Source organism: Nuphar pumila, chromosome 12 (genome assembly GCF_984573655.1).
Source record: "Nuphar pumila chromosome 12, dmNupPumi1.hap1.1, whole genome shotgun sequence".
In the NCBI taxonomy this organism is placed as follows: Eukaryota; Viridiplantae; Streptophyta; class Magnoliopsida; order Nymphaeales; family Nymphaeaceae; genus Nuphar; species Nuphar pumila.
The window spans coordinates 27,849,165-27,993,343 of record NC_143260.1 but is presented as its reverse complement, the minus strand read 5'-3'; the positions used below and the strand labels follow the sequence as shown (position 1 = coordinate 27,993,343).

Below are 144,179 nucleotides of genomic sequence, written 5' to 3'. Positions count from 1 at the left end.
ATAACCCAATTCCTTAAACTGCGGCCACACAGTCACACTCACATATGTGGACTTCTCCAGAGATGTACTGCTAACATCTCGCCTAGAAGACTTTGAACCCATTAAGAGTTTTAACTCTTCCTTAACTTGCAGCAACAACACATTTTTAGAGTAATTAGGAGAACATACACAGATACATAGTATCACATTAATAAGGTGCTATCCACTTCACCCTACAGTTTGTTATTACTACATTGAACCTACTTTGTGAGATCTTTACCCAGATAGGTTGGGTTGCTACTTTAGATGAACTACTGATGAGTTTCAGTCTCATCCCATCTCTATATTTTAGGACTAATGACTTATCTAGTCCTTTCGTTAATGGATCAACTGTGTTCTCTTTGGATCCAACATAGTCCACAACAACCACTAACTGAGACACCAGTTCCTTTACAAATTTTATTCAGACTTCAATGTGTCTTTTCTGATTTTGATTATATTTTGTACTTTTGATTTTTGTAATTGTGGCCATATTGTTATAGTGCATAGATATTGCAGAAATTAGTTTGCTCATTAAAGGAAGTTTCTCAAAAAGTCCCTTTAACCATTTAGCTTCCAATCCTGTGATATCTAAAGCACAAAGTTCATCCTCAAAAGTAGACTGTGATAAGATGGTCTGCTTTACTGATCTCCAAGCGACTGCGCCGTCACCCAAGGTAAATACATACCCTGTTACGTTATAACTCCCAGAGTTCATGGCTATCCAACTCGCATCACTATATCCCTCAAGTACAACAAAGAATCTCTTGTAATGCAAACTCAATTAAATAGTTTCTTTCAGGTATCTAAGTACCCTATCCAATGCCTTTCAATGAATGCGATTTAGACAACTTGTGTATCTACTTAATTTTGTCACGGAGAACGAAATATCCGGTCTTGTGCAATTTGCAAGATACATCAAACTTTCAATAATCTGAGAATACCTTGATTGACCTTACAGATGTGATTTGATTATGATGCATGGATAAGTTTTTATAAGATTCAAAAATCAATGGTCTACAATTGTCATAAATTTTTTAGGTTACAAATACCAAATTTTCATCTAAAATGCATGATCCAACTGTCAATTTCTAGTAAATCAATTATATTGAACACATATGTAAGGTTGAAATTTTAAAAAAATATAAAAAAAATCTTGGTTTGTAGGGTTGGTACATTTTCTTTTTTTTCTCTCTTTCTTATATATATATATATATATATATATATATATATATATATATATATATATATATATAACAAAGAATTTGTAGCTATAAAATTACAAATAAGCCAACCTCATAAACCACGCCAATTGCACCTAAACTAAATCTCCTTATCTTGCTAAAGCTTGATTTATTCTTCACTAGGGATCACAGTGGACCGAGGGAAAACGGGATCTCGCCCCGCTTGGACTAGGGATGGAGGTTAAAATCAAAACCCATGCGGGGATAGACTTACTCTTGCCCCACCCTACCCCGTCTTCGATCCCTAATCTTCGTTTAAAAAAAATTATTATTATACCTTTATACATATAAAATCCTATATATATATATATATATATATATATATATATATATATATATATATATATAACCTTGACATAAAACTCTTTCTCGAATCTCTCCTCTCTTTTCCCTAACGAGTTGTGTGAACTCTCATTTTCTCCTCTCCTTCTAACAGCGGAAGGCCACAATGCAGAAAAACCAAAAAAACAGGGCTCAGCTCCGCCTGATGGAGAACATGAAATGGGGATTGAACCAAGGATAAATGTTAAAATCAAAACCCGTGTGAGGGGATGAATGTCAAAATTTTGACATGGAGGGAGGGTGAAGACCTTGTTCCCCACCCTGGTCCAGTGTCATCTCTATTCTTCACCTCAAACTTTTAGTGTTCTCACTTTGTGCATACATTTGTTTTTTTTTTTTGATATGATTTTACCTTGTTTTATAAAAAAAAGAAAGGAAAAAGATAAAGAGAAAGATAATTATTTTTCTATTCATTTGATGTGATTTTACTTGTTTTATATTATCATGTAAAAATAAAAAAGAAATAAAAGGAGAGAGAGAGAGAGAGAGTCCAACTCTAACCAAACATGTCTGATAGCATGCCCTTAGTGGACCCCGCAGGCCCAAGTAAAATATCTCACCAACGTTCCAAAATGTTGCAAAACGTAGGGGAAAAGGGGAGAACATAAGGCCCCAAGAGGCAAGACTTTTTGGACCACAATGGCACATAATTTTCAGTATTTTCATCGAAACATCCAAGTCTCGAACACAATCTATAAAAAGCTACCAAGTTTTTTTCGCACACTGTTATGGTTTGATAATTTTCTTTATAAGCGCCCCCTAGTACTTGTTTTGCATGCGGTGGTGAAGTCCAATGGTGGCTAGATAAAGGGCCATAAAGATGGAGAAATTTGAGAATCATTCTTGTAGGCACTAGACTTTGTTGGTGATGCTCCCACACTACATATCCCGTTTATTGTAAGGTAAATCTTATGCCACGTTGATAGTAAATGCTTGTATGAGGTTTTGAGGGGATTTTTTTTCGTAAAACCTATGAAGGGTCCAGGGGTTGCTTATGCAACTTTAACGTTGGTCAGAGGATCTTTTCTAAAAGTTAAGTATAGGGGCTGCCTGTAATATGATATATATATATATATATATATATATATATATATATATATATATATATATATATATATATATATATATATATATATATATATATAGAGAGAGAGAGAGAGAGAGAGAGAGAGAGAGAGAGAGAGAGAGAGAGTTTATTTGAACTTAATTTAGCTGCATTTCATTTGGCAGTCCCTCTAGAAACCACTAGAGTCTGATTTGTAACCCGTTTCTAAACCCACGAAGACTTATTTAATGAGCCATGAACGGAGATACAATAGTAATATACAGAGAGAGAGAGAGAGAGACGAACTATAACCATCAACATTACGAAACGAAAACAGGTTCAACCAACATTGAACCTATCGGGTAACCAAGCACGGGACCAAGACATGCCAAGGAGCCCCAAAAAAGGAAAAGAGAAAAGTAGAGATGCAAGGATGAAAAGGAAGAAAGAAACAAGAAACAAAAACAGTTAGTCGACGAGCATCACCCTGGATCATGACTGGTCCCTGGAGGCGGATGAAGCTGCAGATCAGGGATGTTGATGCGGAGAATGGCGTATACGTCCGCCAAAATAAGGTTCACCATTTTGTTGAACACTGCCGGAATTTGCCGAAAAATAGCGTTGTTACGAGTCATCCATACAGCCCACCATGACGAGAGAAGCCAAGTTCGCCAAATAATATGCCATTTGTTGCAATGACGAACTGGTTGAGGACCCCACAACAAATCGTTGGCGAACGATTTCTGGCGCACGCTGACCCCCGACTTATTCCAAGTCACCTTAAAGATGTTTTGAAAAACAGAGCACTCCCAAAAAAGGTGAAAGGCAGATTCTTCAGCCGCCTCACACAACACACATTTACTCGGCAGATGAAATCCGATGGATTTGAGGAAGTTGTCAGTCTGCACCCGATCGTGTAAGATTAGCCAAGCCAGAAAACATGATCTCGGAGTGGGACCCTTGCCCCAGATCAGGTTCGTCGGGAACCGGTCCACCCCCGACGGAAGGAGAGCAAGGTAGCCTTCTTTTGAGCAGAAAGATCCGTTCAGAGCAAGGTTACGACCAAAGAACTGAGACTGCGAGTCAACATTGCCATTATGAGACAGAACTGCAGACCATGCTTGGATCCATGATCGCCGAAGCTTTGACATAGTTCGTTGACGCACGCTTGTGGCCCCCACCAATGATTCCACTCCACCGTATTTAGCTAGAAGCACGCTTGCACACGGAGACCCAGGTTGGTGTGCAAGCCAGCTCTACTTCACGACAAGAATCATACTCCTCAGCCGAGGATCCTTGATTCCCAACCCCCCCTATTTGGGGGTAGACGAAGAGTGTCCCACCCTATTAGGTGGCGCTTGTTTTTGGGACCTCACCCAGACCACAGGAAGTGCGTCACTACTTGAGCTATCTTCTTACTAACCCCCATAGGCATCAGGAACATAGACATAAAAAATTCTGGCATAGCAGAAAGGACGTGCTTGATGAGAGTTAGTCTACCCGTGATAGAAAGGTAAGACGCTTGCCAGCCCGATTTTTTTTTCTGAACCCTTTGGATAGTAGAGCTCCAGGATGTCGTTGATACACGACTGATTTGAAGCGGCAGACCCAGATAAGAAAAAGAGTTATCCGAAACCGAGCATCCGAATATCCGCTGGCCCATGTCCAACATTGATTTAGGGGCGTTGACCATGGATAGACAACACTTTTCGTAGTTAAAGGATAGACCTGACATCGATTGGAAAAAAAGAAGGACAAGCTTGAATCTTAACATTTGTTGAATGGAGGCCCTTCCGAAGATAATTATGTCATCAACGTAGGTCAGGATCTGACTACGACACTCTTGAATACCGAGAGGTTCAATTAGATCACACTCCACTGCCCTCTTAACCAAAACTATCAGGCCTTCAGAGACGACGTTAAAGAGTAACAGAGACAGAGGACATCCTTGTCGAAGACCACGACCAAGTTTAAACCGTTTTCCCTTGACCCCATTGATCTGAAGCTGTGATTGGGCATTGGTAACCAGCTCATGCACCTAGCTAGAGAAACGCCTACCGAAGCCCAAGTTTGCCAATATGTTGAAGAGGAACGACCAATGAACCGAGTCGTAGGCTTTATGAAAGTCAAGCTTCAGGGTGAAGAAGGCCCCCCCACTGATCTTGAGAGAGTGCAACACTTCTGTGGCCAAAATGAAGGAATGTTGAAGTCTTCTGTTAGGAATGAAGGCGAACTGAGCCTCCGAAAAAATCTTAGGAGCAATTGACCGCATCCTGTTAGCTAAGACCTTGGCGATAATGCGATATAAACTCCCTAACACTGATATAGGTCTAAACCGCGAGATATCTGATGCGGCTTCCTCCTTAGGAATAAGCGACACAATTGCTAGGTGAGAATGAACCGGTAATCGGCCATTTCGATGAAACTCGGCGAAGACACTAAGAATGTCACTCTTAACACATTACCAGAATATGCGAAAGAAATCCACAGGATACCCATCAAATCCTGGAGCTTTCCACCCAGACGACTCCCGCACCGCCGAGACGATTTCATCTTCGGAGAACAATCCCTGAATCGAGTTGGATAACGCTCGATCCATGGACAAAAATAAAGTTGAACCCATATTGCCACCTACAGTTTGGTTGCAGGAATATAGGTTAGGAAAATAGTTGGAGACAACATTGATTACCTGATCGCCCGAAAAGGAGACACCATTGATATACAAAGAGTGAATCACATGTCTTCGATGCCTGTGAGACGCTAAAGAATGAAAGAACCTTGTATTCCCGTCACCCGCTTTAAGCCAAGTCACCCTTGACCGCTGCTTCCAACGAATCTCATCTTTTAGACGCCACGATTGCACTAGAAGAGTCAGCTCGGCCGATCTAGCATTGAGACTTTCAATATCTGATGCATTCATATAGGGCGTATCCAAGAGAGACTGATTGATAGAGGCCAGCTCTCGCTCCCAATCCCCCAGATTTTGGAATTTGCTTATTCTATTGGAGATAAGCCAAGATTTGATATCGCGGGATAGACAAAAAAGCTTAACCATACATCTTGTAGCCACCCGGACTGCAAAGCAAGGTCTACTCCAAGATTGATGGACTAACGACTCGAATCCCGCCTCCTTAAGCCACCATTGCTCAAATCTAAAGGATCTGTCGCCGGAGAAGCCTTGACCCCATCGGATAACAATCTGACTATGGTCTGAGACAGATGGTGGAAGAAGGCAACAAGAGATGTCATTAATAGAACTCAGCAGCTCTGACGAAACGAGCACCCTGTCTAGCAGACGGAAGCACGGAGTAGATCGTCGATTGGACCACGAGAAAGCTTCACCAACATGGGGAACATGGTACAACTGGTTCATCTGAATAAAGTTTTGGAAGCCCCTCATTGAAGCCGAGAAATTATCCAGGATGCTAGAATCGATAGGAGACATAAGGCAATTGAAATCTCCCATGATAATATGTTGGTCCCCGAATGAAGCAATTACCCTGCTTAAGTCCAACCAAAACTCCTCCCGATGGCTTTGACGGTGGGGACCATACACCATAGTGACCACTGCTGGAATAGTCTTAGGAAGTAAGGGAAGAGTGATGGATATGGAAAACGTACCTTCGTCCACCTGTTGTAAGGCTAGAGAATGCTTCCCGAGGATGAGGATGCCTCCCGCATATTGAGTCGCAGGCTTGAAGAAGAAATCTGCACCATGCCAGATATCGGAGACGACAGAGCTCGAGATATCTGCCATCTTCGTTTCACAAAGTGCAATTAAATCGGGCTTTTCTTGACGAATCCAACTTGCCAGGAAAAGACGTTTGGTGGGGCAATTCAATCCCCGAATATTCCAACATAAAATCTTCATAACTGAAAGTCCGGAAATACCCGAGGCGTGCGGATCCTCACAGACCGCCTAGGAGAGACCCCAGACTCGCCGGATGGAGATAGCGAAGGTCGACGACGTCTCCTAATTGGGAGACCACCCCACCCAGGATGAGATAACCCCTCGACCGAAGGAGATGGGGTGTTGATGCACGAGATACGCCCATCATCCGCGACCAAGGTTGGTAAACGATCTGCGATCGCGGCCAAGGACTTACGCAAAACTGAATCGACGTAGAGCAGTTGTGCTTGGGAAAGCGCAAACTTGAGCCGCCGAGCTGCATCACCCACCGACAGACCCAAAAAGGATGAGAGTTGACCACTCATAGATGACGAACCCACAATTGACGGATAGACCAAGTTTGGGGAGCCCTCCAGGCCTGCGAAGACGCCCTCCCGGATGAAAGAGGAGGTGTTCACTGCAAACGGAACCCTGCAATACACAGCTAACAAAGGGGCACTCACCAAACTGATGGATACCAGGCGAATCGGGCAGTCGATGCACTTGATTGAGATAGACGAAACCAAGACTGAAAGGCTATCAACCAGCTTGAAGAAGAAACACTGACGGATCGGGATTCCGATAATAGGCGATCCGTGGGTCCGAGCAAGGAGAGAGTCCTCCGAGAGATTAGACCTCTTTCGCGAGAGAGGCCCAAACTCAAATGGCCCATAGGTCGAAGCAAACGAAATAGAGGATGTTGCAACTGCCGAGGGGCAGAGAGAATCCTTAGACGCCAAGGCGACACCTGACGGTCCCCGATCCCCATCAAGCTCGAAGAAAGGATCCACCAAAAGGTTCCGCAACAACAAAGCCCAAGACTCAGACCACCCGGGAAGCCACGACCGCCAACATCTTCCTGACCGTGGCCAAGATGCCTCGTCACACCCGCCATTCCACCTGAAAACCCGCCCCACTTCGAACAACGAGCCCAAAAAGGAAGATACTACAGATGATGATGTGGATGCCAGCAGACTCGCACCCCAAGGCTGCAAAAAGCCCCCTGCCGACACAGATACACAAACACCGCCAAGGAGCCGCGGTAGCCCGAACCCCAACGCCCCCGAAGGAGAGCAAGATGACGACAACAGACGAAGAAAATCCTTGCTCACCCAAGAAGACCTCGCAACGTCGGTAAAGGCCCCCACGCTATCCACCGATCTCCGTACGGCTCGAAAACCGAGTGGCCAGCACGACCACCAAGACAAGAAGAGAGAGAGAGAGAGAGAGAGAGAGAGAGAGAGAGAGAGAGAGAGCTTTAGAAAATTTAGAAGTGCCAGTTGAGTTTGTACATACTGATCCCCTTCTCTTTCCACCCCACCAATAGTTTTCCTCTCCCCCTTGCCAACTTGTATATGAAAGGCCAAATCCGAGTGTGATCTCATCTCTTCTCAAAGGGCATGAAGGTTAATGGCGTGTAGGCTTGAGCCACTACCCTCTTTCTCCTTTCCCCTGATGGGTACTGAAGGAGAAGAGACGGGAAAACAGGCAAGATGGAGAAGCCATTAACAAATCCTTCCACCTTTACAAGGATTTCTACTCCAACCCGCCTTTGCTGTTCCCATCGTACGCTTTCCACATGGGTTCCCCTTCATCCACGTCTTCCAACAAGTAGAAGTTAACACAGAGAGCATCAGCAATTTCACTTCCTTTCTCTCTTTATTTTCACATATAGATACACATATTATAGGGTATACATACACACTTTTGAACAGCCATGAAGAGGATGGAAAGCTCAGATTCTTTGGGTGGTTTGCTTCCTATCTGCCCAACTTCAGGTTGGTGGCTGTTTTCCTTGTTAAGTTCATCTATCCCCTTCTCTTTTTCATTTCCTAAACAATATGTTTATGCTGTGATGGAGAGACTACTTTGTTAGTCCTTTGCATGATTGCTGATATGGGTTGTTTGGTTTCTTTTTTGCTGGGTTGGTATGAATTGTTATGTAGAAGAGAAGAGTGGAGGAGGCAACTATGGTAGGGCTTTCCAGAATATTCTGGATGGTTTTGATGAGGATGATTGTGGTGAGGAAGCATGTCAGATTACAGGGAAGAAGAGGCGCCTGGCAGTGGATCAGGTGAAGGCCTTGGAAAAGAATTTTGAGTTGGAGAACAAACTCGAACCCGAGAGGAAAGTGAAGCTTGCAAAGGAGCTAGGCCTGCAGCCTAGACAGGTCGCCATCTGGTTCCAGAACAGGAGAGCCCGTTGGAAAACAAAGCAATTGGAGAGAGACTACAGCATGCTCAAAGCAAACTACGACACTCTCCAGGCCAGTTACGAGTCCCTCCAGAAAGAGGAGGAGTCCCTCGTTCAAGAGGTAAAGGAAAAATCTTCTACAACCCATCTTTCATTACCATGTAGAAAAGGAAACCCGAACCTCCTTCGATTGAGATGACCAGAAGTTCTATTTTGTTGAACATCACAAAAAAAACCACCTTTATTTGTAGGTAAAAACTCTTCACCCACATCTCAGAAACAAGGAAAGAGGGCAACCAGCGTCTCCTCTTGGTGGAATTGTTTAGACATTCTGATTTGTAAGACAACTCTAGACCCAAATTCCCAACGACCAATAAAGAAAAAACAACCAATTTTATTCTTCCTTGGAATCATCAAGAAACTTTGATTTGTAAGAAAACTCTCAAGAACACAAAAAGACAACAGAAACAACAAAACCCATTTCCGCATTTGTTCTATTAGGATCACCAAGATACTCCTGCAGTCTTGTTTTGAAATTCCAATTACCAACAGAGAAAACAACTTTCTTTCTTCCTTGGGATCATCAAAATTTTTTGAAGAAACTTTGATCCGCAAGAAAACTCTCAATCCAAACTCCCAAGAACACCAAAAGAGATCAGAAACAACAAAACCCATTTCCGCATTTGGTCTATTTAAGGATCACCAAGATACTGCTGCAGTCTCGTTTTGAAAGCCAAACTCTCAACCCTCACCTCCCAAAAATAACCAAAAGAAAACCATAAACAAGAGAAACCGTCTCTACCTTTGTTGGAGAATCATCATTCAGAAACTAATCCTGTCATTATGTGTCTATCTTTGCTGAACAATTCAGGTGAGTGAGCTGAAAGTGAAGCTAGAGGACTCTGGCGCCGTCACGATGCACTCCGACACCCAGCAAGAAGAGATCGAAATGATAGGAGAAGAAGAGATGAGAGCAACAGAACAGAGCAACAACAACATGATGTTAGCGAATGAATCCGCAGAGATTAACTCCATCGATCAGAAGCCCATTGTCGACGTTTCTCTCCACGGTGGTGGTTCCATTGTCAATGATGTTAAGGATGGTTCGGATAGCGACTCTAGTGTCATCCTTAACGATGAGAGCAGCCCTCACAAGCACATAGGTGCAGCAGGGATCTTCCCCCAGCAACTCCTCAATCCCCCATTCAAGTTCAACTTCTCTCTCTCTCCATCCCCACCATCATCATCATCACCATCTTCATCTTTCTCCTCCCACAGATCTTTCCATCAATTCCTGAGGATAGACGAGCACAACTTCCTCAATTCAGAGGAGTCTTGCAACTTCTTCAATGACGAGCAGCCCCCCACTCTACCATGGTACTACCCCGATCAATGGGCTTGAGAGAGAGAGAGAGAGAGAGAGAGAGGTTGGAAAAATAATTCCTGGAATCCGGGACAGAGGCAGAAGGGAAGAACATCACCAAACAGCGGTTTTTGTAAAGTTGGCATTATGTATTTATGTTTCTCTTTTTTTTTTCAGCGCTGTACAAAATTTTCCCAAGGGGAAAAAGGCAGTCAGTGAGAATAAATGTGAATAAAGAAAATGTGGTAGATCAATGCCGGGAAATAAATTTCCTCGGAAAACCTACTCTGGTTTGGTTTCTATTTTTCCTTTTCCGGCGAGTTTGTGTTGTTTCCGTTGAGTGGTTGATGTGAGCTATGGTTTCTTCACAATTAATTGTTTTTTAATCCCCTTTTTTATACCACAGTGGCGTTTGTTACCTTTATAGGATTGTTCCGTTGGATTTACTGTGGTATGGAGATGGCATTTTGCGGGTGGCCGCTTGATTACATATTCATGTATTAACCAGCGACGACGTTATAAGTTTATAATGAATGTGTATTGGGAAATGTGTTTATCATTATCTTCCATGGTATTCATGAAATTCTAAGGAAGCCATTTTCCCGTTGCTCATGACTCGTCTCTTTAAGCTAGGGATGATATCACATGTCAACCTTGGGATATTGAAAAGTTGTTACTATTATCAAGGAAAAGCGTTATAATGTAGTACAGGTACCTGGTAGGATTGAACAGTGTTATGGAGGATGATAACTGTTGCATATCATACATTCATCCTAACCATCCAGCAGAACAATTTAGCCATTGATTGGATGGTTAGGATTCAATGTATGATGGAACTCTTCCTATTTCAAATGATGGGATCGTGTTTTTTGATTACTGCCTCTGTCAAACGCAGGGTGACGGAGGAGGAGGTGTCAACCGACAATAGTAGCCGTTTCCATGCTTATAAGGGTGAGAAACAAAAACTTTCTGCGATGCTTGCCCGAAGAAGCTCTTGGCAGCTTCTCAAGTCTTTTTTTTTTCATGACCAGAAACCCTAGCCAAGAATCCTGTTACAAGGTACACTCCAAGTGGAGTCAGATTGCTTTTAACATTTAGAGCAAGAATCTCACCAAGTGTGCAGGTACCTTTTAACTTGGTGGGCTCCCTAAGGGCTTGAATTACTGTGACCCCACTTGGAATGGGAAGCAGATCAGGTCATGCTGAACATGAGTGTTTTTGCTCATGCCGACATCGTGGCCGTCTGTTTGCATTTTGGATGAATGCCACGTGGTTTTGTTGATTTTTTAGCTTTTTAAAATGCAAATCGGATGGCCACGATGTCGGCATGAGCAAAAACGCTCATGTTCAGAATGACCTGATCTGCTTCCCTTGGAATGTCGCTCTTCCTTGCTTAGGGTGAGAAACAAGAACTTTTTGAGATGCTTGGCCGAGGAAGCTCTTGGCAGCTTCACAAGGTTTTCTTTTTCCATGACCAGAAACCCTAAACAAGAATTGGGTTCCTTAATGAGATCGCCCCCATGCAAGCCTTTTGAGAGCCCACCAGCTAAAGGTATCATCACACTTCACGTTCGGTTGGATCATTCTGATTTACTTTTTCGTTTGAATGATGAGAAAGTGAATCTGATTTGTATAAGCATAGAAAGTGATTCTGAATCATGTTTTTGAAAGGAACAGCAAAAATGTAATATTTTTTGTTGTATTTTTGAAAAGTGAAAATACTATTAAAAAATTTATTTTTAAAATCTTTATAAAATAAATATCATGCAAATAAGATTGACTTCCTAAATCTCACTTTTAGGTTTTGTGTTAACTTGTTTTTTGAGTTTTGTACCAAAAAGTTTTATATTTGATTGTTTTTGAGGTATGTTCAATCATGGAGGGAGAGAAGGACACGCTAATCAAAGCTTTTATTTTATTGTTTGTGAGAAAGGAGATGCCATCATGGCTTTTATGGGTTTGGACTCATCCTTCTTTTGTCCGTAGTGGGTAGGGATGCACAACAGCCTGCTCGAGTTGAGAGTTGAGCTTGGCCCTAAAAAAAGAATATGTACAGGCTCGAGTCAAGCCAAGCATTAACCGGACCGAGCCAGAGCCTAGCCCGGGTCAGTGTTTAGCATTGCTCTTGCATAACGAATCGAGCAGACTCGAGTTCAGCCGACACAGAAAGAGACTTTTCCTCTCCGAGCTCTCTCTCCTCAATCAAGAAAAGAGAGAGTCTTCAAATTGGAAAGAACGAGAAAGAGAGAGGCTAAGAAGAGAGCACTATTTTTTCTGGTTTACATTGAGGAAGTTGAGTACGAGGGTGAACTCTCACATGTAGTCGAGGGACTAATGCTAGTACTGCGACGATGGGAGCAAATGAGCAAGTACCTCATATTGGGGTCCTCCTCTAGAGAGAGAGCCGAAAGAAATTCAACATTACCACCACTCATGAAGAAGATCAACAAAATGTTAAACCCATCAACTGAACAAGAGAAAAAGCCAAAACAAATAAAAGAAAGCAGAAGAGAAAAGAAACATCAGACAGACAAAACGGACTCACGCAAGAGTCGCTGGCCCAGAGGACGGCAAAAGAAAAGGAGGGAGCGAAAGATCACTAAGAGGCATATGTACGCAGGATCGCATAAACATCTACCAAAATTTTATGTACTAGGTTATGAATGTTAACTGGAATTTGACATAAATGAGCATCATTTCGCACCATCCAAACAAACCTCTCTAGAGAGAGAGAGAGAGAGAGCCGAAAAGCGATCAACGTTACTTAAAAGTGAAACTCAACAAAGCGTTGAGACCCACAAGCACAAACACAACAGCATAGCAAGAGAACACCAATAACACAAAACATAACACTCATAGAGGACCACCAACATCTATATGAGGATCGGTTTGTGGCAGAGGCAGGTCTTTGAGATATATGCGTAAGATGAGAGAGAGAGAGAGAGAGCTCATGACTATTGGATGCTGCCTCACTTTCTTCCTCCTTGTCTCTTTTGTTGCATTGGAGGGGTGGCCGGACAAGACACACTAGGGAGGGCGAGGGGTGAGGGCCGACGAAGAAGCAAGGGGCAGGAATGGGGTTTCTCGGTGTGTGTAAGAGAGAGAGAGAGAGAGAGAGAGAGAGAGAGAGAGAGAGAGAGAGAGAGACGAGGCTCGAGAGAGAGATGGGAGATTGAGGGTCAAGGCTAGAGAAGGGGCGTGGATGGCACTCGAGAAGAGGTGGGGAGGAAGCTTGAGAAGGGGCATGGACGATGCTCAAGCTGTGGGGATGGAGCTTGAGAAAGGGTGGGGCTCGATTATTTTATGAATAATATATACTTTATATTATATAAAATATAAATACAAACCAAGCCTTATCGAGCTCGATAGGTCGATAAAGCTAGACTCATTTGCTCGGCCAAGTCTCAAAACTTTGTTCAAGCTTGACTCATTTAAGGGGTGAATCGAGATTTAACAAGCCAATCTTGAGCCGGCTCGGTTCATTGTGCATCCTTAATTGTGGGATCGCAGGCTGCACAATGAAAGGGGGGTGAAAAAGCTTGGGACTGCAAAAATAATAAACAGCAAATAGCTCCTCATTTCACAATCAGACTCAGCCACCATCTAGGGTGGCGTGTTGAGATTTGCCCCCACAAAACATATAAGAGAAGGTAATATCCAGATCCCCCTTAGCCCAATCTCCATTCTCATGCCTCCACACGTGGGATGCTAAAGATATTCACGTGCGAGTGAGTCCATCTGTTTGCATTTGCATGTGCTTGTGTGGGATGAGATATTGCCAATTCTATATATGGGCCATTGAATTGTGACACATGGGTCCTCATGAATAAGGAAACCAAAGATAAACTTATCATGCTATATATATATATTCAATTGAAAGGCAAGACCCATCACTAATTATTCAATTGAACCTAAAACTAATTCCCACCGCAACTAGGCCACGTTCACTTACAGCTCCTACCAACCATGAGGACTTGTTGGTATATATATATATATATATATATATATATATATATATATATATATATATATATATATATATATATATATATATATATATATGTGTGTGTATGTATGCGCCCGCGCGCTATAAGACACCAGAAATAAGGAATAATAATGGGTTTGGGAAAAGGTGCTGACTCCTTCGTCCCAAGTTTAAATCGGGCGCCTTTCGTTGATGAGCTCCATGAAGAGTTAGTTTTCGGTGACCCCACTAAGTATTACCCACTTCCATACAAATTTCTTCATCAAAAAATATGTGCTATAAGCACCATAAACTCTTTATCACTCATGCATATGCATGCATGCTGCACTTTACCAGCTACGTCATTTGAAAGTACGTGACCATGAATGACTGATGATATAAAATAGCACCCAATATGCATTCTACTTTCCCCATTTACCTCCATGCAACCTAGTTTAAGAAAATGGAAAACAATAGGGATTCTTTTAGAGTTCCATCTATGAAACCTCACACGCTCAACTTGGATTGTCTATATATTCTTTTTCTACTGAACCAAATAAGTAATGATGTCCAGGATTTAGCTGTATATAATAATAGAATATGGTGTTGGCTTGAATCCGGATGGGGTGCAATATGATTGCACAAAAATTGTGCATTAAGCAACCGAACCGCCCTCCATCAGGTCTTGGGCCCCAGGCCTGTCCCCAAGATGGAGGGTGATCAGGTGCTTAATGCACAAATAGATGTGCAGTCATATTGCACCATATCTTTGGTTCAACGGATGGGACATGAGAGTTGATGGTTTTAAGCTTCAAAGAATACCAGGCTCATTTTCCGATGCAAACTCAATATGAATAGATATCCCTGATATTTTGAAAATATTATGATACTATATGCAAATTCAGGTCGGCTGATAATATTGACAAAATATCACAGTATTTTCAAAATATTGTCAGAAATAAAAAATATCACAATATTTTTGTGATATTTTATGTAAAGTTCTTATTTTTATATATATTTAAGCTCTTTTTTTGCATTTTTGTTTTTTATTTTGAATATTTTTTACTTATTTTCTTATTTTTTTCAAGAAAAATTATGCAAAACCTATTATTTGCTTACTTTTCTGGTTATTTTTTATATTTTTAAAGATTTTAAAACTCCAGATTTCTCTGAGAAAACCCACTTATTCAAAATCTCTTCCCAAAAAAAACCTAGCTGTCAATGATGTAGGTGAGACTATGGTTCTAACACATGAAAACGAATCGAATAAGCAAATTCACACGTTAACTATGGATTGACATATTGCCAATCGGCTTAGTCATATGGATCTGGTATAAGAAACTGATTCACGTCAGAGAGCCGATCCGAACAGGGTTACAAACTGGCAAATTAGATTTAAAACACGTTGCTTTCTTGGTGTTGGGTAACCGACCCGCCAACCCGCTTCTTAGCCGGGTTAGGGTTTGGCTTAAATGGGTTCGTGTCGTAAATGGGTCGACCCGCCTAACCCGTTTATTAAACGGGTTGTGTTCGTGTTAGGGGTATGCCGATCCACCAACCCGTTTGACCTATTTAATAAACGGGTTTGGAGGGCGGGTCAACCAGTTTAATTATTTATGTTTATCTTAATGATGGTAAGACAACTTGGTGGATATGTTTGTAGTATGGTTGTAACTTGTAAGACAATTATGGTGATGTTGTCTTTATGTTTATGAATTTATGTTGATGTTTTATGTTAATGTTGGTAGTACAATTCCAAATTGAGATTTGCAGAAAAAAAAGTATAATCTGTATTTTATGTTAATGTTGGTAGTACAATTCCAAATTGAGATTTGCAGAAAAAAAGTATAATATGTATTTTTTTGTGTGTGTTTCTAATTGTGTTATTCAGGTTAGACAGGTTATTCGGGTCGGTTATCATGTCTATATTATCGGGTCGACCCGTTTAATAAATGAGTCACCGTGTCGTGTAATCGTGTCGTGTCGACCCAACCTGATTATTAAGCTGGTTAATCGTGTCGTGTCGTGTTACCCGTTTAATAAATGGGTCGTGTTCGTGTTTGTCACATCCAATCCGTTTAATAAACGGGTCGTGTTCGTGTTGAGGTATTTTGACCTGCCAACCCGTTAACCCGACCCACCAACCCGACCTGATTGCCACCCCTGGTGTTGGGGAATTAAAGCGACCTCTAAAACGACGATGAGAACCAACCCTCAACACCAGTGATGTTGAATGCTGAATCTTTCATGGATCGGGTCAACATGCAACTGCGGACCAGGCCCAACACGACCAGGTTCGTATAAACGCTTGAAACAATCGGATAGATAATGTAGGTGTTTCAGGTGTCGATTGGACATTGGACAAAAGTTCAAACCCAACAGGTTCCAACAGATCTAGTGAGTCCATTACATCTCCGGTTGGAATTTTTTCGGGTCAGGCTTTACTATGGGTTTCAAATCCAGATCTGATAAACCTCCCAAAAAGTAATCTGATAAAGATATGAAACCGAATAGGTTGTTTGACATCCATGTCTAGTTTTAGGTTCAATCCGGACTCATCAGGTAGCTCCTAGCTTTAAGTCTAAATCTAATCAGTTTGGACACAACTGTTCCAATATTTGGGCATCGTGTACCTTGATGGATCCAGGTTTTGAACAATGGATATGGTATCCCACCCAGCTTTGATTCTGATCTCAAAATATAAGTTCTGGATCTGATTATGATATGGGACCTGTAGTATTAGGTCTGCTGCAAACAGGTAAAATATTATTATTTTGAAGTGGGAAAGCAAACCACCCATTTTGAGTTGGAGACCTCCCGGCGATCCACTTGATCCCAGCCAAGAGAAACCCTATATCTAGCGATGTCAATGAATTGGATTTTATCTGATATCCATCTCAATTTGAATCTGTTTAGTTGCATTTTGTAAGCCAAAACCAGGTGTGGATCTCGTGTTGATTTTTTGCTATATAAAATATCTGAATTTGATGGATTTCCGAATTCGTTTATATGCAAAAAATAAAAAATAAAATAAATATGGTATGAGCTTTTTACCATCCAAATCTGAATCAGAATTTGAATCCTTTTTAGCCAACATCGGATCAGTCGAATATGGTATTGGCTACATCCGATCCAAATCCATATACCATTTACATCCCTATTTGTACGTAGGGATGCACACCAGCCGGGTTCTAGCTGAGCTTGATGAAAAAGTGGCGGTCTATGTCCCCGGTCGGCTCGAGCTCGAGCTGAATACATTTATAAAAATAAAATAAAATTTAAAGTTTGTGTCAAAAGTTATTTTTTTAAAAACTTATGACATAAGAATTGAACCCAGGTTACTTTACAAAGAGACGACAAACGCACCAATTTCATTAACAACTCTTACATCAAGTATAGAAAAATAGTATACATATATAAATTATGATCTTTATATAAATAAGTGAACAGAGTCTCATCGGGTTTATCGAGTTGGACTACTTGTTCATGTAGAGAAATTAAGATAACAAAAATATGCGGAAGCAATATAGGATCTAACAAAGGCACAATCAAATCACAACACAAGGGTTTACGTGGTTCGGTCAACACGACCTACATCCACGGGGTATGGAGAGAATAATCCACTATAATGAAAGTAGAGAGTACAATGTAGAGAGTACAACGTCCAATAGCTTGCCCAAAGCTAAAGATAATAACAACAAAGAAATCACAGGAAGAAATGAATACGAGATTACCTCTTGGGTACACAACCCGAGTCAAAGCCCACACCACAACCAACACCTCTCTCTGAGGATCAATGCGTAGTGACGAACCTTCTTCCTTCCTTTGCTTCTTTCTACTCTCTCTCTCTTACTTCTCTCTCTGCACACTGCACACAACCACTCTACCCTTTTTCCACCTAGCACAAAGTCTCTACACCCCTATTTATAGATGGCATAGAGTCTTCTAGATATGAACCTCCTAGAAGTGAGCCTTCTAGACTCATTCCAGAAATCGAAGGGGTTTTAACCCTTCAACTTCCTGCATTAATGAGAGTTAGGTGGCTATTCCACTTCCCCACATCATTAAATGAGGGGATAGGGCTAACCCTTCAACTTCTTCTGCATTAATGACAAGTGGGTGGTTAATCCACTTCCCCATACCATTAATGAGGGATAGGGCTGGACCCAACAATCTCCCCCTCCAGCCCTAGGGGATACTTCAATTCAACTAATCAATTGAAGTTCATGCCAGCCAGTTGCCGACATGTATTTTGTTTCTCCATCGGTAAGGCCTTTGTCAGCATATCTGCACCATTATCATTTGTTGAGATCTTTGCAAGATGAAGCAAATTTTTCTCAAACACATCTCGGATCCAATGTTACCTGATATCTATATGCTTTGACTTTGAGTGAAAACTCGGATTCTTGGCGAGATGAATGGCACTCTGACTGTCGCAGTACACCAAGTACTTGTCTTGCTCAAAACCCAAGTCTATCAAGAATCTTTTCATCCACAACATCTCTTTGCAAGCTTCTGTAAGAGCAATGTACTCTGCCTCAGTAGTAGACAAAGCAATACACCTTTGCAATTTTGACTGCCATGACACAGCTCCCCCTGCAAAAGTGAGTACAAAACCAGATGTGGACTTCCTCGTATCAATATCTCCAGCCATATCTGCATCTGTGTAACCTGTCAAGACAGATGATCCACCACCAAAGCTTAAACAAACTTTGGAGCTTCCTTTGAGATATCTAAAGATCCACTTTACTGCTGCCCAATGCTCTTTTCCTGGATTTGCAAGGAATCTACTAGCAATACCTACTGCATATGCGATGTTTGGTCTCGTACATACCATCGCGTACATCAAGCTTCCGACTGCTGAAGCATAAGGAACTTTCTTCATTTTCTCCTTCTCCTCGTCACTTGATGGACTCTGCTCCGAGTTCAGCTTAAAGTGACTTGCAAAAGGAGAACCAACTGGCTTTGCATTGTTCATACTGAACCTGTCAAACACCTTTTCAATGTATTTCTCCTGTGATAACCATATCTTCTTGGTTTTTCTATCACGAGAGATTTGCATGCCCAATATTTCCTTTGCTGGCCCCATGTCCTTCATTGCAAAGGTCTTACTCAGTTCCTTCTTAAGCCTGTCAATTATAGACATATCTTTTCCAAGGATAAACATATCATCAACATATAACAAGAGAATAATAAAATTCTCACCGAACCATTTTATGTAGACACAATGATCTGCAGTCGATCTATTGTATCCATTTTCAGCCATAAATGAATCAAATTTCTTGTACCGCTGTCTTGGAGCTTGCTTCAGCCCATACAAGCTCTTTTTCAACCTGCACACAAGATTTTCTTTACCTTTGACTTTAAAGCCTTCTGGTTGTTCCATGTATATCTCCTCCTCCAAATCACCATGGAGGAAAGCAGTCTTCAAATCTAGCTGCTCAATCTCCAAGTCCAGGCTAGCAGCAATACCTAGAGCAACACGAATAGAAGACATTTTAACAACAGGAGAGAAAATCTCATCAAAGTCAATACCTTGCTTTTGACCAAAGCCTTTCACAACCAATCTAGCTTTGTACTTTGGTTGAGAGCATTGTTCTTGAGTCTTCAACCTGAAAACCCACTTGTTCTTCAAGGCCTTTCTGCCTTCTGGTAGTTTCACCAAATCATAAGTGTGGTTCTTCTGCAATGCATCCATCTCATCGTGCATAGCTATTAGCCATTGCTCTTTCTGCTCACACTCTTGTGCTTCCTGGTAACTCTCTGGTTCACCTGCATTAGTAAGCATCACATACTCATGTGGAGAATACCTTCTAGAAGATTGTGACTCTCTAGAAGATCTTCTCAATTGGGGTTCTGGAAGAGGTTGTTCTCTAACTTCTTCCTGCTCAACATGGCCTGCGGGTAAATCAACATCCGCCTCTGCATCATCTTCCTGCATTGTTCTTCCTTCAACTTGTGCCACTGGAGGAGTAACTGGATCTAAGTGGATAGATCCACCTGCAGAAGTCTGAATTGACACATCTTTCTTGATATCTTCAAGTGTCTGGTCTTCAAAGAATACCACGTCTTTGGATCTGAATACCTTCTGCTTCTCTGGATCCCATAGCCTGTAGCCGAATTCGGCATCACCATATCCCAGAAAAATGCATTGCCTCGTCTTATCATCAAGCTTGGACTTCTCCTCCTTGGGGATATGTGCAAATGCCCTGCATCCAAATACCCTCAGGTGCTTGTAAGACACATCTTTTCCTGACCATACCTTATCTGCAACATCATTTGCTAAGGCATGAGCAGGAGACAAGTTGATCACATCAACTGTTGTCCTTAAGGCCTCGCCCCAGAATTTCTTTGGCAACTTGGATTGTGCAAGCATACACCTGATTCTTTCTGCAATTGTACGATTCATCCTTTCTGCAATTGCATTATGTTGTGGGGTACCTGAAACTGTCAACTCATGGCGAATTCCATGAATTTTACAATATTCATGGAATGGACCTGTGTACTCGCCACCATTATCTGACCTGATGTATTTCAATTGTTTTCCTGTTTCTCGCTCAACCATGGCATGGAATTGCTTGAATACATCAAGAACCTGATCCTTGGTTTTCAGAGGGTATGCCCAAACCTTCCTGGAGAAGTCATCTATAAAAGTAACAAAATAGAGTGCACCACTGAAAGTTTTCACATCAGTAAAACCATTAACAGTTTTTGTTCTCAGAGAACCACAAACATCAGTATAAACTCGCTCCAGAATGTGAGATTTTCTATGAAAGACATTTCTAACAAATGATACTCTATGTTGCTTACCAGCTAAGCAATGAACACACGGGTTTAGACGTGTACCTTTTAACTCTGAGAGTTGCTCCCTCTTAGCAAGAATCTGCAAGCCCTTCTCACTCATGTGGCCTAATCGACTGTGCCACAAATCAATAGAAGAGTCATCAGTTGTATTCAATTGTCCCTTGCATACCTTGCCTTGCATCTTGTAAAGAGTACAACATCTCTTTCCTCTGGCCTGAACCAATGATCCACTGCTGAGTTTCCACTGTCCTTGGCTAAAAACACTGTTTCTGCCATCTTCATCAAGCTTTCCTACTGAAAGCAAATTCAACCTCAAGTCTAGAACATGTCTGACATCCTTGAGCACCAACATGTACCCAAGACTGGTCTGGAGATGAATATCTCCAATACCTACAATTTCTGACGTTCATGTGTTTCCCATTCGGACAACACCAAAATTACCGGTCCTGTATGTACTGAAATATTCTCTCTGTGGTGTGGCATGGTACGAGGCTCCTGTGTCTATGACCCAATCTGTATCCTGACATACACAGATACATGGATCATTAGTAGTAGACAAAATCACAAGCTCACCTTCAACTGTGGCTGTGGTATCTTTTTTGGTTTCTGATGATTCTGTCTCTTTCCTTTTTTTCTGATTTTCCTTTGGCTCTTTGCACTGATTCTGGAAGTGCCCTTTCTTTCCACAATTGTAGCAAGTGATGTCCTTCCTTGACCTGAACTTGCTCCTATATCTGCGGTCATTTTTCCTGTCCTTTGATCGACCCATGCCTTTGGATGAACTCACCATCAATCCTTCACCAGAATCATCATTCAGTGATGGTCTTCTCCTAATTTCATTGGAAATGAGCGTACCTGTGACCTCTTCCATATCCAATGTTTCTTTTCCATAAATTATGGTTGTCACAAGATGCTCATAAGATGGTGACAATGAGGTTAGTAACAACAAAGCTTTATCCTCATCTTCAAGTTTAACATCCAGACTAAACAGACCAGCAATAATCTTATTAAACACACTAAGATGGTCAAGAATGGGAGTACCTTCCTTCATACGAAGACTATAAAGTTGTTTCTTGAGGTGTAACTTGTTGGACAAGTTCTTGGTCATGTAGAGGCTCTCTAGCCGCGACTACAATCCCGCTGTTGTCCTCTCTTCCATCACGTTACACATGACTTCATCTGATAGACACAACTCAATCACACCAGCAGCCCTCAAGTCAAGATCATCCCATTCATCATCGGTCATGCTTTCTGGCTTATTTGCCTTCCCGACAAGAGCCTTGTGCAACCCTTGTTGTGCAAGTAGAGCTTTCACCCTTCTTTGCCATAAAGAAAAGTCTTCTTTGCCATCAAACCTCTCCACCTCAAACTTAGAGCTAACTGACTTAGAAAACATGATTTTCCACGAACCAGCTCTGATACCACTTGTAGAGAAATTAAGATAACAAAAATATGCGGAAGCAATATAGGATCTAACAAATGCACAATCAAATCACAACACAAGGGTTTACGTGGTTCGATCAACACGACCTACATCCACGGGGTATGGAGAGAATAATCCACTATAATGAAAGTAAAAAGTACAATGTAGAGAGTACAATGTCCAATAGCTTGCCCAAAGCTAAAGATAATAACAACAAAGAAATCACAGGAAGAAATGAATACAAGATTACCTCTCGGGTGCACAACCTGAGTCAAAGCCCACACCACAACCAACACCTCTCTCTGAGGATCAATGCGTAGTGACGAACCTTCTTCCTTCCTTTGCTTCTTTCTACTCTCTCTCTTACTTCTCTCTCTGCACACTGCACACAGCCACTCTACCCTTTTTCCACCTAGCACAGAGTCTCTACACCCCTATTTATAGATGGCATAGAGTCTTCTAGATATGAACCTCCTAGAAGTGAGCCTTCTAGACTCATTCCAGAAACTGAAGGGGTTTTAACCCTTCAACTTCCTGCATTAATGAGAGTTAGGTGGCTATTCCACTTCCCCACATCATTAAATGAGGGGATAGGGCTAACCCTTCAACTTCTTCTGCATTAATGACAAGTGGGTGGCTAATCCACTTCCCCATACCATTAATGAGGGATAGGGCTGGACCCAACAGTTCAAGCATGGCTTATTTACATGTACCTCATTTATTTTTCAAACCAGCAAGCTAGCTTGACTGGGTGTGCATCCCGAGAACCCCGAATTCCTTCTCCAACCGGATCTCGGATAGAAAGACCCCCAAACGGGCTCTATTTGAGGTCCCGAACTTTGTCAATTTTGTCATTCTAAAAGTCTACAGATGACAAGATCACGTCTAATGTAATATGATTGTACAAATATTTATGCATTTAACCATCTGCTCACCCTCCATCTTGAGGGTAGGTGTGGGGCCAAGACCTGATGGATGGCGATCGGGTGCCATATTGCACCCGAACCTCTCTCATTTATTAGCGTCGGTCGCGAGGGGGAGGGGAAGGGGAGGACAGTCCACGTTGGCCCACTGGATCCACGTGGACGTTCTGATGTGGGAGAGAGTGACGTGATAAGGTAGTGGTGTCAAGCACAACTACGACGTCATGGCCCCCACACGTCCACGTCACATCGGGTGGGACGTCCACAGTCGTCGTCGCCGTCCAATTTGACGGCACGCATTTAACGTCTCGTTCATCCAGCACGCTGAAATCACGTGGGTCGTGATGACATGTTGGGTAAATTTTCGAAACGTGAGGACGGATGATTAACTGACAAAAAGCCGGCCATGGGAAGGAAGGTGCAGGCCCCACGGTATGAGTTGGCAGGTGGGACCAATGACAGAAGGGTTGCACGACGGGGGGGATTCTGGGGAGGTGTGGCAGGGCCCAGGAATTGGGAAGAGTAGTGGGCGGTGTGGGACCCGCTGGTCACGCTGTCCCATCTTGGGCTCCGGGGCCCACCGCAGCTCTCTTGTTCTTTTTATCATTTCACAAATTTCTAAACGCGGAATCATTTTTCCCTATATTACGGAAACCCTGTGAGACTTTCAGAAATGCTGATTTTAAATCCCGACCCATTTACTCCCTAAGGGCAAGGATAGTGATATTAAGTAAGACAAGCAAAGCCAGTGTGGCTAGGTCTCTCTCATCGTGAAGGGCGGTTTCTTCGCGTAAATATAAAAAAAAAAATCTCGACCCCTTCGATAATTTACGGAACCAGCTGAGGTTGCCCATGAGTTGAACACGACCATTTTGACAACTCAAAAATGAAGAAACGTGGTAGAAGTCTGCCGCCGTGATCATCCTGGGTCTGGTGGTTTTTCGACGATGGATTTTGGCAGGAAAGCGGCGGTTTGTGGGGACTACACAAATGAAGAAACGAATGATGCGTCGCTTTAGAAGCGAAGCGCATTTTGACGTGAGGTGTGCGCTTCACATGAGTGAAACGTGCGTTTTAAACCTGGAACGCTTCAGTACCTTGAGTGTGCGCCTCGCCTTTGAGGCGTACGCTTCAGGTATTGAGGTGTATGCTTCTCACAACACTGTGGAAAAGGAAAGGAGGAGGCAAGTAGGAGCAATGAAGAAAACACAGCCTGGAGATTAGGAGGAAAGAAAGTAGGTTGCATACTGACAAAAGTTAAAAACGGCAAAATATTGGCAGTAAAAGAACCTGGGAGATTTTGAAAATTTTCATAAATCTCGCATTTTTTGGCAAAATCTTGGCAATAAAAAATAAATTAAAAATTATATAATACATTTTATAAGAAAATATAAATAAAATATATTTAAAAATAAAAATCTTGGGAGTTTTGACGATAAATATCTGTTAAAAATGTAAATCTTGCAATATTTGTCACGCTTTGAAAAATCTTACAAGAAATTGCCATTTTAAACTTGCAAGCAATTTCTCATGATATTATAGCCAGATTTTTATAAATCGCGCGATAGTTGTCACAGTGGTAGGTTGACACATGAGTGATGAGGAGGGAAGCAAGGAAGGGCACTTCCGACATTCTAAGATACTTACCTCAGGTTAAGTGTCTGAGTTTAGGAGTAGGTTATGGCAGGCTCTATTGCACCATTGTCATTCATATCAGCAATTTTAAAATTCGTGGTACCTGACATGGAATATTAGGTAAAAGGTGGGTCCATATCAAGAAATTACACTTTCAAATAGTATAGAGGAATATTTCAAATGGTGGTACCTGACATGGAATATCAGGTAAAAGGTGGGTCCATATATCAGGTTAGGGATAGTTTGAGCTGGTGTATGGTTACCCTGCAAGTTGGAAGGGATCTCCCCCAGCACTCTGTCAAAAAAAAAAACTAGGAAGGGTTCTACCATGGTGTTGTATGTAGGTGTGGGTAGTAGCAAGAGTTGTAATACCTATACTTAGGGCTGGCAAACGAATCAGCCGAGCTTGGGCTGTTGGGACTTGGCTCCTTAAGGGTACACTCCTGCTTGGGCTCGTTACAAACTGATTTAAACCCAAGGTCGTTATGAGCATACTTGTTTTATGAAAATTTTGCTTTTTAAAGTGCTTTTTAAAGCTTGATAATATATATATATATATATATATATATATATATATATATATATATAGAGAGAGAGAGAGAGAGAGAGAGATCATGAAAAGTTTGTTTTTAAGCACATATTTTCAATTGTTGAATTCAGTCTCCAGCTTTTGTAACGTGTGATGGTCAAGAGACTAGGACCCAACAGCTCGACCAACTGAGCTTGATGGTTCTTGCTCCCTAATGGTAGCATGGAAACTTCGAAGATTACTCTGGGTTGGCCCCACTTCATTGTTTAGTGTGTGGTTGGTGCTTAAGCCATGCTCTTTGTAGAAGAGATAATCAAAGATTAGGTGACAATTCAAAACCAATAGGGGTTGCGATTCTTGAAAGCAGTTGATGCATCTGAAGAATATAAAAATGCAGGGTATTTGAAAGGGTTGTATATAGAAGTTATAAAAAAAAGGGATGATCAGAAAGTAGTACAAATCATTACAAACAACGCTCCAATTTGTAAAAGTGCAACGTTGAGTTTGGAGAGTGAGTACCCTCATATTTTTTGGACTCTCTGTGTAGCACACAGCTTAAATCTGGCACTAAAGAGCATCTGCAATCCCAAAGAAGAAAAAAATTCACAAGCATATGCTTTATATTCATGGATTGAAGATTTACAAAGAAATGTCAAAAGCATTAGAAATTTTGTTGTTAACCACCATGGTGCTAATGCTATATTTAATAAGCATTCTGAACTGAAATTGTTGAAGGTCGCTGAAACATGTTTTGCGTTCATCATTGTGCGGGTGAAGAGGATTAAAAAAATGAAGAATGCTTTGGTTAGCATGGTGACTGATGAAAATTGGACATTCTATCGTGTTGATGATGATGTCAAGACTCAAGAAATTAAGAAATTCATTATTGATGATGAGTTTTGGGAAAGAGTGGTATACTTCATTCAATTTACGCAACCTATTTGGGAAATGTTAAGAAAAGTTGATAAGAATGAACCCATGCTTCACAGAGTTTATGAAATGTGGGATAATATGATTGCAAAAATACAAGTAGTTTTCAAGCATTAAGAAAAAAATCCTGCATTTGATGATTTAAATTTTTTTAACTATATTCATTCAATTTTAGTCAGAATATGAGATAAGAGCAACACTCCTTTGCATTGTATGACACATTCTCTTAATCCAAAATATTATGCAAAAAAGTGGCAGGCAGGTGGTATTGGTCGTGTCCCTCCAAATTTAGACCCAGAGCTATCAAGACATAGAAATATGTGTATGATAAAACTTTTTTCAGAAGCATATCTGCTAAACCAAGTCACATAAGAGTTTGGAAAATTTTCATCTTCGAGATTATATGGACCAACATTATTCTCAAAAGAGGATGATAATATAGATCTTATCACATAGTGGTCAACATTTGGATTAGAAACACCTCTTCTCCAACATCTTGCATTAAGATTGCTATCGCAGCCTACTAGCTCATCTTGTTGTGAAAGAAATTAGAGCACATATTATCAAATCCATGACATGAAGAGAAACAAACTCACCAGCAAGTGTGCAGAAGATTTAGTATATGTTCATTTAAATCTTCGACTACTTTCGCGAACTAATGATGAATATATGTACTAATTTGCTCTCTTAGTTATTTGATTATTTCTTTGTTTTTCATTTAAATATACTTGTATTGTATTTAACATTTTCAAATTGAGTTTGTAATGCAGATAAGGAACATCCAAATTTTGGGATATAAACCCAGAAGAGTATGACTTTGAGAAAGATCATGATTTTAACATGACAAACATGGATTTATCTGAGCCCAGTCTTCCTTCTAATTATGCATTTGATGATGATGAAGAAAATTATTAAGATTCATTACTTCATCGTCATATACATTATAGGATATACTTTTGGTATGTAATTTAGTTCTTTTCTGCTTTACTTATTTGATTGATATTTAGGTTAATTTATGTAATTGCTTTACTTATTTGATTGATATTTAGGTTGATATATTGCATGCACGATTAATGATATTATGACAAATGTTAACAGTTAAATTATGACAATGTTAACTGTTAAAACTTCAAATATATATATGTATATAATTTTTTACATTTTTTCCTTGCTGCACCCCTGCACCCAAGGTTTTTTAAAGTGCCACACCCCCGCCTCCGCACCCACACCCGCACCCATGTGACATAGCTGAGCAATCATTTGAGATTGCCACAAGCACCTCCTGTGATAGGGTGGAAGTGACGTAGGCAACCGAAGTCTGATCTCGCTTTATCCAGGATATATACTCCAGATTTCTAACAAAAGTAATAGAAGTGTCACCCTCCCCATTCTTGTCATCATGTGATATGAACTCTGGAGGAACAGAAACAAAGTTGTCCAGAAAGATCCTGACTTCTTATAAATGGGATGATTTGTCTCTTCGAGGTTAGGAAATTAGAATTGTTTAGTTTCTCAGATACAAATTGGCTAAGGAAGTTTGAAAAAATGCCAGATTGAGAAGAAGAAAATGAATCCATAGTCGATTGAAGGCGAAAACAAGATAGAATTAGAAACAAGAGAGGAGCAAAACAAGAAGTAAAAGACCAAAAGTTTCACTTTAAAGGAAACAAATAAAATTCAAAAATAAAAGTCAAAACTGATATTTTAATTTCAAAGAACTCGGCTGCCGCTTTTTTTTTTCAAATTTGCATACCCGAGACAAAAACCTAGGCTATGGAGTAAACTGCTCTGAATAAAGATCAGTCAATAAAAAACACGTTATTTGAATGTAACGTGTTTTTTTTTTTAAATGCAAAGCAGAATAGAAGAAAAGAAATTCGAAAAGAAAGAGATAATACTAACTAATAAAAAATAAATATGATATTTTACTCAGATGTGAATCTGGTCTAACTTTAATCTAAAGAAAGTGAGGAGGAACAATATGAACATGGTATCAAAAGTCAAATTTGATCTTGTGTGATTATAAGAAAATATTAAGTGAAAAGAAGAATAAGAAGAATAAAGAGAGGGATCTGATGCAGATTTCAGAAATAGGAAAATATGTTGGCTTAAAAGGATTCAGAAAGAGTAAAGAAAATAGAAGAAGAAGAGGTAAGATCAGATTTGAGAAATACCTTAGAAGAAAACGTTGGCGAGGCTCAAGAGAAGGATATGATCTTCAGAAATGGATCTTCGGCTCTGATACCATGTTAGAAAATGGTATTCTACCATTCAAACACAAGATGAGGCATAGAGAAGATACAGAGACTCTTATGGTTGCAGAAGAACCCGATTCGGGTCTGCAATATTGCTTCCCATTAAGTATATACGGGTACAATTATTAGGGTACGAAAATACCCATTACATAACAGGTTAAAATTATAGTATGCCATTAATAAGCATGTGTTTAAATAAAACCGAATTGAATCTGGATCCTGAGATCCAAGCCCAGTCGTGAATGACGTCTTTTCAATACCTACTAACAACATTTACATCATGTGCAATATCTGGATGGGTGCATACCATAACATACATTAAGCACCCAACTACACTAGCATAGGGAATCTTCTTTGTTATTCTATTTCTTCATCATTCTTAGGACATTGGTCATTACTTAACTTCAATTGCTGCCCAAAATGTGCGCTACAAGGTTTAGCACCATTCATATTAAACCTTTAACACCTTTTCAACATATCTGCCTTATAAGAGTTATAACTTATAAAGCTTTCTATCTCTTCTGATCTCCATACCAAGGATCCTTTTTGCAACACTTAGAGCATTTATTTCAAATTCAAAACTCAACATATTCTTTAAAACATTAATATAAGAAATATTTTGGGTTACAATCAACATATAAAGCCAACACTATAAAAGAATCATCAACCAACTTACGGTAATAAACACAAAAATCACAATTACTATGAACATAACCATGCTTAATCATGCAAGTATCAGACCTTTTATCCCAATGTCTAGGAGACTGCTTAAGTCCATAAAGTGACTTCTTCAACTTGAAAACATGGTTCTCATGGCCCTTTCTATCAAATCCTTCTAGTTGGTTCATGTAAACGTCCTCCTCTAAATCATCATGGAGGAAAGTTGTTTTGACATTCATTTGTTCTAACTCCAAGTCAAATATAGTGACCAAAGCTAGCAACAAACACATAGAGGTATGTTTTAAAATTGGAGAAAATACCTCATTATAATAAATACCTTCCTTCTAGGAAAATCCCTTTGCAACCAACTTGGATTTATATTTAGGAGGCACACCTTCATGAGGTGCTTCTTTCTTTTGGAACACTCATTTGCACCCAATGGCTTCTTTACCCGTTAAAAGTTTCACCAAATCTCATGCATGAATGCATCTCATAATTCATAGCATCCAACCACTTTACATTGTCTTCAGCTTCAATGACTTTGTGATAAGTGTATGGATTCCTAGATCCAACGAAAAGTGTATAAGCAACTAAATCATCTTCTCTGTATAGAATATGTGGCAGAATTTTTCTTCTCGGTCTATCATTTGCAATCGAATATGGAGGCACCTCTTAATGTGAAACATCATCTCGTGAATATGCTTGTGACAACTCTTCTCTAAATATTTCTTCATTCTCTTTGTTTTGTCCCACTAACTCCACCTACACCGAAGTTTTATCACCTTTGTTCTTATTTTTGGCTTCACTTATGTTTGCCTTCAACATGGAGTTCTCATAAAAAATGACATCACAACTAAGAATGATACTTTTGGAAACAAGATCTTAAAGTTTATAACCCATAACACCTTTTATCATATCCTATAAAAATACATTGATGAGACTTGGGATCTAACTTCGTGTGCTTTCCATCCTGCACATGAATATATGTAGGACACCCAAAAATCTTCAAAACCGAGTTCTGGAGTCTTCAAATCTTCATGGGTTGTAGTAGGTGATCTATCAATCAAGTATATTGTTGTATTAACTGCCTCATACCAAAACTCCTTGCCAAGATCTGCACATAATCTCATGTATTTAACCCTCTCTAACAATGTCATGTTCATCTTTCTACCACTCCATTCTGCTGAGAAATTGATGCATGATCCCTTCTTTCCTGAAGAAGCTCTTGAACTCATCAGAAGTAAACTTGCCCTCATTATTTGTCCTCAGGTACTTGATGTATTTTTCATTTTTTTTCTACCTCAACCTTTCATTCTTTAAACTTTACAAATACCATTGATTTAAGTACACTCAGACCATACGAGAGTAATCATCTATAGATGACACAAAGTACTCCACGTCACCTTTGGACTTCATTGGGGTTGGTCTCTATACATCTGAATATATGTACTCAAGGGGATACCTGCTCTTACGTACACCTGTCTGAAACTTGACCCTGCATTGCTTGTTAAGAACACAATACTTGCAAAAAATATAACTTACATGATTTTATGCCAAGCAACAAATTCTTTTTATATAATTCATTCATGTCTTTTTTTAGTCACATAACGGAGTCCTATATGCCAAAGATCAGTATTGTCTTTCTCCATGAACAACAACTCCAACTATGGTTTTGCCAATAAGTCGGTATAGATTACCCGACTTTTCTCCATTCATCAATACAAGAGCACCTCTTGTAAGTTTCAAAATTTTATTGGTTGCACTAAATGTGCAACCTTTGGAATCTAATGCACCTAAAGATATATAAAAAAAAATGTAACTCTGGCACATGTCTCACATAAGAAAGAGTACAAATAGACCCATTAAACATATTTATCTTCATACTACCAATTCCTACAATCATACATGCAACATCATTCCCCATGAGAACGATACAATCATTATATAGATTGTAGAATTCAAATACACATTTATTGCGGCACATATGAAAAAAATATCCATAGTCTAAAATCCATTAATCAAGAAAAGAATTCATACCTAAAGAAAAAGATAGACTATTTCTCAAATCTTCAGCATCTAACATTACAATAGATTGATCCAAATTTTTTGCTTTTACTTTCTTGGCCTTCTCTTAGAGCTTATGGCAATCTTTCATAAAGAGTCACAACTTCTTGCAATAATGGCATCTCAATTTAGATTTGTCCCTCGATTTGGACCTGCTACAATACGATGATTGTGCACGCTTCTTAGGTCGACCCTTACTTTCAATTGGAGTCTTCGCAACCAAGCCTTCACTTTTTTTATCATTCAAAGAAACATCATCAAGCATCTCGTTCAAAAGCAAAACAAGAGTTACATCATCAAATTTAATACTTTATTTCTCATATAAAAGTGTGGTCTTCAAGCTCGCATATTTAGGAGACAAAGACTTCAAAAAAATAGGGACTTGTAGTCTTCTTCAAGCACTACATCCATACTCATAAGATGACTCAATTTTATTAAAGGCATTTAGGTGATCCAGATCACTAGTGTCTTCTTTCATCTGAAACTCATAAAGTTATTGTTTCCAATACAACTTATTGGGTAAGGACTTCTTTATATACAAACTCTTTAATTTTTTCGATAACTCCTTAGCCGATTCAATTTGAAGAACATTATACATGATATCATCACAAAGACAGTCTAACTTTGCTTGCAACACTAAAATTATCTTCGCTCAATCTTCATCACTTATTGTGAGTGGTGGTGGTTTGTTGTTCATTAGCTGCCACACCGGTTTCATCGATCTACCCGTTAGGGATTTGTATAAATCATGTTGGATCAAAAGATCTTTCACCCTTCTTTGCCATAGGTCAAAGTTTCCTTTGCCATCATATACAAACTCTTTAATTTTTTCGATAACTCCTAGGCCGATTCAATTTGAAGCACATTATACATGATATCATCACAAAGACAGTCTAACTTTGCTTGTAACACTAAAATTATCTTCGCTCAATTTTCATCACTTTGTGCGAGTGTTAAAGTAGTGGTTTGTTGTTTATCAGCTGCGGCCACCGGTTTCATCGATCTACTCGTTAGGGATGTGTATAAATTCATAGGTCAAAGTTTCCTTTGTTATCAAATTTCTCCGCCTCAAACTTGACACTTGATATCTTTAGGGTCATACTGAATCCTCTTAAAAAAAACCATGGTTCTGATACCAGTTTGTTGTGGTTTTAGGTCCAAACAAAAATTCAGAAAGATGTTTAAATGAGATCTGACATCGAAAAAGGAACACAAATAACCCAAACGTAAGCAAAGAAGCGATCAACCACAAAACAAAAAGATTTACATGGTTCGACGATGTGCCTACGTCGACAGAGAGAGTTCAAGATGATCTTATTATTGAGAAACAATTATCGTACAAGAGAAATATGCAAAAAAACAAAAGAGGAACAATAGCACTTATTGTTCGACCCACCAAATAAACTCTTCCTCTCTCTACCAGTAAGATAGAACAACCCAAGAACACCATTTTAATGGCCTTCAGTGGAGGACAGCTTTGGCCAAAAACCCAAGTTTTCTCCTCTCAAAACTCTCTTATGTTTCACATACAACCCCAAAACCCACACCACACTTAAACAGGTGCTGACTCCCACAATAGGAAGAGTCCAACACCACTTGTCTCACAAGGTTTCCAAACCCCAAAAAAGTCCTCTATGTACTCTACAAAAAACGTGGCATGTGGTTCCATTGTGGACCTATTCAAGTCACATAATGACAGCATCAAATTGTAATATACAATCACAACAATATATATCTCAAGCACATCTTGATTTTAGAACAGCAATTTCAGGCTTGCAGCACTTGTATAGATTTGATAAGACAAAGCTCCGACCTGACGCAAGCCCCCCAATCCCATGAGGCGTGGCCTCACTTTCAAGCCTTGAGGACGGACTCTTTTAATAACACTAATCCAGCTAACTTTCGAAAGACTGGATTACCTTAAAAGATCGGTTCGGCAAGAACTTTGACGGATTGGGAGAAAGAGCAGATATGCTGGCAACGGATTAACGTCCATCAATTCCATAACATCAATCCAGCTATCTTTCAGAAGATCGGATTACCTGTGCTAAAAGATCGGTTCATCAAGAAGCGACAAGACATTTGATGGATTGGGATAAACAGCAGATATGCCGGCAGCGGATTCGCATCCATCAATTCCATAACCCTAATCCAGCTATGATTTGGAAGATCGGCTTGGTTGAGAAGCAGAAAGAACTTCGGCGGATTGGGAGAAAGAGCAGATACACTGGCTGCGGACTCGCATCCATCAATTCCGCAACACTGGTCCAGCTATCTTTCGGAAGATCGGAGTACCCTTGGTATACGATCGGCTTCGTCGAGAAGCAGCAAGAACTTTAACGGATCGCAAGAAAAGACAGGCTATCGGCAGATTCACGTCAATCAATTCCGCAACACTAATCCAGCTATCTTTCGGAAGAGATCGGAGTACCTGATCCAAAAGATCGGCTTCATCAAGAAGCAGCAAGAACATTGACGTATTAGAGGAGGAGCAGATATGTTAGCGGCAGATTCGCATCCATCAATTCCGCGAATCTGAGAACAACGAAGAAAAGAAAGAAGCATCGCGCACTTTTCCCAGACGGTAATCAGCTTCGACGAAAAGATCGAGATCGTTCCTCCGGCGCCAAATTGAAAAGAAATTGGAGATTGGCGTTGGGGAGAAGATCCACATCCTCCGGCGATCGGCAATCGACGTTGAGAAGAAGAGACTAATCAACGCTGGGAAGACGGTAACTCCGTCATCAAAGCGATCAAGATCCGCTGAACCCACCGGAAGACGGGGGACGGAGGAAAACCCTAAGTTTGGCAGGAGGAGGGAAGACGTGATTTGGCGCCACTTCTCGATGGCTTCGGGCGGAAGGAAGAGGTTGAGTCCCAGGTGGGAAACTGGAGTTATTTTTATTTTAAAATAAGGCGGTGCAGAAGGTTCGTGGATCGAGAATCGATTGGGTCCAGACCCGAGAGTTCAAGATACAGTTCGGGTCTCTAGTCTGGTCAGTTCCACTATCAAGCTTGTTGTGAATCTTGCAGGTAGCAATACCATGAATTGATATAAATTTCAGCGAAGGAAAATCTCGCAATGATAAAAATAACTGATCAGATATAGTTGGATATCCGATCCGATTCCAACATATTAATCCTGGGTTCTGATCATTATATTATAAAATTTGCCTGTGGATCCTCATCGGTTTGGGCTTTGGGCTTTGCTAAATCGGATATTGGTTTGATTTGGATCTAGACCAAAATTCGATCTAATTTAATTGTAAATAACTTTAGTTTTTCTTTTGCCAAATCTGGTATTACCACACATGTGCCACATTCAGCGATACCGATTGGATCTATATTGTACATTCTGGATTCACATTAGATCTAACAATATTCAGCCTGTATTCTTCTCATTGGTAGCCCTAATATCAAACTTTTGAAAACATCATGATTTTATTTTGATATTTTCAGACTATCACTTATATTTGTTACATACGGTACGGCTGGAGATCCATATAGACCGTTTGGGATTTGATCCTGCTGGCACCTCAGTTGTTCTTTGGGTTAGAGACGTAAGCTATTTGGATTTGGTTCGGAGGTGGCTATCCGGATGCTTAGCAGATCCAGAACTGATCAGCTTTATACCTCATGGGTTCTTTTTTGTCAATGAATGATCCGGATCCATTGATATTCCGGGTGTGTAATTTGTCACTTTGGCTTGGATGGCTAGGGATGCAAATGCTTTGGATCCGGAACAGCTAAATACGTGGAGATTTGGATTAGAATCGGGTTTGGAACATCCAAAATTTTCAAAACCTCCACCCTAGATCCGACTCATTTGCATACCTATATGGATGGCATCGGAGGGGTGATATTATTCATTGTCTTGGCTGTGTTGGATCCAGAGTTGATGGCCCAGGACAGTTGTCAAAATGATGGATCTCGATCGGTTAGCCCCGTTATATCAAGATTTAGTTAAGGCAGGGGAGCCGAGAATCTGAACTAGGATGGACACAAACTCTAGGGCTGAGAAACGAGATGAACAGCTTGCCGTTTGGCTCGGCTTGACTCAGAAATCCATGTTTCATGAACAGTAGAAGAGTGGAAATTGGTTTTAGAGTTTCATTAATCAATAACAGTATGGACAAAAACACTTGTTCTCAACTGATCTGTGGTGATCACTAATTGAGGTGGTAAACTGATTTCATAAAAATTGCGAGGACGACAGTACCTTACAATTACCACAGTAGAGGTCACATTGGATGTAACTGATGCTTGGTTACATTCAATCTCAACTGCATATCTGAAGAAACAAAAAAGAATCTAATAGAAAATCCAATCTCCTTCACTTGTCTACTTGATAGAGTAGTTTAGAGTTCCCAAGTGAGATGTGTGTGGAGATTGAATATAACCATCAAGTCGTTATATATATCTGCTCTCTGCAATTTCATGTCTCAAAATTCTAAGGCCTTGTTTGGATGACAGGGGCAAAAGTAGGTCACTCAGAAACTTGGTTTTGTCTTAAATCGTGTTTTTTTTTTTTGACAAAACTGGTTTGCTAAAAATCCGGTTTTTGCTGTTGTTTGGGTGACCTAAAACTTGAAAACCCAAGTTTTAGGTTTTTAAAACTCCAACGATGACAAAAATAAGTTTTAGGTTTTTAAAATCCATCCCCGCCCCGGATCAAGGCGGGGATGAAGGTTCTAATCTTGAGTCGGGGCGGGGGTGGAGACCTTGTCCCCGCCCCACTACCATCCCTACACAACAGGGCAACCTCTCCAATAAGTTGTTAACTTCTCAATGGGTCGGGTCTTACCCGAACCCGTACTGACCTGCTGACAGTACTATAATAAGTGTATGGACCTAGGCTGAAACTGCTCCTATACCCTAAAGTAGTGACGTCAATGGGTCGGATTTGAACCGGACTTGTCCCATACCAAACCCTGTAGGGTTAAGGTTGGTAATAAAGAGGTCCCATTAGAATCTGGGTCGAACTTAAGGGTCCCAGAGTGGGGTATTGTTTTTAAAATTTAATACCAGACCCGGGTCCGACCTGAGTTCTGATTCAAATCCATGATTTTTCAATGTAAAAAAGTTAAAAAATATTATTTTATCTTTTCCTGTTCATGTATTCTTTACAAAACCCCGGTATACTTTTTTTTTTTTACGATATACCCGATTGAACCCAGGTGTAAATCCAGTACCAGCACCTTAAAGTCAGATCTGGGTTTGAGCTTAGTTTAATTCAAACCAGATCCGACCCGTTGACACCCCTCATAAAGAAGAGATCGGACAAAAAGTCCCAAGCCAAAGAGAAGCTTCCGTGGGACCCACCCCCACCTTCCCACTTCCACGCACGGCACGTACGCCCTTTTGAACGTCGTACGCAACCCTGCAGCCTATAAATACCAGCGCCCCCCCCCCCCCCCCTTCCTCTAACACCACAGAGAGAGAGATGGCGATGCCATGGCCGTCGGATCTTCAAGGGAGGTGCCTGAAGCACCCCGACCGCCGTCCATCTCCGGGCGTCTGCTCCGTCTGCGTCAAGGAGCGCCTCACCAATCTCTCGAGCTGCAAGCCCTCGTCCTGCTCCTCCGCCTCCCTTTCTCCAACCCACTCCTCTTCCTGCGACTCTTCTTCCTCGTCTCCCTCCCTCCCTTCTTTTTCCTCTTGGGCCCTGCCAGCCGGCGACGAGGAGACGAGGATGTCCGTCCTCATAAGCAAGGAAGGACGGTTCCCGGAGAGGCCCGGGTGGCTGTGGCCGCTCAGGAGGAGCAGGTCGGTTGCGTTCGAGGGGAAGAAGCCGGCGGTGGTGGTTTGTGGTCGTTGTTGATGCTGAAGGGGAAGAAGGAGGTGGCGCTTCGCGCACTCCAAAGTGGTGAGCGACATCGTCTTCCTTGGTGTACGATGAGTATAATTATAGGCGTGGTTAGCTGATCGAGTCGAAGTACTTTATAAAGTAATCGTTCTTCACAAAACACAAAAAATTGCTGCTGTAGAAAATCACTAACGCACAGCAACTTGTGTATTGTGTGTGGTCCGAACACTTTGTATCAGTAGATCTGCTCAGCATAATTTAAAGTTTTTTTTTTATGACTTTGGTCGAGGTTGATTTGATGAGATCTGTGTGTAAACTGTAAGGTGTACAAAATGTGATACATATCATATTACCAAGTTCGTTTCTTTTATATAATCCATGATTTTGTTGGTAGAGTTAATGATATTTTGGAAACATTGGTATGATCTTGATAAATGATAGTTTTTTTTGGAAATTTTCTCTATGATATTTCAAAACTTTGAAAATGTTATTGATTGTCTGGTGACAGATTACTGCCTGTTTTGTTTTTTGAAAGAACAGATTTCTGCCTGTTAAGGAGTTGGTACGCTGTCAAAGATTGAGCCATTGACGGACTGACCATTAGAGCGCGTTTTTTTTTCTTCAACGCATGAGAAGAAAAACCCTTTGCAAGAAAGGGCAGGCAGATGAAAGGGATGATCTTGAGGATAGATCAGGAGATTTGACAAAACACATTTTTTTTTTTTTTTGGAAATCACCACCATCCATTTGTGCAAGCAGTGGGACCCACCAATGTCATCATTTTTGCATAGTGATTGAAATGATGGATGGTAGTGATTTTAAAACACAAAAGTTTGTGTTTTGTCAAATCACGTGATTTGTTTTTTTGCTAGATCGGCCTACACTAATACTAAATTTTCAACCCTCATAAAATTGTGTTTTTATGTAGAAAAATATGAGTCGTTTCTTACTATTTTCACCATGGGGTTAATTAGTTTTGGCCAAAACAAGCTCCTACGGTCCTACCTACATTCCAAGGGGTTCCTTACCCACGAGTGTAGCCAATGTTATCAGTATTCAAACGGACGCTTCCTTCCCCCCATAAGAAAATGTACGAACGAGTTTTTATAGAAAATGGGTGTGTTTCCTATGAAAACATGAGGCCCACATGGCCCATTTTCATAGAATGTGAGCCTTTTGGGGTGAGATAAATGACCTCTTTTAAGGGTGTGAACTTGTCGGGCTTGGTTCAGGCTCGGGTGGAATCAGACTTGGATTAGATTTTTGGGTATGGTATCGAGTTCGGACCCAGGTCTAATTGGGTCTACAAAAAACATACCCAGACTCTACATGAGCCAGACTAGGACCACACCTGGTAAAATAATATTTTTTTTATCATATTTTTACATTGAAATTTGCAGGTCTTAATCGGAAATCAGGTCGGGCCCCGGGTCTTGTATAAAATTTCACAAACTATACCTAGGCCCATGTCTTAATCAAACCTTCGGGTCTGGACCCAAGTCTTAATCGGATCTTCTTATTTGTCACCATACCCGGACCTTATAGGGTTTGGTCCCGGGTAAACCCGACCCGTTGACACCCCTGAACATGACCCACAGAATGGTGGTCAAGTCTCTAAACCACCCTTAATGACATGGGATCCGATTCTCATAGTTATGACAAGTACTTGGGGGAGAAACTGTGGTAGAAAACCACCACAACTTGAAGATTATGGTTTATGATGCTTGCTGTGCCGAGCATAGTACCTCTACCAACAATAGTCATGGTTGATAGACCCGGGGGGGCGTTCGTCCAGAACCCACCAGTGGCACAATGCATCCCGCGCTGACATGTAATAACCAGTCGCACGGGACGCTCTTTGTTCTGTGTGTATCAAACACAGGATGCCCACCGCTGGAACGCTTTGTCCCAGCGGTGGGATTTGTCTGGCAAGTCGAAGACAGGACCAACTTAACAGACTTGAGCATATCTACGATCGAGGTGGCTAACCATTGTCCAGCGGGGTCCTGTGTCATGCTGAAGGCCCAGGATCGAATTCTGCTGGCTCCTGGGGACGGTCGTTGCTTTATCATGGTTGGGGGCACATAAAGGCTGTGTGGTCGTGCCCTCAACCCAGAGTTTTACCTCCCAGGAAGGTGAGCCTGTTAAGTGACTCGGTTCTAGGTGAGGGTTTTCTTTGGTCACTAAAAACACACACATGAGCTTGTTTGGTAATGTCTCATGAGGTGCAAATGAGAGAATGAATCTCACCAAGAACTGAGTCACTTAATGGAACTGTCCCCTTATGAGGTAATTAAACCCCAAGTCGAGTCACCAACTCCCAAACCCCAGAGTCCACCAGTTAAAAGCACCCACACACTCGGTGAGGCTTAAAACCTAGGACGAAGGGGTCAGCACTTTCTCCCTAGGCCTGATGCGACTCGGGTGACCCTTGCTAGTGCAATTAGTTAAATAAACAGAAAGCGATCATACAATATGACAAAAATAACGTGTTTCCAAAATGCCTCATAATTTATCAAATCCACCAAATGGACAATTCTACAAGTTATTACTTTTTTATGTTTTTTTCCCTCGCAGCTATGATTTTCTGATTTTTACGGGTCACAACGCTGAAAGTGGATGGACCCACGAAACTCGTCAACAAAATCGCATCTAAAGTTGCGATATTTCAAAACAGATTGTGAAATTCCAAAATACTTGTGAAAATCGTGACGAGTACTGCAAGGAACATTGCAAAAATCCTTTAAGTATTGCGGAAGTCCGTACCTCATGAAATTTCAAATGATTTTAATAAGGGTATTGCAAAATTATTTTTTCTTGCAAAATTTTGTTTTATATAAATGACACTTCATTTTTCAACCTCCTATTTGCATATGGATGCTCTGTTTTTGCAATTCTAGGGTTCTTTTGGTCTTCAATTGATGGTCCCCAATCCTTTCGGCGATCTTTTGATGACATTCAAGCTTTGCAAAAAATCTCTCATCGGTGACTGTCAGTGGCGTAGCTAGGATTCATGTGAGGGGGGGGGGCAAATAGGGGTGTAGCAAAAAGGAAAAAATTTGGTGTGTCGAGGGCAGTGCCCCCGGGAAATTTTTTTTTGAGATAAAATAAAAAATGGCTACAATTATTAATAAAAATCTATTTCATATGGACAAATCAAACTATTTGCTGCAGTCAGGGTTGGCCTGGGCTAAAAAAATGGATAAAAATCTATTTCATATGGAATCAGGGGTGGGCTAGGACTGGGCTTTTAAAAAACAAAAAAAAAAAACTGTTCCGGGAGGCAGGGCTGTCAGCCCAGTCCTGCCCCCCCCCCGGCTCCGCCTCTGGTGACGGTTCATCGACAATGATTCACCGGCGGTGGTAAACCCTAAAAGCATGGGCGACACTTCATCCACAGTGAGTTTTTTCAATAAAAGCATGGGTAAAACTTCATCGTCAATGAGTTTTTTTGGTAAAAGCATGGGCGGCACTTTATCGACGATGAGTTTTTTTTTTTGATAAAAGCATCAACGATAAGAAAATCGATGACACTTCATCAACAGTGAGTTTTTTTTATAGAAGCATCGACAGTGAAAATATCGACAACACTTTATTGATGGTGAGTTTTTTTGGTAAAAGTATCGGTGGTGAGATCTTATGGTATGGGTGAGATAGAAAACTAAAAGTCTGCAAGTTGTTCGTGAGTGTTGCATTTTCATCATAGAGAAAGTGTAGGATGATGATATAGAAGAATCCACTCTAACGAATTGTGATAGTTAAAAAGATGTGTCGGACGATGATGTAGAGTCGATGTATCTCGCAGTCAACGTTCGTCCAATCACATGGTATAGGTGAGATAAGAAAAATTAGAACAACACAAAAATATAGAATCAACAATGGTATAGTGTGTTTTCTCCTTATCAAACATGTGGTGCAATTTGACATTTTTTAGGCCGAAGAGATGAAGGTACCTATATACATACTTTGTTGTAAAATAATTGAATGAATGCAACACGTGAGATACTTCATTTGTGAATGCATGAGATGAATGTAAAATGTCCGAACAACTTCATTTTGTAAAATAATAAAATGAATGAAATGTATGAGTAACTTCAATTTGTGAAAGAATGGAATGAATGAAATTTATGAGCGACTTCATTTTGTTAAAGAATTAAATGTATGCAAAATGTATGAGCTACTTAATTTTGTGAAAGAATGATATGAATGCAATATATGAGCGACTTCATTTTGTGAAAAAACAAGTCACACATATACATGCAAATTTTCTATATAAATTCACACGTATATATGCAAATTTTTTTCAAAATATGTGATTTTTTTACTTATGTAATATTTTTACTTTAAATTTTACTGTTACAGAACAGATCCTTTAACAATTTAACAATACATATAAATAGAACTAAAATTTACAACTAAAATTCATCCATAAACATAACAAAACAACTACAAATTTTGTTAACCTATCATGTAAAATTACAAGCAAGTTTTAAAATACAACAATGAATGACCTTTACATCTAAATGACATCCAAATTTTTAGTCATTTTGTCAAAATTACATCCTAAGAAGATATCTAGATGCAAAAAAAAGGTTCAAGACCACAAAAACTCTAGGATTGCAAAAATAAGGCATCCAGATGCAAATAAGGGGTTGAAAAATGAAGCATCACTTATATAGAACAAAATTTTGCAAGAAGAAAGAATTTCACGATAACCATGCAATACTCATCGCAATTTCCCAATATCGAACTTTTCGCAAGTTTTTCGTAGTTTCGCAATACTTTTGTGAAAATCATTTAGAATTTCGCAAGGTACAAACTTCCACAACACTTCAAAGATTCTTGCAACGTGCCTTGCGATACTTGTCCCAAGTTTCGCAAGTGTTTTGAAATTTCACAATCTTTTCTAGAATATCACAACCTCATATATGATTTTGTTGACGAGTTTTGTGAGTCCATCCACTTTCAGTGTCATGACCCGCGAAAATAAAAAATTTGCAACTGCAAGAAATAAAAGCATCCAAAAAAATAAGAACCTGCAAAATTGTCTATTTGACATATTTGGTAAATTATGAAGCATTTTTTTTAAATGCGTCATTTTTGTAGTACGGTCATTTCCCCTTAAACAAATATCAAAAAAATGAGTGAGTGGTGACAAATCAACTCTCATTCTCAAAGGCAAATAGAGTCATTTTCTCATTTACATGTCTAAAGCGTTTTGTATAATTCTACAGTTTTTTTTATTATATACTGGTAGGGGTCTGTCAAACGGCAGCTCAGCTCGAATTTAAGCATCGCTAAATGTTGGATTAATCAGACAATTACATAATCAGAAAGAAAAACAAAAAGTATAACCACATCCAGATCCAGTACCATATCAAATCCGATCATTAATCAGATGTGCCATGCTCACTGAGTCTGACCGACCGACTCAGATTTGGTTGGACATCCATCAAAATCTGATCAGTTGACATCCTTACAGGCTACAGCCAGCCGAAAGGAGGGCATGTTGTATAATTAAGACACGGTTGTTTGCATCAAAATTCAAATACCATACCCAGAGCATGAAAGAGTAGTAGTCCACAACAGATCAAGTGATCCACACTATCATGTGGAGTCAGCGTGCACCCTCATAGGATAGACTCGACACATTGTACAAGTGCAAAGCGAAGCGAGATTGGATGCGACTACGCAATGCTACCGCTTCTCCGTCAAGCCTACATATGTGACCATAGTAAAGAGACACCTTTCCTGCAAGCCTACTGCGTGCTATGCAAACTGTAACTGTGAGCAGTATACAACGTCCATACGTAAGATTGTGCTCGAAATGATAGCTTCAGCACGTTATGATCTAATGCATAGGGACAACCTTGAGACCAAAGCAAAGGCTTTACAGGAGCCATGATTACCAAACGAGGACCTAAACACCGTACAAGAAATAAATAATCTTGTTCAGCAATAAAAAACCCCACACAAACATATTAACAATCATCTCACTTATCCATATCATTAAGAAATTACCAGTCTTAAAGACATTACAGAATGACACATACTTGTACATGATCAACAATGCCCAGAATGCGAGCAGTTTGCGCTCCGCAAACCTTTGCATGTTTTACATGCATGCTTACGTGACAAAGACTACCATGAATACACTGAACGGCTTTGGCTAAAGCCTCTTACAGACCATTAAGAGTTTGCAAATGCAAGGACTTGGGAGCTGTACAAGGAAGAATTTCAAATGATATTAAACACCTGCATCAATTCTTTACAGTAAATACTAATGTGATGTGAGTGTAGAGATCAACACCTCGCTCGCATCATAGATCTCCTTGCAGGCGTGAAGTATAGGTATTATAACTAATCTTCCCCATCTTCAGGGAATTAATCCGGCGATCAATCACCTCGATTTCCAAACATGGTGGGACTGAGCATCCCATTTCATATGTTTGGTTCATATAATTTGCACTGTTAGTGGTGTTAGATTGCAGGCCTGAAGACTCTTGTATGCATGTCAATCATCGCAACCATACTCATCCCTCTCCTTCCCTGGTTGTTTTTTCATTCTTTCAAATATCTCATCCAGAGATTCTGATGATGGAGCAGAATTGAGTTTGTTTTCTGGGACCTGGCGCAGCGGCAAGAATCTCCTGGCCCCTAAATTTGCCCTGAAATTCTGGAAATTATTCTTCATTGACGCCCATCTACCTGCCAATCCAGATGGATTGCCTATCAAGTCTTTTGAATTAGGTTCATCTCTGGGGTTGCTTGCTTCAAGCAGGGACAATGAAGCAGAAGGCTTGGATTCTTTTCCCTGCTCATCATTGAGAGCAGCATACTTGCTCGCAATGCTTTCTCGGCCATTCTCATATCTCCAATCATCATCTTTGGGAGTTTTTAAGTGTGACCCTCTCCCATCATCCTTGGATAAACTGACTGCCACTGATTTCATCTCCAAGGGGACTTTCTCTGCGGAACCATTCTCACTTCTAGCAGATTTCTGAACAGGATCATTGACCAAGTCACGTTCAGCATGTACAGAGATGAAAATGTCAATTGGTTATCCTTTTATAGTTCTATTAAATCAATCAACAAGTAATAGATATGAAACCATGCATAAAAAGGCCGCATCAACCATGTAATGGTTTTGACTTTTGAGTCAAAACAAGATGATGGGTTGATAATCTTTCTTGGATTTGTGGAGTCCATTTGGAAGCAACCTGGGGTTTCATTGCACTGAAATATATTCTAACAAGAAAAGGCAGAACTACTTGAATTCCACAACATAGAAGGAAACGTACCATGGGCATGCTACCAGATTCCACATCGGCACTTACGTCGTTGAAATTTCTAGCCAGTGGGATAACATGCTCCCCAACATTGGACCCTTGCTCAAGCCAGGACCGCTCTGAAGATAAACCAGAATCCAAATATATAAATATATATGGAACCATGCCATACTTTTTCATCTGTGTTTTGAGTGGTGGTAAAGATTTTCCATGCACTTTGTCTACACCAATATATTCCCCAGATGCCTAGGCATATTGGTGAATAAATTTCACAGATTTGTTGAAGATTAAACAGGCACCCATGCTGGTGCCTATCGTAATCACACCGAATCGGCAGAATTTTTGTTTGACCAACTACGAGTGTTCCACAGATGTTGGTTTTAGCAGTGCAGAATATAAATACATCATTAATGAAATTCGCATGCCAAAGTTTTCAGGTATGTCCCGGCTTGAATCCAAGGGAGACCAGCAAATAATATTGAGTTGAGGATATAATTAGATAAAACGATTCTTCTAGTTTACCTTTCTGGAGGATGATAACTCCTGATGGATCAAACCCATCCATATCTTCAGCATCATTTTGAAATCTGAGCCTTTTCCAGATACCAAAAAAATTAATTACTCTATCAAAGAAATTGCTTGCAACCAACAACGTGTAAACAACCATAATGAGTGGGTAAATTTTGTTAAACCCTCGTCCAAAGAACGGGACAGCATCATCAATGTTTCCCATCCACTGCACACATCCAACAGAAAAGGTTACAGATTTCCAATACACAAAAGATAATGAAATACTCACAAACCACAATACTTATAACAGAATCACTTATTAGACAAGCTATGACAGAAAAAGGGATTGGAACATGCATCAGGAGACAAATAAAATACTCTAGATTGAGAACTATATTATCCAGTCACGATAAGACATGCATGATAAAGGTTGTGGTTAATGATGACAATGATGATAATAATATGAAGATAAAATGGTTGTATAGAAGGCCAAGGAGACATGATGACAATCATGACCACGGCGGTGGTTGCCATCAAAGCAGGTTATATGTTCCCCCCCCCCGAACAGGGCCGGTACTGAGATCTCATGTTCGGGGGTTCCAAATAGCACCACGTATACGATCGAGACCGGCATGGTTCCCGATGACCGTCCGCATCATACTGCATCGTAATTTGGTGCCGCAACAAAGACTTAAGTACCCTTTACCGTCATTCGCTTCATCTTTCTCGAACGGACATAAATGCCCTCTTTCTAGAAAACTGAACCGTCGGTTCGTGAAAAGGACAAAACTGTCCTCCATCGTTATCGCGCCAAAACGATGGACAAAGTTTGCGTATGTAGCAAGCGTTATGTTGTAGGATTCAAATAGTTCAAAACAATCCATTCTCGCTCTAAGCACTCTACCGGAGATTCTTTGCTTTCATCTGGAGTCGTCGGAGCATCCTTTCCCTTTGTTCCAGAGCATCTGTTTCCGTCTTACACGCAACCGCAACATAATAACCACATTCTGTTGCGTATTAGTTGTTACCACTGCTTACTCTACAGTTGGAATATCCAAATTCCCATCGTTTCGGTGAGTTTCGTGTAAGGTTTCTTTCTTCAATCTGAAGATTGCTTCTTATACAACGATTTGTTTCTTATGAACCCAAATATTCCGACGATTTCTAATCTTGATGATCGTGTAATGTATTGTGCAGGTTAGCAATGTATGCGCCTCATCAGATTAGAGATACCCCGTCGTTCTATGGGTTGTCTATTAGAGAAGTGATCCGTCAGTCCCATCTATCTAAGGTTTTTGAAAGATACCAAAATATACTTAAGATTGAGAACGATGAAGACAGGGAAAAAGCCTTGAAATCGTATTATGTGGAGGATTATCCATCAGATATCGAGGCTGCGGATCAAAGGAAGAACTCTGAAGAACGAAAGATGCAGAACAAGGATGGCGAAGAGAAAGCAAATGCAAGAAATATTGATGAGAATATAAATAGAAGGCGGAGGATTAACGCACAGGTGATGGAAAAGAGGAAGAAGAATGCAGAGGAGTTTCAAAGTTATGTTAGATATTTAGTGGATGAAACTGCGGCACAATGTAAGAGGAGAGACTTGGAGCGCAGTGCAATGTTTAACAAGGCATGGCTACTGAAGAAGGAGGAGGAGAGGCGAAGGCAAATGAATAAGGAGGAAGAGAAGGAACAGAATATTCCTCAGTATGAGGAAGAAAAGGAAAGGCGAATGAGGGAGGAGTTTGAGGAAGCTAAGGAAATGCAAAGGCAGGAGAAGGAGAATGAGGAAAACAAGGAAAGGCAACAGAAGGAGAAGGAGGCGGAAGAAGAAAAGGAAAGAGAAAGGAAGAATTCTAGGAAAGAAGGAAACAAGAACTGGAAGAGAATGAAAGGCGGCGAAAGGAGAAGGAGGAGGAAGAAAAGGAAAGGGAAAGGAAGAAGCAGGAGGAGGAAGTGCAGGAAAGGTTAAGGAAGAAGCAGGAGGAAGAGGCGAAAAGGCAGAGAGAAAGGAAGCAGAAGGATGAGGAGAAAAAGCAGAGAGAAAGGAAGGAGAAGGAGGAGGAGGCGAAAAAGGAGAGAGAAAGGATGCAAGAGCAGAAAAGGGAGAGAGAAAGGAAGCAGAGGAAGGAAGAGGAGAAAAGGGAGAGAGAGAAAGGAAGGAGAAGGAGGAGGAGAATAGGGAGAGAGAAAGGAAACAGAAGAAGGAGGAGGAGAAAAGGGAGAGAGAAAGGAAGGATAGAGAAAGGATGGAGAAGAAGGCTGAGAAAAGGAAGGCGAGAGAAAGGCATGCGATGGTGGAGCCGGTAGAGATGGAGATTGAAAGTCAATTGGTGGCAGTGGACCCACCAGAAAGTCCCAGGTTGGAGGGAGAACAAGAGAAAATAGCGACCAAGGTAAATATATCTGTTCTTTCTGTGAAGATTTAATAACATGTTTAGCGATTTTGGTATAGCGATTACTGTGTTAGGTATTAATATGTATAGCGATGACTGTGATAGTCTGTCTGCAACCAATATTATTTATAGCGGTTAGTAGAATAGTATTTATAAGTACAAATGGAACTAAATTACAATTGGTAGGAATAATATGTTATTTTGTGTTACAAGGAGTTCACATGAGAAGTAGAGCACCAGGTGAAAAGCTCGGAGGTCGGTGTCAATGGCCTGTAGTTCTGTCGTGGTATGGTCAGCTGAGTGCATATCAGAAGGACCGATTACGAAATATGCACTTCGGTGGCCTTTTGGACCAGCAATATTTTGAAACTTGCTGGAATACCATGACCCACCTGGTAAATAAATGGAATGATAAGATGAACACATTCCAGTTTGTTTCTTTTGAGATCACCATGACTCTAGAAGATGTGGCGAGGATCACTGGCCTTAAGTGCGATGGCAGTGATGTCCTATTACGGCATTCAAACTATAACGCAAGGGAGAAATGCACGGCCCTGTTAGGAATGTCGATGGACGAATGGAGTCAATGTATTTCTGGTGGAATAAATTCCACATCAATGAAAGTCTCATTTTTTCGTAATAAATGGGAAGGCTACTCCGCTACTTGTGTATCTGAAATAGCTGACCAAGAGTTGCGCGACTTCCTTCTATATTTTTTTGGTCTTACATTATTTTCCGATTGTTCTGGTTCGAGAATAAGTTCCATGTGGCTGCAGTACCTGGCAGACTTAGACGAAGTCGACGACTATGCATGGGGTGCCGCTATGCTCGCACACTTATACAGTCAACTCCACCGTGCGAGTAACGGTACGAAAACAGTTGGTGGATTTTGGCCATTTGTTCAGGTATTTGTTGATTACATACTTAGCAATTGTAGAACAATCTCATTGCAGGTTGTGGTGTTACTAATAATATTGTTTTTGTTAGGCCTGGGCGTTGGAACATATTATCTCATTGCGTCCACGTTGTGGCCCTCCAATTTGTGGTTTTCCAAAGATCGGTCGCTGGGCTAGAATAAACGTCGCAGTTTATAATGCTAAGTCCATTTTAGATGGGCTGCAACTAAACGAGGTAAACGTTCTAAAATTGTTTACAATCCTGTCAGCATTTACCATTTAGTATTATAAATCGTTGTAATGTTTAGCATTCTTAAGTATCTATCGCTGCAGGATTGTCTTCCGTAGTACATATCGTTGTTGTCATATCATGCGTAAATAAATGTTAATATATTTGTCATTCGTTATTAAAAAGAATTACCAATGTACAGGTTTTGTGGAGACCTTATGGAGATGGGGAGGACGATGATGACGTTGTTGCGGAGGCTGCTAGATTGTCTTACCGCGATTTGTGGTTATTTTGCAATTTTGAAGCCGAGTTGCAGCAAGGTAGTCGAGTTCTTCTAGAATCTGACTTGGGGCAGTCTATCCCAAATAAGCCTTTGGAAGTGAGAAGGAAGATGAATAGTGGTGGGGGCAGGAACGTGAATTGGCCCGATCGCTACAGGGACGAATTATTAAATTGGAACTCAGGTGGTTTTCCTGCCGTATCGTATGATCATGAAGGACGACAATTTGATCCCTTATATTTCGAAAGGTATTGGGAACCAATGCGGCGAAATCTGAATATTGAAAAAATTGTGAACCCATGCCTCCCAACTGCCCCTTCTCATGTTGCAGCCCAGCCTCTACAACCAAAACGTCGTCCCTCTCTGGTTACTACGACTGGTCCCTCAGTAACAAAGCGCGAGGAAGAGCGAACACTTGCACTAAAAGAGAACATTGTCTCTGCCGCAAGGTTCGAAGTTATGGAGAGGGAGAATAAGAAATTAAGGGCAGAAGTAAGTACTATGGGGATTCAATTGAACTCAATGGTAGAGATGATGACCAGTTTTCTTAATAAAGGTCTCGCAACGAAGATGCCATGCAGGATAGACAGTGCACAAATAAAAAGTGAGAGACAAGTCTATGATATTTCATCTGATTCGTCAAGTGCCTCGGAATAAATCGTAGTTTTTCATTTTTATCATGCTAGGTTTTTTTTGTAATTGTATAATGAGTTGTAGTAACGTGACATTCTTTTATTGTTTAATTCTTTATTATTACATCTTTTCGTCTGTGGATCTCGGTAATAAATAAACTTTAATCGAAAATAGATGTTTGTTCAAAAATCGTGGCATTGCCTAACCTCTCTGGCATCGTTCAGATATATCATTTCTGTTTAGCAATCAATGTATTTGTCTCCGCCTCGAAAGAATATCGCAATAAGGATTGGCGATGTAAGCCGTGAACAATAATTTAACGAGTTCTGACGGCGTAAATGATAACAGTCAATAGCGATAAGAAAAGGGTTTGTCGTTGCATGAATATATCGATGTATCCATATACGATAATCAATAGAATAATCGTGAAAGATTATTCATACCTGAAAGCTTGTTATAATGCGACCGACAAACGACGGGTTTTTTATTATTTAAAAGTGAATAATTAAATTTCCGGGGTGTTTCCAAAAACGTCCGGCATGTGAGACGACGTATTTTTAATTATTTCTATCGAAAAAAGGGCGGTTTGTGAAAAGACGTATTTTTAAATTTTTCGAAAGCAATCATTTAATTTGGCGACGGCTATCGAAAAAAGAGCGGCATGCGAAAAGGCGTATTTTTATTTATTTAAAACGCAATCATTTAATTAGCGGGCTGTTTTCCGAAAATGTCTGGCATGTGAGATGACGTATTTTTAATTATTTCTATCAAAAAAAGGGCGGTTTATGGAAAGACGTATTTTTAAATACTTCGAAAGCAATCATTTAATTTGGCGGCGGCTATCGGAAAAAGGGCGGCATGCGAAACGACGTATTTTTATTTATTTAAAACGCAATCATTTAATTAGCGGACTGTTTTCGAAAAAGGGCGGGACGTTAAAGGACTTTACCTTTGTATTTGACTGAGGACGGCGTTTCCGTATCTGCGTTGCAAAGGTGCCATCGATATCTCCGTCCAGGCATGGCGCCGAAGAAGGGGACAATCGAAGCAGTACGACCAGCCATGGCGTCCAAGAAGAGGACTACGGGGCCAATACGACCCGGCACGGCGCCAACGACGATGGGAGCACTACGATCGGGCACGGGGGCAACAGAGAGGACGGTGGGAGCAAAACGACCAGGCACAGCGGCAACGGAGAGGATGATGGGAGCAAAACGGCCAGGCACGACGCCGAAGAAGAAGACAATCACATCCACAGTACCAGCATTAGCGCTTAAGACGTATATTTTTTGAAACGCCTGAGTGGTTTAGTCAACATTTGCCTTTTCATGTCGTATTTGGACTATTGTTGTTTACTGTAGACAATAATTTCAATGTCGAATCCTGAATACCACGCTCATGGTGCACACAGTTCAACATCCACAGGCAAGGTTGGGTGGCAACGCCCTGACGAGTGCGTAGATGACATCGAGCAGATGCAAGATGAATTTGCAGTTGGGAACACTATCAGTAATTTTGTAAGTATTTAACCACTATCAATTTCTAGGTCGTTCCGGTTTGTATGTTTTGAAGTTCGTAAATTTGTGCAACCAGACAATGTGTGATTTTGTCAATTACATCCAGAGCAACCCAAAGAGCAATGCAGTTCGCATCATCAGCCCTTATTTCATGGTATGTCTGGTCCGTTGTTTTTTTTGTTTGCTTCTATGACGTACTCACGTTTCTTGGTGGTTAAATCTTACTATTTCGTGCAACAGATGTATGTCCGTCAAAAGCCATACAGCATTGGATTCAGAGATGCACTACCTTGTTGGAACAGCGATGATGAGTGCCTAGACATTTCAAAATTTGGAAAGGTAATTGAACAAACTTCTTCTCCAAGGTTTAGTCGTAACATCCCCATCACGATATGTCTGCGAAACATGAAAAATTATTTTATCGATTCGCAGATTTTACTTCCTACACTCTGGCAAAATCTCGCCCATTGGGTCCTATACGAGATGAATTTTCTGGAAAAACAACTATGGTGCTACAACTCATTAGACTGCCACATTGGCGTAGAACGCGACGCTATGCATTTGGTATGCTTGTGCTCATAGGTGAATCTTAGCTTTTCGAGGTGGACCGGACTGTAATATATTATCCCTTTATCACAGGCGGGATTCCTTAAAAGGCTTGGTATCGACATTGCCAAGTGGATGTTGCTTTGTGGTGACGATGCACCTTTACAAAGTAATGGGGTCGATTGTGGCATCTTCGTAATGAAGCATATTGAAGCAATATACAATGGAGAAGAACCTTGTTTCCACGCTGTATGAGCTTTGTATCCGATGTTATTGTTTATTCTTGTTATATATTGGTTTCACATTACATGTTTTCTTGCAGGATCATATGCCGGAAATACGCTACGAAATATGCCAACAATTGATTGAGTTTAAAAAGAACGGCAGACAAAATATGTAAAGTGAAACCTATAGATTGCTCTTTCTGTACAACCTAACGAGCTCCGCCATCACCGTTCTCGCCCTCCTCCTCGACAGCAACCCAGTCGGTGCAGTCGCGCTGGGGATGGCCAGCAGGAGCTCCACCATTGTTGTATACGCATAACCAATGCTGGTAAAAGTTGTTCTTCAGTAATGAAAAATACTGTACGACGAAAGATCTTTCTAAAAATCGCATTCCGTGACCTTATCAATAAGAAAGGTTTGTTATCAGAAATCGCTGTATTGCTGAACTTACGCTAATGTACACTGATGTACACCTAAGGCAATTTCTTGGGAAGCGTGTGGACATACTTGTGGATTTATTTGAGATCAAAAAATTCGGTTCAATCGCATTGATTAATATTGGGAATAGCCCTCTGGCATGACATTGTTCAAATTTTGTCATTAATGCTTAATGCAGTAATTTGCTTTTGGTTTAATGAAACTGACATATATACTTGAAAACTGACGGAGGGTGATAGACGTTTCATTAATATTTGAATGACACAACACAAACTTCCACTTTGCTTCGCGAATAAGGAACCGACAAATCGATAATTCCTGTATATAGGCGGCTTCGACGCAGTTGTCGTATCCATTTATACTTTTTTCATATGTCTGCAAGATCATAATTCAAGAAATTTTCAAATTCTTTCACAAGTTTTCATGGTGGTAGCAGTGTAGTTGACTGTAGACCACTAAGCGTATCGCTTTGTACTATTCGTAAAATACGAAAGCTACATTAATGGCTCTTATTCACCACTTTTTTCATATGCCAACAATAAAGCGATGTTTAAGCATACAACATTTCATAGCGATGTTGAATATTATCATTTCGAACATTAGAAGTCTTTGTTCATTAAAATACATCGCAGTCTCACTCAGCAACTGTCAACCACGCGGGTTGAGCGCACATCTTTTATCAATTACAAGCCTTTTAGATGCTCGTGAGGCCTCCTTCAGTTTCTCCTCCGCAATTAGAAAGGACGTCAATTTTTTGTAGAGTTCTTCGCGGAATCCGGGTATATCAACCTGCAAAAACAGATTGTAAAGTAGAAATAATAGACATGCACTTAATCCCCAATAACAGAGGCGAAGAAATGGCATACAGCGTCGAAACAGGGTTCTGCACCATTGTATATTGCTTTAATGTACTTCATTACAAATACCCCGCAATCAACGCCATTATCTTGTAAAGGAGCATTGTATGTCGTGCGATAGATCCACTCACTAGCATCGACTCCCAAAATGGCTTTGAGGAAACCGATCTGAGAATAATGCGACCGACAGTAAATTCATGATCCCAGTACACGACTTGTTCCTCACATAGATATTGAAACTTACGAGATGGGAAATGTATAGTCGTAAACCACTGTCAACTTCCAACGAATTGTAACACCATAGTTTTTTTTCGCGTAAATCCATCACGTATAAGACCCAATGCTTTTCAGATTGCCATAGTGTAGGAATCAATATCTTCAAATAGATCGAAAAAATGATGTTAGCACTTGTTATGCTGTAATATTGCACTCTAGGTTTGTTTGCTTACCTTTTCACTTGACAAAAGGTCTCTGCAGTGATTACCGTTAACCCAATAAGGTATGTCGTCTTGAAATCCACTAGAGTATGGCAAACGGCGTAAGATAGTCTACAAACCCAAACATTGCTAACACTAACGATAACATACGAATCAATTGGACTAAATCAATAACGGAAAACAACATAAAATAAAACCGATATACCATGAAATACGGGCTTACGACGCTTACAGTCTGGCTTGGTGCGCTGCTTTTAATATAACTGACGAAATCCGATATAGTCTGTTTGCAGCAAATATGTTGTTGTTAACGGACGTACACATGGCTTACGTATATAGACAACTGCTACTAGTGTCATACTAACAAAATTATTGATCATGTTGTATTGTGCGAATTCACTCTGCATTCGGTTGATGTCCTCCAGGAGTGATTGACTAAGTTTTCGCCCAACTTCGTCGGTGGATGTTCGACTGAAATGAATGCGGACATTGCAACGAACGATATTGAAATTACATTATACAGTACACAAAACACAAATCGCAAAAAACGGCATGAAACAGTCGGATTTTGATGAAAATGTATATACCCATGATTCGCCATTGTTGGTCGTGTAGCTGTCTTCGTCTGCGTCACCGACCACAACTTTGTATGTTGGAGGACGGATCTCCAGGTTTATGAAGGAACCGTTGGTTTGATTGTTGCTGGTTCACGAAGTAGAAGACAAACACAACTTCCAGTACTCGTGCGACTATTTATGACCTAAAAGATGTACTGCTCAACCAACATGATCAATGAATACTGTACGACAAATCAAACATTTATTGTTATCCGTTGTAACTGAGTAATTCGACTTCATATTCGCTGCATGGCGATTTGTGGTTATCGTTGAATAGCGATTTGTGCAGCAATACTCGGCCTTTGTAAAGGTTGTTAGTCAACGTCGATTTGCGGTGTTAAACGATACTAGTATAAATTGATAATGAACGTTTGTTGATAATAACCCCACGGATCTAAAAAAACCCATGGGTTGAACTACATAGCGATTGTTAGAAATTGTGGAGTATCACTCACACTTGCACTTCCACTGTTAAAGCGAACAAAGTTCCCACTGTACCAGATGAAGAGGTTGACTTACCTCTTAAGAAATGAAGTGAGAAAGAGAAAAGACACATTGAGTAGCCTTTTATTTATAATATATGGATACAACTTTTCACAGGATAACAATAATGATTTCAAAAGGCAATTGGAGGTGTCACAGGAATCTCGTGTGGGCTATTAATTTAGTTGTCATGCCTCTTTGCATGCCCCGATCTCCACAATGCCGGATTTGTTTTTGCGTTTATAGTCATTTGTCACTGACGACTTGCGGTCCGTGATTGGATTTGCTTAAATCGATAGATAGCGATTTTTTGCTTCTGCAGGAAGTCGATTGATGACATCACTGTATGGCGATTTGTGGTTATCGTTGATTAGCGATATGTGGCATCGCAGCATAGCGATTTGAGGGTATTGTTCGACTGTCGATCTAAGCGCGATGACAAAGGTTGTTCAAGTAAGCTTTTTTGGGGCATTGACCAAGGTTGCGCTTCATTTTATGATCCAAGTAGGCTTTCAACCGCGCAGGTGATAGCATAGTTAGATTATAAAATGAAGCGCAACCTTGCTCATTGGCCGAAAAAAGCTTACTTGAACAACCTTTGTCATCCCGCTTTGATTGACATTCGAACAATACACTCAAATCACTACGCTGCGATGTCACATATCGCTAATCAACGATAATCACAAATCACCATACAGTGATGTCATCAATCGACTTCCTGCAGAAGCAAAAAACCGCTATCTATCGATTTAAGCAAATCCAACCACGGACCGCAAGTCGTCAGTGACAAATGACTATAAACGCAAAAACAAATCCGGCATTGTAGAGATCGGGGCATGCAAAGAGGCATGACAACTAAATTAATAGCCCACACGAGATTTCTGTGTCCCATACCTATCTGTCGAATGCATCAGAGCGTGTCATGAAAGAGAAAATATTAGACACTGAATTAAGTTTCACAAGAAATGCATACCTCCTCGCAACATTGATTACATACCAAAAGACTTGTAAAACTGTAGCGATCGTTGCCGGAAATCTGGTCGGGAGGAATGTAGGTTTGAACGTTTGGTGGTACTTCTGCATGGTATTGTTGCATGATGGACATTACGCGAGTTAGCTATTTGACAAGCTTCACGCAATGGGAAGCAATATAATGTTTTACATACCTGTTCATTGCAAGGGCCTTGTTGTTTTTTATTACGGGTAGGTTGTTTCTTAATCCTCTTCTTGCCAACCAATTCTACCGCACCCTTTGCCCTCCGACGACTGCGATGAGAGTTAAAATGTAAAACTGTACATATATGTATATATAATAATATTATATTATTATATATATATAAATACATTTTTTAATTTCTTTCTTTTCTGTATTTTTTTTCCTTTATTTTTATTTTTTGTCTTTATGTCATCTAGTTCAGTTTGAACTAGAATGACTGTTGCTAGTCAAGTCCTGTCCAGACTTGACTAGCAATAGAGCTGTTGGACTGACACAGTCCAACAGCTCTTAATAGAGCTGTTGGACTGACACATTCTAACAGCTCTAAATAGAGCTGTTGGACTGTGCCCAACAGCTCTATTGAGTCCTCTTTCAGCTGTGTATATAAAGGGGTGCAGCCCCTCTTGTATTTCACTCCAATGCTTCTTAAGCAATTGGTTTTTCATATCAATAAAGAATACATTTTTATTTTTATTTTGTTTCCAGTTATACCCTTTTTAAGGGTTATGCTTTAGTGTCATTCTTGACACTTGCTCTTGTTAATCAAAGCTCGTGTTTCGAAGATCCCCATTTCATTTCATGGTATCAGAGCCGCGGAAGTACTAAATCTTGAGGAAAAGCTGCCTCGGTTTCCGTGCCCGTTTGCAAAAGTGTTCGCCACTTGAAGAGAAGTGTTTTATCACTTCATTGGAAAAGATTTCACATCTTGTTGTATTGTTTTTTTTTTCTTTCTCATTTTCCTTCTTGTTTCTCTTCTATCCCTATTCTTTCTCTCCTTGTAATCGATGGATGACAATGATAAAGTCACCATCATGCCTATGAAACTAAGCGATACGAACTATGTAACATGGGCTTAATTCATGAAGCACCATATATGGAGAAAAGGCTTATGGGGGATTGTGGATGGTTCCGATTCGGAACCTAAGCTATCTCTTACTAAAAAGGAGGGAGATAAAGACGTCCCTCTATCGGAAGAAGAGAAAATCAAGGCTATTGCCTCATACGAGAAGAAATGGAAAGAATGGAGAATATCTCATGCGAAGATAATGTCATGGCTTATCAATAGCGTTGACATTAAAAAATGCTCAAGTCTTGCCAAATTTGATCATGCCGATAAGGCATGGGAATACCTTAAGAATATGTATTCCCTTAAAGATATTACACACGTGTGCAACCTCCAAGAAAAAGTTCGAATGATGACACAAGGAGACAAAACTATTCGTGAATATTACAATGGGTTGTCCGAACTTTGGGAAGAACTTTCCCTTTTAGAACCAAAGTGGCATTGTGCCGAAGACATCGAGCTTCGTCAGAAACAACTCGATGTTGAACATTTTTACCAGTTTATCACTGGATTAAGGCCGGAATTTGAAACCACTAAATCGGCCCTACTTCACCGGGGAAAAATTCCTTCTATTGTTGAAACTATTGAAGAGTTAACAATGGAAGAAAATCGTCTCCGGAAAGGTTCTTCAAAAATTGAAGATGATTCCGTTTTAGCCGTGTCTAGACCAGGGAATCATGTTCGATCATATAGGCCTCCTCACTTTAACCGACAAAATGGTGACTATGATAAGAAGAAAGTTATTTGTCATCACTGTCATGAACTGGGACACTACAGGCCACAATGTCCCAAACTTAAGGAGCTGAGAGAAAAAAGAGCTGCAATTGCTGGATCGGAGCCTAAAGATCAGGATGCACCAGTTTCCCTGGCCCAACTAATGGAGATCCTTCAGCCTCTCATCAAAGGTGCCTCTTCCTCATCTGAAGCTTCAACCGGCGCAGCAGCCTCATCTTTTTCTGATTTAGGTAAAATTTCTTGGCTTCTTGACTCTGGTGCATCTTTTCATATGACCCCAAATAATCAAAGTCTATCCAAATGTGTTAAAAATAAAACAAGTGTGTCAAAGGTCTTTACTGCTGATGGGACTTCTCTTGAAATAGAAGGAATAGGAGATTTTGAAAAAATTTATAAAACAAAAAAAAATTTTATTCCAGAAATTAGACATCTTCCCAAATTAAATTTAAATCTTTTATCTGTATCTCAAATTTCTGATTATGGGTGTAATATTTCTTTTTCTTCTCATGGTTGTTGGGTACAGGATCGCCAGTCAGGCAAGCTGATTGGGGAAGGCCATAGAGAAGGAGGACTCTATTACATGGATTTTTTGGAAATGCCGAAGAAAGCTTTTTGTTATAATATTCAAAAAATAGAGTTGGAACTGTGGCATAAGAGACTTGGTCACCCACATATAGCCAAAATCCAACATTTTCCAAATCTAGGGAAATTTTGTAACTCTGAATCATTTGATTGTAAAGATTGTATTCTCGGCAAAATGAAAAGATTACCATTTCAGAACAGAACCTTTTTCTCTTCAAGACCACTTGAATTAATACACTCGGATGTTTGGGGTCCTGCACCAGTAATTTCTAAAGGAGGATTTGTTTTCTATGTTATTTTTGTCGATGATTTCTCCCGACATACGTGGATGTACTTTCTCAAACATAAGTCTGAAGTATTTTCATACTTTCAAACTTTTCATAATATGGTTAAAAACAAATTTCAAAATGATATTACTATTTTTCGCACAGATTCAGGGGGAGAGTTTTTATCCACAGATTTTCAAAATTATCTTAAATTGCATGGCATCACACATCAAAGATCTTGTCCTTATACACCTCAACAAAATGGACTGACAGAACGAAAACATCGCCATATTATAGAAACCACTAGAACTTTATTAATAGCAAATCAACTCCCTAAAGACTTCTGGGCAGAAGCTGCCTTAACTGCCACCTATCTCATTAATAGGATGCCATCTTCTTCGTTACAAAATATCACTCCCATTGAAAAACTTATGAACATTTCTCCAGACTACTCTAGATTAAGAATATTTGGGTGCAAATGTTTCATATTTACTGACAAAAATGATAAACTTTCCCCTCGTGCGATTCCCTGTGCCTTTTTAGGATATGCTGAAAACCAGAAAGGTTATAGATGTTTTGACTTCAAAAATAATAAACTATATGTGTCTAGAAATGTTTCCTTTCTTGAAAAGGAGAGCTTCTTTGATTTTAGAAAATTAAAAGACGTCACTGAGTACTCCTTTTTGCTAGATCTAACATCAACATCTGATGAATATGACCTTGATTGTAACTTTGATGATGATCCAAGAATTATTGATCTTAATGTTGAAAATGAAGAAGTTCATAGAGATACTAGTATTCAATATTCCAGGCGACAAGAGTCTAATACTCCATGTGCACTTGAGAAATATTCTAACATTCCAACTAGACAATCATCCCGAATCTCGAGGCCTCCAGAAAAGTTTGTATCATACGAGTCTTTCTCACCCACATATAGGGCAGTTATTGCATTAATTCACTCATATGAAGAACCATCCACATATTTTCAAGCAAAAAATGATATCAAATGGATAGAAGCCATGAAAGTTGAATTAGATGCACTTGAAAAGGCTTTTACATGGAATATTCAAGATCTTCCTCCAGGGAAGAAAACTATAGGATGTCGATGGGTTTATAAAATTAAAACCAAGAGTGATGGTACTCTTGAAAGATATAAAGCCCGTTTAGTAGCCAAAGGTTATGCCCAAGAATATGGGATTGATTATGAAGAAACCTTTGCTCCGGTGGCTCGTATGACTACTGTCCGAACCTTAATTGCCTTAGCTTCTATCAAAAAATGGTCTATTTTTCAAATGGATGTCAAAAATGCTTTTTTAAATGGAAAGCTAGTTGAAGAAGTATATATGGAACCCCCTCCTGGTCTAAGTATTCCTAAGGGTAAAAGTCCTTCGCTTAGAAAAAGCTCTTTATGGACTTAAACAAGCACCAAAAGCTTGGTATGATAGGTTTAGTCGTGTTATGATTGATATTGGTTTTCAATTCTATTTAACTGACACTGCTTTGTTTATTAAGAATTCTGATGCAGGGATCATTGTGCTTCTTCTCTATGTGGATGATATGATCATCACCGGAAGCGATAAACAGGGAGTTGAAACAATCAAAACACTTCTTAAATCTCATTTTGAAATGACTGATTTGGGCTTGTTGAGATATTTTTTAGGCATTGAAGTTGCTTATTCTCCTAGAGGATATTTATTATCTCAGACTAAATTTGCTTTTGATATTGTTTTCAGGTCTGGTATTACTGATGATAAGAAAGTTGACACTCCAGAAGTTGTTAATGTTAAAATGAAGATTGATGATGGAGAACTTTTTGCAGACCCTACTCCTTACAGACAGCTTGTCGGGGCACTTTCCTATCTATCCATTACCAGACCAGATATAGCACATGTTTTTCATACAGCAAGTCAATTTCAACATGCTCCTACTTCTGTTCATATGGGAGCAGTCATGCGTATTATCAGATACATCAAGTCCTCTCTTTCACGAGGACTTTTCTTATCTTCCTCCTCTTCTCTTGATTTAATTGCATATACTGATGCTGATTGGGGAGGTGATCCCAATAACAGACACTCAACCACTGGCTTTTGTGTCTTTTTAGGGGAATCATTAATCTCGTGGAGGTGTAAAAAGCAGCAGAAGGTATCTCTCTCATCCACCGAAGCTGAATACAGAGCCATGGCAACCACGACCATGGAAGTAGTTTGGCTCCGACGACTGTTTGCTGACATGGGAGTTGAAGCAACAAAGGCTTCACAAATGTGTTGTGACAACAAAAGTGCGATCTACATTGCCAGTAACAGAACATTTCACGAACGCACCAAACACATCGAAATGGATTGTCACTACGTCAGAGAGGAATATCTACACGGGATAATTGATCTGCCATATGTCACTTCAGAATATCAGTTAGCAGACTTCTTTACAAAGCCTCTCGCTGCTCCCCGATTTCACTTTCTCTTAGACAAACTTTCGCTCATTGTACCGTAAGTTTGAGGGGGAGTGTTAAAATGTAAAACTGTACATATATGTATATATAATAATATTATATTATTATTATATATATATAAATACATTTTTAATTTCTTTCTTTTCTGTATTTTTTTTCCTTTATTTTTATTTTTTGTCTTTATGTCATCTAGTTCAGTTTGAACTAGAATGACTCTTGTTAGTCAAGTCCTGTCCAGACTTGACTAGCAATAGAGCTGTTGGACTGACACATTCTAACAGCTCTAAATAGAGCTGTTGGACTGTGCCCAACAGCTCTATTGAGTCCTCTTTCAGCTGTGTATATAAAGGGGTGCAGCCCCTCTTGTATTTCACTCCAATGCTTCTTAAGCAATTGGTTTTTCATATCAATAAAGAATACATTTTTATTTTTATTTTGTTTCCAGTTATACCCTTTTTAAGGGTTATGCTTTAGTGTCATTCTTGACACTTGCTCTTGTTAATCAAAGCTCGTGTTTCGAAGATCCCCATTTCATTTCAAGGACGGTTTTCTTTTGATACCCTTCGCTTCATGAATATGTCCATCATAATCAACAACGTTATCTACTGACTTGTTGAAGATAATGTTTACGCTTCGGTGCAACTTCTCAGGAGTGTCAAGCGAAACATGATTTTGACCTACGCTTTTCGATCCCATTATCTTCGGCTGGTATTCATTCGCTGCAACGGACTTAATGTGAATTAACTCCACGTTTTCAAGTAACTCCGTTGCAGCTTTTCTCACACATGCATAGCCTTCTTCACTTCTCGATGCCAAATCAGCAACATGCATGAATGACCTACACAGTTGTTGGTAACGGGAGGCTATGTGGCACTTCTCGTCAACACCAGATTTACTCGCATTGTCCATAACGAGCATTTCAATCTTCGCGCGTCTGGTCCATCTTCGCATTACGTAAGACTCAGGTATTTCTTGTATCTTCTCTTGATTGAGTGCCTTTAATGCATGACAGCATAGAATGCCTTTGAATTCATACATTTTGCACGAACATTTTACCCTTCCGTTGTCAACATTGTACGTGACATGTGCTTCTTGCCTTTCCTGATGTTTTTCGCCCTGACAAAAAATATGGTATTTGTGCATATTCTCGGTTTGCACGAGTCCTTCTATTTTGCAATTCATGACATGCAACACCTCTTTCTTGATCCATTCAAATACAGTTAGTGTATACAGAGCTGCAGGTCGCATCAATATTTTCATGCCAAAAGTTTGAGGTCGTGTATTGAAGCATTTCACGTCTTGTTCAAGCTCATTCTGTCTTAGACCGTCTACAAATAATTCATATTGTTCCATGAAACGAAACATTGTTAAACATGAATACAAAGTTTTCTTCAGGGTGGCATGCATAGATTCGGCTCCTTGTGTGCTTATCATACCTGCACAAAAGTATTGACTACCATATGCCAATGCTCACTTCTCTTTTTTTGCATATAAATTTTGTAAACACAGACAGTCAGTAAGGTCGTATGTCTTAATCATTTTGTCCCAATCTGACTTAAAAGTGACCTCGTCTAAGCTATGAAGTACACACCTTGTAAACGTTTTGTCAAACCCTGTATTCTGATTAAATATGTGTCTTATGTTCTTTGCTGCATTTTGAAAGATATGCCACAAACATAGGCGATGATGTGCATCTGGCCACACATGAAGCACTGCAGCCGCAATTGCGTGATCACCATCTGTAAGTACAGTTTCTGGATGCTTCCCGTTCATTGCCTGTGTAAATACTCTGAACAACCACTCAAAGCTTTCCTTGGTCTGGTCATACACAAAAGCACTGCCTAATATACAACTCTGTGCGTGATGGTTCACTCCCACAAACTGCGCAAATGGCCACTGTTCAGTATTAATCTTTACTGTAGTATCAAACACAAGCACATCATTGAAGCATTCATAATCTACTCTAGATTTTGAATCTGCCCAAAACATATTCACAGCATATCCATCTTCGTCCACTTGCATTGCACTAAAGAAACCATGATCATTGCTTGATTTATTCTGTAAGTAGCGAACCAAACAACATATTTCTCCGTTCTTCATGTTATCTATCCTCTTCCTTCTCAAGTGGTTTCTTAGATCCAAAGGTGTAAATGGCACATTTTCGCGACCACCATCTATGCGGGTAAACAAATTGTATGTCTTCCTTGGTGCAATGCCGGCACTATCGGCTATTTCAGCCATTGCAGCATACGCTACAGTTACTTTACGATGTGACCTTAGCATAGCAGTCATAAATGATGCAGATAAATCATTATTATGATCAATGATTAAAGTACGCACGACAAATTTCCCATTCAGATGTCTTCTCAAAACCAATCTCGCCTGACATCCACATCTTGATTCTGACATGCTCCTTGTTGGATTTCCCATTGATTTCTTCCAACCTTGCATGGAACATACATATGTCTTTCTAACCAAGACATCCTGTGCATTTTTTGACCAAGAAAACCTTCTCACACTGAAGCCAACTTTTAAGGCATAATCATTGTAAAATTTATATGCATCTTCCTCGTTATTAAACTGCATTCCTTCTACAGGAACATAGTGACGTGTAATTCCATGTACATTCCCAGTTCCTACGGTATCAAAATCTACCTCATTATTGAATTGCATTTCTTTTCCTGGAACATTCAAGTCAAGTGTACTTCCGTGTACATTCCCGGGGCCTACACTTTTATTATGTGCACTGTCATCAAAATCTACCTCATTATTGAATTGCATTTCTTCTCCTGGAACATTCAAGTCAAGTGTACTTCCGTGTACATTCCCGGGGCCTACACTTTTATTATGTGCACTGTCATGGTAGTCTACCTCATCATTGAATTGCATTTCTTCCACTGGAACATTCAAGTCAAGAGTGGGTCTAATGCCTACACCCTTCTTTTCATGTGCATTGTTAGTGCAGATGTTCAATTCTTCAGTTGCGTCATAAGTATAGATATTCAATTCTCTAGATCTTTCGATTGATTCAGCTACATCGTCTTTATTACAACCTGATGATAAGCTCAACAATGTTTTAAGCAATATCTCAATTCGTGTTTGCAGCAAAATAGCAAACAAATCGATATTAACTAACAAAACGTCAGTCTGTTACTAATACAGCGGTTTGAGATACAATGCATACGATGAATGAATGTAGGATACCTGATGGGGTAGAGGCCCTTCCTAGCATCTGCAAACAAGCATTCTTGTCAATAGGTCCCATCGTCTTACAAATATCGATAAGTTTCCAACCTTCGTAAGAACAAGATCTACCTGCAATAACCAAACAATGCCTTAATGGCACACAAGACGACATGCCTTCTTCATCGATCGCATGATGAGATGAAAAGCTACTCACGCTGCCTTAATGGCACTGGTTGGAATGTTTGTGCATCATTGCTTTCTTCGATAATGCCTAACAACAACGACAAATAAAATAAGACAATAGAATGTTTTGTAAGCAATATATCAATTTGCGTTAGCAAGCGGCATAGCTTTACTACGATTTAATCATGATGAATATAACAACGGATACCACTAGGGTTAAGCAAGTCAAAGCAACGATTTAAAGCATGACAGTATCAAAGCAAGTGCAGTTTGATGTTTGCTTATACTGAGCATCGACTTATCGCTTACCATGCCAATAAAATACACATGTCGTACATGTGTGTTGACGATAACGCGCTCATAATATCCACGAGGCTCTAAAGCGAGTTCAATAGAAGTCGCTGAGAGAGCAGCGATATGCATGCGAAAATCGCCACGCCATGCGTGTAACAATGTGTTTCTGCATCCACATGTTTTCAAAGTCTGTGTACAAATATCTTACAAATACATATTACATGCAATATAATATCTTACAAAACGATATGTATGTATAGCGATTTGTAAGATATTGAAAATCGAAGCGGCAGTTCAGCATAATAACTTACAACACGACGATACAAAACCATACTATCTAAAAGGTCGATAAATATATCGCACAATAAATTACAAAACGATAAGGAAGAACTTGAGCATAATAGCAAACAAATCGATATTAACTAACAAAAATGTATCTCACAAAAACGGGAGTCTGTTACTAATTACAAATCGATAAGGATGAATGAATGTAGGATACCTGATGGGGTAGAGGCTCTTCCTAGCATCTGCAAACAAGCATTCTTGTCAATAGGTCCCAGCGTCTTACAAATATCGATAAGTTTTCAACCTTCGTAAGAACAATTTCTACCTGCAATAACCAAACAATGCCTTAATGGCACACAAGACGACATGCCTTCTTCATCGATCGCATGATGAGATGAAAAGCTACTCACGCTGCCTTAATGGCACTGGAAGGAATGTTTGTGAATCATTGCTTTCTACCATGATGCCTAACGACAGCAAAAATGAAGAGAAGACACTCGAATGTTTTGTAACGCAAGGCAGACACGAGAAGGCGACAGTGTGTTGTACAACAGGATAAAAAACAAGGCGGAAAGCTAGACTGGAGACGAAGGCAAAGTTTTGGTTGATAATGGGAGCAACTGTTACAGCAGATGGCGCAGGAGTTTAATGAATAGGGAACGTCTCCACTTTAAATGGTTAACATCAAACTTTCTGGATGGAGGACTTTTTTGTCTTTTTATCGAGCCGCCGTTTCACAACTTTTGAATGGAGGATATTTTTGTCATTTCCTCGAACCGTCATTTCAGGGCAAGAAAAGCAAGGGTGATTAAGTCTTTGCAACAACATCAGAGTCCGATGCAAAGTTATGTCAACATACACGGGAATACAAGCCCCATGTGCATGAATACGTGGCGCTCATTCGATCCCCCGAACACAGACGTGGGATTCAGTGAATCATCGGGGGCGAACATACACCACCCTCCCGGTTGCCATGATACAATGAAGCTGTCACTGTCGATAATGATGCTACTATGACATTGTGATGCTGATGATCACAGAGTGATCATAATGCCACTGCTTGCTGTTATTGGTAGTGGTGTTGATGATAATGATTGGCTTGGACAAATGTTGGTAATACTGATAATAGTATGATACAGGCAGATGATGAAAATCACAGAATGGAATAATACTGTTGCTAATGATATTATAACTGAACTACAGTTGGGACAAGCTGATGATGAGGAGAAACCTATATAGTGCCTGACAAGTTCAAATGAGCATGAACCAGGATTTTACAGTAGCTTTAGATGCATCCCAGGTGGTCACCCACAGCAATCTCCCTCTGCATCTTGGGGAAGAAAAATTCAGCTCAAGGAGAAAGGCTGAAAGGACACCCATAATTATCGGTATCATTCCTAGAGTCAGACCCAGTGATTAGTTATTACCAAACTGGGTTTCCTTAGTCCCTTTGAACCTCTTGCCTCTAAGAGGAACGCAACCTACTTAATCCACTAGCTCAATCTCCACCTGCTAGAACAATGCTGCCACTAACCCGAGCAATCATGCATTAACTACACCATGCAGTATTAAAAATTAATTCCAGAAGAAAAACCAGTTTTTCTATTGCCATTTTTATTTGTATATATGTTTTCTTTTCATCTTTCCTGACACAAAATATACATATTTAATCCATTAAAAAAAAGCCAAAGTAAACTTCGTTTCCATCGTGCTTATTGGTCATTTATACCTCTTTCACGCCTCACAAGCCTTAAGACCTATGTCACATGGATACTCCATTTCAACTCCCGTTCTGTATCCCCTTATATACAAGTCATATCAGAAACTTCATAAAAAATGGCTGTATTCCCATATCTACAACCGTATCCATGCAACACAGCTGAGGACATTATTAACTAGAGTGACAAACATGGTTTCAAAACCAGCAATTGATCCAGTGACTTCACAAAATGAAGCAAGTTATCATCAGCATCTTCAGAAAAGGCAGATGCACCAAAAACATAACATATCAGTGGTTGATAAAACAGATCCTGAAACCCATCCATATTCATATTGGAACAGATGAGATCATTCCACCTATAATGTTTATGAGTTCTGTAATACATCAGATATCATATTTGATCCTAGTAGCCACGAGTAAATGAATCTCACCTTTTCAAAGGTAGTTTTGGCATCTCCATCAAGTCGGATAAGATTTAAAAAGTTGTAAGATATTGGAAGAGCATACTGAGCAACCATCCTAACAAAGGCATTAAATACATGTGATTGTTATTACAATTCAAAGTTTGGCATTGACAATGGCAAACCTCTTTGTAACTAGCATTGTCTGAGATACTTACGAACATATCATAAGCAAGCTCACTGAGCTTGTTTGCCTTGGAGTCAAGGAGTAGAACATCAGCATCCCAATCTTGAATAAGGAATAGTACGTACAAATACACATGTACATTAAAGGAACAAATGCAGCAATCTGCACAAGACTTGAACAAATTAATAACAGACCATACACTGAAAGGACTCATTGATGCATGAGAAAAAACAACATTATTGTGAGATGTTAGAATTATTAGTGTCATCACGCAGACTGACCACTTTTTTTGAGAGAGAGAGAGAACATAAAAAGACTGACCGCAATTGTATAAATGTTGCTACTTTTCTATGAGAATATCTTAATGGAAATAGTATGTTAGAATACTAATTGAAAGTAACATTAAAAGAACACCAGTAAGATAAAATATGATGGCTAAAATGAACATCCATCATAACCAAGCACAACCATAAGCCAAGACCAAAAACAAAGTGAATCCAACACAGGCTCAAAATTCTGAGTGGGACTGTAGCCAAACTTGGCAACTTGTAAATCTAATTACATAGACACCATCCAAACTCAAATCCCGATTTTTTTTCTGGCAAGGTTCATGCCCCAACTTTTGCCTCTTCAAATAAAGATGGTGACAACTAGGGGTGGCAAAACCTGACCCGACCCGCCTCTTAGGCGGGTTCGGGTTGGGCTTAAACTAACCCGTTTAATAAACGGGTCGACCCGCCTAACCCGTTTATTAAATGGGTCGGGTTCGTGTTAGGGGTATTCCAACCCGGCTGACCCGTTTAATAAACGGGTTAGGCGGGCGGGTCAACCCGCCAACCAGCCCGCTAACCCGTTTACCCGACCCAACCCGTTTATTAAACGGGTTGGCGGGTCGTGTCGGGTTACCTGTTTAATAAACGGGTCAGGTTCGTGTTTGCCACAGCCGACCCGTTTAATAAACGGGTCGGCTTCGGGTTGAGGTATGCTGACCAGCCAACCCGCCAACCCGACCTGATTGCCACCCCTAGTGACAACACTGAGGCTAACAACAGCATAAAAGAATGGCATGATAATGAAAACTATATCTACAATAACCTGCACAAGCATCTCTTGCTTTCCAAATGCTTTTATCAGAATGGAGAAAAGAGATAGATCAACACCACTTGGAAGAAGTGTAGCCTCTGCTAGAAGAATGGCAACTGACATACATCCAAGCAAGACAACCAATAATTTCTTGAAGTGCTTCCTGAGAACGCATCGCCAAATCCACTCTGCAATATATACCAATAATAGACTATTAAACACCATAAGATTTAGGGGATCCACATTCACAGAAATGCAGAAGTGAGTCATTATGTTCAGTTTCTATTTTACAAGGGACATATTTTTAAATATTAAAAACACTAGATCTGGAGAAACAACTGAAATATCCCTTAGTTGGTTTTCTGGAATATGCAGGAGCCTTTCCTCAGAAGAATTCTTGCAAGATAGATGTCACTGTAATTGTAAATGTATGGACAGTATGGTGTATTAAATAAATAAATTCAGATGTCTAAAGAGTTGCTGCATGTTTCAAATGACAGAGCAGCAAAACCAAACTTTTTGCCCATTCAGAAAAATGCTTCCAAACATGGTAAATGACACGTGCAGTATGAAGCTGACAAATGGAAAGGAAACATGTACATTATCACGACACAATACACAATACTAAGCCAGTGACTCAGGATTCAGGAACTCCAAAAATGTTTAAGAAGACAACAAAAAGAAGACCAAAATAAGATTTAAAAAATTATCTTTATCAGAAAAAACAAATAAAAGTTTCTGAGACCAAGAGATCTTATAGAAGACGTAAACAAGACTGAAGACTCTCATTGTCACATAGCAGCCATGAATATCCAGAACAAGTAAAAAATAACAAATAGCAGAAACAGCCTCACTAATAAACCCATAAAGTAAGTACATAAACAGTTAATACTAAGTACAAAAAAGAAAATAAGCAACGATTGGAAATAGAACTCGTATAACTAATAGGCCATTAATTCATGAACAAGAACATAAAACAGTACAAAAATCAGTTGCACAATTACCCAGCGTATCCAAGAACGGTCCAGTAGTGCCAGTGCGAGCAGATCTGAAACTTGAAACATATTTCCTGCAACAACATGGACTAATAAATCAATCCTCTGCCAAGGCACCACAGACATGAAAGAAAGAGCAACATACAAGAAACAAAAGGGAAACAGACAAGCAAGAAACACACCATCCTGAAGCATCCCCGCGCTCATAATTTTTTATAGTGTCTTCTAATTCTAGGGCCTCAGTGACATATGTCATGTATTCACTGCAAGAACATTGACAGCGGACAATGAAAAGTTCATGAAACAGGCTTAAAAGTATAAAATATGTTTGCAATTCATATAATTCTCAGAATAACATAATGATATCTGAACTCAAAAGAACCTCAATTATACATCCAGGCTATCCGATCAAAACTAGTCTTTTTTCAATAGTATTGCATGAAGTATGCAGTTCACATAATGATCGGATTCAAGCATCAATATCTTAACCATAATTCAAGTAATTAAACTTTTAGTGCTAGCTCATGAAAAATGGTGACAAATATGTAGCAAGAAATTAATGACATCAAAAAATAAGTGGGAGAAAAAGAAATCAATTACACAATGCAAGAAGGAAACCGAGAAGAGCAAGTGGCCAATACAAATAGCAAGAAGGAAACTGCTTTGTCAAACCCCTAAAACAATCAGCACCTTAAATTTGCAATTTTCTTCTACTTCTACAATCATTTTAAAGGGCTCTAATATTTCAATAAATATGACATTTCTGTGAAACAACTAGATGAGAGGACAAATGAAGAATGACATAGCTTCTTTGAAATATTTTTATTATGCACACAACAAAGGCATTAATCATACATCAAGTTCATTATTTGAACTGACAATCACATCCAATATATAATGGTACAAAAAAACTGCTGCCATAAGCAACACATCCTTAAGTATCTGCTGGAAAAACTACGTTTCCCAAATGTTGACAAACTAATGAGTACAATGTTCTGTCTTTTCATGCACGCAAATTGCAAATACAGGGTACAGTTCCTTGCTAAGGCTATATGAGATGCAACTTGTTATCACAAAGAAGATCCATGGAGAAAGGGTGTTTACAGAAAGTTAACAATCACAAAATCATAGTATAGCCATTTTGGATGTGAAATACCTTTTATACCGATAGTATTCTTCTCGAGCTCTTCTAAGTTGCCTTCTGAGCATAGCCATTGACTTTTCATCAGCATCATAGTCCATGTCGCTTTCCCCTAATCTGCCTCCTGTTGGTTTGAAACCTGGATCTTCTCTAAACTAAATGAAACAGGAAACCATAAAGGTAGTTCAGAGAAAACAATTGCAAATATTATGAAGAGACTTTATACATAGGTGATACAAGTACCATCTGACGCAACATGTCATCAATAACATCCATATAGGGCCTCAGTGGGTCATGCTTAGACATCTGATTTGATGTTGCTTGAGCAATCTAACACAAAAAGCCAGAAGTGACTATACAATTCAAGAAAATAGAATAAAGTGCAAAAGTTTCTTAAAGTATGTTGCAATGAATAGAAAAAGTTCTGTTACATTCTGACAAAAAAACTCAGTTATTGATCATCATGCACGAGATCAACGTCCAGTTACGAAGATTCCAAGTTGAGCTAATTGTTTATATCGAAGGAAGTTTCTATAACTTAGACACCTGTACCATGTAGCATTTCTAATTTAATTCCCATCCTCATTATTTTATGGGTTAGGAAGATGAACAACTCCATGACTATGGTACCTGGACACTCCATTTTGCCCTCCGTACCCGTGTCGACGTCGACACCCGGACACGCCTTTTACCCTCCGTATATATAAGTTTGTATTTAATTTATATTTTATAATTATATTTTCAGTTTATAACTTTATATTTTCAATATATAATATATATTTTAGATATAGCATATATATTTAGATTATATTCAATTTATTTTGCATTTATGTGATATTTAATATATATATATATATATAGTTGTGTCCCTGTACCCACATTTTTTGGAATTGCCGTGTCGTACACACTGTACCCGTACCCAGGTTGACATAGCTCCATGATCAAGTTCAAATTCTGAAGTCAATATAATAAGCATATAATGACTAGTCACCAATGTATGGCAAACTTGCTATGAATGAATATAGTGGCATGCTTGTAGTCATAGCCTACCTAAAGACAGACACTTTCATAATCAACTAGTCAACAGATCAAGAGACAAAACATAATATAACAAAATTAGTTTCTAGACTGAGCAAGACACAATACTTACTACAATTGCATTGGACAAATCTTGGTGGGCATTGTCAAGATTCAGTGCCATTTTAGCAACTCGAAGGGAAAGAACCTTCTGACGAGTTCCCCAGTTTGCATTCCTTCAAATGCTCTTTGGTATCTCACTTAATCCAAATCCCAAAAGAGAAGCACCAGTAACAAGCCCAAAGGTATTGGAACATGCCATAACCAAGCCAACAACCCCTCCACCCCTGCATTTGAGACAAATCATTCACTCAGATGAAAATACAAGTACTACAATACTTTGACCTAGAACTACATCACACAGCTTCAAGATGGTATCATATGCAACCAGGTGATAGCAATACACAGATATCCCAAGTGGTGTCCAGACACAGCAAAAGTACAAACAACTATATGAAACTTTCACAAGTTTATGCATTATCAAAGATCAGGCCAGTGAAATTAAATCATGTAACAGTTACATATAGACAAGCCAAACAAAAACAGACAACAGGACAGTCCCCAAGAGCCACTATTTGAAATTCATGTTTCAACATTCATTTACAAAAACAAAAAAAAAAATAATCTATTGGAAGCATTCCCGTTTTTCTGGAGTTCAGTAACCCAAGATTACTTTCGGCCACATCTGGAATATCCCACATCAATACTACCATCTGAAAAGAAGTAAAAGAAGTCGTCATTTACCTGGTTTACGGATCTGGATTCAATCCAGACCCATATCCATATAGTTGTGTTATGTTGTAATTTTAACCTCTCATTAAAGGGTATTTTTGTACACTAATCATTTTGTAATCACTTAATATATGTATTACTGAATAGATCAATGAACATGAACGATTTTCAGCCGTGACCTTCTTCAGCCCCTTTTCTCTATCATTTGTTTTATTCCTTGCGCAGGTAAATCTGGAGGTCGTCTTCTAACATGGTATCAGAGCAGTGTTGAAGTTGGGCCTGGGATTGCTTCTCCAAAAGGAGTGTTCAAAGAGATGGTCTTGAGTTCCAAGGCAAGAAATCTGTGAGTTCCAATCTATGTTCCCCTCTTTTAAATCTGGGTTCTTCCAATCGGCGTCTTCTCAGATTCCAAAACCCATCCTATGCCAATCTAAATCTGTGAGTTCCAATCTACGTTCCCCTCTTTTAAATCTGGGTTCTTCCAATCGGTGTCTTCTCAGATTCCAAAACCCATCCTATTCCAATCGGTGATCTCCTTTCTAAACCCAATCTGCATTCTCCTTTCAATGTGTTCTCCTTTCTAAACCCAATCAGTGCTTGTTCCTGTTTTAAATTTGTGCTCGTTCTTCTTCCTTTTAAATACGTTATTCCTTTCTCTTTAAATCTGGTTTCTTCAAATCTGCGTTTTCACAGAATCCAAAACCCAGATATTCTTTCAAACAGCGTTTCTGTGTTTCAAGTGTCCACTTCTGAAACTTTCTTCTTCAAAAAAATCGGCAACGTGTCTCCACGTTAATCGATTCTGATCTTCTTTCATTGCCAACAATCCTTGCTTATTTTAAGAAGGGATCATCGACAGGGTCCTCTCTTGCTAAACTGGTTTTATTTGAAATATTTCTGTTTTATATTTATCACTCTTATTATTCGAGATTACAGAAAAATTTTTTAGAAACTAGATGTACTCGTTCAATAAGGAACTGATTCAGCGTTGACATAATCAGTCTTGTCATGTTCGCTGGCCACGACAGGATATAATTTTCCTAGTTTATTAGCTTCTGCAAAAAAAAAAGGCAGAATATTAAAAGTGGCTGGTTTTTCTTTCGATTGAATTTGTCCAGAAATTCTCTTTTTCCTTTAACACCAACTTCCCATATTTTTCTTCAATGGACTCATCGCTCCCACAAACAGCCCTTTCTTCTAATTTCCTTAGTCAACTCGTCTCTGAGAAGTTAAACAATACCAATTTCTTGACTTGGAAAAGGCAGATCGTTCCTTTTATAAGGAGCCAAGATCTCTCTGGACATCTGGATGGGTCAATTCCAACCCCTCCAGAATTTATCTCGCAGGAAAAGGAAGATGGTAAAGGGGTATCTTCTATTGTTTTTCTCAGAAATCCGGATTACATCGCTTGGATGAAGAGAGACCAAGCATTGGTGGCATACATCACTTCTACATTGTCGCAAGAGGTTCTTGTAGTCATTCTTGATGATTGTTCAGCTAAGGAATTGTGGGACAAGTTACTTCAGACATATTCGCAAATATCTGAGACCAGAGTTGTGTTTCTTAAGCGAGAATTTCAGATGTTGAGGAAAGATTCCATATCTATCATGGAATACTTAAATAAAATGAAGACCATCACGGATCAATTGACTATCGTGTGATGTGTGGTTAATGATAAAGATAAAGTACAACAAACTCTAAGTGGGCTTGGACCAGACTATCATGTTTTGACGTCTTTATTGTGTCTCCCAGAGCTTTCTAAGTTCGAAGATCTACGTGCAAAATTGTTGCAATATGAGATGAGTCTGAAGGGCTTCTCTAAAGAAAATTATGTGCAATCTGGGACTCAAGAAGTTCTTGCCACAGGGTTGACTTATGGTAGAGGAAGAGGAAGTGGTGCCTTTTGAGGTAGGAGTGGATAGGGAAGACCTGGCTTTGGGGGTCGTGGACTACTTCCAACGCCCAATGTTTCTCCCAATCAGCAAGGTCAAAGGTCCATTCCTACATGTTTTTTATGTAACAAAAGGGGACATGTTAAAGCAAATTGTTGGTTCAATCCACAAAATAAAGGGAAATCTTCACAACAAGAGACTAAGAAAGACACAGAAAACTCAAAGGCCGGGGGAGAAGTAAAGGAGTTACTATTGGCAGCACTGGCGGGACTGAATATGAAGCAGAATGATAAAGGCACTTGGTATGTTGATTTAGGGGCAGCAACCCACGTTTCACGTTTCAGGTGATGCGGGTAAACTCCTAAACCCTATTTCTTATGTTGGTAGAAATAGTATAGTCACAGGAGATGGAAGTCATCATTCCATTTCACACATTGGAAATGTTGTTATACCCATGTCTAAGTCTTCTCTCAAACTTTCAAATGTTCTTCATGCTCCAAATATTCAGAAAAATATTGTTTCCGTCTCAAAACTTATTGATGATATTAATGCCTCAATTGAATTTACTCCATCTTCTGTTTATGTCAAGGATCTTCGCACGAGAGAGACATTCGCTGAAGGAAAGAGACGAGGCAATATGTACATTTTTCAAAAAGATCCCTCCTCCACAGTTCATTCCACTTGTTCATCCTTGAAGCTTTATTAGCATCCATCATTAATTTCTTCTGAGTGTGTGTTCGCTATTTCTGAATGTAATAAGTCAATTCTTTGGCACAATCGATTGGGTCATTGTGGTCATCATTTTATTGAAAAACTTGTCTCAAATAATTTGATTCCTAAGTCTAGTATGGGTTCAGAAGCAAATGAAATAAAATGTTCGAGTTGTCATTTATATAAGAGTCATGTTTTACCCTTCAATTCAATCAATAAAAGAGCTTCAAGGCCTTTTGAGATCATATGTTCAGATGTCTGAGGTCCTGCGCCAATTGCTTCTGGCTCGGGAAGTAGATATTACCTTATCTTTGTTGATAGCTATTCGCGTTATACTTGGATATTCTTCATAAAGCATAAACCAGAAGTCTTTGGATTATTTCGAAAGTTTTATTCCTTTATCAAAAATCATTTCTCTGAAAACATTCTACATTTCCAATGTGATGGAGGGGGAGAGTTCTCCTCTAGTGATTTTATTGAATTTCTCCAGCATAATGGAATAAGGAGAAGAGTGTATTGCCCACACACCTCAACAAAATGGGATTGTTGAGAGAAAGCATCGACACATTTTTTAGAGTGCAATGAGCATGATGCATGATAGTAATCTCCCTATTACTTTATGGACAGAGGTTTTTCACTCTACAGTATATGCGATAAACCGCCTGCCTATGGCACTGTTGGAAAACATATCGCCATACTTTACACTTTTTGGCATTCATCCTGATTACCATGAATTACGTGTTTTTGGGTATGTTTGTTATATGCACGTTGACAGCTCATTGAGGCATAAGTTTCAAGACAAAGCCTTGAAGTGTAGATTTGTGGGGTATGTGGATGACTATAAGGGGTATAGGTGCTATGATCCGTCGAGCAAACACATAAAAGTGTCGAGAAATGTCATTTTTTATGAGATGAACTTTGATAATCAACCAACTAACCCCTCCAGCTCATGGTCCAATGTTGAGGTATATCACCCATGGTTAAGCACCGAACTCTTTTCCAACATTAAAAATGAATGCCCTCCGGACTGTAGTCAAAAGGAAACATGTGAGGAAACAGAAGGTGCATCACAATCAGAAGATGTTGTTGCACAACCCTTGGAAACATGAAGGTATAAGGGTATCGTCTACACTCGACGTGAAAAGGAATCTTTAATTGTCTCTACTCCCTGTCCGGACCTTAATATACCTCCTACTCCCTCACAGATGTTGGTTGTCAGGATGTCTACTCGGGCTCGACACCCGCTTGACAAATGGGTCAGCTACAAAAAATTCTCTCTAGATTTTCAATTATTTTTTACAGCCATAAACAAAGAAGATGAGCCTCTCACATTTTATCAAGCTGTCAACTCAAAAAAATGGATTGAAACGATGAATGAAGAAATAAAAGCCTTACATGAATGTGGCACTTGGGAGGTTGTTTCCAGACCACCAAATAGGAATGTAGTTGGCTCGAAATGGGTGTACAAGATCAAATATAAACCTGATGGGACTATTGAAAGGTACAAAGCCAGACTTTTCGCCAAAGGATTCACACAAGAGCAAGGGCAGGATTTTGATGAAACTTTTAGTCCTGTTGTGAAAATGGAGACCATTCGAATTATGTTGGGTCTAGTTGTTGAACATGGATGGACATTAAGTCAGCTAGATGTTAAAAATGCCTTCCTGCATAGAGATCTAAAGGAAGAAGTTTATATGAAGCAGCCCGCGGGCTATACGGAACAAGATGCTAATCAATATGTGTGTAGATTAAAAAGAGCGATATATGGCTTGAAACAGGCATTTCGTTCTTGGTTCGAGAGTTTTTCCACTTGAAATACAAAGACATGGTTTCTCTAGATTTCTTCTTGATCATTCATTATTTATCTACAAGAAGCAAAGTGTGACCACACTCCTATTGATATATGTAGATGACATCATCATTACAGGAAACTGTGAAACTCACATTGAGGAAGTAAAGAAATTGTTGAATCAAAGATTTAAAATGAAAGATCTGGGAGATCTACGATATTTCCTTGGGGTGGAAGTCGACAAGACATGTGATATTCTTACTCTCACTCAACACAAGTACACAGTGGATATTCTCAATAGAGCGGGGATGATGAATTGCAAACCCTCGGCAACCCCAAGTGTTATACATCAGAAACTGAGCTCCAAAGAGGGAGATTTATATGAAGATCCTACTAGATATCGCAGCATAGTAGATATATTACAATACCTAACTTTCACTCGACCTGACATAGTATATTCAGTCAATCAAGTGTCTCAATTTATGCATAAGCCTCGTACACCACATGTGGAGGCAGTTAAGAGAATACTAAGGTATTTGAAAGGCACTGTCGGCGATGGACTTGTATACAAAAAAGGTGGGATGAATCAAGGAGCACATGAGGTCATTGTTTATGTTGATGCTGACTGGGCAAGGGATCCAGATGAACGTCGATCGGTATCTGGTTATTGCAGTTTTCTTAGGTCAAACATAGTTTCTTGGTGCAGTAGAAAGCAGAAAGCCATAGCTAGATCGAGCACAGAGGCCGAATACAGATCTATGACTACCGCAACTGCAGAGGCTACATGGATAAGACACCTTCTCACAGAGATAGGAGAATCGATTACTCGATCACTGTTACTATGTGACAACTAAAGTGCTATCAATATGTCCTTTAATCCTATTTATCATAGTCGGGCAAAACACATTGAGATAGACCAACATTTTGTAAGGCAAAAGGTCGAAGAAAAAGAAATTGAGCCCAATTTTGCCCGAACAGAAGAGCAAGTTGCAGACATATTCACAAAAGGATTAACAAAGGACCGTTTTTTATGTTAAAAGGCAAGTTGTTCATGATCCAAGATCATGTACAACTTGAGGGAGGGTGAAAAGAAGTCGTCATTTACCTGGTTTACGGATTTGGATTCAATCCAGACCTGTATCCATATAGTTGTGTTATGCTGTAATCTTAACCTCTCATTAAAGGGTATTTTTGTACCCTAATTATTTTGTAATCACTTAATATATGTATTACTGAATAGATCAATGAACATGAAAATATGTTGTAATCTTTTCTCTATCATTTATTTTCTTCCTTGCGCAGGTAAATCTGGAGGTCGTCTTCTAACACCATCAACTTAGGAAACAAAATAAATTTTAAATTTTAGTCATTATGGAAATAATATTTTACACAGACAAGTTAATCCATCTTACCAACAGAAACTTTAATCAGATTCTAGACAACCATATGCCGGTGTTTCCATTTGTATCTATTATCTAGGAACCTCCAGGTAATAAGCTTCAAAATTAAATGAACTAAGAAGATATTATCATGGGCTAGTTTCAAAAGGTTATGCAGCAATGTCAGCAGAAATTTTTTATAAAGGGAAAAAAAAGATGCATGTCTGCAACACCACCACTTGCAATGAAAAACTAAGAAATTTTCAGAAAAGAGAATCAATTTGAAGAATAAGTACGCATATATTATACTTCATAATGGAAAAAAAAAAAGCAAAAGAGATAGATAAAAACAAAGACTCAACACCATCAGAAAAGAAAGGAAAAGAACAAGGAATAAATATTAAAATCTTACCAGTTTTTGTGCATGATAATGAGTAGAACAAGTCCAAAAAGGCCAATTGAACCAACACTAAGATAAAAGACAAGGTTCCCATGTACACTGGTCTTTAGTCTCTCCGTCACCGTGAAGTCTCCTGCATCTTCATAACCCTGGATAGTGGGCACCACAGCCCTGCTTAGACAAATACCATGATATGAACCATAAGGAATATGAAACAAAAGAGGTGAGGCTTAGACAAATTACCAGAATCAAAGAAGTATGACAGTGAAGAAAAAAATTTACACACTTGGCAACAAATTACTCTGAATAATAACATTGGAATTAATGCACATGGTCCAAAGCACAAATCGATAACTCAACCGATAAAAAATTACCACATCATATCGCCAAAAATTAGAGTGTGAAATTTAGTCCCAAATCGCATGTCCATTTAATGAAACAACAAGTGCACAAAGCCACAAAGTGACTACAAAGGTGCACACTCACAAGTACAAAATCCTCTAATGGGCCAAATACAAAGAGCCACTAAGGGCCAACACAATCTCTCAAAAGAGAACATGAACACATAAAAATAACAAGAGACTTTATTCAAATATACTTGGCAACAAGCATAACAAATACAAGAGAGGGAGTGCCTATATAGGCACTCCCATGCTTAAGGGGCTGGTCCAACAGCTAGTTGGACCAGCTCCCAACACCACTTGTTACATCAGTCAAACTAGATAAAAAGAAATAAAAATAAAAACAGAAAAAAAAAACTCGTCAGTCGAACTGACACCTATTACAAATTGAAATGATTAAAATACCCTCATGGGTATTTTAGTTTACATACACAGTGAACTATATATATATATATATAACACAAATGTCTTATATAACAATACATTTTAACAACCCCCTCAAACTTACGGTGTGATCATCGAAAGTTTGTCAAGAATAAAATAAAATCAAGGTGATGAAAGTGCCTTGGTGAAGAAGTCTGCTAGTTGATACTCAAAGGTAACATAAGGTAGAGTGATGGTGTGTCTCATAAATTCTTCATGCATATAATGGCAGTCAATTTCGATATGCTTGGTTCATTAATGAAATATACAATTTTCAGCTATATATATTACATTCTTATGATCACAATGCCAGACAGGTGCCGCACCCGCGTCGACATGACGCGGGTGCAGGTGCGGCACCCGGTGCGGTCAACCCGACCCTGGGTGCGTTGACCGCACCCAAGGTCCTTTTGGTCCATTTTTTGGATTTTTTTTTAAAAATTGCCCTATGAAATGGGCTGCGGAATTTAAATTTTAGGATAATAATCGCACTTGAAAGCATTAACGATAAAATTGTGATATGCTGAAAATATCGCTTTCTACTTGTTATGTAGCAGAAAATTGTTGTGTCCAATATGGAATTAAACTTTTTAGAAATCAGAGTTAATTAATATGCAATAAGTAATGTGCATCATTTTAGGCTAATTAATTGTTGGTTTAGATGGTTTTCCATAAAACAAACTTTGTAAAGTAGTAACTCATTAAGAAAAGAAAAAACGTTCAAAATTCGAAGCCTTGGGAAGTGGAACTCAATTACTTTGATTGAGTGTTTTCGAGTAAAGCCTTTAATATGGTATATAGCTTGGTTTTTTCTTTTCCAATTTAGACTTTTATGTTTTAAGTATTAGTTTAATTACTGTTGGTGGTGATTTTGACTAAAAGAACATGAGGTTAAAAAAAATATTCAAAATTCACTAGGAAAACACGTGCAATAATTTCTCGTTTTAAACTTTTGTCACTATGATGTACACCTAAATTTATTTCTCGATTAATTTCAATTTTTTGTTATGATCAAAGTTTAAATTCCAACCTCGTATATCCAAAGCCTAGCCATATGATTATGGACGAGCCACTGTCTACTTATGATGATTATACCAGGTATAGATCCGGGTTCAATTGATTTACATGAACCAGACCCGAATTATACCCGGTAAAATAATATGTCAGCCAAATTTTGACCAACGAATCAATTGCACTATTGACTATTCAATTCATGTCAGCCAAATTTTGACCAATGAGAGGCTTGAGGTGTTTCTTTTCTTCCCAATCGGGTCAGGTGTTCGATCGACGAAAAATGGGGAGGGACGGACCGCCTGCCGCGAGGAGGCAGGAGGTTCGGCCAATGCCCTCGTCGGTTGCAGATGCAGAAAAAAAGGGGGGGGGGGGGGGGTCCCCTGCAACCACCGTTGGGTCGGCAGCCACCAGCGAGCGCCAGCGGTGTCGCCCTGCTTCCAGGAAGCTGCAACAATCCGGCAACGATAGGAGTTGTCGGAACTATTGCACGCCGAGATGATAGGCTCGGTCTGCATTTTCTGCAGGCCGAGTCGGTCATCAGGCTGGACGTGACCCAGACTGAGCGCAGACCGGAGTGACTCAGTCTGGGTGTGTCCAGACCAAGCCAAACCAAAAAAAAAAATGGGTGAGGATATGTGTGTGGTGGCAGATCGTCTCGGTCTATTCGGACCGAGTCGGGTCCGAATTAGTTAGCAGACCGAGTCGGGTTTGTAATGGTGGACCGATTCGGCCATACCAAAGGCGGACTCAATATGGGTTAGACCGACTCAGTCTAGACCAAGACAAATCGGACGCGCAGGGTATATAAAGATATGTGTGTGATTGATTGATCGGGTGCAATGGAAAAATCGGAGTAGCGAAGACTCGATTTTTTCATTACAAATTGGATTCAGGTTTGGATCCCAGTTTGGACCCAAAACTCAAGACAAACCTGATAAGATGACCCGATCCAGACAAACCATTTCAAGCGGGTTTAGATCAAGAATGCTGAATCCAGGATCCAAATCAGAGTGAGTTGATGACCTAAGTGGTCCAATTTTTATTATGGATGTGGATCTTCAAGTAACATGAGGTAAAGATAACATAGAGGTCATTGTTAATGGTTGAAAAAGCAAAAAAAGACCATTTTGCCCTTGATATGCCTACAAAATATACAAGATATAACCAAGTGCCCGAAGTCAGATTCATGTGATTCTTGAATCCATGGATTCTACTGCTTGAGTAGAATCTATTAGTAGAGGATGTGAGGACAAACTCTGAAAGAATGGAATCAGAGTTTGACAGTTGAGTCTAAGGGTGTTTTGATAATTTTGATGATATGAGGTATTAGTTGTTTTCAGATCAAGGGTTGCGTGAGGCTAAGAATTGGAATTTAAGCATTCCAGGTAAATGAATATTTGCAAATTCCTCCTTAGTTGATTAAAACACATGCTAGTTAGTTTAGGCATTTTAAATATGATTCCAAGTGCTTCAAGTATGCTAGTTATGTTTATTGTGAATAGACATTGTTTTGCATGCTTAGGAATCTATAAAGTTCAAGTGTGATGCTTAAACCTGATCATGCATATTTTCTGAGTTATGAAATAAATGTGGCATAACATGATTGCATGTAGGAGACTAATGTGTTATGTGAAAATTGACGGTAGAGTTCTAGAGTCTCAGGGTAGGTATTACCTTGAGAATGTCACGCTTATGCCTTGAGAGAGGCGTTGTAAGTGTCGTGAATTAATTTGTGGTGGGTTGCCATCCTTAACAGTTCAGACATGTAAACATGTGTTAAAAAGTATTTAGTGGATATACATTGAGGATTGTATAATGCACTGACTCCAAGATGTGAATGTTGAGTAAAAGTTGTGTATAGGATGACTACTCAGTGTATGATGATAACTCTACTAAGAGGCATGGTCTGGGGCAATGTTGAGGTGTGTACCTCGTGAGTAACTTGCGAATATCTCAGACGTTCCTAGGTGACCATTAGGGGTCAAAACATTGCCCACTAGACACATGTAGGATGTAGCATGAACCACAAAACCTTTGGGGCAGGTATAGCTCCTTGAGACACCTTGGGGGCAAGTATAGCTACTTGAGACACCTTGGGGGCATGTATAGCCACCCTGGCTCTTCGGCTAGCTACCGTTTGAGCTCCTTCGCTCCCGGCTTACAATCGGTGAGCTGCTGCAACACTTGTGTCCGTAATCTGGGCCGGTTTGGGCTACGTTGTTGTGAGTGGTTCATATGTCTGGCCAACATCGTAGACTCTGAGTTGTCTACATGGGTTGCTACGCCGAAAAGGCTATGTCCGGAATAGCCGAATAGAATAGAGGTGTCTGATAATGATGTTAGAACTGCAGTAAGAGGGGGAAGCTAAAACTCATAAATAACAAGTGTGTAAAGTAGCAAACTAAACTAAGACTAGGACCTTAGAGCTCACTATAGTAGCAACGGTCATGTATATTTGTAAATGGAATCTTACTGGGTTGTAGACTCACCCCCTTTCTTTTGGTTGCAACTGTAGGTTCAGGGACTGTTGCCATCACTCACAGGACTTAGTTCGACTCTGCCACATCAGTCACATCAGAAGTATGGTTCACATTTACTTTCTATTCTGCTCTTTGAATGGTTATGATATTGTAAATGGATGTATGGGCCTTTAATTATTAAATGGAAAAAAATTGGCATAGTTTGAGTTGTTTTTTAGATTATTGAGTAATTTTCCTCTGGGAACTAACGTCCACGGACCCGGGCTCGAGAGGCCCCGGATCGGGTCGTTACAGATACTAACGAGTTATGAAAAAATCAAGGGAGAGTAGGGGAAATTACAGAACCACTAGGAAGAATTGCACCCAACCATCCAATCGACAGGCCAAGTGAAAATAATTGGAATTCTAAGATAGAAATTTGTTATTTATTTCCTTAAATATCATGATATGCATCAATGCCCCTAGTCATAATTTCCATTATCTACATTTCATCAAGCCTTTTATAGCATGCAATCAACAAAAGTGAGTGAGAAGCATGAGAGGAGTATCACATAATTGTCATTAGATTACAGTGTGCATCACAAGGACCTTAAGACTTAAGAGAAGTCCATCACTATGATTTGACCACAGCAATCCAATTCATCTTACTATAAGAAATATTTTGAAGGTAAAAATTAAGGAAATATCAGTCTTATCCATCACACGCTCAACTATGTGCTTTCATCCTTGAGTTTGCAATTCTATGTATGTGTATTTTCTGTTAACCTGTGACTTGTAGGTTCCATTAAAGACAATTCACCAGTAAAATTTTAACAACACATAACATAGATGTGCATTCCTAACACATTTGACAACACATCAAAATTATTTCATCTTACCATAACAAGTTCAATGAAGGAGAACATAGAAATTGCAGATCAACTGTAATAGAAAGCTTCTCTGAAATAAATGATGAACATAAAGGTAACAGGGGAAAAGAAATAGATGGTTACAACCTGCAATATCCTGATAGGAATCAATTTCATGCAAATTCAGTCCACCAAGAGAAATCTTTTTGAATAGGGAAGCTGGGGAACAACCCCAATGGACTTGAACCCGAGATGCCACTTGGTTGTGGTAGTGCAACCTAACCATCCAGCTATCTCCTTTGACCCCTCCAAGAGAGAGATAAACATAAAATTAGAATTGCTTGCCTCAACTTCATTCATGCTATAATTGATATTGGCTAGTTAAATTTTTAAAAGGAGTCTCTTCACGTTCACCCGACCAAAAAAACTCCATGTACAAGAGCTAATAAAGTATCAATTTCTTCAGCTTGTCAAGTTTTCATGCGATTCCTGGGGCCAACTGCTGTATTGAACACAGAAAGTGGAAATCTTACCTGCTTCAGTGAGTTCCCACACCCATTTCAAGGTTATTTGCAGGTATTTAAACTTTATTGCTCTCAGAAGAACATCATCACCAAACCATTGCCTAGTGGGCGAATCAAACTTTGTGTGCTTCTGATCAACTGCAAACTACAATTCAGATCACAAAAGGAAACCAGTGTCTTCACTCGGAATATCAAGATATGCATGCAAATCAGCAAATCATATATTAGATCTGTTACATCCCATGACATATCATGATAGACAAACACATAATGAACCACTACTGAACTCTTCTATGTCCCTTCCAAGGTGGATACTTTTCATATGGCTCGAACCCGCCCTGCCATTGGGAAAATTGTCTCATCAAGCGTTTATATATCTTTGTCTCTTCTGGTGTGATCTCCAATTTCGAAGCACTAAAACTCAACTTAACAGGGCATAAATCATCAAACTGTTCCACCAGATCCTTCTCCCCACCACCCAAAACAGGGCGGCTTTTATGCACCTGAGAAACCAAAACATCAAACTTTCTGCCAACATGATTGCATGGCGATGTTGTGGAAGCATGATTGCAATGGTTACAGAGTGCTTCAGAGCATTCAGTGTTCTGCCTATTATTGAGATGGGACTCAATAACAGCTGGGGGCTTATGAAAAAACAACAGATTCCCACCTTGAAATTCCTGAGAACCAAAATATGCTTCGTTGTCATCAGAAAGAGACACAACAGGTTCAACTACTGTATGGGAAGTTTCCAATGATACTCGATTCTCACAAGCTTTGAGGAGTTCTTCACACTGGTTATCTACTTCCAGTTCAGCAGAAGAACCATCCAATTTGTCTTGTGAAGCATAATTACCTGTCTTGCTGTCCATTTGTCGAAGAGCGAGTAAAATGGGAAGAGGAAGCACTGGACCCACAAGAGCATGGTTCTTTAATGCACTGGGTGTCAATTTCTCATTTCGTGTTGAAGGTATCCTCAAGAAAAAGGGTGGAAACTGCATGACGGATGAACAAGGGACATCCAAAAAATGCATATCCCTACCTTGGCCAGCACAAAGGTCTGAGTATCTGAAGAATGCAAATTGCAATAGGTCTAAAGGAAGACCTGTCCACATCATTCCACAGGCTACTTCATACATACTGCTAGGGATAGTTAATTTATGAAGAGTATCTGTAACTGAAGGAATTGAACCCGTCATCTTCACCCCTGCACACTCTAATAAGCCATTCACTAATTCCCTAGAAGTTCGAGTATGAGACGACTTTATGCAATTCCTTAACACTCCTTCAAAAGCAAGGTTTTGGTTCCGTGAAGCCAAGGTCTGAGCAAGATCTGATCCTCCATTAAGGTAACAAAGGAGATAATGAAGATCAAAAAACTTGAACTTAACAAGTATTTCACCTTGTCGTCCCTCCGTGCACAAAGGTGGATCGTCTGGATCGGAAGTAACTTCTTTTTCCACACATGAAAAGCTCCATGAGGCCTTGTAGTTTTGGTATTCAAGTTTGCCAGATGAGAACAATTTCACCATGCCAAATCCCCCACAACCATCGTCCTTGTTTTTTTGTGATTCAGATTCAGTACTCATGGGCAAACGCCCTTCATTAGTGACAACACAGAATCCCGACAACCTTTCCTGGTCAGAACCCTCGATGGGAAGTTCCTTCTGAACGATACATACACTGCAAGAACAGTTTTTTCCTAGCAATGTCAGCTCTGATGGAAGCTCCCATGCATATACCAGGCTTGGGCAATCCAAAGACGCGTCAGCATCAGGATGAGGACCGTAGCATAAGATACTGAACTCACAGTCTCTGGAAGAACCAACAAATATCGCAAACCCCGAATCAGAAGCCCACTTAAACTCGCCATTTGATGGCCTTAGATCAGACAATCGGTGAATTTCAATGTATCGAGGATTATAAATACCATGATCCCATTGCAAAAGCGGCGCTAATGGTTGCCGTGTATCGAAAAGAAGCAAATAATAATTCGAAGCAACAGCAAACTGAAAATCATCAAATCTAGATTTGCAAAATGCAAGGAAACGATCGTTTTCAAGAGCGTGAAGCCTAAACGAATCACAAACCTCAACCTTTGCAATAACACTCATTTTTGCATCCTTACTTCTGGAATCGATCAAAATTACCACAACAGCACAAGCAACGATGAAAATTCGAGGATGCCAAGAGAAATCACAACTCCACCACGCACTTTCAGAGTCATCGCAACCAAAATGGCCTAAATCTCTAGCGATTGATCTACCATGTAATCTTAGAGGCAGTTTAAAAGATCTGATACACGAATTCAGATCAAACAAACGCAATTCTCCGTTCTCTAATATGACTGCACTGTCTTCCGGCACATGCGGACTCCAACAAGCATGAGAAAGGTGGTTTCGAAACGTTGTGAACGCCAAATGAACTAAAGTCGGCCTGGAATCCCTAATATCAACTCTGTACCAATGAGCAGAGTAGGAAGTACAAGCAAGAAGAAAGCCTTCGGTGGAAGAATCGCATACTGGATGCGACGACGAAGAAGGAGGAGAAACCCTAGAATTCGCCGAAATCCGAAGAATCCGGTGACCGAACCCCTGAGACAATCTGTAGACGACCCCATCCTCCTTCGATCGAAGCCTCTCCCGGACATCTTCTTGCGCATCTCCGGAGAAGAGGACGCCTCCGATCTGGTCGGAGTTATCTCCAATGGGGAAAAGAAGCAAAAGATCACCGTTCCTGCACTTCAGCGTTTGGAGGGCGTTGCCGGGGGAGAATCGATCGGAGAACCGACGGCTGAGCTCGTCGTCCTCGCGGGAGACGGATGAGAGGACAGAGAAGGAGACAAACTGATGGAAGCTCCGGTGAAAGGCGTCGAGAGAGTCTCGGAGCGCCGGGGCGGAGGGAGGGTCGGAGATCGCTGGAGTGGCCGCCGGAAAGGAGAGAAGAGTGTCCGGAGGTCCGGAGGGACAGAAGAGGAGGGGGCCTAAGGTTTTGGCGGAGTCTCCGGCTAGGAGGAGGGGTGCCGGGAAGACGGAGGCGACGGTCCAGAAGGATTTCCAGCCCGCCGAGAACTCCATCGTTCACTTCCCCGCTTCTCACGAGAAGCGACGCGCGGCGGGAAATGGAGAAACTTTGCCGCTTCCCCAATCCTGGGAAAATGTGGTTTCTATTGTTTGAAACATGCTGAACACATCTATGCGGTTTGATTGGAACAAAACAACATGAGCCCATGAGTTTTGGAGGCCACACTCCTAAATATTTCATATGCAATGAGAGAGAATGTTGAGAGGAAATTTTTCACATGAAAAATCTTATGGTCTTAAGATAATTTTTTTCATATGTAAAATTTTCTTTTGTTGGAAACGGCTGAAAACTTGCCTTCTCAACTTAAACATCTTTTTTGCGTGTTTCTCTTAGTTCCAAACATTAGTGTGTCAAATAATTAAATGCGAATGAAATAAGATACTGTCATGTGATTGGTACCATACTGTATAGTATGAAGGGTACAAACCATTCAAACCACTTTTAAAAATCATATTCAGAAGTTGTTTTTGACAAATCCAATCACAAAGATAGGGGTGTCAATGGATTGAACCAAACCCTATAAGGTCCGAGTATGGTGATAAATAAGAAGATCTAGGTCTGGACCCGAATGTTCTATTAATACATGGAGCCTGATGTTGTTTGTTAAAAAAAATTCTGACTCGGGCCCGACCCGAGTTTCGATTAAGACCCATAATTTTTCAATGTAAAAATGATAAAAAAATATTATTTTACTGGATATAGCTCGGGTCTGGTTCATGTAGTTTTTATCGAGTTTGGATATGGTTTCTCTTACGGTGGGTCCGATTAGACTCATGTTCAAACTTGATACCATACCCCAAAATCAGGACCAGGTCTGGTTTCACCTGGGTTCGAACCAAACCTGATCCATTGACACCCCTACAAACACAGATGTGATCTTCGTAACCAAAAAACCTAAGAACTCACTCTTATTGTGAACTTTTTTTATGCATAAATCAGACTTTCATGATTTAGAAAACTACAAAATTTTAAAACCCTTGAATTTGAGCTCGTTATAAAATCATATTTGAAAAACAATGCTAAAAGAGTCTGCTCTTAAGTTTTTTTAACCATGAAGATCACATCGATATAGTCATATTTACCAAAAAATACTTTTAAAATCAATTTTCAAAGAGTGGTTTGAACGTTTGTACCTTCCTTTGATTGGAGGGTCCCCTTTTCATTTCTCTCTCTCTTTATATATATACATATTCTCTGAAAAACTGACAGTTTTTTCTTTGTTTTGCGGTAAGTGGTAAAGGCAATATTTGTGTGGCACATCGCCTTCACATTTTTGGAGGTATCTTACTGAAGTCTTTCTCCTTCCATCTGCTTTATTAGGTTGTTCTCTTTGTAAATTGGTTTTTGCTTTTGATTTTACTATTAGGCCTGCTTTACTATATGGTACAGAATGTTGGGCTGCCAAGAGACATCATATTCAAAAAATGAGTGTATGCTTAGATGGATATGTGGAAATACAATAAAAGATAATATTCGGAACGAGGAGATACGTAAGAAGGTAGGCGTTGCACCCATTGAAAATAAGATAAGAGAGAATCGTTTACGGTGGTTTGGACATATTCAGTGAAGGCCTAATGATGCTTCAGTTGGAAGGATGGAGAAATGGAAAATATATTGGTTAAAAGAAGTCGGGGTAAGCCTAGGAAGACTTGGATGGAGATGATAGGAAAGGATATGAATGCTTTGAACATCATCGAGGACATTGGATAAAAATGATTGGAAGAGAAGGATTCATGTGGAAGACCCAGAATGATTTTCTTTGTTGGTTCATATCGCCGACCCCAATTGTTTTGGGATGAAGGCGTAGTTGTAGTTGTTGTTGTATGTCCTTTAAGAAAAGCACAATGAGGTGGGGTGATGTTGGATCCAGCATCAACATGAGGTGATGTAGACCTTAACATGGCTAGTTAAGTTGACCGTCACAAATCTTGTTAATGGGATTTTATTGGCAAAGGAAAATCTCACGACACATTTTTTAAGAATTTTGTTTTTTTAACCTCTAAAAAAATATAAAAAGATAAATATCACATTAATAACACAAAAATGTCAAGATAAAAATGTGATATTCTCAAAATAGACGATATTTTAAAAAATATCCCCTTTTTTAGATTGTTTCGGTTTTTGCAAATCTCACGTGATTTTGAAGAAAATAGTGATATTTGTGACTATAGTCTGCTTGCTATCCAAAGCATGTGAAAACATCTTGGTTGGTGTTTAAGAATGTTTGGTCATTAAGTGGGTTGGTCAATTGGGTCTGGTTTGGGACACCATTCTAACAACAAGCTTGGACTGACTTAATTGCAGACAGCCCATCAGACCTATTTCAGGTTATGGCTTCTTAAATGAAAGTTCCCATGAGACCAAATTTGGATTGGATCTAAGACATTCTGATATGGCCTAATCAGATTTGGATATGGATGAAAGCCTTTGCCAAACCCAATATCCAACTAGCTGTGTAACATAACTAGTTAAAAACATACCTGTACATAGAGTCAGACCTAGTTGCATTCATAGTTAAAAAACATAAAAAACAAATCCTAACCGGTTATGGAGTCGGATCTGAAACTCTTACTCAATCTGACTAAATGGATCCATGAAATTCAACTCAAACCTACAAAGTTGACAACCCTACCTGAAAGTAAGATCCATACCTGAACTCTATGACAATTCACATCCATTAACAGCCTTAAAGAGGATACTCAAGCTCAGCTCAGCTAAAAATGAACACAAGCAGAGCCACGAGCTCAATCCACTAGTAAACAAGCCAAGCCCGAACATGCCTTGTTCGGTTCGTTTACCAGACCTACTCATGCTCGTGGCATCTCATCACCTTGGTGGCGTTCACAAGTCGCCCCTATCAGATGAGTGGAGCCCTTGTGTGCTTCAAATTTGTTACTTTACCATGGTTTTATCAAGAAAAACGTGGGCAAATAAAATTTGTAAAAATTATTAAAAAAATGTAACAAACAAAAAAGCATATTCTCACAAAAATGTTTCCAATAAAAACATTAATACTGAGAAAAAAATATGACATTGTCATTTACAATGACATTTTCAAATAATGAACCATTTAAATACTCAACAAAATTTCACGATATACCATGGTCACAAATTAATATATCGGCAACTTATCATTTGCCACCTGTATATTTTTTAATTCATTGGCAATTAAGTTGCTATTAAACATATAAAGAAAAACCAAATTTAGGCACTAAGTCAGTGCATTAGCTGTGATCTTTCATTAGTATTAAAAATAAAAAATGACACATAATCAATGCAATTACATGTAAGAAGCACTATATGTTTGGATTCTTCAAACCTATAAAGATCAACCGTGTAGATTCGGGAATCATACTTTTTATTTTTATATATTGAATACCCCAAAAATCTCTAGTTTTGCTTCTCTACTCATTTGAAATGTCGAATTTAACGCCTTGAGGTGCAAAGCAGTGTTGTGAGAGGCGTATGCCTCAATACCTTAAGCGTACGCCTCAGAGGCGAAGCGCACACTCAAGGTATTGAGGCGTTTCAGGCTTGAAACGCACGCTTCACTCGTGTGAAGCGCATGCGTCAAGTCGAAATGTGCTTCACTTCTAAGGCGTGCACATCATGTTTGGAGTCGCTCAAATCAGAGCTTGACGGGTTGCTCGGACTGAGACAAAAGGATGTCGGCGGCGGTGGAAGAGGGGCTGGCACCACCGGAGTTGTTGGATCGCTTGGTCAGAGGGCTGCCGGCAGTAGAGCACTTGCGCTTGAGGGTGGAGTTCCAGTGGTTCTTGATGGCGTTGTCTGTGCGGCCAAAGAGGATACGGGCGATGGTGGCCCACTTATTGTCGCAGCGGTCGGGAGGAGGGAATGAAAAACCTCGCCTACGACGCCGGAGATGCCTTCGACGAGGGCTTTGTGGAGGGGGGAATCTCTGAAGCGCTCGTAGGTGACAATCTGGATGGGGGTGTAGAGGAGGTGGCGAACCACGGAGGGGGACCATCCCCCGGTAGAGGCCGAGGGGACCCTCCATTCTCACGATCTCCTACAACACATGGAGCGCGCCTGCCCGCCCGAGAGAAGGAGCTGCATCCTTGTCTTGGTGATGTCAATGGGGAAGGTCGCACTCTCCGCCACCGACACTGATGCTGAAGCCAGGCCCACGCGCACCAGGGTGCACTGCTCGTAGCCTCCTTCGTTCCCACGCGCCATTGATGGCCCAAGACCCTGGAACCACACCAACATCAGTCCGTTCACTATGAGGATTTGGAACTTAATTGATCTTGTGAGGACACAATTTATTTTATACTGTCATTTATTAGTAGTTTTTATTTAAATTTTTTATTATTTATTAATATTATATATTTTATTATTTTGATCATGAAGCTTACGCTTCAACGCCTCGAGGCTTGCTCCTCACTTCATAACAGGCTCAACGCCTCGCTTCACTTCATCACATTTAACAACCTTGGTGCAGAGGGCCTCGCCTCAAGGCGAGGCACACCTTTTGCGCCTCAAAGCGCGCTTTTAACAATATTGATTTCAACTTATATATATATATATATATATATATATATATATATATATATATATATATACATATATATATATATATATATATATACAATCGTGTCACTATCCTTTTTAATAACTGTCGTGTTGTACCAAGTGTATCCACATCGTGTCCCGTTCATGCAGCCAAGTCAACTCATACTTTCTTAGCCATCAAAGTACGAACACTGCAATACTAAACAAGATTATTCAACAATTTGAAAAACAACTTCATAAATTCTCCATCTAACCCAGAGTTACTAGAAGCTTCTTAGATAGGTGGGAAGCCCACTTCCCGAAAACTGCCTTCCGAAACATGATGAGAATCTTAATTTTCCCACACTTCTCCTATGCTTTCCACACGCTTCATCTATTCTTCTTATATGTTCTCTGACTCTACTTTTCATGTTTTTTGTGTTTTCTCTTACGCTTCTCACTCACTTCCATGTGCTTTCTCTAAATTGGTAGGCATCATTTTTAGATTTTGTTAAAAAATTAATTCTTACACAAAACTCATGAAATTTAAGAATAGTCACTTTTATTTTAGTTTTTGTGTGCTCCATTTTGATTCCTATTCAACTCTTATATTGTTTTTTTTTATTCCTCACTTCATGCTTCCTGTACATTTAGAATACATCGCTTCTTGCTTCCACTTCCTGTATCATTTCCCACTTCCACTTCCTAGTCTGGCAACCTTGATCTAACCCCACATTTTTCATTGCTCCACCCAGAAACATTGAAAATACCTTCAAAATACTCATGTACTTATCCTCACAGAGCAGAATGCTTCTGAGCTTCCACACTGAACCAACAAAGAGCTACAAGTTGAAGGTATGGATCATGCCTATTTACATTTACAGTGTGATATGGTGCCATTGAGGGGTCTGATGCAATAGCTGAATCAGTAGAATGGCACTATGTTAGCTGAGGGGTCTTGGGTTCGAGTTCCAGAAAGATCTATCCCCAAGATTGGCTATGAGAAAAGGGAATTTGTGAAGCCATAAGAATTCAATGACATAATAAATGATCAATTAAATGAAGCAAACGAAAGGAGCAAGAGGAGGGACATCAAGTAGAAGAGGCAGGAGTTGAGATATCGACTTGCATGTCTGGAAGAGTTAATTTATTCACATATCCAAAATATGTACGATTCCAACTTATGCATATCAAGCCAATTTGCAAGCAATTATAAACATGCAAGCCCGAGCTTAACGCACTACAGAAAAATCTTGAAGATAACAAATAATTCTTAGGAAGGCAGACTTGGAAGTTTGAACCAAGGCAAATTATTTGTATCTCCCCAACATCTGGACAACTACTTACAAAAATGCACCTGAATCTATTTCTGAATAAATCAACTAAAACACTGCCAATCTTGTTGGTTTAGTGAAAAGAGACCCTGGCATCCCTTGGGCTAGGTTCTCCATCAAATGGAAAAAAAAGAGCTGAATATACATTATAACCCGATTTATGACACAAACCCAATATGAAACAAAAGCAGAGATAGGGGAGGGAACACCTTGAACATAGACAATTATCAATGAGGAACACAATGAACAACACTTATAGCAGTGAAGAATCAAAAATGCATTTTTTGGAAGTTTTGAATGCTCAAAAAGAGTAGGGAAAAAGATTGATTATGTATAACAAGAGTATCTTTAGTGGCTTGTGAATAGAAACTTCCTATTTTCGTGCAAATTTAATAATTGGAATTCCACACCCATCATATTATTAAATCTAGATTTCTAAAATCAAAATTTCAATAACTATTTGGAGGCTTAGGTTTTAATGCTTTGCCATGTCTGATAGAAGCCAATGTCCATATAACATGGGCTTATGTCAGGCAGACTCAATTAAATAAACAAAAGTGAAGAAGAATGTTAATTTAAGCTTCAACAGTAATAGAAAAATTCAACCAATGCTTTAATGCAAGGTTGTATGTATCGCATCGTAACCCGCATCGATCAGGCCCAAAATAAGATACGTATCGTATCATAAAAATTGTAAAATTTGAAAAAAAAAATCTTAAAAAATCATAAAAAACAGAAAAAATAGCAAAAATTCTAAAAAAATCATAACACAAGGTGAATTGCGCAACATACAACCAGAAAATCACATATGAAGCATTTATGTTTGTATGAGTTGCATAAGACATCATCAAACATCAACTATCTCACAAGAACAATGCAAAATATTAAATATCTTGCAATTAAGAACATGCCACAAGATTCATACTGTCATATTGCATAAACAAAAATATTATGGCAATAATTGCATTCGATTTTCAATCGGTTTTCACTCATTACTTGAGTGCCTCATTGCCATGCCGGATCATCTGATGCCATCTTTGTTGGAGGACTGTGGAGCCTGATTTCTACCTTGATATAAATCTCTAATTTTCATGGATCCAACTTTTACTTTAGCAAACTGCCAAAACTCTCTCCCTTGCACACGGATCGGCCCCCAAATCGCTCTCACGAGTTCTAAGGTGCATGGATACCTCTCTAATGGCTTCTACACAAACAAGGGAGTAGGCCCTCAATATTAGCATGAGGCCGGATCTGGATTAAAATCTAGATCAATGTTAGATACCATGTTGAGATGTGTTGTTTATTATTATATTTTTCTTGTTGACCTAAATGCCCCTCCTTAGTATTCTTTGTTTCATATGTAAATGGGGGTATTTTCAGTACATAACTTATCCACAGGTCAATATAAAGGAAAAGCAAGAGGCACCATTTCCCATATTGGGAATCGTATGTTTTCAGCCCCATATGCTGTTGTTTTCTTTTCTCTCTGAAGGGAACTCAGAAACCCTAATTCTAACATGGTATCAAACCCATGATCCATAGCAGAATTGGTAAATCTTTGTGACCCTCAAGATCTGATTTTCTCTTCCCCAGGTAATCATCTATTCTCTTCAACTTCTCCTTCAAAGTTTCTTCAAATCAGACCTTTCTCAAATATGTGTTTATTTCCTCTCGTTATTCTTGATTCCCATAAATATTATTTGATTTTTCCTCTCTTGAATTCTTGGGTCACGTTCTTCTAAAAAAAAATGTGTTTGGATCTTTATCTTCCTAACATGTTCCTCTCTCAAAACGTGCTTGGGTCATGTTTCTCTCTAAATAAAAAAATGTGTTTGGTATTATTGCTTCCTACTCTTTTTCTTTTTGATTGAATCTAATTCCTTTGCATCACACAATATTTGATATATGACTATGGTGCAATTACAACCCACAATATCGATATGTTGGTTTGCTAAAAAATATTCTTGGTGATTATTGGTAATCGTTGAGTTCTTGTTTAATCTAGTCTAAAAAAAAGGTGGTTTATTGTGTGATGTTGTCTTTGCTTATTATCGTTTCATGCACGTGATTTGTCATGTGATATCGCCTTTTTCATTATCATCTGAAGTTGAGGTTTTATCATTTGTGCCCATGGTTTTATCGTTTCATACTCACAGTTTATCGTTTAGCATTGTTTCTTTTCATTTATCTCTCATGGATCCAAATTCTTCTTAAGGGTCTAATTCTGCCAATTGATCTCTTAAAAACTCAATAACTCCAACTTCCTTACCTGGAAAAGGAAAATCATTTATTTTATTAGGAGCCAGGATCTTGATGGTCACCTAGATGGATCACTAACTACTTCATCTGAGTTTCTTGTACAGAAAGTTAAAGATGACAAAGGGGTTGTCACTGTTCGTAATCCAGATTACACCACCTGGATGAAGAAGGACCAAGCTTTAGTTGCATACATTACTTCCACTCTATCTTAGGAGGTATTAGTAGGAATACTAGATAATTGCAGCACCATGGTGTTATGAAATACATTGGTGCATACTTACTCTTAGATTTCGTAAGCTAAGGGTCAGTCTAAAAAACCGACGGACATTCGAGTTACAGAACAGATAACAGACCTATTCTCGTGAACCAGATTTTCATGCGTCGTTACCAACACTTGAAATTCTGACCAACAATTTTTTCAGGCATACCGGACATGTCCACTTTCGGTATAAACCCCGATGCAATCGACATGCTTAGAATATTCTCTAAGACTGATGTATTATATTTCAGATCACATCGTTTCACAATCAACAACATGACATACAACAAGATATGAATCAACAAAGCAATCATAATAGACAGTTGATCGAAACATAAGCAGGGAGCAAACATGTTGATATCCGTATAATACCAAAATTCAGGCACATGCAAATGAACAAACATATGCATAGAACATAATATAAACAACAAAAACATGTTAATATTATCTAATAGGCTAAGGCATACGAAAGTACTCCTCTTAGAGAAGATTCGCCCCCACATATGATGCAAGTAGGGTCCAACGTCCTTCTCCCAGGATACAATAGCTTGATGATCAGGATCGGTGCACTCTGACGATAGATTGTCCTTCGAAGACAACCTCTCGGAACCGCTATTGCAAAAGACCCCTTTCTGAGAAAACTCAGAAGAGTGAGAGAGAGAACAACAGGGAGAGAGAAAACGCAGAGTCAGACTTCCTCTGTATTCTGAGTATATCGTAACCCCAACCCTCACCACGTTTTTATAACCCACGAACGGTTACAAAAATACGAAAGGGACCCGTTACAAAATCCGAGGAGTTGTGACCCATTAACAGACTTATTCGTTATCATTTCTCATAACCCAAATCTAATCCAAATAGGATATGGCCCTATACGGAATCCGAGGAGTTGTGACCCATTAACAGACTTATCTGTTATCATTTCTCATAACCGAAATCTAATCCAAATAGCATATGGCCCTAAATCTAAACATTTACTGGGAAATAATAGATTCATACAGGGACTCACTGTAATTTTTTAAGGAAAATTTGGATCGTCCATCTAGGAGATCTTAGAGGTTTTTGTCTGCTGAAACTGAATTTGGAGATTCCAAAGGACAGAAAACCCGATTTAGGGTTTGATTTTCTAAATGAAATTACAAAACCTGATTTGATTTTGGTTTTTGGTAGGGGATCAGTAACAAGCAAATGCACACTTATCCGTTATCATTTCTTATAACCCAAATCTAATCCAAATAGGATATGGCCCTATACGGGATCCGAAAAGTTGTGACCCATTAACGGACTTATCCGTTATCATTTTTCATAACCCAAATCTAATCCAAATAGGATATGGCCCTAAAAGGCCAATTACCCGAACCAGAGCTCGGGTCCGGGCTCAACACGATGGGCGCGTGTGTGTGGTAGTCATCCAAACTCCTTGTTCTTTGGAACAAGTGTTAGTCTCCATATAGGTTATAAAGCCCATAACTTTCTTTAAACTCTTCAATATGAGACTATTCCACGTCATCAAGTTTAAACATACTCCAAAAGGAGTGGTCCCCAAAGTTTTCCATTATGTGAATTTCCCCATCTTCTCTTTCTGCATCCAACACATGGTCCATGACTCCGTTAATGATTTTCAAAATTTAACAGTGGAAGATATGATCTCCATAGTCTCCTCAGTTGATAATAAACTTGCATGAGATTAAACGATTTTGATGTATGTGCAGATTTCTAAAAGAATCTGTATAAATACGGATTGGTTTATAATAAAAGTAAACAATTTTTTACATAAAACAATCAGATGCAAAGCATGTTCCTTACTACCAACGGCGCTCCCCGCTGTTGGTAGGAGCTGTCAGTGCACGTCTCCCTGTGGTGGAACGTTGCAGGTTCAAAACCTCAGTGGTACGTGAATAATAACTGGTGGGGGTCTGCCTAACCCCAGCTTGCCTTTAAAAAAAGAAAAAAGCATGTTCCTTGAACGACATTTACATGGTTTTGTGTGTGTGAATTCTCTGTTACGTTTATAATCAATTCTACTGCTGTATTATTTGTTCCAAAAAGATGGGTACTTCTCTGTACCTAAGGCTGCACCCAGGGGCGTAGCTAGGATTCATGTGAGGGAGGGGCAAACAGGGGCGTAGCAAAAAAACAATTATTTGTGTGATAGTCGGGGGTTCGGGGGCAGCGCCCCCGTTTTTTTTTTTTTGAGATAAAATAAAAATGACTACAATTATTAATAAAAATCTATTTCATATGGACAAATCAAACTATTTGCTGCAATCAGGGCTGGGCTAAAAAATGGATAAAAATCTATTTCATATGGAATCAGGGCAGGGCTAGGACTGGGCTTTTAAAAAAGAAAAAAGGAGGCAGGACTGGGCTACCCTAGCTACGCCCCTGGCTGCACCCATGTAACAGGGTTAAACTCAAGTCTCCTTTTGCAACCTATGGACCTATTGGTTTAAGTTTCCTTGATGCAAATCAGTTGCCTGATTCATTGAAATTTACACTACAATCTAATCAACTGTGAAAAGGAAAGCAAGGAATAGGATTTGAAGAGAGTAGGAGATGAGAAAATCTAAGTTTTAGAATAATTAATCAATCAAGCCTATTACAAATTCTATAACAATATATTTATATTTGAAAGACAAAACCCTTATAGCTGTACGACACATTTTGAATAAATTTCAAAATTTGCCTTTCTGATCCCCCTGCATCATTCTCCTCAAGTTGGGAAGAGTTTGGTTTTGTTGAATAATTAGGATTTGGTTTAGAATAATCAAGCATCAAGTTGTAAATATCATTGTCACGAATAATAATTGCTTTGCGAGATGAACTTGTTTGTTAAGGGTAGGGCACTGCGAAGCGAGATGATCAATACCATCACACCTTAAGCAACATTATCCATTATTGGTTGCTTATGTTGGAGACCAAGTATTGTACACAAGACCAAGTATTGTACACAAGACCAGGTCCCTCAATACGTGGTGCTTGCTTTTGATCAGCCTGATATGGGGCTTTGTCATAAAGGGAACTCGCTCCTTGGGTTAGAAGAGTTTCCTTATACTAGTGATGCAGTGAAGGGATCGGCTCTCGGGTCTAGTCTTGGACCCGAATCGTCTTCATGTTGCTGTTGGGTCTGTGACGTACAGACCTGTGCTCGTCTCGAATAGGTACGCTGGGGTACATCATCCCTAAGTCTTGGTCCCATTATCTGGGTCGGATCTACTACGTGGGTCCGATCCTCCATCCCATTGGTGCCGAGATCTTTGGACACGCCCGGGTCACTCTGTGTTAGGAGGAAAAATATGTTGTACCATGCCAAGCTTCAACAAGCTCTTTTTATATTTTCTTTATATGTTTGATTTACATTAAGAATTGTGACAATCAAACTTTTTATAAGTGTAAGATTTAAGTTCAGTAATATACCTTGTCACTTTTTGTCCCTCGAACTCGGTCACCTGGCTTTTATAAATGAGGCAGTAGAATTTCTCGATATACTCCTCATGGATCTGGATCTTTGATGAAGCGTGGTGTACAACTTATAAACTTATTGCACATGGTTTTGTAGGACGAACTTTTTCACATAGATCCACACATCTCTTATCATGCCTAAATTGGAGGCAAGCCTTGATCAACATGACTATGCTCCATCCATTGGGTCCACCATGTCTGTGCCAATCCTTGCAACTTCGTAGATACCAAAATCACCTTGTTATGCTTAGGGATTTGGTGTTAGCTAAAAAAAGTGCTTTGTTGCCGATTGGATCCAAGCAACCCCAAAACTTCAAAAATTTCACATTCACTTCATAGTGGTGCTCTCGCTCCTGTGAACTTGTGGGATTTGGACTCATGTATAGAAGATCCATGCATATCCTAACCAAATCGTTCACCTAAGTTTGGTTAAAATTCAGTTGGATCATGGTTCACTTGATTCGTTGGAACCAGATTTGACTACGACGGGTTATGAATCGAGTTTGGAGAATTTAAGGTTTTGGTCTAGACCCGATCTATATCCAAAATAACTTTGGGTCTGGTCTTGACTCAGTCTAAATGCAAATTGGGGCTTCGTCCATGTCCAATTAGATCCAGTTTGGGAGAAGTTAAATAGATTATAACTAAAAATAAGGGTTGGAGAACTAACCCCAAGGATTTGGAATCAAGTTGGGGCAAAAATGGGTCTGATTCATCCCATTTAGAGGTTGAAACGAGTCCAAACCCAAACAATTTGGGTTGAGACCGCCTAAGTTTGTTCTTGGCTAAACAGGTTCCTTCACTTTGGGGGTCGGGTGATTGTTTGCTTGAAAGATAAGAAGAAGAATATTTAAAAAAAAAAAAACTAAAATCGTCAATAATCATTCATCAAATTCCTTTCTACCTCTTTACATTTACAATGAATATTTATTGCAAATCAAAGAGAAACATTAAAAACTGTAATCATACTAAGAATCCAAGATAGATTTGAAACTCAATTAAAATTTAAATAAGATTAAAAAACAAATATCCAACTAGAATAATTAAAAAAAACATAAATAATTAAGATAGATCTCAATGGACCCTATGCACCTGATAGTACATGGTTCCTACTCTTGCGTCATTCTCCTTAGATTAGAGAAGACTTGCCCTAAGGTTGGGCTCGCTTGTGCTTTTTTCAATATTGTTTCACTTGTAATAAACAAACGAATTGGTGCAACTTGTTGGAAACATCGATCCACTTTTAGCAGGATCTTATACAGAAAATATCCAAGTAACATTGGAATGATGATCTGATCCACTATAGGTTGTTGCAGTAGGAATATGAATGGATCCTCAAGTAGGGTATGAGTCAAACTTGAATGGTTTATCCAAAGATGTTGGATCTATTCAAATTTAATTGGACCCAAGTGCTTCACAATTGAGTTTGGATTTGGACCTGGGTCAAATGAGGAGTTGTCACATATGTAGGATGGTTTAGCGGGATTTTTGGATAAATATGGGTCAAACCAATCGGGTTCTACATGTTTTGGGTTTGGGTATAGATTTTGTGGCACTTCAATTAGGTTTTGACAGGATCTATGGTCAAAGGGGACCAAAATGGGTAGAAACCAAGGCAATCGGGTTTGGATGTGGGAATAGAAACCGGTTATCCCACCACCACCATAGGGTTAAGGAAAACGCCTCCCTCCCATGCTGGTTGTGGCATGGCCGTGTGGAGGTTTTGGGCCGGCGGATGGCTACCCTGTCGGTTATCCTTGACCGGCAGCTGGTCTCCGGCTAGGTCTTGGCTGGCGTTGCCTCCACCGGTGGCTACTTCAAGTGGTCGGTGAAGGTGGTGGTTGGTTGAGGGGGATGAAAGTGAGAAGAGAGGAGCCAAGAGCGGCTGCAACCGGTATGAAGGGTGCCGGTTGGCCTGGTCCCACCGGCGAACTGTGGCTGGATGGTTCCCGACCGGTGTTGGCCCCATCTTCGGTTAGATGGTCTTCCCCATCTTTTATTGCATCGGTGGGGGTTTGAACCGGCCGGCCAACGGTCAGAGGTTGGTTCGGTCTGATCTTCCCAGCAGCCCATCTATTGCCTCACCTGCAACTCCAGGAAGATCGGAAGTTGGGTGTTCTTCTTTGTCGGTGCATATGCATTCTTCAACGCAGCTTAGGAGGGTTGAACGGCCGGTGCATAGATTTTCGATGGCCTCCGATCGTTCATCTGATATGGAACTTAATGGGAATCCACTGAAGCTAAGGGTCGTTGTGGCGTGACTGGGAAGCCTGCTGATTTCTAAAGGGGAACCATCGATGGAAGCTATGGTTTTTGGCACCTCATTGGAATCACGCTCCCCTGGTTGCACACTGGCAATCTCCCGCCACTTTGGCTGCCATCGGCGACTCTTTGCTCGCCGACAAAGATCAAGGTGCTCTTTTCGCTGCAAACAGACCCCAAAAGTTGGGATTTCTGATCCTTTGATGGAAGAGATCTTCCATGTGATCAAGGATCTTTCTTAATTTGACTCGCATCTTGGCTCAATTAATCAAGACTCATTCGTTTTTCCGCTCGTTGGCACATTCCAAACATGCTTTAATTTCTTTATCCTTTCGTTCCCTTGAATCTGTTGGGACTGTTTCATTGAGTTGTCCGATCGAAGTAAGCAATTTTTCCTGACAGGATCTTTCTTCAAACTTCTCGACATAGCTACAAAACTAAGAAAACTATAAAAAATAAAAAATAAAACAGAAAATTGAAGAAAAACTAACTAAAATCTGCAATAATCATTCATCCAGCTTCTTTCTGCATCTTTACTCTGAATATTAATAGCAAACCAAAGAGAAACCCCATAAACCCTAATCATACTACGGATCTTAAATAAATTCTAAACTCAACTAAAATCTGAATAAGATCTAAAAACCAATATCTAACTAAAATAATTATAAAAAGTTAAGATGAATCTAATGTCAACCTCCTGCATTTCTAAGAGATTTGATTATCTAGTACAGTTGGCAATCTATAGAGTGCAATAGACATGATTAGTCATTTCTCTTCCTTGAGTTTTTATGGGAGTTCCTACCACTGGAGAATTGCTTATAACCTTAGCAATTTGTTTTGTTGAAGGCCCCGTAGGCTAGCAAGCCATTGTAATCTAAAATTGATAATTTGGTTAAGATCATTAGTACGGCTGCCTCAAAGGAGAAAAAAAAAACAGTACCAAGAATAGACTGTGTTGTCTCATGACTATGCTTTGGTCCATTTTTAGCTTTTATGATAACCAAAGAAAAACCACGTTGCTCGTCGAGTTCATGGCTGTAAAGGCTTTGGTCCTCCTCCGTTTTGCAAAAGACGTGCACCTGTGGGTTTGGAACTCGTGAGCCATTGTCAAGTTGGTGACATTCATGAAAGCTCCTACCAGATGATCAGACTCCTTTTTTTATTGATAGGCAAGCTGGGGTTAGGCAGACCCCCACCAGTTATTATTCAGCGTACCACTGGGGTTTGAACCTGCAACGTCCCACCACAGGGAGACGTGCACTGACAGATCCTACCAACCGTTGGTCAGATGATCAGAGCCCTGACTGGCTGCTTTGGTCTATTATTTCTTTAATGGGAGCAAGATGTTCACCTTCCCTCCATAAGTCATAGTTCCTACTCTAATCAGTGTTGTTTCAAATTTCTGGCCATGCATGAAGTGAAATTATAATATAGTTTGGAAGTTGCCAATATTTTAGTATCTAATGAGTAATGACCCTCCAATTCCATAAGGTGCTATGTTTTTCAGTTTCATTTCATTCAGTCGGGTATGGCCCGATTTCAGCCTGTATCAGATCCGGTAAGGCAAAGGTTTGGTACAGAATTTTACAAATCATAACCGACCCATATAATAAGCAGACCTCATGGATCTGAAGCAGATAGTTAATGAGACCTCCTCTTATCAGATTTGGGTATGATTTTTCTTACAAAAGATTTCCTCGGACCCAAATCCAGGCTGGATACCAGCAACTCTTAGTTGGATCTGAATGTGAATCAACCCATTTTAACGGGGTTCCGTCCCGTTGGCATCCTTGATTGATTTGCCCATGACAAACTATGTTAACCTGCAAGTCTTAACCCGCTGGAGACCAGGTGACTTTAAGTCAAAAGGTGCATAAACCAAACACATAATTCTAACGATGACCATAGTCACCCTACACAATTGCAAAGATGGTACATTAGGACTGCATGTGGGTCAAATCAGCCCAGTCAGGACTACAAAATAGGGGTGGGTAACGAGCCGGCCTGGCCCAGCCTAAAAGCCCTATTCCGGTGGGACTATATATATATATATATATATATATATATGTATATATATATGGGCCGGCCCGTGTCAGCCCAGTTTGGCACACACATGGTCACAAGTCAATATATCGGCATCTTGTCCTTTGGCACCCATATCATGTATCGGCTATATCTAGAATATATACGGGCGATAACTTAATATTATTGAAATATTTTCAAACTTGTCTAATAAAGTGAAGGCCATATGTCATGAAGCATAAATAACCATTATTTAACATGCAAGAATATGCATTTAACAAATATAAGGACACTTCATTTTAGTTGCTGCAAGTGTTAATGTAGGAATTATAATGACTATGCTAAATAATCATCTGAGAAAAAACCAATCTGAGATCATTAAAGTAGTAAGAATAATAAGAACTTCTTGATATAGTCTCTCATGATCTGTATTTTTGTTTATATTATTCGCATGTTTAAATTTTCATTTCTCTATGGCTTCTTTTTGGCATATAGCTGCCTCATGTCATGTGCACTTAATCTGAAATTCTGAATGAAATAGAGAAGCCAATAGAGATGAAAATTTAAACATGCGCATAATATAAACAAATACAGATCATGAGACTATATCAAGTTCTTATTATTCTTACTACTTTAATGATCTCAGATAAAAAGAAAATGTACAGATCATGAGAGATTATATCAACAAGTTATTATTCCTACTTTAATGATCTCAGATTGGTTTTTTCTCTGACGATTATTTAGCATAGTCATTATAATTCCTGAACATTGACACTTGCAGCAACTATATTGAAGTGTTAGATGCATCTTGCATGTTAAGTAATGGTTATTTATGCTTAATGACATATGACTTCGACTTTATTGGACAAGTTTCAAAGTATTTCAATAATAAGTTATCAATAAATTACCGATATGTATGATATATATAGCCGATACACGATATGGGTGCCAAACGATAAGTTGCCGACATATGGACTTGTGACCATGATCCTAAGTTCATGCCCTATTGACTGAATCTGATGGCACAGATTTGTCATGCATGGTTTGTTTGCTAAGGTTTAGATCATGGATCATGTTTTTTTCATGTAAAATTACGATTTTTTTGAGACATGGAACTTTGGTATATTGCGGACTCTTAAATTTGGAAGCTCTTAAAATATCTGCTTAGATATCGTAATGACACACAATTCAAAACTCATTTTTTACCAAAACGGACGTTATAGATCACAAAGTTCGATCTAAAAAAAATCTAAAAAATATGAAAAAAAGTCGAATTCTCTTCTAAAACCTGTGTTTACATTCATCACCACTGTTGGTTGCATTAAGCGTGGGCCACCGCGATACTGGATTCCTGATGGCCACGTCATGACCTCATCTAACGTTCATAAGCGCGGCGCTCATGGAAAAGCTACCCATCTTCATAAGGGTGGCGCTTATTGATCAGCAGCTTCAGTGAGCCATTCATCGTCCTCCACAGGTTTAGCTATGACGCGGCCTTTCTATTCATGTGATTGCCAACCTGATGGTGTATCTCTCTGCTTCCTCCGCGAGCAGAGAGATCAAGAGAAACCAACCCCCCAAAACCCGCCAGTCTAATCATGGCTTTCGCCCAGAAAATCTTGCCAACATGCAATTTATGCATTCCCTACCACCACCACCGTCCCAAATTCGCCCCAACTATCGTCCCAACCTCCAAAAAAGAGACACCCATCTTGAAAAAACGCTCGAAATCCAAGTTGGTCATCGGGCTCGGCTCGGTGGAGCAGGCTCCTACCTCTCTTGACGTAGAGGAGTACGTGGATTTCTTGTACAGGGACCTCCCCCATCTGTTCGACGAGCAGGGGATCGACCGGTCGATGTACGACCACCGCGTGAGGTTCCGGGACCCCATCACGAAGCACGACACCATCGACGGGTACCTCTTCAACATCACCCTCCTCAAGCTCCTCTTCACGCCCCTGTTCCAGCTCCACAGCGTCAAGCAGGTAAGGACTGGACCCACGTTGGGTTAACCCTTCTGTCTTGATTCTTGAATGATTTGTTGCTGATTTTGCTTACCAGAATGAACGATGGTGAAGGTTTTTTTATTTTTTTGCTGATATTTGCTGTTCTTGTTCGGTTTTCTCGGTTCTTTATAATGGTAGATTATTCTTTTTCTTTTTGCTTGTATCTCTTTTTTTTTTTCTATTTGGAGATTCTGTTGATGATCGAAATTGAATAAGCACTTAGGTTGTAGAAGTCCCAAATTGGTGATTGAATAAGTTGAAGTCCCAATGTAAAAAGATATCGTTCTCGGCGACAAAATTCTCGAGACAAATTAGATTTTTTGTGAAAGTAATGGTGTATTTTTGTGTATAGAAGTTACATAGTCAAATGGAGGGTCTGTGGTTAATTGAAGATAACAAAAGATCAGAAAAATTGGCTTGAGTTGTGTTTGTGTGTGCGTGGGAACTTAGCAGTATGGAGAGTTCTGGTGTTAATCTGTTCTAGTTTTATGTGCTAATGTTTCAAAAGTACAGACTGTGTCGCAGAATTATTAGTCTACTAGGGAGTCCTGGTGACTATAGTTGAGATAGTGGTAGTAATGGAGGAAGTGATGATGTTAGTTGTGGCATTGGATCATGTGGCGACAATTTGCTGTGACAATATGGAAGGTTGCGACCTTCTCCTCAGATTAAACTCGTGTTTCTTGTTTTAGAACAGAAGAGGCCAAGCGGCTTGGGGGCAGGGGGGGGGGGGTCGAGGGAAAGATCATTTATACCAAAGCTTCTGATCTAAAGAGCAATAAACTTATGAGCCTAGCTCAGGTCCTATCTCACTCACAATGTGCAAATCTTGAAACACTGTTGCAGACAAAATTCTGACTGCCAGACCTCTTGGTTTGTTAGAGCGGTATTTTTGTTCTAGGGAAGAACCAACAATGAATATGCATTTGTATGAACGGAAATGTGATCCAAGATTTGAATGATAACCTTATCACATGAGCGAGCATCGTATCTACCATACTGAAACCTTTAGAGACTGGTTCAGGTGGATGCTTTATACCAAAGCTTCTGATCTAAAGAGCAATAATGAGCCTAGCTCAGGTCCTATCTCACTCACAATGTGCAAATCTTGAAAGACTGTTGCAAACAAAATTCTGACTGCCAGACCTCTTGGTTTGTTAGAGCGATATTTTTGTTCTAGGGAAGAACCAACAATGAATATGCATTTGTATGAACAGGAACATGATCCAAGATTTGAATGATAACCTTTTCATATGAGTGAGCATTGTATCTACCATACTGCAACCTTTAGAGACTGGTCCAGGTGGGTGAGTTCAAAACATTCGTGAGGGCTGATCAACACTCAAAAGATTCATAAAAGTTACAGTAGGTCATCAATCACATGGACTGTTTTTTGTTGTTTTTGTTTTGCAGGTTACAAATCAAATATTTATTGAACTTAGTGTAACTGTTAGATTTTAAATGTTTCTTTTAGTTTTTGCTTATTTACTCTCATTTTTTTTAAGAACAAGCTGTTTAACTTTCATCTGATTCATTTATTATAAATAGACAGGGCCCTATGAAATAACAACAAGGTGGACAATGATAATGAAATTCGGTCTCCTACCTTGGAAACCAGAATTAGTTTTTACAGGAACCTCAGTCATGGGCATCAACCCAGTGACTAGGAAGTTTTCTAGTCATGTGGTAAGTTTTTGTTCATCAATTTGCTAAACATTGATTGCTTGAATTACACTGTTCAGTTAATTTGGTTGTAAATTTTCCTGTCATTAGTCATTCTATCTTAACTTGTAAATTATCTGAAAAATATCTTATTTTCTTTTTTTTGAATGATGTGTGTAAACATGATCTCTTGTTGCAAGTTTCTACTTCCGCCAGATTTTTCTATGAACCAATTGTATCTAAAATGGATGCTAGTTTGTATTAACCTTATTGCATCATGATCTAAAGTTCTACAAGAAAACTAAATGTTTCAAAGGCAGTTTTTTTAATGAAAATTTTGATGTAAAACACTCCTAAAGTAGATATTACTTCATAGAAGATCACACAGAACAAAGAAAAACTTTGTTGTTCCGTTGGATTAGATAATTAAGTTGCACTTTTGAATAAGGGACTTAGGCCAAGAGGGAGATGATGGATTGTGTGGCCTTTGTAAGCCTTTTCACATTAGATCTATTAATTCTTTGCTAGATTTAGCTATTAGTCAAAATAAATCCAAGTTTCTAACAAAAAAAATTAACAACAAGATCATGTGCTAATCACTCGTTGTCATATCCAATTGGAAGAAAATAATGTGGTGAGACATAAGCTTATGGAAATAGATAACCTAATATTCCTTCCCTATTCCTTGACCAATGACAATCACAAAATGTTGCATAAGAAACAGCTAAAAATGGAAAATGTTTTAAGCGCTAGATTGAAAATAGAAGAAACAATGTTCTAATATCCATCAACTTAGCATGCTTACAAATTAAAAATTTAGAAGAAATTAATAGAAATTTTGATGCAATTACATATCTTGTAAAAGAGAACTTGGAAAGAATTTTTTTCCATCTTTATCTTCTTTTGGTCAAGTTGGTACCCTAGGCTTTTGGAAATATGCAGTTGCATTGATGGATGGTTGAATTGCTTGTCATATCCCTTCCAATTATCTTTGAGAACGACTGATACTTTCTCTAATAGGCTGACTTTATTGCAATTTTTCCTCATTTCATTGGTTCATAAACATGGTCCACACTCGACATTAAGGTCTCCATCAACACACCAATGGTGAAATATTTATCTGTGGTTCTATAGCTTTTGTAGTATTTCCAACTACCTTCAAAATCCTGCATTTGTTGGAATACTTTAACTAGGTAGTAAGTGTGAAGACTGCACCTTCGGTCTGTGTGCCCTGTTACATAGAGAAGGAAGAGAATAAAGAAAACATAATAGGAGGCAATGGAGGTCGTAACCCAGGCTGATGTTAGAATACAGATCGAATCGGATATGGATCCAGTAGGATCCATATAGTCCACGTGAATGTTATATTGTAATGTAATGTACATTACTAACATATGGTAGTTTTGTCATTGTAATAGGTTTTGTAAAACCTACTTAATCTTAATGAGGTTTAGTGCAGCCAAGGTGAAGACTGAGAAGCTACCGATTCCCAAATATGAGTTCTCTCTCTCTCTTTCACAGATTTCTTGATTCACATAGGAGTTCTTTCATGGTATCAGAGCAGCGACGTACCTGAGAGTAAGCTCTTCATCAGGATCGTGAACAACTGCACTAATCTCTCGTCATCTGGTGCGTGAAGATCTGTCAAGCCCGTGCTCCATCAACGTGAAAAACGACAGGTCACGTGATCCTCATTCCTATTTTCCTTTCTTTTCTGTTATTTCTATTTCTTTAAGATTCTCTCTGTCATAGATCTGAAAGTTTTTTTTAGATCTGCTATTATTTTCTCTCTGTCGCAGATTTGAAAGTGTTTCAGATCTGCTATTATTATTTTCTCTCTATTGCAGATCTGAAATTTTTTCAGATCTGCTACTCTATTCTCTCTGTCGCAGATCTGAAATCCTTTCAGATCTGCTATCGCTTTTCTTCCATTCCCTGAAGTCTGCTTAGCTGAAACCACAACCACAACTGTCCTTGGTGCTTGAGTTCCTGCGATCTGAGGCAGGACATAAACCTTCATCTCAAGCAGCTTTTCTTTCATTCCCTGAAGTCTTCCATTCTCTCGTAGATCTGAAATCCCTTCAGATCTGCTATTCTATACTCTGTCGCAGTTCTGTCGCAGATCTGAAATATTTTCAGATCTGTTATCGTCTCTCTGTCGCAGATCTGAAACCTTTTTCAGATCTGCTATCAGTCCTTTTAGCCTTATAAAACCGAGTGCTAGTTTGAAATTTGTTTGTCACGTCCCCCTATTCTCATTTATCTTATATTAATTCTCTGTCAGTCTTTCAGTTCTGTCTCAGCTACACTTATTTTATTCCTTTCAGTTTCAGCCACCAGTGTCTTTCGGTTGTCAAACAATCTATCAATGGATACTTCAGGTAATTCGGGCCTTTCTTCCAACCTCCTGGGACAACTTGTCTCGGAAAAGCTGACTACCAACAATTATCTGACTTGGAAACGACAAATTGCTCCTTTTATTCGAAGTCAAGATCTTTCAGGCCACTTGAATGGCTCCACTCCAATGCCTCCAGAATTTATCGCCACCGAAGCCAAAGTGGATGAAGGATTGCCGAATATTGTTCGCAATCCTGCATTTGTTGCTTGGATGAGGTGCGATCAGGCCCTCGTTGCGTACATTACTTCCACATTGTCGCAAGAAGTATTGATTTTCATTCTTGATTATTGCACATCTAAAGTTTTGTAGGAGAACTTAGCTCTGACCTACTCTCAGATATCAGAGGTTAAAGTGTTGTTTCTTAAACGCAAATTTCAGATGTTAAGAAAGGGTGCAATGAGCATTATTGAATTCTTAAATCAAGTCAAAAGCATCACAGATCAATTAGCCATGGTTGGATATCCAATGACAGATAAAGAAAAGGTACAACAGGCACTGAATGCCTTGAGATCAGAGTATCATGTTCTTGTGACCTCTTTATTATGCCTGCTTACGTTACTCAACTTTGAGGAATTACGTGCCAAACTGTTTCAGTACAAGATGACTGAAAAGCATGACTGATACTTCAGCAGGACAATCATCTACACATGAGGTTCTTGCCACAGGAATAATGGTTGATCGTCCACGAGGAGGGCGTGGCAGAGGCAGAGGAACTCCCATCCAGGGTGGACGTGGGTTACTACCTACACCAAATTCCACGGTCAGTTTTTCGAAGAATGTTCCCACATGCTATCAGTGTAATAAACGAGACCACATCAAAGCCAATTGCTGGTTCAACCCACAAAACTGGAATAGAGCTCAAAACAATAAAACTGTTGCTACATCAGGAACTGCAGGTACATTTCGAGTCAGTGATGATGCTAAGGATCTTTTCTTATCTGCAATGGCAAACTTGAACCTGAAACAGAATGATGATGGAATATGGTATGTTGACTCTAGAGCAGCAGCTCATGTCACTGGCAATGCAGGTAAGTTCTCTACTTTGGTTCCCTATCTTGGTAAATCTAATATTGGAACTGGAGATGGGACTCACCACCCTATTTCAAACATAGACAACGTTCTCATTCCTTTGTCCAAGTCATCTATTCCTTTATTTGATGTTGTTCATGCTCCAAATATAAAGAAAAATATTGTCTCTGATTCTAAACTTGTTGACTCTACCTATTCATCTGTGGAATTTACTCCTACTTTTGTTTTTGTCAAGGATCTTCAAACGAATGAGATGTTCGCTAAAGGAGAGCGACGTGAAAACATGTATGTCTTCAATGAAGATCCAGCCTCCAGTGTCTTGAAGCCCAAGTTTGATCATGTCTCCAAAAACGTCTTAAGTATATCCAAATGTAATAAGCCAGATCTCTGGCATTCTCGTCTTGGTCATTGTAGTCAAGTTTTTATTGAAAAGTTAGTGTCTAATGGTTTTCTTTCAAAGTCTGTTTCACCTTCATTGAAGGATAAAATGTGTACCAGTTGTCAAGTTTGCAAGAGTCATGTACTTCCTTTTCATCAAGTAAATAAAAGAGCCTCTAAGCCTTTTAAGATAATATGTTCTGATGTTTGGGGTCCATCCCCCAATCCTTCATCTTCTAGAAGTAAATATTATGTGTCGTTTATTAGCAGTTTCTCTCGTTTTACTTGGATATTCTTCATAAAACACAAATCAGAGGTCTTTCGTATTTTTCGTCACTTTTATACCCATGCTAAAAATCAATTCTCTCAAAGTATCCAAATTCTTCAATGTGATGGTGGTGGTGAGTATTCCTCCAAAGAATTTTTAGATTTTCTCCAAGATAATAGGATACATCGTAGAGTTTCTTGCCCATATACTCCACAACAAAATGAAATTGCTGAACGTAAACACAGACATATTGTGGAAAGTGCAATGAGTATGATGCATGGTAGTAACTTGCCTATCAGTCTTTGGACATAACTCTTTCACACTGCCACTCATGTGATAAATCGTCTTCCTATGCCCATCCTTGAAAACCAATCTCCCTATTATGCTCTCTTTGGTGTACACCCCAATTATGATGAGTTACGAGTTTTTGGATGCACATGCTATGTACATATTGACAAATCCATGAGAACTAAATTTCAGGACAACCTCTATATGCCAATTTGTAGGTTATGCAGATGAACACAAAGGGTATAGGTGCCATGACCTTGCCAATAAGAAGGTCAAAATTTTCAGAAATGTTGTTTTTGATGAAAATAGCTTCCTGAAAAATAAAGCCAACCATAGTCGTGAACACGATGACACAACAGATAGTTGGTATGATCCATGGCTCAGTGCTGAACTTATTTCACGTGCTGCTGAACATACCACTCTGGACCCTGAAAGCATACAGGATGAGACGACTTCAGATAAGGTATCAGAAACAAGATGCTTGAGATACAAAGGAAATGTCTACACCAGAAGACCCAAAGAGCAAACAGAGGCACCTGTTGGAAAACACGTGGCATTATCCAGCAACTGAGAGGCGCTAAGAAGATCAAGCAAGATAAGACATCATATTGAAAAATGGGTGAGTTATGATAACTTCTTTATGGATTTGCAAATCTTTCTATCCAAGATTGAAAAACATGAGGAGCCACTTGGGTTTTATCAAGTTGTTCAATCTAACAAATGGATTGAAGCGATGAATGAGGAGATAGAGGCACTTCATGAGTGTCGAACATGAGAGATAGTTGGTCGTCCCCCAGATAAAAATGTTGTTGGCTCGAAATGGGTGTATAAGATTAAGTATAAACCGGATGGTAGTATTGAACGATACAAGGACGTTTCATTGCCAAAGGCTTCACTCAAGAATATGGTCAAGATTACGATGAGACCTTCAGCTCAGTGGTGAAAATGGAAACTATTCGTATTATCCTTGGCCTGACTATTGAACATGGATGGAACCTTAGTCAGCTCGATGTCAAAAATGCATTTCTTCATGGGGATTTGAAGGAAGAGGTCTACATGGAGTAGCCTCAAGGTTATGCAGAGGGAGACTCAAAAGAATATGTGTGTAAATTAACCAGCATTGTATGATTTAAAGCAAGCCTCCAGGTCTTGGTTTGAAAGCTTCCCCTTAGAAATTCAGAACCACAGTTTCATTCGTTCCCAACTCGATTACTCTTTATTCATATACAGGGATGGAACCACTATGGTTTTCCTACTTATATATGTTGATGATATAGTGATCACTGGGAATGCTCCAAACCATATTCAACTAATTAAAGTTTTACTAAGTATGCGATTCAAGATGAAAGACCTTGAAGAACTAAGATATTTCCTTGGTGTAGAGGTGGACAGACAAGATGGAAAAATGTCATTAACTCAACACAAATACACTCTTGATCTTCTAGCCGAAGCAGGAATGACAGATTGCAAACTTGTGCCTACACCCAGTGTTGTCAATAAAAAACTCAACATTTGTGATGGTGAGTTGTATCCTGATGCAAGTATCACAGTTTAGTGGGCATGTTATAGTATCTTACTTTTACTAGACCAAACATTGTATATTCTGTGAATCAAGTATCTCAGTTTATGCATGAACCAAAGACTGGTCACATAGATGCCGTCAAACGTATTCTTCGCTATCTAAAAGGCACGGTAGGTGATGGACTCATATATGCTCAATCTTCATGGGTAACACCGAAACATGATATATTGGTATATACAGATGCAGACTGGGCAGGGGATCCAGATGAAAGAAGGTCTGTTTCAGAATACTGTCTTTTCATTGGAAGCAACCTTATCTCATGGAGTAGTAGAAAACAGAAAGTTGTGGCAAGATCTAGCACGGAGGCAGAATATAGATCTATGGCAGCTACCACAGCAGAAGTAACCTGGATTAGGCATCTACTTACAGAGATGGGAGAGAGTATCTCAAGTTCAACCCTCATGTGCGATAATAGAAGCGCTATACAAATTGCGTTCAATCCTGTTCATCGCAGTCGGACCAAACATATTGAGATTGACCAACATTTTATCAGACAAAAAGTAGCAGACAAAGAGATTGAACCGATTTATGTGTCTTCAGAAGACCAAGTTGCTGATATGTTCACTAAGGGTCTCACAAGTAACCGTTTTTGGTATCCGAAGAACAAGTTGCACATGTTTCAATCCCATGCACAACTTGAGGGAGGGTGTTAGAATACAGATCAGATCGGATATAGTCCACAACAACAACAACTACGCCTTCATCCCAAAACAATTGGGGTCGGCGATATGAACCAAAAAAGCAAATCATTCTGGGTCTTCCACATGAATCCTTCTCCTCCAATCATTTCTATCCAATGTCATGTCCTCGGTGATGTTCAAAGCATTCATATCCTTCCCTATCACCTTCATCCATGTCTTCCTAGGCCTACCCCGACCTCTTTTAACTAATATATTTTCCCATTTCTCCATCCTTCTAACTGGAGCATCATTAGGCCTTCGCCGAATATGTCCAAACCACCGCAAACGATTCTCTCTCATCTTATTTTCAATGGGTGCAACGCCTACTTTCTTACGTATCTCCTCGTTCTGAATCTTATCTTTTATTGTATTTCCACACATCCATCTTAGCATACGCATCTTAGCTACACTCATTTTTTGAATATGATGTCTCTTGGCAGCCCAACATTCCGTACCATATAGTAAAGCGGGCCTAATAGTCGTCCTATAAAACTTTCCCTTCAACTGCAATGGCATTCTACGATCACACAACACTCCAGTTGCACTTTTCCATTTCATCCACCCAACCTTTATCCTATGATTTACATCTCCATCAATTTCTCCATACTTTTGAATGATAGATCCCAAATATTTGAAACAATCATCCACCGGTATTTCTTGCTCACCAAGTTTCACTACACTCCCATCACTACTTCGTTGCTTACTAAACCGACATTCCATGTATTCTGTCTTACTCTTACTCAACTTAAAACCTCTTGCTTCTAATGTCTGTCTCCATAATTCTAACTTAGCATTAACCCCAGCTCTAGACTCATCAATCAAAACAATATCATCAGCAAACAACATACACCACAACACATTTTCTTGAATTGATCTCGTAAGCTCATACATCACTATAGCAAATAGGAAAGGGCTTAAAGCAGATCCTTGATGTAACCCAACCGTTATAGAAAAATTTGTTGTCACCCCTCCACAAGTGCGGACATTGGTTACTACTCCTTCATACATATCCTTAATTATACTAATGTACTTGAGAGACACACCTTTCTTCATCATTGTCCACCAGAGAACGTCCCTAGGTACTCTATCGTATGCCTTCTCCAAATCAATAAAAACCATGTGCAAATCTTTGTTCCTCTCTCTATTTCTCTCAATAAGTTGTCTAAGAAGATGTATAGCTTCTATAGTTGATCTTCCAGGCATAAAACCAAATTGATTCTTCGATATCACGACAACCTTTTTCAACCTAGACTCAATCACCCTCTCCCAAAGTTTCATAGTATAACTCATGAGTTTTATACCACGATAGTTTGTGCAATCTTGTATATCACCCTTATTCTTATATAGAGGCACCAAAGTACTCTTCCTCCACTCATTAGGCATCTTATTTGTCTGCCAAATCTTGTTAAAAAGATTTGTCAACCATTCTAAACCTTTCTCTCCCAAGCATTTCCAAGCCTCGATAGGTATACCATCTGGGCCAACTGCCCTTCTTGATTTCATTTTCTTCAAAGCCTCTGCAATTTCTTTCTTTTGAATCTTGCGCATGAAGTCACGATTCATCTCATGAAAAGGAATGGAGAAGTCTCCAAGATCTTGAGCATGACTTTCATTAAATAGCTTATCAAAATAATCTTTTCATCTCTCCTTAATCTCCTCATCTTTGACTAAAACCCTTTGCATTTCATCTTTGATACATCTAACCATACCCAGATCCCTCGATTTCCTATCTCTCATCTTTGCAAGCCTATAAATATCCTTCTCGCCCTCTTTGGTATCCAACTTGTCATAAACCTCCTTATATACCTTATCCCTTGCATTCCGAACTACTTTTTTAGCTTCCTTCTTTGCTATCATATACTTCTCCAAATTCTCATTATCACGACTCTTACTTAGATTTCTATAACACTCTCTTTTAACCTTAATAGCTAATTTGACATCCTCGTTCCACCACGATGTATCCTTACCTAGCGGTGCACCGCCTTTAGATTGTATAGATTCATCAGCTACTAGAAGATATGGAGATCCACCAAGCTATGCTGTGATAACAAGAGTGTAATTTATATTGCCAAAAACCACACATTTCATGTGTGAACCAAACACATCGAGATGAATTGCCATTATGTCCGAGAAGCATATCTGAAATGAGTCATAGATCTTTCATATGTAACTTCAGAATATCAGCTGTCAGATTTCTTCACCAAATCGTTGTGCTCTTTGCGATTCAACTTCCTTTTTGGCAAACTTTCAGTCATTATGCCCTAAGTTTGAGGGTGGTGGTGGTGTTAAATTGTAATTCATAAGACAATGTATTTTCTATACATATTTTATATGTATAAAAAAAGATACATATACATATACATGTATATTTCATATATATGTACATGTATCCATCTACTTATATATATATATATATATAAAATATATATTTCTTTCTTGTATTAGCTGTAGGGGTATTTTAGTCATTTCTATATTTTACGCATATTCATATTTTGAATATGATTGTAATTCTTTTTTTTTATTTTTTTTATTTTTGTAATTTTTCATTTTTATTTTTTTTTATTTTTGTAATTTTTCATTTTTATTTTTTGTTCTTTTTTATATACTATTTCTGTACACAGTCAGTAGTAACTGACTACCACAGTTTGAAATAAGAGACATTGGGCTGATTCCCAACATCTCTAATTAGAGCCATTGGGAATAGCCCAACCACTCTTTAAGAGTTTGTAAGCCTTATAAATAAGGTCTGTGTGAGCCCATTGTAAAACAATAATACAGTGAGGAGTTTTGTCTCCTTAGGTTTATAAACACAGTGCATTTGCTGCATTTCTTTCCTTTTGTGGTGTAAAGCATTTGAATGCTATTTTATGTCTTATGAATTTGAAGTATCAAGTTATTTAAAAACTTATTGTTTGCAAGGATTTTTCACACACACACACATATATATATATATATATATATGCATGTTAAGCTGGCTATTGTTATGATATAAAAAAAATTAGAGATATGAGCATGGGAAAAGAAATCTGATCAGGCAAAAAAAAATCAGATCTTACTCAACCACACAAAACTTGTTCATGCTACTAAAGCCCAAAAAGAAGAACACAACATGCTGGAATCTGCGACAAGTCTGGTTGACCTCGCATGATCAGTCCCACACACCCTCATATATATATATATATATATATATATATATATATGGGCCTGCGGCAGGCATGGTTTGGAGTCACATCTGGCCCAAACCAGAACTGCGTTGGTTGGTCCAAACGTAGCCGATTTCCAAGATACTTGTATACTTATATAAATATCAGCATATGTATATAAACATATATACATATAGACCATATGGTGTTGCAAAGAAAAGTCAATATCTAAAACATGAAGAGCAGGAGAAATAAGCCATGTATTTGTAAAAATCGAGTTTCATGCCACGTACATCAAGGCATGTGATCGAACATGTAAAGAAAAATCAGATTTAGTATTTTTCCATCTAGAATCCCCACACAAATCTGATTTAAACTATTTCTCCTCATTCGAATCAAGAGAGGAACCCGTACCTTTGTTTGAAAATGGAAAATGACCGGAAATACATTCGAATGATTGAAATGGAAGGAGATCCCTCTTCTTCTTCCTTTCTTCCCCTTTTTCTCTCTTCTTTTTTTTCTTTCTTTTCTTTTTTTCCCTTCTTCTGTAACTTTTTTTTTTGGTCTTCTAGAGAGAGGCAAGTTAGATCCTTCTGTAACTTTTTTTTTTGGTCTTCTAGAGAGAGGGTGACGTCCCTTCTTGAGTTTCTCATCCATTTGGTAGAACTCTATCTCTAACCTCTTTTTTACTTTTTAACAAAATTATTACTTTATTGTTTTTACTTTTTACTACATGTGGGCCCTTCTAGAATCCCTACATATTAGGTAGAGTTCCATAAATGTAGAACTCTGCCGTACCAAAAATAAATTTTCGGAATTAATTAATTTTTATTTATTAAATAATAAATTTTCAAAAAGTTCCAAAGGGTATCTCACCCCTCTGGGAGTCTTCTTAACATGGATTTTAACTTAATTTAATTTTTATATTGAATTTAAGACTTTAAATTGGTTGTAATTTGATTTTGGATCTAGATTCAAGATTCAAATTCATACTCTTTATCCATATAGATCTCAATCTGGATCAGATCCTAATTAATATGGGTCTTGGACTGGGTCTCGATCCATATTAACTTGGGTCAAACAGATTGGATCTGATCCAATCTAGAACCAGTCACATCGAGGCAGATTATTTTTTAAAAAATGTGATTTTCAAGCCAACCATAGCTCGAATTCAGAAAAACAAAATATCAATGTTTTCAGAATTTTGAGACGCATCTAATGATATATTACCTAAATTTTGTCTTCGAAATTCGCTTGAATTTAACGCAAATTTTGCTTGATTTTAAAGTTCAAAAATAAAAAGTTTTACCAAATCTTAATTGGCTCATTTAGGTCTTGTCGATGGGGTCCTGGGCCACGCCCAGACTCAACTGACACCACCTAAAATTGAGGATTTTATCAACTTTACTAAAACACTTAGCCAAATTTTATAAAATCTCGGAATTTAACATTATAAAAAAATACACGATATTACAATTGTTGTTAATATCAAACTCATTTTTATGAAATATGACATGCCTTGAGATGATCAATTTAGCAATGGTAGGATTATGACACCGTTATACTTTGTATATATCAGTGTATCCAACAAAATTGCATACTTGTGCCTTAGGCGATAACTTATCATGCAGTGAATTGGGGACATGCACGAAACATCTGCTTCCAAAAGTCTTTAAAAGGGAATAATCAGGTTGCGTAGCATAAAATCAGGAGAATGTCCTCTAAGAGAGGTGAGTGACATGCGATTAATCGGAAAAACTTAACCTTAGAACACAAACTCAGTTTTATTTTCGATTCCTTTATAAGAGTGAGTGTTGTTTCATATATATGACGGTGTTTTCTTTCAGCAACACCATTCTGTTGTGAGGTCCTTGGGCAAGACAACTCATGTTTTATTCCACTATCATCTTGTTAAAATGTAAAACTGTACATATATGTATATATAATAATATTATATTATATATATATATACATTTTTCATTTCTTTCTTTTCTGTAATTTTTTTCCTTTATTTTTTATTTTTTGTCTTTATGTCATCTAGTTCAGTTTGAACTAGAATGACTGTTGCTAGTCAAGTCCTGTCCAGACTTGACTAGCAATAGAGCTGTTGGACTGACACAGTCCAACAGCTCTTAATAGAGCTGTTAGACTGACACATTCCAACAACTCTAAATAGAGCTGTTGGACTGTGCCCAACAGCTCTATTGAGTCCTCTTTCAGCTGTGTATATAAAGGGGTGCAACCCCTCTTGTATTTTACTCCAATGCTTCTTAAGCAATTGGTTTTTCATATCAATAAAGAATACATTTTTATTTTTATTTTGTTTCCAGTTATACCCTTTTTAAGGGTTATGCTTTAGTGTCATTCTTGACACTTGCTCTTGTTAATCTAAGCTCGTGTTTCGAAGATCCCCATTTCATTTCATGGTATCAGAGCCGCGGAAGTACTAAATCTTGAGGAAAAGTTGTCTCGGTTTCCGTGCCCGTTTGCAAAAGTGTTCGCCACTTGAAGAGAAGTGTTTTATCACTTCATTGGAGAAGATTTCACATCTTGTTGTATTGTTTTTTTTTCTTTCTTTTTCATTTTCCTTCTTGTTTCTCTTCTATCCCTATTCTTTCTCTCCTTGTAATAGATGGATGACAATGATAAAGTCACCATCATGCCTATGAAACTAAGCGATACGAACTATGTAACATGGGCTTCAATCATGAAGCACCATATATGGGGAAAAGGCTTATGGGGGATTGTGGATGGTTCTGATTCAGAACCTAAGCTATCTCTTACTAAAAAGGAGGGAGATAAAGAGGTCCCTCTATCGGAAGAAGAGAAAATCAAGGTTATTGCCTCATACGAGAAGAAATGGAAAGAATGGAGAATATCTCATGCGAAGATAATGTCATGGCTTATCAATAGCGTTGACATTAAAAAATGCTCAAGTCTTGCCAAATTTGATCATGCCGATAAGGCATGGGAATACCTTAAGAATATGTATTCCCTTAAAGATATTGCACACGTGTGCAACCTCCAAGAAAAAGTTCGAATGATGACACAAGGAGACAAAACTATTCGTGAATATTACAATGGGTTGTCCGAACTTTGGGAAGAACTTTCCCTTTTAGAACCAAAGTGGCATTGTGCCGAAGACATCGAGCTTCGTCAGAAACAACTCGATGCCGAACATTTTTACCAGTTTATCACTAGATTAAGGCCGGAATTTGAAACCACTAAATCGGCCCTACTTCACCGGGGAAAAATTCCTTCTATTGTTGAAACTATTGAAGAGTTAACAATGAAAGAAAATCGTCTCCGGAAAGGTTCTTTAAAAATTGAAGATGATTCCGTTTTAGCCGTGTCTAGACCAGAGAATCATGTTCGATCATATAGGCCTCCTCACTTTAACCGACAAAATGGTGACTATGATAAGAAGAAAGTTATTTGTCATCACTGTCATGAACCGGGACACTACAGGCCACAATGTCCCAAACTTAAGGAGCTGAGAGAAAAAAGAGCTGCAATTGCTGGATCGGAGCCTAAAGATCAGGATGCACCAGTTTCCCTGGCCCAACTAATGGAGATTCTTCAGTCTCTCATCAAAGGTGCCTCTTCCTCATCTGAAGCTTCAACCGGCGCAGCAGCCTCAACTTTTTCTGATCTAGGTAAAATTTCTTGGCTTCTTGACTCTGGTGCATCTTTTCATATGACCCCAAATAATCAAAGTCTATCCAAATGTGTTAAAAATAAAACAAGTGTGTCAAAGGTCTTTACTGCTGATGGGACTTCTCTTGAAATAGAAGGAATAGGAGATTTTGAAAAAATTTATAAAACAAAAAAATTTTTTATTCCAGAAATTAGACATGTTCCCAAATTAAATTTAAATCTTTTATCTGTATCTCAAATTTCTGATTATGGGTGTAATATTTCTTTTTCTTCTCATGGTTGTTGGGTACAGGATCGCCAGTCAGGCAAGCTGATTGGGGAAGGCCATAGAGAAGGAGGACTCTATTACATGGATTTTTTGGAAATGCCGAAGAAAGCTTTTTGTTATAATATTCAAAAAATAGAGTTGGAACTGTGGCATAAGAGACTTGGTCACCCACATATAGCCAAAATCCAACATTTTCCAAATCTAGGGAAATTTTGTAACTCCGAATCATTTGATTGTAAAGATTGTATTCTCGGCAAAATGAAAAGATTACCATTTCAGAACAGAACCTTTTTCTCTTCAAGACCACTTGAATTAATACACTCGGATGTTTGGGGTCCTGCACCAGTAATTTCTAAAGGAGGATTTGTTTACTATGTTATTTTTGTCGATGATTTCTCCCGACATACATGGATGTACTTTCTCAAACATAAGTCTGAAGTATTTTCATACTTTCAAACTTTTCATAATATGGTTAAAAACAAGTTTCAAAATGATATTACTATTTTTCGCACAGATTCAGGGGGAGAGTTCTTATCCACAGATTTTCAAAATTATCTTAAATTGCATGGCATCACACATCAAGGATCTTGTCCTTATACACCTCAACAAAATGGACTGGCAGAACGAAAACATCGCCATATTATAGAAACCACTAGGACTTTATTAATAGCAAATCAAGTCCCGAAAGACTTTTGGGCAGAAGCTGCCTTAACTGCCACATATCTCCTTAATAGGATGCCATCTTCTTCGTTACAAAATATCACTCCCATTGAAAAACTTATGAACATTTCTCCAAACTACTCTAGACTAAGAATATTTGGGTGCAAATGTTTCATATTTACTGACAAAAATGATAAACTTTCCCCTCGTGCGATTCCCTGTGCCTTTTTAGGATATGCTGAAAACCAGAAAGGTTATAGATGTTTTGACTTCAAAAATAATAAACTATATGTGTCTAGAAATGTTTCCTTTCTTGAAAAGGAGAGCTTCTTTGATTTTAGAAAATTAAAAGACGTCACTGAGTACTCCTTTTTGTTAGATCTAACATCAACATCTAATGAATATGACCTTGACTGTAACTTTGATGATGATCAAAGAATTATTGATCTTAATGTTGAAAATGAAGAAGTTCATAGAGATACTAGTATTCAATATTCCAGGCGACAAGAGTCTAATCCTCCATGTGCACTTGAGAAATATTCTAACATTCCAACTAGACAATCAACCCGAATCTCGAGGCCTCCAGGAAAGTTTGTATCATACGAGTCTTTTTCACCCACATATAGGGCAGTTATTGCATTAATTCACTCATATGAAGAACCATCCACATATTTTCAAGCAAAAAATGATATCAAATGGATAGAAGCCATGAAAGTTGAATTAGATGCACTTGAAAAGGCTTTTACATGGAATATTCAAGATCTTCCTCCAGGGAAGAAAACTATAGGATGTCGATGGGTTTATAAAATTAAAACCAAGAGTGATGGTACTCTTGAAAGATATAAAGCCCGTTTAGTAGCCAAAGGTTATGCCCAAGAATATGAGATTGATTATGAAGAAACATTTGCTCCGGTGGCTCGTATGACTACTGTCCGAACCTTAATTGCCTTAGCTTCTATCAAAAAATGGTCTATTTTTCAAATGGATGTCAAAAATGCTTTTTTAAATGGAAAGCTAGTTGAAGAAGTATATATGGAACCCCCTCCTGGTCTAAGTATTCCTAAGGGTAAAGTCCTTCGCTTAGAAAAAGCTCTTTATGGACTTAAACAAGCACCAAAAGCTTGGTATGATAGGTTTAGTCGTGTTATGATTGATATTGGTTTTCAATTCTGTTTAACTGACACTGCTTTGTTTATTAAGAATTCTGATGCAGGAATCATTGTGCTTCTTCTTTATGTGGATGATATGATCATCACCGGAAGCGATAAACAGGGAGTTGAAACAATCAAAACACTTCTTAAATCTCATTTTGAAATGACTGATTTGGGCTTGTTGAGATATTTTTTAGGCATTGAAGTTGCTTATTCTCCTAGAGGATATTTATTATCTCAGACTAAATTTGCTTTTGATATTGTTTTCAGGTCTGGTATTACTGATGATAAGAAAGTTGACACTCCATAAGTTGTTAATGTTAAAATGAAGATTGATGATGGAGAACTTCTTGCAGACCCTACTCCTTACAGACAGCTTGTCGGGGCACTTTCCTATCTATCCATTACCAGACCAGATATAGCACATGCTGTTCATACAGCAAGTCAATTTCAACATGCTCCTACTTCTGTTCATATGGGAGCAGTCATGCGTATTATCAGATACATCAAGTCCTCTCTTTCACGAGGACTTTTCTTATCTTCCTCCTCTTCTCTTGATTTAATTGCATATACTGATGCTGATTGGGGAGGTGATCCCAATAACAGACACTCAACCACTGGCTTTTGTGTCTTTTTAGGGGAATCATTAATCTCGTGGAGGTGTAAAAAGCAGCAGAAGGTATCTCTCTCATCCACCGAAGCTGAATACAGAGCCATGGCAACCACGACCATGGAAGTAGTTTGGCTCCGACGACTGCTTGCTGACATGGGAGTTGAAGCAACAAAGGCTTCACAAATGTGTTGTGACAACAAAAGTGCGATCTACATTGCCAGTAACAGAACATTCCACGAACGCACCAAACACATCGAAATGGATTGTCACTACGTCAGAGAGGAATATCTACACGGGATAATTGATCTGCCATATGTCACTTCAGAATATCAGTTAGCAGACCTCTTTACAAAGCCTCTCGCTGCTCCCCGATTTCACTTTCTCTTAGACAAACTTTCGCTCATTGTACCGTAAGTTTGAGGGGGTGTGTTAAAATGTAAAACTGTACATATATGTATATATAATAATATTATATTATTATATATATATAAATACATTTTTAATTTCTTTCTTTTCTGTATTTTTTTTCCTTTATTTTTATTTTTTGTCTTTATGTCATCTAGTTCAGTTTGAACTAGAATGACTGTTGCTAGTCAAGTCCTGTCCAGACTTGACTAGCAATAGAGCTGTTGGACTGACACAGTCCAACAGCTCTTAATAGAGCTGTTGGACTGTGCCCAACAGCTCCATTGAGTCCTCTTTCAGCTGTGTATATAAAGGGGTGCAGCCCCTCTTGTATTTTACTCCAATGCTTCTTAAGCAATTGGTTTTTCATATCAATAAAGAATACATTTTTATTTTTATTTTGTTTCCAGTTATACCCTTTTTAAGGGTTATGCTTTAGTGTCATTCTTGACACTTGCTCTTGTTAATCTAAGCTCGTGTTTCGAAGATCCCCATTTCATTTCACATCTAAATAACTAGAAAATGCCATGGACACATATTCACCGCCACCATCACTACGGAAACACAATATTTTATGTCAACAAGAACTTTAAACTTTTGAAAGATGGATAACACTTGGTCTTTGGATTTCAAGAAATAGATCCAAGTTTAACGAATAAAATCATCTACGAAAATTACATAGAAACAAGATTTGTACAAACACATGACGGGTGAAGGGCCCCAAACCAGAGTTACCGAAAGCTTCTTGGGTAGGTGGGAAGCTCGCTTCTCGGAAACTCGCTTCGGAAGCACGATACTCCTCGCTTCCGAAACTTCATGGGAATCTCGATTCCCCCACGCTTCTTCTATGCTACCCATACACATGGTCTATGCTTTCTATATGATTTTCTAATATTGTTTCATGTTTTTCATGTATTTTCTCTCACGCTTTCACTCACTTTTCATGTATTTTCTTTAAATTGGTAGCCATCATTGTTAGATTTTAACAAAAATTTAACTCTTTTACTGAAAAATCATGAAATATAAGAATGATTAATTTTATTTTAGTTTTTATTTGTTTCTTGTTCGATTCCTATTCAGTTACCATATTGCTTCATTTTTTATTCATATTTTGCTTTTAAATTGATACTTCGCTTCCCACTTCCTATAAATTTTAAAATGCCTTGCTTCTCGCTTCCGTTTCCCGTATCGTTTCCCGCTTCCGCTTCCTAGTTTGGTAACCTTGCCCTAAACATCAGAATGAATTAATTCTAAGAAAAATGAAGCTCTTTTATTAGAAATATTGAAAGGGAGCTCATGGCTCTTACAAACTCGACACTGAACACATGACATGGAACACACAACAGACTTATTCTTGAGAGGAATAAGCCTTTTATTACACAAAATCTCAAAAAAGGTGGAATTACACTGACCCAATCACTTGTGCCACAATAAGACATCATTATTGGAGACAACTTCATCAGACACTAGAATTTGAGGACAATCAACAAGAGCTTCATTGATGACATACAATCCTCTGCATCTTTTTTCTTCAATGAGGTTCCGCTTCGTGTGAATGTCCTTCACAAAGATGAAAGAAGAGAAAGAAATACAAGAGTTAAATTGTTCAGTAAGTTGAGACACAAAAACAAGGTTACGTTTAATATTAGGAACAAGAAACGTATTTGAAAGATGAAAATGACCATTTGAAGTGTGAATAGTGGTTGTTCCAATATGAGTGATGGAATGGGTTTTCTATCACCAGTGACTATTTTTCTGCTACCATGATATGGAGTAAGGTCCATGAGTTTACCTACATCACCTGTGACACGCACCTGAACCCAAGAACCAAGCACTCGACTGTGACATCTAAGAAGAGGTAGGGGTTGTCCATGTTTGTTGATCTGAATTCACGGCCATGGAGATCTGATCGGAGTCATTTGCTGCTGATATTTCCCTGCTGCTCACGGTGAATTATAGGAATTCCCACTGCCATGCATGCCCATTTGAGGGAATGATGCACTCAAAGTATTCATACATGACTTTGCCTCGAAAGAGAAGGAGATATGGACCCTACAACTGTGGGACTATATCCCACATTGAAAGTTGCTGGTCGAGAACCTTTTCCCCCATTCATACTGTTGGTATGTGGAGCAAACTGACAAAACTGAGCTGGGTAGGTAACAGTGGGAGGACGATAGGATGAAACATACCTCCGGTAGCAATTGGAATACGAATGTCCTTGTTTCCAACACAACTAACATGTCACGTTCCGACGACTTTCATTTGGATTGGGAACATTGGGATTAGGAAGAATCCTTGCAGCCCTAGTATCAAAATGATTTTTGCCCCTACCACGTCCATGATTTGAGCTGGCTACCATCATTACCTCATGGTTTGATTGAGAATCCTCTTTCTTTATTGAGATACCAAAATTGGATTTGAATTCAAACAATATAGACCTGAGTTTGTCAAAGTTACCTCTCTTATCAAGGCCCATATACATTGTCTTAAACATGTTGTAATCATCACCCAGTCCACGAAGAGGCTGATTGCAAACATCTTTATCTGCCACAGGATAGCTGGCAACTGACCTGCAATGTATTTTACCTTATCAAGAAATTCCGTAACATTGTTGCTTCCTCTCTGTAATAATTCAAACTCAGATTTGAGGTGATACGTTTTTGGTGTAGATATCTGCTCATACCACTGGTGCAAAACTTCCCAAAGTTCAAATACATTTACTCCAGTTGGAGTATGTAAAAGAATCTGTCTGGAAAGTATTGCCATGATAAATGCAACAATTAATTGGTCATTTTTTAACCAAAGAGTGTAATCAGGATTTTTAACATAAACTGTCGGCTCAGTAACATCGCCTTTTGTGTCTCTTTTTCCTTTTCTTTTGATTTTTCCCTAGTAACAACAACAACAACTACGCCTTCATCCCAAAACAATTGGGGTCGGCGATATGAACCAACAAAGAAAATCATTCTGCCACATGAATCCTTCTCCTCCAATCATTTCTATCCAATGCCATGTCCTCGGTGAGGTACAAATCATTCATATCATTTCCTATCATCTCCATCCAAGTCTTCCTAGGCCTATCCCGACCTCTTTTAACTAATATATTTTCCCATTTCTCCATCCTTCTAACTGGAGCATCATTAGGCCTTCACCGAATATGTCCAAACCACCGTAAACGATTCTCTCTCATCTTATTTTCAATGGGTGCAACGCCTACCTTCTTATGTATCTTCTCGTTCTTAATCTTATCTTTTATTGTATTTCCACACATCCATCTAAGCATACGCATCTCAGCTACACTCATTTTTTTGAATATGATGTCTCTTGGCAGCCCAACATTCCGTACCATATAGTAAAGTGGGCCTAATAGTCGTCCTATAAAACTTTACCTTCAACCGCAATGGCATTCTACGATCGCACAACACTCCAGTTGCACTTTTCCATTTCATCCACCCAACCTTTATCGTATGATTTAGGTCTCCATCAATTTTTCCATACTTTTAAATAATAGATCCTATAAATTTGAAACAATCAACCATCGGTATTTCTTGCTCACCAAGCTTCACTACACTCCCATCACTACTTCGTTGCTTACTAAACCGACATTCCATATATTTTGTCTTACTCTTACTCAACTTAAAACCTCTTGCTTCCAATGTCTGTCTCCATAATTCTAACTTAGCATTAACCCCAGCTCTAGACTCATCAATGAAAACAATATCATCAGCAAGCAACATACGCCACGACACATTTTCTTGAATTGATCTCGTAAGCTCATCCATCACTATAGCAAATAGGAAAGGGCTTAAAGTAGATCCTTTATATAACCCAACCGTTATAGGAAAATTGGTTGTCACCCCTCCACAAGTGCGGACATTGGTTACTACTCCTTCATACATATCCTTAATTATACTAATGTACTTGAGAGAAACATCTTTCTTCATCATTGTCCACCAGAGAACGTCCCTAGGTACTCTATCGTATGCCTTGTCCAAATCAATAAAAACCATATGCAAATCTTTGTTCCTCTCTCTCTTTCTCTCAATAAGTTGTCTAAGAAGATGTATAGCTTCCATAGTTGATCTTCCAGGCATAAAACCAAATTGATTCTTCGATATCATGACAACCTTCCTCAACCTAGACTCAATCACCCTCTCTCAAAGTTTCATAGTATGACTCATGAGTTTTATACCACAATACTTTGTGCAATCTTGTATATCACCCTTATTCTTATATAGAGGCACCAAAGTATTCTTCCTCTACTCATTAGGCATCTTAGTAACTGGCACAAATTCCAAGGGTGCATCCATAGATCCATCAAGATGTCCCATCAGGTCATGACTGCAAATGAATGTGATGATTTGTTTTTTCCATGTTATGAAGCTTGTCTCATCCAACTTTTCAAAAGCCAGTTGGTTAAGGAATGAAGAAGAGAATTAGAGGAAGACATGGAGGAAGGAGAATGGACGATCAAATAGTCACCAATATCTGAAACTGTGCTGAATTTTTAACACAGGTCTGCCCCCGTTTTTTTGTTTGGGTCGACAGTGTTAAAATGTAAAACTGTACATATATGTATATATATAATAATATTATATTATTATATATATATATAAATACATTTTTAATTTCTTTCTTTTCTGTATTTTTTTTTCCTTTATTTTTATTTTTTGTCTTTATGTCATCTAGTTCAGTTTGAACTAGAATGACTGTTGCTAGTCAAGTCCTGTCCAAACTTGACTAGCAATAGAGCTGTTGGACTGACACAGTCCAACAGCTCTTAATAGAGCTGTTGGACTGACACATTCCAACAGCTCTAAATAGAGCTGTTGGACTGTGCCCAACAGCTCTATTGAGTCCTCTTTCAGCTGTGTATATAAAGGGGTGCAGCCCCTCTTGTATTTTACTCCAATGCTTCTTAAGCAATTGGTTTTTCATATCAATAAAGAATACATTTTTATTTTTATTTTGTTTCCAGTTATACCCTTTTTAAGGGTTATGCTTTAGTGTCATTCTTGACACTTGCTCTTGTTAATCTAAGCTATCCCCATTTCATTTCATGGTATCAGAGCCGCGGAAGTATTAAATCTTGAGGAAAAGCTGTCTCGGTTTCCGTGCCCGTTTGCAAAAGTGTTTGCCACTTGAAGAGAAGTGTTTTATCACTTCATTGGAGAAGATTTCACATCTTGTTGTATTGTTTTTTTTTCTTTCTTTTTCATTTTCCTTCTTGTTTCTCTTCTATCCCTATTCTTTCTCTCCTTGTAATCGATGGATGACAATGATAAAGTTACCATCGTGCCTATGAAACTAAGCGATACGAACTATGTAACATGGGCTTCAATCATGAAGCACCATATATGGGGAAAAGGCTTATGGGGGATTGTGGATGGTTCCGATTCGGAACCTAAGCTATCTCTTACTAAAAAGGAGGGAGATAAAAAGGTCCCTCTATCGGAAGAAGAGAAAATCAAGGTTATTGCCTCATACGAGAAGAAATGGAAAGAATGGAGAATATCTCATGCGAAGATAATGTCGTGGCTTATCAATAGCGTTGACATTAAAAAATGCTCAAGTCTTGCCAAATTTGATCATGCCGATAAGGCATGGGAATACCTTAAGAATATGTATTCCCTTAAAGATATTGCACACGTGTGCAACCTCCAAGAAAAAGTTCGAATGATGACACAAGGAGACAAAACTATTCGTGAATATTACAATGGGTTGTCCGAACTTTGGGAAGAACTTTCCCTTTTAGAACCAAAGTGGCATTGTGCCGAAGACATCGAGCTTCGTCAGAAACAACTCGATGCCGAACATTTTTACCAGTTTATCACTGGATTAAGGCCGGAATTTGAAACCACTAAATCGGCCCTACTTCACCGGGAAAAAATTCCTTCTATTGTTGAAACTATTGAAGAGTTAACAATGGAAGAAAATCGTCTCCGGAAAGGTTCTTTAAAAATTGAAGATGATTCCGTTTTAGCCGTGTCTAGACCAGGGAATCATGTTCGATCATATAGGCCTCCTCACTTTAACCGACAAAAATGGTGACTATGATAAGAAGAAAGTTATTTGTCATCACTGTCATGAACTGGGACACTACAGGCCACAATGTCCCAAACTTAAGGAGCTGAGAGAAAAAAGAGCTGCAATTGCTGGATCGGAACCTAAAGATCAGGATGCACCAGTTTCCCTGGCCCAACTAATGGAGATCCTTCAGCCTCTCATCAAAGGTGCCTCTTCCTCATCTGAAGCTTCAACCGGCGCAGCAGCCTCATCTTTTTCTGATTTAGGTAAAATTTCTTGGCTTCTTGACTCTGGTGCATCTTTTCATATGACCCCAAATAATCAAAGTCTATCCAAATGTGTTAAAAATAAAACAAGTGTGTCAAAGGTCTTTACTGCTGATGGGACTTCTCTTGAAATAGAAGGAATAGGAGATTTTGAAAAAATTTATAAAACAAAAAAATTTTTTATTCCAGAAATTAGACATGTTCCCAAATTAAATTTAAATCTTTTATCTGTATCTCAAATTTCTGATTATGGGTGTAATATTTCTTTTTCTTCTCATGGTTGTTGGGTACAGGATCGCCAGTCAGGCAAGCTGATTGGGGAAGGCCATAGAGAAGGAGGACTCTATTACATGGATTTTTTGGAAATGCCGAAGAAAGCTTTTTGTTATAATATTCAAAAAATAGAGTTGGAACTGTGGCATAAGAGACTTGGTCACCCACATATAGCCAAAATCCAACATTTTCCAAATCTAGGGAAATTTTGTAACTTTGAATCATTTGATTGTAAAGATTGTATTCTCGGCAAAATGAAAAGATTACCATTTCAGAACAGAACCTTTTTCTCTTCAAGACCACTTGAATTAATACACTCGGATGTTTGGGGTCCTGCACCAGTAATTTCTAAAGGAGGATTTGTTTACTATGTTATTTTTGTCGATGATTTCTCCCGACATACGTGGATGTACTTTCTCAAACATAAGTCTGAAGTATTTTCATACTTTCAAACTTTTCATAATATGGTTAAAAACAAATTTCAAAATGATATTACTATTTTTCGCACAGATTCAGGGGGAGAGTTTTTATCCACAGATTTTCAAAATTATCTTAAATTGCATGGCATCACACATCAAAGATCTTGTTCTTATACACCTCAACAAAATGGACTGGCAGGACGAAAACATCGCCATATTATAGAAACCACTAGAACTTTATTAATAGCAAATCAAGTCCCTAAAGACTTTTGGGCAGAAGCTGCCTTAACTGCCACCTATCTCATTAATAGGATGCCATCTTCTTCGTTACAAAATATCACTCCCATTGGAAAACTTATGAACATTTCTCCAGACTACTCTAGATTAAGAATATTTGGGTGCAAATGTTTCATATTTACTGACAAAAATGATAAACTTTCCCCTCGTGCGATTCCCTGTGCCTTTTTAGGATATGCTGAAAACCAGAAAGGTTATAGATGTTTTGACTTCAAAAATAATAAACTATATGTGTCTAGAAATGTTTCCTTTCTTGAAAAGGAGAGCTTCTTTGATTTTAGAAAATTAAAAGACGTCACTGAGTACTCCTTTTTGCTAGATCTAACATCAACATCTGATGAATATGGCCTTGATTGTAACTTTGATGATGATCCAAGAATTATTGATCTTAATGTTGAAAATGAAGAAGTTCATAGAGATACTAGTATTCAATATTCCAGGCGACAAGAGTCTAATACTCCATGTGCACTTGAGAAATATTCTAACATTCCAACTAGACAATCATCCCGAATCTCGAGGCCTCCAGAAAAGTTTGTATCATACGAGTCTTTCTCACCCACATATAGGGCAGTTATTGCATTAATTCACTCATATGAAGAACCATCCACATATTTTCAAGCAAAAAATGATATCAAATGGATAGAAGCCATGAAAGTTGAATTAGATGCACTTGAAAAGGCTTTTACATGGAATATTCAAGATCTTCCTCCAGGGAAGAAAACTATAGGATGTCGATGGGTTTATAAAATTAAAACCAAGAGTGATGGTACTCTTGAAAGATATAAAGCCCGTTTAGTAGCCAAAGGTTATGCCCAAGAATATGGGATTGATTATGAAGAAACCTTTGCTCCGGTGGCTCGTATGACTACTGTTCGAACCTTAATTGCCTTAGCTTCTATCAAAAAATGGTCTGTTTTTCAAATGGATGTCAAAAATGCTTTTTTAAATGGAAAGCTAGTTGAAGAAGTATATATGGAACCCCCTCCTGGTCTAAGTATTCCTAAGGGTAAAGTCCTTCGCTTAGAAAAAGCTCTTTATGGACTTAAACAAGCACCAAAAGCTTGGTATGATAGGTTTAGTCGTGTTATGATTGATATTGGTTTTCAATTCTGTTTAACTGACACTGCTTTGTTTATTAAGAATTCTGATGCAGGAATCATTGTGCTTCTTCTTTATGTGGATGATATGATCATCACCGGAAGCGATAAACAGGGAGTTGAAACAATCAAAACACTTCTTAAATCTCATTTTGAAATGACTGATTTGGGCTTGTTGAGATATTTTTTAGGCATTGAAGTTGCTTATTCTCCTAGAGGATATTTATTATCTCAGACTAAATTTGCTTTTGATATTGTTTTCAGGTCTGGTATTACTGATGATAAGAAAGTTGACACTCCATAAGTTGTTAATGTTAAAATGAAGATTGATGATGGAGAACTTCTTGCAGACCCTACTCCTTACAGACAGCTTGTCGGGGCACTTTCCTATCTATCCATTACCAGACCAGATATAGCACATGCTGTTCATACAGCAAGTCAATTTCAACATGCTCCTACTTCTGTTCATATGGGAGCAGTCATGCGTATTATCAGATACATCAAGTCCTCTCTTTCACGAGGACTTTTCTTATCTTCCTCCTCTTCTCTTGATTTAATTGCATATACTGATGCTGATTGGGGAGGTGATCCCAATAACAGACACTCAACCACTGGCTTTTGTGTCTTTTTAGGGGAATCATTAATCTCGTGGAGGTGTAAAAAGCAGCAGAAGGTATCTCTCTCATCCACCGAAGCTGAATACAGAGCCATGGCAACCACGACCATGGAAGTAGTTTGGCTCCGACGACTGCTTGCTGACATGGGAGTTGAAGCAACAAAGGCTTCACAAATGTGTTGTGACAACAAAAGTGCGATCTACATTGCCAGTAACAGAACATTCCACGAACGCACCAAACACATCGAAATGGATTGTCACTACGTCAGAGAGGAATATCTACACGGGATAATTGATCTGCCATATGTCACTTCAGAATATCAGTTAGCAGACCTCTTTACAAAGCCTCTCGCTGCTCCCCGATTTCACTTTCTCTTAGACAAACTTTCGCTCATTGTACCGTAAGTTTGAGGGGGTGTGTTAAAATGTAAAACTGTACATATATGTATATATAATAATATTATATTATTATATATATATAAATACATTTTTAATTTCTTTCTTTTCTGTATTTTTTTTCCTTTATTTTTATTTTTTGTCTTTATGTCATCTAGTTCAGTTTGAACTAGAATGACTGTTGCTAGTCAAGTCCTGTCCAGACTTGACTAGCAATAGAGCTGTTGGACTGACACAGTTGGACTGTGCCCAACAGCTCCATTGAGTCCTCTTTCAGCTGTGTATATAAAGGGGTGCAGCCCCTCTTGTATTTTACTCCAATGCTTCTTAAGCAATTGGTTTTTCATATCAATAAAGAATACATTTTTATTTTTATTTTGTTTCTAGTTATACCCTTTTTAAGGGTTATGCTTTAGTGTCATTCTTGACACTTGCTCTTGTTAATCAAAGCTCGTGTTTCGAAGATCCCCATTTCATTTCAGACAGTACCTGTAGAGGCAGAAATTTATATATACTCTGGTGACTATTTACGTTTTGTTAAATAAAAGGAAAATGGCTATTGGGTTTAAAAACCGTGAAAAAGGAAGAGAAAAAAAAGGTTTTCAAGTGTATCAATTCAGATCTGTAAAAGGACAGATCTGATATCCATCAAAGAAAAAAAGAAACCAGATTAACAAGAATCAAACAGATTTGAGATAGATCTGATGAAATTTATCCAGATCTAAAAAAAATATTGATTTGATAAGAGAACACGCTGAATTAGGGCTTGCTCAGTAATTGGAATTTAAGAAAGAAAAGAACCGGAGATGAATCAGATCTGTTTCTGGATGATGGAAATGCAGATCTGATCCAAAGAAAAGAGAGAAATCAGATCTGACCCAATGTGATCAGATCTGATCTAAAAAAGGAAGATGAAGAGGAAAGGGGAAAAGGAGAGAAGAATGAAGAGAGTATGAAAAGGAAGACAGGTAAATGAATGTCACGACCTGATGTACCTACCTCGACCCGCTCTGATACCATATGAAGACTGCACCTTCGGTCTGTGTGCCCTGTTACACAGAGAAGAGAAGAGAAGAGAAGAAAGAAAACAGAATAGGAGGCAATAGAGGTCGTAACCCAGGCTGGGACGTCCCCTCTTTCTTATAATGAATGGTAAATATTGGGTACAATTACATATCTTCCATTTAGTATATTACACATTGACAATACATTACATAAGGGGAAAAAGATGAAAAAGACCCTCATACGTGAGTCCTAACAATAACTTCCTTCACTAAATCTGGAAATGTAGATATCCCTACTTAGGTACTAGTAAGTTTTCTAAGAGTCTTAAGACCAGATTTTTGGATCAACAACCTGTAGAGTAAATTAAAATCTTTTGCATGGTTAGGTCAACTTGTCTTACAACCTCCATTCTATCACAAATTGAAATCTTATCATTTCAATAGAAGCGAGTTGTGAAAGCCAAATTTGAAGTCTTTTTCACTTCATGTCCACAAGTTTTTGAATTTTATATCTTGGATATCTTTTGAGATGTGATTACATAGTGCACAGTGACATAGTTTCAAAAGCTAATTCAACCTTTTCTTCTCTTTCTTGCCTTGTGTATACTATATTTCTTAAGGGTTTCTAAGTTAAGCTTTTGTCGTTTATTTATGTTTTTTCTTTTTATGTTTCAGAATAAGAATTTGAGCTTGTTTCAAGCAAGTACTTTCATTTGGACATCGTCATGCAAATATCTGTTGGGACAACTTATTTGTTTCTGCTTCACATGATTAGTTACATAATCCTGTTACTCTTTGTAGGATTTCTGGGATTCCATTAAACAAAATGACTACTTTTCTTTGGAAGGTTTCTTTGATGTTCTACAGCAGGTAATTGCTTCCCCACTTAACAAGTATGCCTGTTCATTCATTTGATTTCAAGTTCATGCAAATGTCTTCATATGTAGCACTAATATGATAATTTAAGCTTGCACATTTTGTTTTTGGTTTTCCTTCAGTTGCGGATATACAAGACACCAGAACTAGAATCTCCCAAATATCAGATTTTGAAAAGAGCTGCAGATTATGAGGTATGTTTTGCATACATCTAACAAATGTCAATAGCAGATGCTCAATTCTTACTAGATGGAACATAATATGATGTGGAAGCCGTTTAGGCAGGAGCTGTATGAAAGAGTGTTCTTGAATACAAACCATATGATAAATGGAGGTGTGCTAGTGGACAAGGCTAAGGAACTATGTTACGGTACTAAAAGGGAATCAAAGCAGATGCTGCAACTGTTCTATTCTAGCAACTTGAGTCATGGAGATTTTACCAATCATACCTTCATCATTAGAACCAAATGAGTGACTGAAACAAAATAAGTGTATGATAATACTGAAGATGTAACATCATTACTCATTAGCACTTTGATGTCATCAAAGTTGGAATTCCTTTAGGTGCAAATGATGTACAAATTTTCTTTCTTGATTTAAAAATGCCTCATAGAGCCTTGCAAGGGTGCAACAGTAAGCATAACAGAATGTTGCATGTCCTTGACTGAGTTTTTGTTTTCCATTCTCTCATTATGCTTCCTTTTACCCAAGTGTTGTTTTTTATCCTACAATGCCTTGTTTATTTACAACGAAAGGTACTACCCAGGTATCCATATGTCAATATGATATCACCAAATTCGTTTACATAAGGCACATCTTTTATTTAGTGCTTTACTTGGAAGACCAAGACTTCATGATGATTGAATTGGTCACAGGTAAGGAAGTATGCAAGATTTATAGTGGTGGAGACAAAAGGGGACAGACTTTCAGGTTCTGTTGGCTTCAACAATGTTGCTGGGTATTAGATGCTCCACAAAACTACTTGTGCATATAATTGTTAAAAAACTTTCTTAATTTCTACTGTTCTTTTTAAACAGTTCTAGATACTTTGATGGTGAATAATTTTATTCTAGGTATATATTTGGCAAGAATTCTTCAAATGAAAAGTTCCGAATGACAACACCTGTCTTCACCAAGGTGCTTGACGAAGAACCATCTCGTGTATTCGTCCAAATAGTGCTTCCACTCGGAAAAGAATTGGATGGGTAATGACTATTATGATATCCGTGCAATTTTGGTTCTTATTCCTTTGACCACATTACCATGTATTCATTTAGAAAATGTTGCACATAATTTCAGCTGTTAGGGATGCCATAGATGCTACTTCCATCCTAGATCTGGGCATTATTTATGCTTTTTCACTACTACACAGCATAATGTTTCTTTCGATGAACACACAAGAGTCTCTCATGTCCAGATCTGCAATATAATCTGTATCAGTGGAATGTTTTGCTTCCTTAGCAAATCTTAATTCATCATGTCTTTGATATAGAGCAGAATATGCTTCACTTCTTGTAGGTGTCCAATGTGAGGGTCATTTACATATATTGTCACTTGTTTTGCTGTATATTGGTCATTTGAATGATAGGTATTGTAGTTTCCTAATGCTTCTATAAGCTTCAGGATAGATTTTAGTCTTTGGTTATTAATGCATCCCAATCTAGTAGATGAATTTTGTGTTTTGAGTGCTGGTATTTTGAGCAGCTTGCCAGATCCTAATGAAGAAGGTGTGAGTTTGCATGAAGTGGAAGGAGGCTTTGCTGCTGTAGTTAAATTCAGTGGAGAGCCCACGGAGGATGTTGTTATTGAGAAAGAGAAAATGCTCCGTTCTGCACTTTTAAGAGATAATCTAAAGCCAAAAACTTGCTGCATGCTTGCACGCTACAATGATCCAGGGAACACATGGAACTTTTTAAAGGTATGGTTGACCTACCTATTTCAATTCTCTTGTGGGTTGCATCTCTTGCTTTTATCATTGTTGCTTATGTCAAACACCATTTCAATTTTTGCATCATAGAGAAATGAAGTGCTAATATGGCTTGAGGAGGTCACGTTCGTGTAGACCCTTGTAACTGTGCTTGACGGAAGGGTAGCATCGACACACAAGCAAGCCCCCGTGGTACCAACTAAGAAAATATGTGTATTTATCACATCTTTTTGTTTCCTTTCATATTTAATCGATTGTGATTTTAACTTTACACAGGAAGAGAATGTGGATATCTCTCACTGATGGAAAAGAAGACATTATGCTAGTTTTCTTGTGTTTTATTGGTGATCTTGCAAATGGTGCTCATCTTCATTCAAGATCAATTCATATCTGGTGATCATGAATGGTGGAACAGCTGGAAGAACATATCACAAGAACATTGCAGAACAATTACAATGATAACTTCCTGCGAATGTGATTACTGGTCAAGTTTATGCCTAGATACCCTTATTTTGAGCGGTGTTAGCATGCTGCAGTCAAATACGTGTATTGGTTAATGGGCTTAAGGTGCATACTTGTATCCGACTCATTAAACATGTAATTTGTCATGTTTTTTGTTGGAGTTTAATTGAAATATTTCATTTTTTCATTAATTTCTGCTTATTAGTTTCTTATGCTTTAGTGTTGATGGTGTTGAAATTTAAATAAACTGAATCAAAATAGGAATCATTTACGGAGATGGCGCTAGAGTCCCATGGCAAAAATCAGTGTGCAGGATACCTAACTGATGCATGTCGTCGATATAACTGCTAAGAAAATTATGGAGAATCCTAGCATCCACGATTTTTGTCTTCATGCTTCAATCTGAACTTGGTAGACTACATGCGATGGTTATAACCATTAAGATCTTCAGCATGTGGAGACTCTAATGAACTTCTCTCATGGCCCAAGACGTAGGTTTTTTTTTTATATTTACATGGAAAAACCACTCCTACTATCAGCGACTTAGCCGTGCTGGCTTTGCCTGCCGTACTTATACTTACGGTCGTTATCTTGGCAGCATAAAACTCTGGGCATACCCCTTGTCCCTTGGGAGTTGTCATGCTTCGGCTTGTGCAAGGGGTGACACCCATGGGATTTGAACCTAGACCACCTGCCTAGCAGTTTAGGTCGCATCCCACTATGCCAAACCCCTTTGGGCACATCATTTTGAACTTTAACATTTGAAAATAGTGAAAAGAACATGTTAAACAGGGTCCAATGGCTAGCTTTAGCTTTTAGAGATTAGGTTTTTGTAATTCAATAGTACACCAAAAGTTTTGATGGTTTAGTATCACTACAGCCACGCAAATATGGAGAGAGAGTAATGTGGCTGTGAACCACAATGCTGTGGTGTTACACAATTATATTTGCAATGGATCTAGCCACGTGTGTTAGAATTTACCATTTAGGTACTTAGCATGTTTTAGTTATGATGACGAAGAACCCTCACCAAGAACCAGGTCACTTAATGGACCCACCCTCCTGTGAGGTAAAACCCAGGTGGGGTCACCGACACCCAAGCCCTTATGGAGCCCACCAACTAAAAGCACCCACACACCTGCTGAGTTAAATGTGGCATGAAGGGTTCAGCACCTCCTACCCAGGCTACGATTCAAGTATGTTTAATCATCCACAACATACCAATAAGATTTGATTCTCAAGATGCAGAAAATTAATGTTTGTCCCATTCATGAAGATGATAATGATTTAAAAATAACCTAAAGAGATCATGTTGGAGCCCAACTTTAGATACAAAAAATAGTCAATAAAACATGCTAAACACAAACCAAAAGTTGTATTCCATTTTTAGAGATCAAAACTATATGTAAACCAAGTGCGTACTGTAGAACATATGGTGGTTCAGTACATGTACATTAAAGGAGTCTAGACAGTTTCCTGCAATAAGGATGCTGGAAATCACCATCTTGATTATCTCTCCCACTATCCATATCTAATTTTGTTGATTAAAACCGACAGTTAACATGCCCAATCATACAAGCAACCCCTGTACCAATAACTGGATTGCTTTTAAACTTAATCATCAATAATATCTCATTCCCTTGACCGGCACCATTCTAACATTAGATCAACCACAAACTCGTAGGATGACACCTAAAACCATGACCTGTGCTCCCTACTGGTTTCTGGCTAATTCAGCAGAAGGTGTGAATTGCACATGATGCACTCAAGTACACTAACAATTTTGCACACAATATTTTTATTGTAATTCCATAGTGGTAATATGCTAAATGGATTTTTGAGATCTTTTTAGTCTTATTTTTAAATTATGACAGTAGAGATTTGATCTATGTACTTGATTTTATAAGGATCGGCTCTTTAAGCATTTAATTCAGACACATGGGTAGATTTTTATAAGGTTAAAAAAATCAACATTCCAAAATCTTTGTAAATTTTTGAAGCTCTAAATATCATTTTCTTTATTGAAAATGTAATGTCATACCCATGGAAAAGTGAATTTTTTTAAACAATTATGAAAACAAACCCAGAGACCCAAGGTCTTACCGTCATAACACTTTCACAACCAAAGATCTTACACCACCATCATCCAAACAAAAATAACATTATTTATCAATCAATAATAGTCTGAATACAATAAGTAAAGAAATATCAAATAAGCAAAATATAGAGCCACTATTTTCTAAGGTAATTTGTCAAGCAGTCACGCGATTCTCGTAACTCTCAATAGCAGCCCGTCTCATAATTAGGCATTAGAGAACATGAAAAACATAAAATATACAGTGTCAGAATCATAGATTATGCGTACGAATTCTTCTAGTGAATCAAATAAACAATAAGAACATAAATCAAATTTATGCAATATTTTAGAAAAATACAACAACAATTCTAGTATTCAAATAACTATTAATGTATTAGTGAATACTTATCATGTAACAATACTATATCACATTTAAAAGAATAGGTAAAGATGCATAATCTAATACAGAACAGGAATATGCATGATATTAATGCACATGCATGAATGACTTATTATCTTTTATGAGAGTTTTCTTTTGTATGCATGTCTCTATTAAATACATATAATTTTAGTTTCACTTTTCATTAAGACTCGTGGATACTAAAAAATGGCATAACAATTCTTGAGTTCAAGTTAGGTTCTCAATTGTAGCTTAACATACAATTGTATTTTATTACTGTGTTCCACACTTGACCCTCGACCGATATCAGGAATTAACATCATCCATCAGAACATTAGAATTCAGTATCTAATGTCGAAACATTAGGAAAATCAATATCCACTAATATCATTTTCTTGGTATACCAATAACAACAGTTGTGTCTACATATCACCCTTAGACAAAGTGACGAAATCTCAATAAAACCGTAGCCGGAGGTAAAACACCTAGTTGGGTTCAGGGGCACAATTGCATACAGAGTTTTAGTATTATAAAAGTTCTCCAAAACTGAAGTCCAAGATTCTTACACTGTGAAAGGGATATCCGAGAAAAGTATTAATTACACTATTTTACTTTCTTTTATCTTTTCATCAAAAGTGGATTTAGTTATCAACATTCATTTTGCAATTCAACATGCAAAACACAACACCAAAATTTGTTTTAGAATTTAACATGCAAAACACGGCTTGGGACCACAACTCGTTATAATATGAACAATATAATTAATTCAAATAATGTCAAATTAATTTTTGTAATGCATATAACAAAATATAGAGCAACGCCAGCTCGTGGCCGATGCGACCTACAATGGTTCTTATTTGATCACTGATGCACCTTATACAAAAATCATCATGAGCATACACATATGAAATCATTCATCATGCTCACCAATACACATACATGCAACCAAAATGAGAATGTACATGTATAATTATTTCATACATGCATAATATCACATAACGCTAAACCTTTGACATAGGTAAATTTGAAAATAATATGAGCACTTTTACATATGAAAACCTAGACCCAATTATATGAAATTTTCATATTAAAGTGTGCATGATCATAAGCACTCAACACATCAAATTCTGAATAAGTATATAAATCTAAACTGGACATAAAGATGTAAATATGTAAATTGAATGTTCATTACATATAAATTTGCACGTACCCATCATATATACGTATGTATGTATTTTTCTTTTTATTAAAATATGTTTAGTTTTCTATCTTATATATATATATATTACTATTCTGCCCTGCAACTAATATCATATTATTATTTTTTCATTTTTTTTTATTTTGCTTTTGTTTTTGTCTGCTCAGCTGAACCAAGTTGGGCTGGGCTTGACAGGCTGCATACCTGCCCAGCCAAACACGGGTCAGCTGGGCCTTAACAGCCGACAGTCTGCCCAAATATTTTCTTTTTCTTTTTCTTTTTCTTAACAAATTTTTTATTAACAATTTAGATAACTGCCTAGCCGACAGTTAGCTGGGCTCCTGACTTGATGCCTGCCCGATCGACAGTTGGCTGGGCATGCTCAGTCTGAAGATTGCCCAGCCCATAGTCAACTAGGCTCACATATATATATTTTATTTTTTTCCACAAATCAACTCTACAACAACTGCCTGAACAGTAAATAGAACCACATATTCAAAAGCAAAATTTTCAAGGAGATCTAAACCAAAGGAAACACATATTTACAATTATATATATATATATATATATATATATATATATATATATATATATATATATATATATATATATATATATATATATATATATATTGGCTGATAAGAAAGTCTTCTCAAATATATAAATTTATATATGTATATACATATTCATGCTTGCCTTATCAAATCTGTCCAAATGTGGCAGCATATGATGGTACAGATTTGTTCCCATCTAACCGTACACCATATATGAATTTACAAATTTGAACATAGGACGGATTTCAAAAATTATAAGGTATTTCAGGTAAAGCATCATTTTTTTGTGTACATTTTTCTTAAATGCTAATACGGCAGTTAGTGAAGGGGATGTTGGGAGACAAATTTGGTCCCTTCAAGCTACTTTCACCCCCACACGCTAATGTTGCAAACGGATTTCATACAGGTTGGATTATGCCTGACCTAATTTCGAATCTAAAATGCAAACAGTAGATTCGAATTCTAAGCCAGATCTGAATAAGATCCAATAAGTCAGTGTAATTTAGATCTTACACTTTAAAAATACAACTAAATCAGATTTTGTTTTATCTAAATCCAAGTTAGGTTCGATCTAAAGTTCTGATTCAAAACTGATTGCGCAATCATATTTAGTAAATCCAGATCCAATTCAAACATTCATATAGATCTTACTTTAGAGATCTGAATATATCTGATTCGGACCATTTGTTTTGTCCAATTAGTGAAAGGTATATGTCCCTGCCACTACCATGCCTCACCCATCAAAAAATAATATTGTTAATAAATTAAGTTACAATGAACATTTTAGTATCAGGCGAGGCGTGATCCAGTATTCGGGCCCAACAATTATAAAGTGTTCGCTCCTTTTTAATGGGAGGAGCATCCACTACCTAGGGCCAGTGGGTTGGCCTGAAATCTTTATAAGCCTTCAGCCCGGCCCGAACACTGAATCTGCTCTGGTATGAGGCTAAATATATATCAGTTCGGTTATATTCTTTGCATAGTGACAAAAATTTAAAGCAGCAAGTTATCGTCAAGATTTTTCTCATTAGATTTTGAAATTTTTTATTTATCTCGTACTTTTTTCAGGAAAATATTGGTTAAAATAAATTAATTAATATTTAATAAATATAGGGCAAAATAAAAAATTTACAAAATGATATGGGTTTAACCGTTTAAGGTCTTGTCGAAAATTAAAACTTTAAAATAAAATCATTTAAAACTTCAAAATATGGATTTAATTTACGTTGGACTTTAGGAGACCTCTCGTATTCTGAATGCATTTAAAACATTTAATTTCTAAGATATATTTTAATGAACCGTTTTCTCTAATCAACACTTTCCAAAGCTGCCTTGTTGAGAAACTCGTTTTATGTTTTAAGTTTTATTACTATTAAATAAGAGAGAGAGAGAGAGTTTAATGGGAATTTTCACTTGAAAATAATGTTGTTTAATGTATTTTAAATGAAATTAATTAAAACAAGTAAAGGTCTCTTTCTTTTTTTAAGTCTCGTGATAAAAACGTAAATATCGTAATAAAAGTGCAATGTTTAGGTTTTATAAAAAGCACGATATTTTAAATATATCGGGAGATTTTAAGTTTAAAAAAATAAGATAGTATATAGTGTTTTTTTTTTTGCGATATTTTCAAAATATCTCCGATATTGGTCACTAAGTCTATGTTGCACAGATACTTATTTGATATCACATCTCCTTATTGAAAAGCCTTGTCAAAATGACCACTTATGTTTGCAGCCCTGTTTGGAAACTAGGAGCTGGGATAGGAGTTAATGCATTTGGCAACAACTTGGTCAAACTACTTGTGGTGGTCGTTTGGAAACTGGTAGTTGGGATGGGTGTTTATGCATTTGGGATGGGAAGTGAGGTCCTCTCACATTTGTATTTACATTAGCTGCCAAATCCGGGATTTGACAGTTCCACTTCCTCAAATGGTACTTCCTATCTCAGCTACTAGTTTCCAAACAGGGAATGCAGTTGGCTCAAACCCCTACATGCTTGACTTGACTGGTCACGAAAAAAGGCTGCAGTTGAGACCAGTCTTAGGCTTTATCGGTTTATGTCTTACCTTCCCGGGTTTGACCTAAGCTAGGCTTGGTTTCAAACTAAAAAAAAACTTGCATTCCAAGCCAAAGAATTTAGATTGGTACGTCCGGGTCAATTGGGTTGGGTAGTGCCAGCATCATCCAAACTATAGACAAGCTAATTCTGATCTTTTTGAGTCTATAAATAGATAAATCAAGAGATGAAAACGGGCTATCACAATATTATCATTTCTTAGATTTAAAAATATGAGACAAAACTGTGGTATTTTTAGGATATTGTTCTTGGGTAGGGTTTGACCTGAATCTGACTCGTACCAAAATCATAGGGTCAGGGTTTGGTGATAAATAAGGAGGTCCCATTAGAATCCGAGCCAGATTATTCAAAGGTTCCAATTAATATATAGAGCCAGGTATGGTTTATGAAATTTCATACCAGACCTGGGTCCGATCCGAGTTCTGACTAAGATCTGTAACTTTCAATGTAAAAAAGATAAAGCAATATTATTTCACCCAGTATAGTCTGGGATTTGGTTTATCTAATCCTTAGAGGGTCTAGGTATGATTTCTTTTATGGTAGATCAGATTGGACCTGAGTACGGACCCGGTACCAGCATCTTAAATCAAATCTAAGTTTGGTCCCACCTGAGTTTGAACCAAACCCTACCCGTTGACACCCCTTATCGTATTGCATAGCTTTTTTTTTTATGCAGTGTTGCAACATGCTTAGCATGCAACTTCATATTTGCCGATCATCCATCTCAGCATTTTTCGAGATGAACATCCCACCCATTTCAAGAAATGCCAAAAATGGATGCTTCTCAAACAGCAGGTCACTTAGGGATTCAAGCAGCTCAGATTCGGGTAGGATGTAACCAATACCAAATCTGACTAATCAGACTCAGATTCGGATAGGAAAAAGCTAATACTGAATCTTAAAAAAAATACATGTAATAGGATTTGGATATCTATCGGATTCTGTCATGAAATCCTTATTCCGAATTGGAACCGGATTACTAATTAATCGGATTCATTTTTCTTAACCAAATCCAACTAATTGGATCCAGATTCAGGTTGAATATCAGATATATCTGATTATTGAAATCCCTATGGTCGATGTATATAATGTGAAGTCTTTTTTTTTTTCCTCTTTGTATGCATTAATTAATTTATAACCATGGTTTCC

At 38.7% G+C, this 144,179-nt stretch overlaps 4 protein-coding genes across 5 annotated transcripts; 2 read left to right on the top strand and 2 right to left on the bottom strand.

Moving 5' to 3' along the window:
• The first annotated feature begins 7,808 nt into the window (after window positions 1-7,808).
• Window positions 7,809-10,362, top strand: LOC149820425 (homeobox-leucine zipper protein ATHB-16-like). The gene is made up of 3 exons (XM_089983177.1): window positions 7,809-8,316; window positions 8,485-8,852; window positions 9,603-10,362. Exons 1-3 carry the CDS (start codon window positions 8,256-8,258, stop codon window positions 10,131-10,133), a joined length of 960 nt encoding a protein of 319 aa, XP_089839303.1. The 5' UTR covers window positions 7,809-8,255; the 3' UTR covers window positions 10,134-10,362.
• A 32,951-nt stretch (window positions 10,363-43,313) lies between these two features.
• LOC149820424 (uncharacterized) lies at window positions 43,314-83,467 on the bottom strand. Of its 2 annotated transcripts, none has more exons than XM_089983602.1 (13): window positions 83,304-83,467; window positions 78,003-78,161; window positions 71,161-71,374; window positions 70,254-70,340; window positions 70,026-70,165; window positions 69,052-69,132; window positions 68,879-68,943; window positions 67,887-68,062; window positions 66,823-66,953; window positions 66,635-66,722; window positions 44,899-45,112; window positions 44,389-44,495; window positions 43,314-44,087 (listed from the first exon to the last, which is right to left on the bottom strand). In XM_089983602.1, the coding sequence occupies exons 3-13, from the start codon at window positions 71,209-71,211 to the stop codon at window positions 43,602-43,604; spliced, it is 1,626 nt and encodes a 541-aa protein (XP_089839728.1). In that variant the 5' UTR covers window positions 71,212-71,374; window positions 78,003-78,161; window positions 83,304-83,467; the 3' UTR covers window positions 43,314-43,601. The 2 variants fall into 2 exon arrangements, with proteins under 2 accessions (XP_089839728.1, XP_089839729.1); XM_089983603.1 differs by having other exon boundaries at window positions 78,003-78,139.
• Window positions 83,468-83,617: 150 nt separating this feature from the next.
• Window positions 83,618-86,836, bottom strand: LOC149820423 (uncharacterized). The gene has a single exon (XM_089983276.1). It carries the CDS (start codon window positions 86,755-86,757, stop codon window positions 83,959-83,961), a length of 2,799 nt encoding a protein of 932 aa, XP_089839402.1. The 5' UTR covers window positions 86,758-86,836; the 3' UTR covers window positions 83,618-83,958.
• A 17,452-nt stretch (window positions 86,837-104,288) lies between these two features.
• HBP5 (SOUL heme-binding family protein) lies at window positions 104,289-136,916 on the top strand. Its single transcript, XM_089983601.1, has 9 exons — window positions 104,289-104,859; window positions 106,429-106,566; window positions 134,262-134,330; window positions 134,459-134,530; window positions 135,212-135,294; window positions 135,410-135,541; window positions 136,041-136,254; window positions 136,354-136,455; window positions 136,540-136,916. The coding sequence occupies exons 1-8, from the start codon at window positions 104,473-104,475 to the stop codon at window positions 136,396-136,398; spliced, it is 1,140 nt and encodes a 379-aa protein (XP_089839727.1). The 5' UTR covers window positions 104,289-104,472; the 3' UTR covers window positions 136,399-136,455; window positions 136,540-136,916.
• The last annotated feature ends 7,263 nt before the right edge of the window (window positions 136,917-144,179 follow it).

Coding starts and splice junctions, on each gene's coding strand:
- LOC149820425 (XM_089983177.1), top strand. CDS start 8,256: ATGAAGAGGATGGAAAGCTCAGATTCTTTGGGTGGTTTGCTTCCTATC. Junction 8,317..8,484: donor TCCTATCTGCCCAACTTCAG/GTTGGTGGCTGT, acceptor ATTGTTATGTAG/AAGAGAAGAGTGGAGGAGGC. Junction 8,853..9,602: donor AGGAGTCCCTCGTTCAAGAG/GTAAAGGAAAAA, acceptor TGAACAATTCAG/GTGAGTGAGCTGAAAGTGAA.
- LOC149820424 (XM_089983602.1), bottom strand. CDS start 71,211: ATGGCACTGAATCTTGACAATGCCCACCAAGATTTGTCCAATGCAATT. Junction 44,496..44,898: donor AGTTATCATCCTCCAGAAAG/GTAAACTAGAAG, acceptor GTTTATCTTCAG/AGCGGTCCTGGCTTGAGCAA. Junction 44,088..44,388: donor AATCTGGTAGCATGCCCATG/GTACGTTTCCTT, acceptor GATCCTGTTCAG/AAATCTGCTAGAAGTGAGAA.
- LOC149820423 (XM_089983276.1), bottom strand. CDS start 86,757: ATGGAGTTCTCGGCGGGCTGGAAATCCTTCTGGACCGTCGCCTCCGTC.
- HBP5 (XM_089983601.1), top strand. CDS start 104,473: ATGGCTTTCGCCCAGAAAATCTTGCCAACATGCAATTTATGCATTCCC. Junction 104,860..106,428: donor AGCTCCACAGCGTCAAGCAG/GTAAGGACTGGA, acceptor TATTATAAATAG/ACAGGGCCCTATGAAATAAC. Junction 135,295..135,409: donor GGCTTCAACAATGTTGCTGG/GTATTAGATGCT, acceptor ATTTTATTCTAG/GTATATATTTGGCAAGAATT.